This window comes from Pogona vitticeps, chromosome 2 (genome assembly GCF_051106095.1).
Source record: "Pogona vitticeps strain Pit_001003342236 chromosome 2, PviZW2.1, whole genome shotgun sequence".
NCBI classification, from domain to species: Eukaryota; Metazoa; Chordata; class Lepidosauria; order Squamata; family Agamidae; genus Pogona; species Pogona vitticeps.
The window spans coordinates 211005835-211130872 of record NC_135784.1 but is presented as its reverse complement, the minus strand read 5'-3'; the positions used below and the strand labels follow the sequence as shown (position 1 = coordinate 211130872).

General features: G+C 41.0%; 1 protein-coding gene across 1 annotated transcript; it reads right to left on the bottom strand.

The window, feature by feature from the left end:
- Window positions 1–7065: 7065 nt before the first annotated feature.
- Window positions 7066–105143, bottom strand: MUSK (muscle associated receptor tyrosine kinase). The gene is made up of 17 exons (XM_072992021.2): window positions 82981–105143; window positions 77290–77416; window positions 75496–75647; window positions 70734–70861; window positions 70417–70558; window positions 55516–55640; window positions 47828–47987; window positions 43024–43030; window positions 39555–39821; window positions 37378–37553; window positions 36574–36597; window positions 35492–35580; window positions 34303–34462; window positions 26050–26239; window positions 21035–21226; window positions 17470–17618; window positions 7066–15555 (listed from the first exon to the last, which is right to left on the bottom strand). The coding sequence occupies exons 1-17, from the start codon at window positions 83090–83092 to the stop codon at window positions 14873–14875; spliced, it is 2883 nt and encodes a 960-aa protein (XP_072848122.2). The 5' UTR covers window positions 83093–105143; the 3' UTR covers window positions 7066–14872.
- Window positions 105144–125038: the final 19895 nt, after the last annotated feature.

The following is a 125038-nucleotide window of genomic DNA, read 5'->3' as shown; positions in this document are numbered from 1 at the left end:
CCCTTTGATCTTTCACCCAGTATGACCTCTAAAAGAATAAGCAATCTAACAGTCAGGATCAAAATAGAAAGACCAAGTGTAGCAGCGCCTTCAACAAATGGCTTCACAGCTGTCAGGATTAAAAAGCAGTTGGTTGTACACATCATGCACACAGAAGAAATATCTCTAGACTCCTTTCATTTTGTACATGTGATATTACACTTTGCCCAAAATCGTATTGGTGATCTGCATGTGCTTAAATGAAATCATGTGAATCACAGAGGCTAATTGCCACTAATTAATAATCATGTTCCTGGTTGTATGGCACACTATCAAGTGAGTAAGCAGAATGTAACCTGTATCCACCCTAGATAATTTTACTGCAGCCTAGATAATTTTATATACACATGTGTGAATCACCAATTGTATAATATGAGGCTTTCATAGAAAAGAAGCCAAATACATTTTAAAAAAAATGTGTATAACACCAGGGAGGTACACGTGAAGACAGCAGAAGCAGGATATGATCAAGTAATTATACATTGTACACATGTTCCCCATATCATTCTTTTACCATATGATTAACATCACATTGATTGGAATTCTATTGTTTGTGCGAAGTTTGTGTAACCTGGTGTAGCTAATTGTGGCTATCCAAGGTGTTGTAATGGCTCCTCTCCTTCCAAGAGATGTGTGCAGCCACAGCAAGTTACACAAACCATATAGGAATGCCAATATATGGTATTCTGGTTTCAACTGAGTAAGAAAGAAGTCCAGTTGCCATGATTCGACTTCCAGATAACCTCACCTGGATGACTGCAAATCTTTGCAGATATCCTGTGGTATTATACGCACTTAATCTTAGCCTTAGGAGGCCAAGAAGTGATATATGGTACTTTAAAATTGGAAAGAGAAGAGCCCCGTGCAGGAACTGTAACAATCCTCATCAGCCTGACATTTCTTCTGCCCTCTCCAGGGAAGTCCTGCCCAGGAAATATTTATTTATTTATTTATTTATTTATTTATTTATTTATTATTTTATTTATTGGACTTATATACCGCCCCATAGCGCTACAAGCACTCTCCGGGTGGTTTACAATTTTTTAATTATACAGGCTACACATTGCCCCCCCCCCAGCAAGCTGGGTACTCATTTTACCGACCTCGGAAGGATGGAAGGCTGAGTCAACCTTGAGCCGGCTACCTGGGATTTGAACCTCAGGTCGTGAGCACAGTTTTAGCTGCAGTACAGCGTTTTAACCACTGCGCCACAAGGCTCTTAATATGCCGTTCTGTGCAGGAACTGCAATAATTTAATCTATACAGACCTGGATGCTATGGGTGACAACTTCAAGAATTCCACAGGTAGCATACCACAGCTTGGCATTTCTCTCAGAAAAAAATATTGATTTCAAACACCCTGGAAATCTCATGAGACTTCAAAAGGAAGGAAGGAACGAAGGAAGGAATTTCCCCTCCTTTTCTTCCTATGTGCAAAATTCCTATCCTTAGTGTGAGTTTCATCTTCTTTTTCATCACTTTTAAGCCACATCTCGAATAAAGCTCCTTTAATTATTTCACTATTATGTCCTTTGTATCTCTACTTTTCTGTTTATGCAACCTGCTTTTATGCTTAATCTCAGTTTTATCCATATGGATAAAACCTAGGTTTTAAAAAAACTCTTAGGAGCTCAAGTATAATAATTGAGTCAAAGATATCTCGAGAATGTGCGTTATTTTAATGCATCTAGGTTTTCTGGATTTAAACTAATCAAATATGAGGAAACACATTCATTGAATATCACAGCGATGTCACCCACTGTCACAAAAAAATGTTGTCAACATGGGCAGTTCAAACTCAGATACATGTCTAAGCAACTGCAGTTTAAGACCAAACTTACCTTCCACCAGAGATGGAAATGCTTGTTCCTTTTGTTCTATATATGAAAACAAAAAACATAATTTTTCTCCACCCTGTAAGACGGTATGTTATGATTGTTGTTGTTAGGTTGTTCTTGAGACTAATCTTCACATTTGTGAGATGGGTTATTTGTGACAGACATGTTATTTACATCTTTTGGAACAATCAAGCCAGTCCCTGTATGCTCACTCTGTATAGCTTCAAAAAATGACTTAAGCACAAAATACAACAGCCCTTTCAAAAAAACAAAAAAACAGAAAAACCATCCATCTCATTCTTGTTCTAGAGAGGGGGGGGAGATTAGTAAATTCTCCACAAGCTGTCTTTTTTGAGAAAATTAGAAATATTTCTTCACATTTCAAGCTTGCAAGAATCAGTCACTAAACAATCTAACTAAATTGTATGGATTTGGGTGAGAAAGGTCACATGCTATGATAGACAACTTTCATTATCTGAAGGAGGAACTCTTCTTTAAAAAGAAAAAAACATGTCCAGCACATAATCTGGTTGGATCCTAAGTGGCAACTATAGAGCTTTTTTTCTTGAATTAATTAATGAATTAATCAATCTCATCGATCTAGCTGTGCTGAAAATACTTCAGAAGCCAAGCTAAATGTCTGTTTCTTATTCATAAAGCATCTGGTAACAGTTTCAGTGGCTAAAATACAGTATATTGACAAACAGTTAAAATTCTAAATATGTGGCACAAAGTATATTTTTGACATATGAGAGTAAGAGATGAAGTAACACTTTCAGATATTTATTTTAGATTCCACCAAGTTCTTCATCGTGGTGTCCATGTATCCACACAGAGGGGTTCTGCACCCCCATAGACCTTGCTTCAGAAAGTTCCAGAGCCTCCAAAATCAAACTGTCTCTCTGCCTATACCACGCATGCACGGCCCCATTTTCCTCAGTCCTTTTTTGTCCGCTGCTGTAACAGCACCCGAAAGACTGCTCCAGAGGCTTTGTCTCACTTACCATCATTTCAAAAGTTTTCTGCCTTTCCTCCTTTTGTCTTCTTCCTTCCTTTTTTCTTTTACCTTAAAAAAGGGAGAGGGAGAGAGAGAGAGAGTGGGCGAAGGGGAGAGAGATAGTTATTGAGGTAGAGTTAGAGGGGGACCCCACCACCACTCCCCCATGACCACTGCTTTGATGAAAAAGTGTGCCACTTCTGTCAAGAAGATCCCACAATCGGAGGGACACGACATTTGTCTTTTTTGCCTGGGAGAAACCCACTTAATTCAGTCTTGTAGAATTTGCAAAAGTTTCACGGCTCTTACACTTAAGAACCGGCAGTCTCAACTCCAATCCTTTCCCTGGAAACAATCCCTTCCAGATGTGGATCTCCCTACTAAAGCGAATCCCAGTCCACAGATGGACCAATCAAAAGAGAGGGAGCTTCCCAAACCACCAGTGGAGGGGCCATCCACCCTCAGGACCTCCATCTTGTCTGGGTTCAGCCTCAACCAATTCTCCTGCATCCTTTGCAGTACAGCCTCCAGAGAGTGCTGAATGGACGGAACAGCATCCACTGTGGTCGGAGAAAAGGAGATGTAGAGCTGGTTGTCATCAGTGTACTGATGGCACGAAGCCCCACACCCCCTGATGATGGCCTCATATGGATATTAAACAGCATTGAGGAGATAATCGAGTCCTGCAGAACCTCACAACACTCTCCCGAAGCTGAGGACGGCCCTCCAAGAAAGATCAGAGCCAGCCAAACACCAGCCCACCGATTCCCAACTTGGAGAGCCCCCCCAGGAGGATACCGTGGGTGACGGTATCGAAGGCAGCTGAGATATCAAGGAGGACCAACAAAGACATTTTGCCCCTGTCAGCCTCCCTCAAAAGGTCATCCAACAGTGCGACCAATGCTGTTTCTGTACCATGGCATGGCCTGAAGCCCGACTGGAACGGATCCAGGGCATTGGTTTCATCCAGAAAAGCCTGAAGCTGGTCAGCCACCACCCTCTCCACCACTTTACTAACGAAAAAAACATTGGCAACAGGCCTATAATTGCCAATATCGTCCACCATCAAACTTGGTTTCTTTCTAATGGGCCTAATGAGTGTCTCCTTGAGGGAAAGGGGAACCTGGAAAGACCCATTAATTATTGCTGTGGCTCAGTCAATTGTTATAGGCCTGGTTGCTTTGATTAGCCAGGCCGGGCAAAGGTCAAGAGAGGAAGTGGTGGCCCGACAGCACTCAAGCACTTTGACCACCATATCTGCCATCACAGGCTGGAAGAAATCAAGTCTCACCAGACAAGCAGAGTGTTGGAAATCTCTGCTCGATCTGCTGTATTCAAAAAAGGAGAGAACTCCCGACGGATGGCCTCCATTTTAGATTTTTTAAATGCTGCAAATTGGTCAGGTGAGATACTAGTTGGCGGCCCATCACTTAGACTAATTCTGGATTCTATACGGAAAAGTTCCGCCTGTTGATTTGAAGCTTCGCTTATCTGGTTAGCGAAGTGAGCTCGACTAGCAGCCCTCACCTTAGTAAGGGAATGGTTAGTCGCGATCCTGGCAGCTTTCCAATTATAATCCTTCGGGTCCCGTCTCCAATTGCACTCTAGCCTTCTCCTATTTTGCTTCTGGTTAAACCAGGACACAGGCCGAGCTCTGCACCGGAGAGGGCATTTAGGAGCAATTGTGTCTACAGGCCTGGTGGCGGCAGCAAGCCAGCCATCAACCAGAGCCTTGACAGGAGCACCAGTTAGATCAGCTGGAATCCCTCTCATGGAATCCTGGAATCCTAAAGGATCCAGTAGCCTTCCAGGGCAGACCATTAAAATAGGTCCATGCTCCCTGAGAGGAGGGAGAGACACTGAGAGGTTACATTTTATTAGGTGGTGATCCGACCATGACAAGGGAAATGACATAAGGTCAGTCACCATCAGACCACACTCACTCCACTTCGTGGAGAACACCAGGTCTAGTGTGTGACCACCCACGTGGGTGGGGCCATTAACATGTTGGTACATGTCCAAAGAAGCCACGGATTTTCCTGCATCTCTGCTCACAGTCCTTACTCTATCTCCTCTATCAAAATCTACCTTGCCACTATAGTTGCTCACCAACCAACAGACCATCCCTCTGCATGGTTCTTAAGACATCACTCTGTCAAAAACAGTGGGGGCCTTCACAAGGCCTACCCAAATACACAATCTCCACATGACTCCTGTTCCCTACCACTAATTCTTTTCCAGCTTACCAAGCCTCTGTTTGAACCACCGTCAAGTTTACACTCTTGATAGTGCTCACATCAGCAGATAGTGCTCACATCAGTTGGGCCATTGAGCTTATGGCTCTTTGATGTGACTCACCCTACATGGTTTTCTTCCGCGACAAGGTGCCGACACTGATGTTATCTTCCTCCCCAAGGTAGTGTCTCGTTTTCACATGTCTCAACCTATCATGCTACCTACATTCTATCTGTCTCCACAGAATGACCTGGAACAATCCCTCCATTCCTTGGACATTGGCCAAGCACTGGCCTTCAACATAAACAGAACGAAAGACTTTAGACAAACAACCAAGCTTTTGGTCTCCTACCGAAGCCCCCAGAAAGGACAACCTATTGCTCCCAACTCTTCTCATCTCCTTAGCTGTGGCCTTGGCCTCTGAACTTGCAAACACGCATGCGTGCGCTCACACACACACACACACACACACACACACACACACACACACACACACACACACACTGGGCTTTCCACAGCCACCCTACCAGAGGAATCTCCTCCTCTACTGCCTTTATGCAAGGTGTAGACATTGGGACATCTGTTGGGCAGCCACATAGTCCCAGTCCTTAACCTTTGTCACACATTATATACTGGATCTCAGGGCTCAGAGAGATTCTGCTTTTGGTAGGGCTGTTCTGTCATCTCTCTTGGCGTAACTCCCACCTGCAAAACTCTAGCTTGCTAATCACCCTGTGTGTGCCTATATGGACACCATGACAAAGAATATTTGGTTACTTACGTAACGATGATTCTTCAAGTAGTGACCCAGACATCCTGCTCCACTCCCCTCTTTTTTTGTTCTTCCTTTTTTTCTTCCCCCTAGTGTCAGACAATTGGGGCCATGCACATGCAGTATAGGCTGAGAGGAGCGTTCATTTTTGAGACTCTGGAATTTTCTCAAGTGAGGTGTGCACAGGCGCAGAATCCCTCTGTGCGGATACATGGATCACCCCTTGAATAACCATAGTTACATAAGTAACCATATATTTTGTATGGGAGATACTTGGAGAATGGTGTTTGTGGGCCAGACTACCCCTAAGACCGCTTGCTTCAGAATAGTCTACCAGCAATGCCCCATTTATGTCAACTGCCCAGAGTAGACATTTGTTCTACATGGGCAGGATAGAAATCAAATAAATAAATAAATAAATAAATAAATAAATAAATAAATAAATAAATAAATAAATAAATAAATAAATAAATGTTGCAATCATGTTTCTTGCCTCTGAATTTGCAACTCCATAAGGTAATGTGAGAGATCTCCAATTTCAATGTTATGTCTATTTCAACTCTGACTTTTGTTGCCTGAGGGGAACAGCAAGATGGCTTCTAAGGACCTTACTGATACCCTCAGAGAAGCTCAATGGACTGGAAGCTGAAGCTAAATTCAGCACTGGCAATGAAACTGCATTCTCCATCAGATTTGTGGAGGGAACACCAGTGTAGGAGACCCACAGCACATACAGCTCTGTCCTCCTACACCTTTTCACCACTTCCTAGGACCCTCAGGATCTCCTACATGAGCGGGCTTCTGCTCTGTATGTTCTTAGGGGAAAACAAAAACAAAGAAGTCCAGTGGATGAGGTCCAAGAGCTTGTTAGCCAAAGATTTTGAAGATACCACATTGACCTGAAGAAACTCTGACCAAGAGATGTGTTTAAAAAAAAGTTGGTCAATGCACTCTTACTTGCTCACTGCCTCATAAATATGACTTGTTTTCAAATTCAAAACCAAACAGGTTTCACTCAGGGGAGACCTAAACTGGGGAAAGGAAACAGGCCTCTAAAAGGGTTTCTTCCACCTTGAAACCTTAAGATGCTGCCTATTGGCATGGTGGGTTGAGGAGGTTAAAAATTTAAGTACTGTACTAAAAAGAAGATTTTTTTTATTTTTATTTTTATACTGTGATTGCTCTTTGGTCTTCTGTTGCTTTGGGAAGTACTCCTGTTGTATGCAATAAAAAATTGTGTGTGGTCCAGGAGGCCACACAAAGATAGTTGAATGTCAAGTTTTGAAGGCAATCTTTTGAACTCCTATTTTCTTATAAGAGAGTATTTTAAAATCTTCTGGAAACATGAAAATAATTGGGGATAAACTGTGTCAAATATTTCTCTGAAATAAAGCAAAATGATAAATTACTGTGTTTTTTTAAAAAAAATTGGAAATCACTGCTGTCTTCTTATGAGGTCACCCAACTCTGAGGTTGGTGCTATTTCTCTCCTGCTAGAAAGCTGCTGTCAGTTTGTTTCCAGGCAACCAAAACTGTGGCCAGTCTCTCTAAAGAAAAAAAATCACAGGAGTTCTTCTTCATGATTGACAGGGGTTGTATGACAGAGCAATCAGGGCAAGATTTTGGGGCAGATATCCCCCTTAGCAGAACAAGCAGACCCTCCAGTTGCAGCAAAGCTGGTTTATCATATTTTGAAGTCAGCAGAGTAATACTTATTTCCATCTGAAGTATCAGAACATTTCAGTCTAGACTTTAAAATTACTTAACTCGATTGGACCACTGGGTATATGAGCCCCCACAAGGAGCTGATATACCGGTCAGGAACGTGACCTTGGAAAGCTATCTTTCAGATCTGACTTCTATCATGAGCAGCAATCATCCCAATCCCATCCTCTTTTGCAGCATCCTTCCAACCTCCCTTACTGGCTCATTGTAAGTATTATGGACATTACATGCAAAGTATTAAAATTTGTTCTTCTTTCATCAGTAGACGCTCCATCACATTCTGCTGTTTGGGAAATTAGTCTTGGTTAGAGAGAATGCACATATTTGTTGTGTGCATGAGCACGCTCCTCTGTGGATCTGTTGGAAAGACTCTTCTCACCCATGTATTAGTTAGGAGAAGCAAACAGTTCCCAGGGGGCAACCTTTTAGACATATGAGCTTCAGGAAGTTTAAATGTCTGGTAGAAGCATGAAGATTTTGTGGTTTCGGACTCTTAGAATTTCTCACGCAGCATAACTCAGAGCTGCCTGGGGAATTCTGTGCACTGGAGTCCAAAAACACAAAATCTGCACATGTCTAATTTCCAGCTTGCAGAGAGTAAGTGTCTTGAATCAGTCAAATGGTTTGGATCCCAACACGCTTTTGTAAGGAACAGATCTCATGTTCCCATGCCAGAAAGCTGCCAAGGAAGGTCAGCCACAGGCCACATTTATGTAAGGTTAGCAAGGGCATGAAACAATTCATAAATCTGCATTAATGGCCTGCAAGCACATGCAAAGCCGTCTCCCTTACATCGCCTTTGAAACCATAAATCTTAATTGTGCAGAACTGTGGATGTTATTAAAAAAAACACAATTGGGAGCCTCTAGTGAAGTTTTTTCAACAACAATCAGCCTCATACTCTTTTGGAAGGCATAAATTAAGTACAGAATATTTAGGGGAAATGGAGTGTGTTTTGAAAACCTGGCCATGAATAACACATATAAAATAATAGAACAGCGATTCATTATTTCCCAAAAGGGAGACAAAGCAGATGTTACAAGTAAGGTAGCCAAGGAATAATCAGTCAACATTTTCAAAACGATGCGAAGCTCTGAAACAGCGGACTGGGTCTGTTAAGAAATACTACTCATTCATCACATTCTGCTAGCAGGATGCCCAGGTATTACAAATGAGGAGATGAAAATATTTGTGGGGGGAAGCAGAGGGCAATGTAGCATGGCTGCCTATCCTCTCAGTTCAGTGGTAGATCCAGAAGAGCCAGTGGAATCTCTCAGTTAGAATCTGAAAACCCTGATCATATAGGATTTTATTACATCTTATAGAGGAATCCAGTTGGGTGAAAATGGACCATTGTAGGCAAACCACTGCAGGTTAGTCAAGACCTGTTTCCTGATCACTGTCACTGGAAAGATTTGTAGCAATTTTCCAGTGATAATCATCATCATCTTTGTACCATACTAGTAAAGGCCAGTACAATGTGATGCTAAAACAAAACAGTAACTAGAAGTAGACAGAGAACAGTCACGTAATTCTAGTGCATGATCTTACATAGCAATTCACAAGATACATAATATGCACATATATTGTACAGTATCAGGGAACTAATAAAATATTTATAAGGTGGGGACTTCCCCCCTCTAGCTTGTCTGTAGGAAGTAGGCTCATAAGGATCATTCGTTCATTAGTCATTTAGTCGTGTCCGACTCTTCGTGACCCCATGGACCAGAGCACGCCAGGCCCTCCTATCTGCCACTGCCTCCCGGAGTTGGGTCAGATTCATGTTGGTTGCTTCGGTGAGACTGTCCAACCATCTCATCCTCTGTCGTCCCCTTCTCCTCTTGCCTTCACACTTTCCCAACATTAAGGTCTTTTCCAGGGAGTCCTCTCTTCTCATGAGATGGCCAAAGTATTGGAGCCTCAGCTTCAGGATCTGTCCTTCCAGTGAGCACTCAGGGTTGATTTCCTTTAGAATTGATAGGTTTATACCGATTTCTCAAAGGAAATGCACTGGTAAAATATAATTTACAGAAATGTCTATTCTTTTGATTAGCCTAGAACAAGTAAAATATTAAATACTGATCTAATAATGAGCTAATAACACCATACGGGCTGGGCTATTTTCAAAAAAATAGTAATGTAATACATTACCTGACATATTTTAAACATTTCTGTCCAATAAGTAAACGTATTGGGCTCATTTAGTTTAAGTTGAAGTGAAAAAGTGAATGTCATTCTGAATTGGCAACTTAATTGCACAATAAGCTTTCCAAGAAAAATATTTATGCTGCATTGTGCTGAGTCAACACGTTTCAGAACAAACAACACACTCGTTTCTTTAACATGAGGGCTTGTGTCATTAAGTCATTAAGAAAGCATGATTGTGACTTAAGTGTTGCAGCCTGTGTCCTTGCAAGCTCCATCAGAGTGTTTATAGAGTTGTGTTTATGAGAACAGAGAGATAATGGATTTGTCATATGTTTTAACCAATTATTTATATAATTTTAATTCCATGGATAGCTTAAGCATGGTAGATGATGTGATGCTGCTGTCTTGTTTATATTTAGATTTCATGTTGTTTTTTTCTCCATGCTATAAGATCCAGCAGGGCTCTGGACAAGCTGTGTGAGAGAACGGTTGCCGCCTTAGCTGGCTTGTGAATTTCCCAGAAGCAGCTGGTTACCCTCAGCTAGAAATAGCATGCTATGTTGGGCAGACTGATTTAAGTCAGCGGGATTCTTATGGGCCAGGCTAACTGTTCTGTTTGTCACAGGATTCAGATTTGCATGGTAAATCAATGATCCAACCTCAGTTCTGCTATTTCATGCCACTCATCAAAGCCATAGTCCTGTGTTTTCCTAACCTTTTTAAGGAAAACACTCCCTGGAGTAAGTGTCAGACAGATGAGGATGGAGAAATCCCATGTCAGGTTATACAAACTAGGTTTGTGAAGGAAAGACCTAATGCCTATTGTCTAAGCCTCAGCATTCTTGTCTGTGCCTAGAGCCTGAGAGAGCTATGTTTTTGGACCACAGCTCCATGAGTTTGCCAACCACTGGACCCATGGCTGGGGGATTCTAGAATTATAACTGAAGAACGAAGCTCTTCCAAGCTCTGAGTTGGTCCTATGTGTATTCCTTATGAAGCAGGGCTCTGGTAACAGGCCATTAGTCAATTTAATGACCGTGGAGCTTTAAGGAGACGCTAAATGGAGCCTGAGCCATTCCATAGTTCTGTAGGCTTCTAACCAAGGGTCAAGTGCACTTGGCTCTTCCCTCAACAGACTGTCACATGTCTGGAGGTTAAGAACTTCCTGTTCTCTGGTGTTCTTTTCTTGAGAGACATGCTGTATCATCCTGCTAATTATTAGCAGGATACCAAAGACTTCTAAATCCTCTTCATTGTAACCTAACTCTGCCTGACTTATTCCTTGGCATCTGTAACATGAACTAAATCCATTTCCAAATTAAAGCTGGTAAATTTAGCAGCAGCTCATGATATCATTGCCACAGTGAGTGAATGATGGTCTTTTCATTCACATAAATCCCTTGGTGTTACGCAGTATAGCCCTGCTCATCAACCAAGTTGTTTGTTTACAAAAGATATCACTCCCCTCTCTACAGTTCATGAAAATGCTGTGCTTCTGTACCCACGATTCCAAATGCCAGGAAATGACCTGATATTGCTGAACAATATTGTGCCCACATGATTAGCAGGAAAAAGGATGGCAAGCTTTACAAAGCCAAGGGCAGCCTGAATGCAGAGAGCAAAAATGGCAGCAATCAAGATGGTCTACCATTCACAAAATCACACCAGGCAAGAGAAAATCTCAGAGGCTGACTCCTTTTTTTCTGTCTATTAACCATTTCTCACCTAAACACAAAGCAATTGTCAAGAAGTGTGAATGGTAGTGAGCACAAGAGGATATTCTGCAGACCATCTTGACTGCTTCCATTGTTGTTGTCAACGTCCAAGTTGAAAATTCACACATTTCTTCTTGTATTTATTTAAAACAACTTGATTTTGGTGTTGTTTCAAATGTCTGAGGCAGAATGCATCCAGGCAGATACTATTCTGGTTCTAAATCAAGGTCTTTTCTTCCATGTTTGGGATAAACATACCTTGAAAACCCTGTTAGGGTCATTGTAAATCAGAAGTGACTTAACAGCATGCAGCATAACATGTGATTAGCACTTCCTCAAATTCATACATTTTATGATATTATATTGGAAGTAATGTGGATGTAAACAATTAAAAAATGGGAGAAAGCCAACCCTACAAATGTATACCTCTTTACCTCTGATTTTCTGAAATGAGTTTCACTGAGCTGGTCTGAATCTCACCTATGTTCAAAATGCAATAAGAATTTATCAGAAAGAGCAAAATTCAAATACAGTAGGACTCCCGTATCTCTGAGGAATTGCTTCCAAGCCCTCCCGTGGATGCTGAAAAACACGAATTATAACAAACACTATTATAATAGCCAGTGCTATACATCATAGTACTGGTAATGACATCATAGAACTATATTTCTCTAGGCTATACATAACATGGTCTCTAGCTTCCTTTAGTGACCAGTTCTGGGAACTGAATCATTAGAAATAAGTATTTTGAGATTTTTTACTTTTAATAATTTCAGACTGTAGGTAAGTGAATCAGCGGATACTGATCCCACAGATAAGGGGGTTCTACTGTATAGAAGAAAGTGAAATCCACAGAATTGCCTGTCTCTTTTCCAAGGTAAAGGTAAAGGTTCACCTTGACAATTTTTGTCCAGTCGTGTTCAACTCTGGGGGCGGTGCTCATCCCTGTTTCCAAGGCATAGAGCCAGCGTTTTGTCCAAAGACAATCTTCCGTGGTCACATGGCCAGTGCGACTTACACACGGAACGCTGTTACCTTCCCACCGAGGTGGTACCTATTTATCTACTTGCATTTTCATGCTTTCGAACCGCTAGGTTGGCGGGAGCTGGGACAAGCGACGGGCACTCATTCCATCGCGTGGATTCGATCTTACGACTGCTTGGTCTTCTGACCCTGCAGCACAGGCTTCTGCGGTTTAGCCCACAGGGCCACCATGTCCCCAGTCCCCTTTCCAAATAATCATCTAAATGGGTAGCTGTTATCCATTTTGTCACTTGCTTTTTAAGTTGTACTAAAATTCCAGTTCTTTCACCACAAAACCTATACATGCACTGTTTCTAGGCAATCCTTAGGCTAACCACCATCCATTTAAATACAGTGACAGGATCCACACTTCCCATTTTGGAGAGGTGATTTAATACAATTGCACTAATGCATTAACTTGGAAGTGTCACATGTGGGATTGAAAATACATGATTGAAGGTACATATGTATATGTATATGCATAAATATATGGTACATATATACATGTACTATGTGTGTATGGGTGTGAATTTACTATAGTATAGTGTATATTAAAAATGTACAACCAGAAAAGAAAGAAAAGCATGGAAGAATACAATTTAAGTACAGCAATTTAAAAAGCACATCAGACTTTGACAATATTTAGGAAAAAATATAGATCTTGAACCGATTCCTATCAAACCATTTGAATTATCCCAAAATAGTCTCTCCCCCAACCCCACCTCACAATAAGGTTTACAATATCCTCTTCCACTTTGAAAATAGTTGCTGACACACACAATACAGTACAGATGTTTAATTCACACAAACAATACAAAAGCTGGAATGCTCAATGACAAAAAGCCAAGTTTTTCCCTCAGCTGTCCTGGTACATCCCCACTGAAAATTAAAGGTGGTGAGAATAACATAATGTATGTAAGAGAATGCATGAATAAGGGAAGTGTAATGAAAAAAAAGATTCTTAACTTAATTTTTCATATTTTGGTGGGTTAAGAGTGAGTACTTGACTTAGTATATGAATGTACTGGGTGGTGGGTCTAGCCATAGGTGTGTACTAGTGTGTGCAGATTTACTTTCCCCATCTCTCCATGGCTGCTGCTTCACCCAGCACGTATAAAAAGATTCCATATGGGAGACTGGGGATGGGCTAGGCTGACACCATAGAGGTCTTCGTAAATCCAGAAGAAACATTTTCCAACACTCCACTCATGGAAGCTGCTTCCATGCCATTTCCAGGGACTTTTTCTCCTTTTAGCCATACCCTCTGGTCTGCCTCTTTAGGCAAGGTTGTATGTCTTTTCAAGCCCTTGATATGCTTGTTTGAGAAGTGGGGGGGGGGACACAGAAGCTAGTACTTGGTTTCAATGACTGACACATTATGTTCACAGGATTCCCATCAGTGCAAATATGAAAAGTTGGGGTTGGAGAGGGGAAGGTTGCTGTTTTTTCAGAATAAGCTCATAACCTGAAATCTGTGAAGACGGATGTTAAACAACTTGCATCCTAGTGTTTGGCTGGAAAGCAGCGAGTCAGTGGTGAATTGAAAATAAGATTTTCTATGTATCTACAGGCTGATTACAGGAGGCTTCTTTCCATGTTTCTGAGAAAAATGATCTGTTTGACATCCTTCAGTTTCCATTACAATCTCACAAACAGGGCTGCAGTGTTCGAATTGATTTTATTAGAACAGCCCTTCCCATTTCTGTGGGGTAACAGCTCAGTGCTAGAGTACATGTTTTGCCCATAGGTGACCTTAGATGTAATCTCTAGGACTTTCCATTGAAATATTTCAAATAGAGTGCCTAGAAAGACTCTGCCCCAAAACTGCAGAGAGCTACTTCCAGCCAGAGCAGATAAGACAAGGCTAGATGTTCTGCCTGCTCTGACTTTCCATCGCCGTGAAACAACTTTAAGTTCAAAATCAACAGTGAATACCTTCCTGTTTAGGGGAGGTGTTTGAAGCTCGATTTTTAGAATTAACCTGCCCTGTGATACAGTGAGGATTTGTTACTTCTCTGCTCTTTCAGTTTATTTTAGATTTGAGGCTCTGCCAATTTATTAATTTACTGCAATCTGATTTTTTTCAGTTCTGGATATTATATATTTATTTATTTTACCATCTCAAGTATTAGTGGCAAACTAGAAAGCCATGAAGGAAACGTTTTAAATAATTTTTTGAGAATTAGAGTCATTGATTCTTTTAAAATGCGGTTGTAACTTTTTAAATTCTGCAGTCCCCATTCAAGCAAAGTGCTCAGATGCTTCAATTTCATATTTGGAGTATTGCCTGAAGCACCACTACAAGGATTTGTGATATACCAGGTGCTAGCTCTCTCTTTCATTCCACTCAGTCATTTGAGAAATGAAATGTTACCCTGGCTCAGACATGGTTAGCAGCCACTGCCCTCTCATACATGCGCTCCAGAATACAGTATATACTTGCAAAGCTGGGCCTGTCAGAAGGCAGCTTGCTCCAACACAGACGCATGAGATTGTACAGCTCCAGGGGGCAGTTATCTGGACAAGAAAGGACATTTCCATCTCTCACATAATAGATGACTTCCTCGTGAGCCATCCCATAATAGGGTTGCATCCCAAAGGCAAAGATCTCCCATAAGACCACACCATAGGCCCAGACATCCGATTCAGTTGTATACCGGTTGTAGAAGATAGATTCTGGAGGCATCCATCGAATGGGGATGGCATCATTTTCATTCGCTTTGTAATAGTCTGCTGAGTACATGTTTCGCGAGAGGCCAAAGTCAGCAATTTTAACAACCATGTTTTCTCCCACTAAACAATTCCTGGTGGCCAAATCCCGGTGCACAAATTTGCGTTCTGAGAGGTAGGCCATTCCAGCTGCTACCTGCTTGGCAATATAGAGCTGGTCAGTGCAAGAGAGAGCAAGCAAATTAGGGCTACAGGGTCGGATCCTTGGGTCAAGGTTATTGCTGCTTAGGCTACAGAGGTTGCGTGGCGATCGGTTACGCAGATATTCGTTGAGATCTCCAAAGGCCATGTATTCAAAAAGGAGACACATTGGCTTTCCAACAGCACAAACTCCTGAAATCAAGAATATCCATTAAATAAATACTATGTCATGTGTAAGCTGAACAAGTTTATATACAGTAACTGTTAACTATCTAAAGTACCATGATGCATAACAATTAAGGGAGAGGGAGTCCATACAAAGTTTCCCAAACTGCTATATAGAAATTGCATTTCCCCAAAGCCAGATGTCTGGTCTACCTAGCACCTTGGCTGCTTTAGCAGGCCCTGATATACCAACTATCTTCTTCTGTTCTCCCCTAGTACCCTGGTTTACTATCATCTTTTCCTATGGCAGTATCCCAGGCTGATTTTGGAAGTCTGAGGGAAGAGGGCCTGTCCTCTAAATTTGTCACCCTAAGGTAAAATCCTGATTGCTTCCCTTCTGCTTTCAGAAGTAGGAAATGGGGACCTGGCACATTCTCTTTTTCTTTCTAGGAGTCTTTTTGAGGCATCATGAGGTGCACTTTCAGCCTATCACACTCCCACGTGGCAGCAATAGGGGCACTTCCACTGACCAAAGCCATGATGATGAACGGGTATGTACTTCCACCACTCCCAGTGGGTAGCTGAGAAGAAAACAATCTGCTAGCATTTCTGTTAATGTAGGATGGATATTTGACCTGATGGGTGCCAATGTATTTATTTATTATATTTATTTAATTTCTATGCCGCCCACTCTACCCAAAGGCCCATAGGCCAAGTAGCACGTCAAGTTGGCCAATGGTAATTATCCCCAGGTAGTGGATGCCCCAGGACTAGAGATCAGCAGTTTAGTGGTTCACTGTGGTTTGGTGGATCAGGGCCTCAGGTATAACACACATCCCAGTTTCTGCACCCCACCTCCTCCAGTGGGCATCCACTCAGAGTAGGAGGCAAGGCAAGGAAGCCTGCAACTCTGCTTCTGATGGGGCACCTGTGGGATGAAGCAGGGTGCAAAATCCAGGGCACCCACACAGCACCTGTGGGCCTGATCCAACAAACAGTGCTGAACAACAGTAAGTGCCCATCTCTACCCAGAACAATTGACTATGTCTCACAGTGGCCTTGTTTCTATGTACGTATCTCCATCTGCACCACAACTCATCAGTCCAAATTAGAAGACCCTACTTACTGATGATTGTGTGTTATTCTATATGTGCCACTGAAATACACAACTAGTATTTTATTGGAGAACTAAAATTAAATGGTCTAAATCTGAATGTTAGATCTGTTGAATCAATGGAAGAAACCTGTTGAATCAATGGAACTTACACCAGAAGTGACTTACCAAGTTTCCCAATGATTCAGTAGGTTTACTCCAGGGACTGACAATTGGATTTCAGTAAGCATTCCTATATTTACAGCTCTAGTGATTAAACAAATGTTTTCAGCTAGCATTCAGTAGCTTAGGCTAACTTTCTGTTGCAAACTTCACTCTTGCCTTTGGAGGAAAAGCAGACAACAATTTACCATTGTGAAAACATCTGTGTCTAGCTGGAAAAAAAGTGTGCATGTAAAAGGTCCCTAGATCAAGCAATGTTCAACAGTCCCACACCCCCACAAGGTGAAAGTGATGAATTTGTTTGGCCTTCCTTAATTTATCCAACATGGTGATAATAAGCAAAGAGAGCACTCCAACGGAGGGTCCAATTCTTGTTTCCTCTTTTTCCTGCTGAAATATAGACAGTTATTTCAGCCTGAGAAGTTACTTCAAATTCCTAAGCCTCTTAAAAAAAATGCCTGCTTCATAATAATTGTACTGAAATTAACGTTGAAGCAGCACAAGAATCAAATCATTAGCTCTGCTCTTGTGTTGCAGCGGCTCTTTTAATATGACACCCTAGATGGCTGTCTAGTTTGCCTATGCAATTTAGTAAGCACTGGAGATGGGGAGAAATTTTAAATGATATTTCAGTGATGGTGGGTGGAAGGGAATAGGTTCGGTACCTAAAAGTTTGACAATGTTGGGATGATCAAATTCAGCCATGAGAGCTGCTTCTCTCTGGAAATCAGCCTGCATGTCTGCGGAGGCCTCTTCTTTGAGCATCTTCACTGCCACCATTGTGAATGACTCGTAAGGAAGCAGTCCTGGAGCCCTAATGAAACAAAAATGGAGGAAAAAAGGCAGAGAAACTATCTGCAAACATTGCCAAGGTCCGAGACATTCTGCTGCTTGAGACAGATCAACAAATGATGCCCAACACCCACCTAGTAGAGAGTGCATAATGCCTGAGTCAGGCAAGTACATTTGGCAGATGAAGGATAAGATGCAACAAGTACAGTACCTGCCCTAATCCTTGGCATTAAAAATACAATAACAACAATGGAACAATTTGCTGCCTCTTTGTGATGCTCAAAATCTGCTGCCTGAGGAAGCAGATTGACTCTATCAAAGAGAATGGCCTTGCTCTGGGAGCAAGCTGCAGCCTTTCATGTCATCGTGTCCATGAGGTTAAGCTGTAAATTATTATCCAAAACCATGTTGGCATTATTTTCTCTCTAATATGTCATGTAGTGCCTTTCGATTTTTTGACTTAGGCTGGTAAGAATGCCATATTACATCCTAGCTATGTTGTCCCTATGCATGACAGTTTACAGCAACTATCTGCTGCCTTGAGTGGCCACACACAGCCAACCTGCTCAGCTGTTCCTTAAACATCAGGGTGTTTTACTGTTCAGTAGCTGTAGGAAGTTCTAGTCTCCAAAGCAAACTTCCAGTTTTCGCAGTGTCTGCTCCAGACATATGGCGATGTAACAGGTGCAGTTGGCTACAGTAAATGTCACATCATTGTCAAATGCCAAAGAATGGCAAAATGCCCATCTGAAAACAAATCTTCCAGGAAAGCAACACAGCTGCGATGCAGCCTATGTAGTTTTGCAACTAACAGTAACACAATTCCCTGCAAATATCTTAGCTAAAGTTAAATGCCTTTTTGACCTCTGGCTTTTGGGAAGCTCTGGACTCTTGCAATGGGGAAAAGAAAACCCTTACAATGTCCCTAATATGGCAGTGTATTTTATCCCCCCATAAAAGGAAAAGCACATGGTTTCTGACTTGCTTGCTACACTTACAGAAGGAATTATAATTGTACTGAGCGGATCTACAAAATACTATAGCTTGCTGAGTTATGGAGAATGAATCCAGAGTTCTGCATTTAAATCACCCAAATTCTGTGACTGGAATAAATGACTGAAACTAAGCAGGTTTGCCTTTTAACTTGCATGTTGGCTCAGCTTGCTTTATGGCATGATTTGATATCTTTCCTCATTTCAAACAATTAAACATTATTTATGCTATATACCACCTGCACTCCCCATCACTGCCACACCTCTTGGCCAAGCTCACTGTACACGTGAGAAGAGGCCCTGCACATGTACTGTCATATGTGCTGTTGCAAAAGATTGAACACACACCGAATACTCTACCACAGCTGCTTACTCCATTTCTTAATGACAATCCTAACATAAAGCTCAAATTTCAGAGTGGGGGCAATCCACAGAATCAATCTTTCTCTTAACAGAACTGTCTAACAGTGGCAGAGGGCAATAACGTCCCAATTCTGACCTCTCCTTCCCACTTTCTTGCAATGGAAAGTGTTAATTGATCTATGATCGTTTGCTTGTTTAGAGAAACCCTTCCACCTTGACTAAAAAGAAGTATGTTTCATAGACACAATCAACTTTATCTCAAAATGACATAGGCAGGATGACCTTTGTCTCCAGAGGTTTGATAAGGATACTTACAAACTGTAAACTGACACAATGCTTTTCTTTTTCTGACTGTGTTCAGTGGGGCTGCTACGTAACCGTGGAAACTCAAATAAATTTATCACCATGGAAAATATATAAAATATATAACACAACAGCAAATATTAGAACTTCATTGACTATTAAAAGCTGAAGTATCTGTGAGATTAATCCATATTTATTAATGCTACCTAGACTGACATTTGCAGAACATTCAGGGTTAATAATCTGATACACTGCATAACTGCTCATAGTTTTCTTCAACAGATCAACATATTTGGTTTATACTAATGGTATATTGTTCCATGAAATTCATAGAATCCAATGTTGTATGAGCAGAAGGGGTAGTTGTGTAATGGATCTATCCTTTTTGCTTGTCCAACCCTAAGCTTTCTATATTCCACAAAAGCTCTTCCAGAGGAAAACAGGAGACCTACAGAATATTCTGAATTGTGTTTTACCAGGTTCCATGGAGAATCACCAGAATCAGGAATCTGTGAGCAGAAATCTATCTGAATTTGGGATATTTCCCCCTACTACAACAACCACTCCTTCTCCCTAAACAAGTTTAACCCACTATATAGTTATTGTGCTTTTCCATGAAAATACAGAGAAGCCTTTTACAAGGTCAGACTGTTTGTCCATCTGACCCACTATTTTCTTGTACTGGCAGCAGCTATCAAAGGGTCTTAAGCTAGACCACTTTACCATGTGAAAGTAGATACTCAGCTTGGGACCCTCTGCATACAAGTCATGGTGCTCCAACCTTCTTCATACAAACCATGCTCTCGAGGGGCCTCTTGAGGGCTCTCCCATTCAAGACACTGATTAGTTCCATATCTGCTCAGTTTAAGCAATGCTGAAGCACCAAGTCCTCCCCAAACCACTTACTGATATATAAAATCTTACTAGACAAATTGTCAGCCCTTGTTTGAGACCTATAATATTTGTCTTCTGTTTCTATTTCTGCCTGTCTGCCCTCAGCAGTCATGTTTTTAACACTCTGTGTGAATATCTGCATGTCAGTGCTTCCTGCAGATCACATAGTTATTCTGCCCTAAACAGGTTGAGACGAATTTTGTTTACCAACAATCATGAACTGTCAGAACTGGGCCAAGTTAATTGCTAACTATTTTCATATGATCAATTTAAAATAGCTGCATGTAACATCTTAATATATGAATGGAGCTTTGGGCCTTACAGCTGGGGCTGATTTCATACATTTTATATCTTATTGCACTATGACAATGGCTCTAAGCTAAATATGTGAACTGTCTCCATTGAAAAGCACGACATTCAAGATGGTACTGGGTGATAAGAAAGCTCTATCTATGAGGTGGATGAACAGTGTTATCCCAAGATATTTTTTTGGTCTGGAGCAAAGCTGAATAGCACACTTTCCTCCCGATCAGTGATTCTCAAACTTGAGTCCCCAGACGTTTTTGGACTACATACATATGTGTCATCTTTGATTTCAGGTACACTGAAGGACTTCATAAGGAAGTGCAGGACTTTTTTTTTCTTTTCATATATTAGATATAATATTAAATTTCTTCTTTATTAAAAAACAAACCATAGGTTCACTATTAGATGAACTATAAAGTTCACCAGAAATCAGAAATGAACGGAGGGCACACAACAGAAAAAGCCCTATGTAGGTGTTGACGTCATACTGTTCTCTCCAAGATTCAGTGAAGCTGGAGTTTCCTTTAAATGGAAACAACCAAGGGCAGCTATATAGCATGTTGATTAGGAGCTCCTTTACCTAGCTTGGAAGACTCGTCCAAAAGCTCCTTCTCCAATATCTCTCACATATTCAATATTGTTTCGTGGGTACTCCAGGCTGAATAATTTTGGGTTCAGGAGTAATGGCATGCGCTGGTACATGGGATTTGGATGCAGTCGGTCCAGTAAGAGCTCAGAGGGAAGAGTCGTCAGGGCTGGTGGTGCTGAATCCCTGAAACAAAGGAGAAGACGTTGCTTCTTGGTTGCGGTAAGGATATGGGTCATACAATATGAACAGTGGGTTAAAACATTCTAAAAGAGATCATCTTTCAGAACCCTGAACAGTGTGCAGGTAAAGATAAATGCAGAGAAAGAATAGCACATAGTAGTCACATCATAAAGCACAGGATATCAATTAGAATTATTAATATGCTAGGACAGTGGTTCCCAACCTTGGGTACCCCAGTGTTCTTGGACTGCAACTTCCAGAAACCCTGGCCACCGCAGCTTGTGAGGAAGGCTTCTGGGAACTGCAGTCCAAGGTTGGGAACCATTCTGCTAGGAGATCATAGGGGCACCATTTAGGGTGGAAGAGGAGGTTTAACTCCTTTGCCTGTGACTATTCTTCAGAAATCCCTGTGTTTCTGAATCTCTACCAAGGAGTGTAAACACAGTTTTTTAAAAAAATCAAATTGGCCTATGTGTAAATTAAATATGCCAAAAATGAATCCTGATTGTTTTTCAAAAAGGGCAGTTATGAGGCCTGCATTGGTAACATTGCTATGTTTATTGTGATGTATATGAAAGCAACCACAACAAATACTCTTTAAATACACTGATTTGTTGCAGTCTAACCTTGAATAAGAGGGACGTGGTGGCGCTGTGGGCTAAACCGCAGAAGCCTGTGCTGCAGGGTCAGAAGATCCAGCAGTCGTAAGATCGAATCCACGCAACGGAATGAGCACCCGTCGCTTGTCCCAGCTCCCGCCAACCTAGCGGTTCGAAAGCATGCAAATGCGAGTAGATAAATAGGTACCATCTCGGTGGGAAGGTAACAGCATTCCGTGTGTAAATCACACTGGCCATGTGACCACGGAAAGATTGTCTTCGGACAAACGCTGGCTCTATGGCTTGAAGAGCGGGATGAGCGCCGCCCCCTAGAGTCGGACACGACTGGACAAAAATTGTCAAGGGGAACCTTTACCTTTTTTAACCTTGAATAAATTTAATAGCAGGGTTGTTGTGGGTTTTTCGGGCTCTTTGGCCATGTTCTGAAGGTTGTTCTTCCTAACGTTTTGCCATTCTCTGTGGCCGGTATCTTCAGAGTGCTGTCCCCTGAGGATGCCGGCCACAGAGACTGGTGAAACGTTAGGAAGAACAACCTTCAGAACACGGCCAAAGAGCCCGAAAAACCCACAAGAACCATTAGATCCTGGCCATGAAAGCCTTCGCGAATACATTAGAAGCAGGGCTTTATATCTTGCTGAATATCTTCCCTCCTCCTCACTGAAATCTTTGTCATGTCCCTGGGAACTGATTAGTTGTTGCTTCTTCACAGAAACCTGAGATCTATTGTAGTTGCAAGTGCTATGAGAGGAATCCCAAAATTATTTGGCATATTTAATGGCTGTTGATTTATTTAACTGTAAGCCATTTTAAAATCTTTTCAGGGGGAGAAAGGCATTCTACACGTTTGTCCTATACATGACTTCTCATCATTAACTCCTGTTTATTTACTCCCACCTCTGTGAGTACAGAGCTGCAGCCTTAATAACGAAGCAAAGAAATGAATGGCTTTTTGAATGGTTGTGAAAGTAATCCAAGTAAGTGATTTCTGGCCTGGGATGTTACTAACGTGAGCATTTATCTACTCCTGAATTATGCTGCTCAGCTAACTCCCCATGCTAATTCATGACACAATAAATCCTATTCTTATCAGAGAGCTTGTTCCCACTGCTAGAATGAACTGGCAGAGGGATAGAGTTTTTTGGATTCAGGCTAATGTTACGTGGACTTTAGCATGAATCCAAATGTTTTGTGTCGATGTATGTTACACCTCACCATGCCACTGCTTCTCACACAATGTCAGTCATGGGTGGCAGGCAGGCAATGTGGGGGGGAGCATTCGGGGAGGTGGGGAGGCAATTGGACAGGTGCTGGCTTTTTGCAAGCATGGTGCTTTTATTTTTTAAAAAATTCCTGCTATCATGGATAGCACTGTATTAGATAGCAGGAATCTTTTTTAAAAATGGCAAAGGCATACACACACACACACGTGGAATCAATTACAATGAATTGAGCCGACATGTGTCTCAAAATAAACAGAGCTCTGCCAGTGGAGCAGAAAAGCTCGTTCCCCTGGCACGGTAGTCCACGCATGCACATGCCTTATGTATATGCTAAAAATTAAATCTGGGTCGTTTTCAGCAGAACCTGGGTTTTATTGTCAGTAGGATCAAACCATATTTAAGATGAGTTATTCAGAAACAGAATCAACAAGTGGTTACTAGAGGAGCTAGGATTTGACAGGAAGATGCTGTCTAAAATATGACCTAACGGGTATGAAAAGGAGTTAGTATGTGTCACAGTCTTGTTCCACAGCACTCAGTGCAGCAGGATAGTACCCGAACGTGGAAGCAACAGGTTATAAATAACAAGTTCTAATTTTTTTATTTTTTTTTTGTAATTCATTACCTTTTTAGTAAATGAATGTCACAAAATAAGTTTTTGAAACTAATTTAGCAAGCGGGAACAATGTTACACTTTGGAAATGTATAATAAATATTGTCTGCTAGTTAATTTTAAAGATTTCTTTGGATATTTTTAGAGGACCTTTTTTCCCAATGTTAATTAACTGTAACAAATTACTTTGTGTGAATGTTATAAAAAGTCTCATAGCAAATTACCATGGAAAAAGGTCTGAGAGGAGTTAGATCACCTCAGCGTAGAAGTCACTTCAGTGAAGTCTGTCAAGAAAAAAAATGGGACCCGGGGTCTGGGCTAGGCAAAGCTGGGGAGGGGAGACCCAGTGACCCCCCCCCTTGTCTACAGCCCAAAGGCTCCTTTCTATCCAAAACTCTGGGTAGTTCTGCCCCCACCCCCTCTTTCTATAACAGGAATAAAAGACAAAATATCTCAGGTACTGTGGGCCAAGAACAGTGAGAGACTTTGGACTTAGTTTTGAACCAGATTAGCTCTGCATCCACAACACGACAGTTTTAAAAGGAGTAAACTTTATTAAAGACAAAACATGTAAGACATTGTCTAAGAACTTCAAGTGGTAAAATTACACCAACTGCTTCCCCATCTCTTAGGCAAGATACAAATTTGGGAAAGGCAATCTACAAAGCATCAGTCATTAACCTAAAGTTTCCTATCTGCCTTGGCTGGCTAAGCCAGGTGGCCTACTTACATAGAATGTGAATTAGCCATTTTCTTGAGGCTACATTTCTCCTGATCTCCAGTTTGTTTCTGGCTGCAGTTCTTAAGCTTTCCAGCCCTTTGTGGATTTCCCTGGGATTTCCACCCAAAAAGGCACTTCAAAAGGGGTTTTTGTTATAGGCAATTAGCTGAGCCGCCTCCTCAGGTAGGGCTGAGTAGATCTGCATATCAAGAGATTCTTTGGGGGGGGGGGAGAGTGCTGTCCTGACTTCCTTATGCCAAATGTAGTTTACAAGCCCATCTTCAAAGAGCACTTTGAAATTCATATTCACCATCTGCCAGAGTGCTTTTGATGCTTCCTGTCTCCAGCATCCTGCCGTGGGGTTTCCCTCACCTTTCTCCATGAGGTCAACTACAAATTTAAACTGGAATGTCAACCTAAGTATGCGTCCTATAATATATGTATGCGGTGTGGATTCAATGTGACTAAGGGCCTGACCACACCAGCCAAATGTTCCCTAGTTATACCCCAGTTAGATTGTTGCATACATTTTTGGTCACACAACACACGGCCATTATCATATCATTTTCCTGGGCATCAATGCATCTGCAGTTTATTTCCCCCTCACTGGGAAAGTTGTGTTATTTTGTTCTGATGATGTATCAAGTATTCCTTACCAGTATTGCATGTGTGAACATAAATCCCACTGGGGAAAACAGAAGGGGAAGTGGTCAGGACCAAGGCACTGCCTCAAAGAAGTGCACCCACCGCTTCTTGGGGCTTGGCGCAGGGGTGGCGGCAGGTAGGCGTGGCCTTTGCCGGCAGAGGGAGGCAGAGAAACTGAGAAGAGAGAGCACTCAGGACCAAAGTTTCTCCTCAAAGAAGCATGCCCATTCCGCAAGGCTCGGTACAGCCTTTTCTGCCAGAGGGAGGGAGAGAAGGAGGCATGGGCTGATGGAATCCCCATGGAGGAGCCTCAGAGCAATCCCATGTGGGGAAACGGTGGGGCAGGAGTGGCCACTGGGGAAGGAGTAACATCGGAGGGTGATTGCTCTGGACATGTCACCCTGCAAGTTAGAGCTGCCAATGCCCCACCTCCCCATAAAGCCAATCCACATAATTCAGACTGCAACCTAACCACAGTGACCAATGGGGCAAAGGGCTCAACAAATCAAGCCAAGCCATAACGGTTAGGGGCTTTAGCCTTAAAAGAAACTCTATGACATTATATCTACAAATATAAATTAAGGAGCTGCACTGTGCCAAGAAACAAGAGAGGAAATAAATTTGGTTCCACAGTGTAGCCATAATGTTTCAGATAGGAAGAAATCAATGAGTAATGTTAAAACAGATGGGAGCGTCTGCCCCATTATATATATATATCACATGACAATTCAGTACAACAAAGGTGTGGAATGTATCACTGGAACTAGGGAACATTTGGCTGGTGTGTTCAGGCCCTTAGTTCTGAATGAAAGCACTTACGATTTAAGAAATGTTCATGCTTCTTATGAGCCAAATCTCTTAGCATTTAAAAGTCTTTTTAAGTATCTCTTTGTGAAGAATAATTTACATTATCTCTTCATTAAGTCAATTTCAAATGAAAATTTCAGTTCAAAGCCAACATTTATTGAAAAATCTTTGTAAAGGTGATTTTTATCTATAGATCTTACCTTGTTTTGTTCTTCCAGTGCTTCCTTCTTCGACAACAAAAAAGAGCAGCACTAATGAGAATGATTAGTATTGCAAAGCTGGAGATGATGGAGACAATAACAGTCATGGAATATGTTGGAGAAAAAGAGGATGACGATGGGTAATATGGCGCAACCATACTTGGCTTTGTTGTCTCTTGGGTGAAGGATTCTATAATAAGAACAAATAATAATCATTTGGACTTTTAAGGCATTCACTAGTAGATGATAAAACTGCATGCAGTCATCGAAATTAATGTTAATACCACCATGTTTGCTCGCTAGCTGAGTAAATAACATTCTTGCTGATTGAACTGTGGGAAATATTGTGTCAGACTCAGACTAGGTGTTCCATTCAGTGTGGAACATGTTGTAAAGAAAAGACAATATTCTCAGTCACATGTATAACATGGTGAATGGGGGGGGAATGAGTGGGGATACACCTTTGCAGTAGGTGACTTGTGAATGGGTCTGAAGTGTATATCTTTCCCCTCTTGATCAATTCTCCTCTGGAAGAACTGCCCCTGCTCCCAACCAGGCTTTCTATAAGTTTTTTTTGCTCCCACAGTCCACAAACAAGAGGCTGTGGAAATAGAAACCTGGCCGAGGAGGACAACGGCAGGGAGTAGCAGCACAGGTAAAAATCACTCCCTCTTCTGCCAGTTCTCCCTGCAGTGCCTTTGCTTCCCTGCACATAGTTTTATCTCATGGGCTTGAGAACTATGAATTTTCTAGTGTGATATTTAATTCCAGACTTGATTGTGAAGCTCACTGGGAGGGCCTTGGTTTTGGCAACTACAGTATTTTGCCAAATTAAAACATATTGAACAAAGTATTGTGAAGATTTTTGAATGTTTTAGACGACAAATGTCAAAATTCCCCATTTTGGCTATTTTTTATAACTTACAGATACCTAAATGTGATTCACCTGAGAGGCCTACATTTGAAGCTTTTGAGGCTATGCCCAAGCATTCTCTTCATGGCCCGGTGTATCTGGGAACGTTCTTGCTGAACAGAAAGCTAGTCATGGGTCCTCCATGAGCTCCTAGGAATACAGAGGTGCACTTCTGCTGAGTGGAGAAACAGGACACAACTAGAGATGGGGGTATCCGTATTTGTATACGAATCCCTCTGCACAGGTGGATATAACGATGATCTGGCCCCCTGGGTCCGGACTGTCCTCTCACTTTCCACTGCTGCTGTGGGCTCTGCGCTCCCTTCCTATCATTCTGGAGCACTCGGTTGGCAAGCCACTCTTCGACCTGGCAGCGAGGCTCATTGTTCCACCTCCTGACAGGAGTGGCTAGCCAACCGCAAACTCCGGAGCAATAGGAATGGAGTGCAGAGCCTGCAGCAGCAGCAGAAGGTGAGTGGACAGTCCAGCCCCAGGGGGCCAGACTCTCATTATGTCCACTTGTGCGGGTGTATTCGTATACAAATATGAATACCCCCATGTCTAGACACAACCCATGCCTGGAGAGTATGTTGTGAAATCTTTCTTGTTTTTTCTCAGTATGCAGGAATACATTCAATTCTTTAAAAAAAGAGAGAAATGCCTTTGGTTTATGAATGTGGGATATTGTGCTTATGTATCCATGATTCAGAATGCCATGAAATGGCTTAATATTGCTGAACAATATTGTTACATAACAGCACTGATGTTACCTGTCTGTCATGGGTTTGGAGGGAAAGTTCCATCCTATGGGGAGTGGAAGGCGGGACATCAGGAGGAGGGGCTGTACTGTATAAATATGTGATGCCTGTGTGGTGAAGGGAGTTGCTGAGACAGACTGTGAGACACTGGGTTGTGACGAAGCAGCAGCTGGGAAGAAGAAGCTGTTGTGGAAGTCTGTGTGTCAGACAGGGTACTACTGTGTGTCAGAGTACCAGCCTGAAAGGTTCAGGGGTCTGTTGGTTAGCCAGAACTGATGGGTTCAGGGTCTGTGCTTTAAGTTAAAGGTTCTAGGTGAACCAAACTGTATGCTTGTGTGTGTGGGAATAAGCCACGTTACTTTATTTTATTCACCTGATTGTTTTATTTACCCTGTTTGTATTTAAAATAAACCTTATTCTTTTATTGTTTAAAAATCCATCCCTGGTCTGTGTGACTTATTATAGGGAATGGTTGGTGGCAGCTTAGTAACTGTGTGATAGATCCCAGTAGGTCTGGGTTTGTCACATTGATTGGTGTCCAGCGTGTGGGATACGACTGGTCCAGTTGTCCAGCGGTCCAGCAAAGCCTTGGCAAGTGTGCCCAGAGCAAGGGGGATCTAGTCAGGGACAGTCTGAGGCGCGTAGGTAATCTTCTAGGTGTACCTCACGGGGAGGTGCGCTAGTAGAAGAACGTGCCAACTGGGGAGACTTAGATTAAGGTGCTCTGAGGCAGCCTAGTTTTGGCGGGAAAACGCTGAGGCAAAACTGCGTAGCAACAGCGAGCTAGCTTGCCAGCTGAGAGGCCCAGCAGAGGGGGGTAGGCTCTGACTCGATACTGTTGCAATTTAAGTGCTGAAGAACAGCAGCAATCTCTAGGGAGAGCTGGTTCTGAGGCAAGAAGGAAAAAAAAAAGTGGTCGTTTTATTTTGAGGCTTGACTTTTAAAGCAGCCTGTTCTGAGGGGGGGGTTATGCCCTTGACTCGAAGCCAAGTAGCAGACATGAGTGAAGTGAAAGACCCCCAGATTGACCAAGGTTCTGAGGATGAATTTGGCTCAGTGCAGGGTGACAGCACAGGAGAGCAGAACCCAGAACTCAGAAAATTGATCCTAGCCCAACAGCATGAACTGAGGGTGAGGGAAATGGAGGAAAGATTAGAGAGAGAGAAAATGGCATTTGAATTAGAGCGAGAGAGAGAGAGAATGGAGAGAGAAGAAAGAATGGAGAGAGAAAAGATGGCGTTTGAATTAAGAAAACTGGAACTGATGAACCAGAACAATAATAATAATAGGGATTCTGAGGGAGGCCAACTGTCTAAGGCTGACCTGAAGAAATTCCCTGTGTACCACAAGGGAGATTGTCCTGAGGTGTTCTTTTCCTTAGTGGAAAGAGCGTTTGTGGACTTCTCAGTGAGGGAAACTGAGAAGATGACCATCATGCGATCTTTAATCAGTGGTAGCCTGGCTGAGGTTTATGCCGAGATGCCTGAGGAATTGATGAAAGATTTTGCAGAGTTTAAAAAACTGGTGTTTGCAAGACATGGGATAAATGCAGAGCAGCTGAGACAAAGATTCAGGTCCCTCACTAAAAAACCAGAACAGACTTTTACCCAAGTGGGGGCCCAATTGGTGAGGCTGCTTGAGAAATGGCTATCGCAGGAGGGAATAGAGACCTATGAGCAGCTTAAAGACTTGATAGCCCTGGAACAGTTCTATTCAGTCCTGCAGGGGGAATTGAAATTCCAGGTGAGGGAAAGGAAACCGAAATCTGTGGCAGCAGCCGCAGAGATCGCAGATTTTATCTCCCAAATAAGAAAGCCCTTGGGTGAGGGGAAATCTGTAGGTAAACCCAAAGAAACCTACAGCAAGTACTCTCAGGGACCAGGGAAAAGCCAGCAAGGGGGAGGGGCCCATGGTGAAGGGAAGCCCTCAGGCATGAAACCAAGCCCTCAGAATTTGGAGGGAAAACCGAAACAAGAGGAGAGGGAATCCAAATGCACTAGAAAATGCTATTTCTGTCAGGGAAAGGGTCATCTGATCTCAGAGTGTGAGAAATTGAAGCAGCTAAAAGGAATGGTGCCTCAGAATTCTAGTGGGACCAAGCCAAAAGCTGTGTTCTGTGTCCAGAAAGAGCAAAGCTCATTGTCACAGAGGGAGCCTGTTGCCATGACTACTCAGTCTGGAACAGCTACCTATGCTGATCAGGCTGAGGAAAATGGTCCTCTTCTGGAGGTAAAGCGCTGCTTGCTGATAAAAACAGATTCTCAGTTGTTTGAGACAGCAGGGGTGGACGTAGGAATACTTGACCGTCAGTATAGGGGGCTGCGGGACACTTGTTCCCAGGTAACCCTGTGCCATCCAGATATTATTCCTAGGGAGTTTATAATCCCAAATGAGAGCATGAAGGTGGCAGGGATTGAGGGGCAGATAATCTCTCTGCCAGTAGCAGAGGTACCTGTCAACTTTCAAGGCTGGAGGGGAGATTGGCGGATAGCGATTTCATCGACTCTGCCAGCAGCCGTGCTCGTGGGAAATGACCTGGCTGAACATGTGAAACGGGTGCTAGTGATTACACGCTCACAAGCCACCACAGGGACAGTTCAGGGGGGTAATGATGAGCCAGAGACGGAAGCAGGTGGGGGAAGTTCAGAAGCTGTGGTGGAAACCTTAACCACAGACAGCAGATTTGGACAGGAGCAAAAGGCAGACGCCACTCTCCAAAAGTGTTTCGAACAGGTGACTGACGCCCAGCTAACACCTGAGACCCCAGTGAGATTTCTGGAGAAAAAGGGGATTTTATATAGAGAAACCCTGAGGAATATCTCAAAAGGGGGAGATGGGATCAGAAGTCAGCTGGTGGTACCTGAAAAGTATCGCCCCATGATCTTACAAAGGGGGCACTCTGACATGTTTGCTGCACACTTAGGGGTCAACAAAACACAGCAGAGAATCACACAGAATTTCTACTGGCCTGACATAGGGAAGCAGATCAGGGAGTTCTGTAAACAATGCGATGTGTGTCAAAGGCAGGGGAATAACCGCGATAGGACCAAAGCAAAGTTGTGCCCTTTGCCTGTGATTGACACTCCGTTTAAAGGCATAGGGGTGGATATTGTGGGACCTTTGCCCAAGGCCACAAAGAGGGGGAACAGGTTCATTCTAACAATTGTGGACCATGCCACAAGGTATCCTGAAGCCATACCCTTGACTAACATTGAAACTAACACAGTGGCCGATGCTTTGGTGGGGTATATGTCCAGGATGGGATTTGCCTCAGAGATAATCACAGATTTGGGAGCATCGTTCACATCAAAGCTCATGAAACGCTTATGGCAAATCTGTGGAATTAAGCACAAGGAAACCACTGCCTATCATCCGGAAAGTAATGGGTTAACTGAGAAGTTCAATGGGACTCTAATGCGCATGATTAGGGCTTACTTGGCAGAGAATCCAAACAATTGGGACCAGAAGCTGCAATCCCTTTTGTTTGCTTATCGATCAGTGCCACAAGCCAGTACCGGGTTCAGTCCATTTGAACTTTTATTTGGGAGACGGGTGAAAGGGCCTCTTGATTTGATCAAACAAAATTGGGAGCAGATCACCCAGGATGACCCACAAGACGTTGTGACTTACATAGACACCTTGATGAATGACCTAAAGCGAAATCTAGAGCTGGCAGCAGAAAACCTGCAAGCGCAGAAGGTCAAACAGAAAACATGGTATGACCGCAAAGCTAGAGAGAGGCACTTTGACCCAGGGGAGGAAGTGCTTTGGCTTAGGCCCTGCAGAGAGAATAAACTGCAGCTCAAATGGGCAGGACCATATAGGGTCATTTCCAAGATGTCAGACCTGAACTACCTAATAGAGCAGGAGGAGAACCAAGCAAGGAGGGTGGTTCATGTGAATGCCCTAAAACCCTACTACAGAGGGGAACAGAGGGTTTTATTCGCGATAAAAGCAGCTGAGAGTGAGGAAGCTGAATTACCCTTCTGGGAGGGTAGAGGGGAAGTAAGATACAACCCAGAGGAGGTAAAGATCAGTCCTGCACTCACCCAAGACCAGCAGCAAGAACTAAAAACGCTGCTTAGTAAATATCAACAGGTGTTTTCCAACAAGCCGGGGATAGTGAAGGGAGTGATGCATCGGATCCACACAGGAGATGCACCCCCGCAGGCAGTATCCCCATACCGAGTAACGGGACCCTATAGGGACAAGGTGCGGAAGGAGCTGGACGAGATGCTGAGGGAGAACATAATCGTCCCCTCTTCTAGTCCTTGGTCCTCTCCGATAGTCCTTGTGGACAAGCCTGATGGGAGCATTAGGTTCTGTGTTGATTACAGGAAATTAAACCGTGTAACCACTCCTGATGCCTACCCAATGCCCAGGCTAGACAACCTGATTGAAACCATAGGGGGTTGTCGGTTCATCTCATCATTGGACCTGGTAAAGGGATATTGGCAATTAAGAATTGATCCCAGGGATCAAGAAAAGACTGCCTTTTGCAGCCCTTTTGGTCTCTATGAGTTTCGAGTCCTGAGCTTTGGTCTCAGAAATGCACCAGCCACATTCCAAAGGCTGATGGACCAGACCTTGGCAGGGCTCAGTGACTTTACAGTGGCCTACATTGACGACATAGGGATCTTCAGTAATACCTGGGAAGATCACCTGATACACCTGGAGTTAGTGCTGCAGAGGTTAAGTGCAGCAGGGCTAACAGTAAAGGCCAGCAAGTGTCAGCTGGGTAGCCCAGAAATAAAATACTTGGGTCACATGGTAGGGGGAGGAATGATAAAACCCCTGGAGGCCAAAATAGAAGCTGTTCGTGATTGGCCTAGACCCAACACCAAGAAAAAGGTCAAATCATTTCTTGGGTTGGTGGGCTACTACAGAAAGTTCATCCCGAGGTTTAGCGAGATTGCGGCTCCGCTGACCGATCTGACGAGGAAGAAGGCTGATGACCGCATCCCGTGGACCAGCGACTGTGAGGCGGCGTTCCAGAGGTTGAAGGAGGCGCTAATCAACTATCCAGTCCTGCGTGCTCCAGACTTCGACCGGGAGTTCATCATCTACACCGATGCGTCTAACAGCGGGGTAGGAGCAGTTCTGTGCCAAGAGGATGAGAATGGTGACCAGCATCCAGTGTCCTACCTGAGTAGGAAACTTCAAAAAGGTGAGAGACATTTGGCAACCGTGGAGAAGGAGTGTTTGGCCATAGTCTACGCGATCCAGAAGGCCAAGCCTTACATCTGGGGAAGACATTTTGTTCTGTGTACTGACCATTCACCATTGCAATGGTTAAAGACAATGAAAACCCACAATAGCAAACTTATGAGGTGGGCTTTGAACCTACAGGACTATGACTTTGAAGTGAAGGTGGTCAGAGGGTCAGTGAACTGTGTTGCTGACGCCTTATCAAGAAGACCTGAAGACTGAAGACGGCGAAAGAACATGGACTATATGTATATAATGAAAACAAAAAGTTAAAATGTACCTGGTTTTAAATTGGTTTGTATTAATAAAGGTAAATTGATGTAAGGTATATGGTAAATGTTTAAATGCCTAATTGCTATGGTTAACTTAGAATGTAAGTTTAAGTAAGTATAATATGGTATGTATAACTGGTGTTGTGTGTTTTATACAGGTTGTTTTTTGGGAAAAAGCACCTTAGCTTTCCCCCTACAAAACAACTTATAAAGAGGGGAGGTGTTACATAACAGCACTGATGTTACCTGTCTGTCATGGGTTTGGAGGGAAAGTTCCATCCTATGGGGAGTGGAAGGCGGGACATCAGGAGGAGGGGCTGTACTGTATAAATATGTGATGCCTGTGTGGTGAAGGGAGTTGCTGAGACAGACTGTGAGACACTGGGTTGTGACGAAGCAGCAGCTGGGAAGAAGAAGCTGTTGTGGAAGTCTGTGTGTCAGACAGGGTACTACTGTGTGTCAGAGTACCAGCCTGAAAGGTTCAGGGGTCTGTTGGTTAGCCAGAACTGATGGGTTCAGGGTCTGTGCTTTAAGTTAAAGGTTCTAGGTGAACCAAACTGTATGCTTGTGTGTGTGGGAATAAGCCACGTTACTTTATTTTATTCACCTGATTGTTTTATTTACCCTGTTTGTATTTAAAATAAACCTTATTCTTTTATTGTTTAAAAATCCATCCCTGGTCTGTGTGACTTATTATAGGGAATGGTTGGTGGCAGCTTAGTAACTGTGTGATAGATCCCAGTAGGTCTGGGTTTGTCACAAATATCATGCCCACATTGTCAGCAGGAAAAAAAAGGTGACAAGGTTTACAAAGCAAAGGGCGGCCCCAATGTTGACAACACCAATGGCAGCAGTCAAGATGGTCTACAGGATGCACTCTTGTGCTCACTACCATTCACAAACTGACACCACACAAGGGAAAAATCCCAGAAGCTGACTCCTTTTTATCAGTTAACCACTTCTCACTCAAACACAAAGCAATAATCAGGGCTGTTTTTCAACAAGTGTGAATTCACATATTTCTGAGGTACTGAATCCAATGTATGCAATAAAGATCACACCAAACTAGCATGTTCTACTATTATACATTTTGGTACCTTACCATCTTCACAATGAGGCACATTGCAGTATTCCCATTTTATAGAAGCATCCTTTGTATAACACCATGGTCGAGCATTTTCACCCCCTGGATTACGGCAATAATTGACTGCATTGGAGAGCTCAGGAAAAAACTGAAGGGTTTTTCTGTGTGAATGAGGTACCTAGTGACAAGATGCAATACACTCAATAAAAAGGTAAAGGTTCCCCTTGACATTTAGTACAGTCGTGTCTGACTCTAGGGCACGGTGCTCATCCCCATTTCCAAGCCATAGAGCCAGCGTTTGCCCGAAGACAGTTTCCGTGGTCACATGGCCAGCGCGACTAGACACGGAACGCTGTTACCTTCCCACCAAGGTGGTACCTATTTATCTACTTGCATTTCTACATGCTTTCAAACTGCTAAGTTTGCAGGAACTGGGACAAGCGATGGGGGCTCAGTCCATCACGTGAATTCGATCTTACAACTGCAGGTCTTCTGACCTTGCAACGCAGAGGCTTCTGCGGATTAACTCGCAGCGCCACCACGTCCCCTGGAACAATGTAGAGAAATACTAATTCCATTTATTTATAGTGCACATCTAATATAAATAAATGAAAATATCTCTATCTCACTCTTCACTTGAATGAAAGGAAGAACAAGATGGCATTTCTATTAATCTGGAAAAGTTTCAAGGGGACACAAACAGGAAGAACAGTTGCAGCAACCTATACTACATGCCAGGACTTCAGCCTGTACTCAGTGGGAGGCTAGTCCCATCACAATATTTGTAATAAAGGAAGCAGCTGTAAAAAAACAACAGGGACAGAATGCCAGGGAAATTTTAAATGAATTGTTTAAGTGCATATACACTCAATATTTCAGGGTTAATTTTTCTTGCAACTTTTTCAGAGACAGATCAAACAAAATATTCAAGTAGCTCTTCCTTACTTTAGTTCCTTACTTATTAAGGTACCATTTTCTTGACCATTTAAGATTGAGCATCCTCAAAAATAAAGTTCAATTTGGAATTGAAGGGTTTATCTATAAATAATATTGATGGAAACAAACCCCCAACTCTCTCTTACCACCAAAAAAGCTTCCCTTTCTACTTACCTGGATGTCATCATTACCACAGGGATAATAGGAATATGTATTTTCAAGTTTGCCTTAGGCTGAGCCCTTCCTTCATTCTGAAAAAAAACCTTCTTACCTGTTCACTCCATTTCTGACAAGGAATGCCCGAAGCTGTGACATTGACAGAACCTTCATAAGTTAACCCATTGCCTTTGTAACAAGTTGCTGAAGAGAAAATAAAACACAATGGTAGAATCAGATGAGACATCCCATCTGATTAAACAAATTACATTTACTCCAGCAATACTATTTGATTGCTGGTTGGTTTGTTTACTCTATTTATATGCAGCCTTTCGCCCCTTAGGGAGTGAAAAACAGCTAAAACTATAGAATAATCAACAGTTTTAAATAGACTATATAAATGTCATGTTAAAAACAATTTAATATATATCAAGACTAAAACAAAGGGGAAAAAACAAATTGAAAACATTTTTGAAAACCTGTAAGCTAATAAACAAAGCATTCCTGAGACAATGTATTCGCGAAGCCTTTCACGGCCGGGATCTAATGGTTGTTGTGGGTTTTTCGGGTTCTTTGGCCATGTTCTGAAGATTGTTCTTCCTAATGTTTCGCCAGTCTCTGTGGCTGGCATCTTCAGAGGACTGTCCACAACAACCATTCCTGAGACACTTCCTGCTGAAAAGCCTGCCTGAAGAGGAAAATCTTTGCCTGGTGATGGAAAGGCAAGAGAGAGGGGGCCAAGTTGATTTCTCAGGGCAGTACCTTCCAGAGCTGGAAGCAACCCCTGAGAAGGCCCTCTTTCACGTCCTCACCAAATGAAGATGGTAGGTGGTGAAACTGAGGGAAGGGCCTCCCCAGATCTTAAGAGCTGAGAAGGGCTCATCTGGGGTAATAGGATTCTTCAAATAGCCTGGACTCAAGGCACATTGGGCTTTATAGACAATAACCGACACTTTGAATTGGGCCCAGAAACAGATTGGCCGCCAGTGATGCTGTTCTAATAAGAGAGTTACCTGCTCCCTGTAACCACTGGCAGTCACTGAACAACATTAAGCACCTAGTCACCATACACAGCAACTAAGGTTTAGCCTTGCATTGTGAACTCAGAATCATCAATTCAAATCTAGAAGATGCCATACAGGTGAAATACCAGGCATTTTCTGCAATAAAGACTAGATTCTAAAGAGAAATACTTACTTGTTATGTCTTCCTTTTTAAGGTCTGAGAAAAGAAAAAGAATTAAGCTATCATCAATAGGTGAATCATTGTAACATATAGCTTTTCATTGTTGAGGTGTTAGTGAACTTTTCAAGCCATTATGGCTGTGCCATCAAGTCCTGCTTAATGTGCAGATATCTACAAATGGATTGTGGCCTAAATTAAACATATCACTATGATAGTGAAAAAAGCTGTTAGGGCAGCTTTTTTCCCTCCTGCACTAGTAATAGTGTAAACAGCATTGTGACCAGTGCCTAGTGGGGAACTGCTTGTTTAAATATCCTGTGCAAGAAAAGCCACATTGGATATAACCAGAGCAAAAAATAAGCAATTGGTAGTGTAATAACCATTCATTGAATACACACCTTGGTTTATCACCATAACATGAAAAAAACATACAGTATCTGTTAATTTCTGTATTGTATTATCTTTAAAAAAACAGGGAATGGAATCAAAGGGGACTCCCATTCTTTCTGTTTTAGATCCAAACATATTTAAATATGTGTTGTAGCTGCATAACTCCACTGGAGAATAGTTAGAAGATCCTATGCCTTATAAACACATTAGAAAACTGGGTAAAAACAGAGCCACTGTACTTCCTATCCCATCCTCCTCCTTCCTCCTCTGGAGCAAATGTCGATTTCTGATAGCCACAGCAAGCAGGGAAGGGAAACTAAAAGATATAGGGTGTCATTTAGCAACTATCAAAGATTCACTGCTTCTGATTTCAGCAGAATTCCTAAGTCTGTGTCCAAACCATGGCTCATATACGGAGCTGCTTACCCAGATGTGGGATCCTTGTGCAAGCTTTTGGATCTTTGTGCATGCTGGGAAGTCTGTTGCACTCAGGAAGGGTCAATAGCATCAGTCCAGGTTTGTAGATTCCTTTGCGGGCATTTTCTTCCATTGAAAGCCATTCCTTAAAGCAGTAGAGATCCTTTACAGCAAGGCAATGCTCTCTACATTGTTTTACAAACAACAGTGGAATGTACAATCAATACACGAGTACATTATTGCACTAGCAAAATGTATACGGATGACCCCTTAAAGGGCATCAACCACCACTGCTGTATCTGTTCTTATGCTCTTTTGTATTAGGTGAATATGAGGTCCATACACTGATATTACTCCGATCTTTGGGACTAAATCACTTTGGAAGAAAAGTGATATTTTAGACTATTATATATTATTTAGCACCTAGTGTGATGTATTGGATAGAGTGATGAACTAGGACTCTGGGGACCAGAATTTGAATTCCCACTTGGCCTTGGAAACTGGCTGGGGGAGTGGAACTGGTAAAATTACTCCTTAAATATCTCAGTTTTAAACCCCTGTTAGGGTCAGTATAAGTTGGTTCTTACTTGACGGCACGTAACTAACTATATATTATTTACAGCAATTAAATAAATATGAATGAATGACTCTTTGTCAGAGTGCTTGTATACTTGGATTTGAGAAGTTTTTAATATTGGGTCTATACCTCTGACACTGAAAACAGCCGTTGGTAGCTAAGAACTAGCCATTGATTACAAACTACAGACAAGAATATGTTATATCCCAGTAATAACAAAACAACATTATCACATTGTTTTCATACCCAAACATCTAAATGCCACTTATTATTCAGGGAAATCAGAATCAGTTGGAAAGACTGAAATATTCAGTCCACGAAATCAAATCCATAAATGACCTATAAACACAGAAAATAAACCTATACACCTTACACATACTAATAGGTAGTGGCACCAGTGGCAAGCTGGTCCCATACAAACTTTGTGTGGTGGAGAGAGTAGGGAAAAATGTACTGGGGAATGGATTTAGAAATGCACTTTAGAATGAATTTAGGAAGACATCATGTTTTGAGAATGACCTATGAGTCAACACACATCCTTGGGGCAAAAGGTGAGAACATTTGCTGGATCGCATCCCAGGAACTATGCAATTTGTTCCATGTGCTCATAAACAGCACCCATCATCATACAGAAAGCAAACAGCTTTGAAAACTCAGGGACACATTGAAGCCATTTTCTAATACGGTGCAAGAAAAATGATAAAAATGCAGCAGAACACATACAAGTCTCTGGTTTTGCATAAAATAACTATTTTCATCAATGCCATAATAAAATCACTGGCAAAAGCTGACATTTGATGTAGAATAACAGAACAGAGTAACCAAATCCAATGTAAACAAGTGGCATGGTACAGATGTATGCTATTGCCCAGATGGCCTGCTTATGGGCTTTATATTAGTCTTTTGACTGCCTATTGGTCAGAGCAGAATCCTGGGATTCTACACTTTGGGTCCAACCAGATGGACTCCTCTTGTGATATGAGAACTCTAAGATAATCCTCAAAACCCTTTCTTCAGATATCTTCACCAAAGTAAATGCAACTGAGATCTTTACTGTACTTATTCTAAATGCATTCATTATATCCTCGTTTGGAACTTCTTAAGGCTCTGATTCTTTCTATCTTGCCTCTTTTTAGAAGTTGATGTTTCAACATCACATGCCACCCAATACAGTTTGGGAGTGTTTTTAGAAATTGGATGATGACCTGGGTATCTATTTTTAAGCTGTTTCTCTATCCCTTGTTTACACCACACCAAACTCCATGAGTCAATGGATAAATTTTCAGTTATCCTAAAGGGCACTCACTTTCTTCCTTACATGTGCAAATTTTACCCTGAAAAAGTTTCAGTTGTTTGCTGGAGGGTGCAACTATTACTTCTAATACCATGTATCTGGCCAGTCATGTTTGGGACCACTGTGTTTTACATCACAGGAGTGTCATTGAAAAAGTTTGGTATTATTTTTGCTGTGACCACACACATGATCATCCCATTTCCTGCAGTTATTCCTCATGTTTCTTGAATATTCTGCCCTTTCTGTATAGTACAAAGATACCATTTAGGGCAGAACAAGAGCACCAGATGTATTTGGCTTGCTCGCTTGTGTTACCTGCAAACCGGTTTTGGAGCAGGTCCGATCCTGGACGGATTACACTCCTGGAAGATGTAGTGACAAAGCAGTGACTCAGCAGCTGGACGGCACAAAGGACTCACAGTTTTCAACTCAGACAGTGCAGTGCGGACAAGCAAATCCTGGGTCTCCTCTGGGTCTCCATAGGAGGCATTGAAGAAAACAAATGCATCTTTTGCCAACAGAGTACTACACACTCCTCCCCGGTAGGTGCTGCAGTAGCCTGCATCTCCTTTGTAGAGTCTGCTGGTGGGAGAAGCATACATACATGGGAAATCCTGTGCGACAATGAATTGTTGAAAGAAAACAGGTAGTGGCACTTTTTCTTTCTTTCTTTCTTTATTTATTTGATTTATATCCTGCCCATCTAGTGAATTCTACCACTCTGGGTGGTTTTTTTATAAAAAATGCAACTCATTAATGCTTCTTAAAAATGGGGGGAACACACAGAGAGGGGAGTATGGCTGTGTTCACTGCTTTGTCCTGATATTATGATCTCCATAAGCTCCATCCCCAGACCCATGCAGATTGGGTGGAAGGCACAGATCAAAAATGGATTCTTGCTGATAGGATCAGAGTTACTAGAAGAAATTCTTCCTCATTTTCTAAAGGCTATAATTAATGAGGAAATGTGAATGTTCTAGTATGTCCAAAATATGAAGTCCCCCCCCCCTTTTCATTAGACATGGGTCTTGATTCCTAAGTACAGTCTGGCACATTACAAGAGGATAGTGGATGCCAAGGGAATAGCTCCACATTCAGATCTAAGCGGTATTGGCAACTGTGAATGTTGGTGTACTGTTTTCTTATTTCCTGCACTCTTTAGAGCTGCTCTGCAGGCACTCCACAAAAGCTACTAGTCTCAAGCATTTTTTTTCTAGATAATTTGCCCATGCTCAGCAATGATAGCCACTTGCAGCAAGAAAGTCAAATTTTTGAAAGAATACTTCTTCTTTTTTTTGAGTTCCCCAAAGTTTTCCTGCTTGCTGAAGACTAAGACAATCTTCATTTACACAACCAACCATGCAAGTTTCTAGTCCCAAGCTTGCTTTGGTATCTGCAATCAGTGCTGGCCTACAGGCACAATTCTGAGGTCTCTGCATTTACCTTCAGATCAACATAATGAGACCATTTAACTGGAACCACCTTAGTGGTTGGTTTCTGGCTCACTTTACAAAAAGGCCGCATAAGAGATCTGCCTGGCACCCTCGCTGGATGGGTTCAAAAGAGCACTGAAGACTTGGCTCTTCTGCCAGGCTTTCCCGGAGCACTAGGATCTCACCCTCCCTTTGTACCATTCTTTTTGCCATCACCTTTTTTACCACCTTTATTGCCATCTGTTTTAATTTCTCTATTTGTTATGTATTAATTTATTTCTATTGTGTTTTTAATATTATTCCTTATATTGTTGTTAGCCGTCCAGAGTGACCTGGTCGCCAGAGGGTGCAGGATATAAATTCAAATAATAAATAAATAATTCACTTTATATTAGTCCTCAATACTTGGAAGGACAGCTGAGCTATCTGCATCTTTGTGAAAATTTCCTTCTTTGGATGGATGCTCAGCATCAGTCCATCTGCCTGGAGGAAACGGAGCTGCGTTTCTACTGACAAGTGACTCAAGCTTTTCCCAACACCAACATGGAAGCATGAATTCCAGCTGTAGGAACACTGTTCTTTCCTTCCTCTCAACATTCCACCTTGACTGCAAAATGCATCCTCAGTTCCCTTTCTCTGGATATACTGAGTTGGATGTTGTTGCTCATGTTTGAAGAAAAGGAAGTGATTAATCACAACAGTAACACGATAGTAGTGCAATGTCCACATGGCAATAGTAGACAGGCTACACATTTCTACTTGTGCTGAAGTCTACTGCAGACACACTTCACGAATGATACACCTACTACCTGTAGCTGTCTCTTTTATTAGCTAACATAGTGACAGCGGCTAGCTATCTAGCCAGTGCTACAGGTTAGGCCTGCAATAAAATGTTGCAGGATGCCAAACCCCATCCTTCATAGAAGTTCAGAACCCTGGATAAGTCTGTTGAAGTTCAGATCAGAACCAGGAGATCAGCAAGGATTCCTGGCTCCCAGCTTTTTAACAAAAGCAACAACAGGGATATTTTCCACTCTGCCCCACATTATACTGCTGAAGAAAGCTGCAAACAGTGCTGTGGCAAAAAAAAGTGTTATATTTTTAATGTAAAGACTACACATTTTGTTTTGTTCAGGTACCCAAAACAAACTCATGTTCTTTAACTCATGTCTTTTGATCTAGAGTCATGTTAGCGGATCTTTGGGTTCTTTTACTTTAAAAAAAAACCCAACAAATTACTCAGAAGCCTAAATTTGCCCACCCTGCTGTAAAAGGTGCAAGTGGGCTGTTGCACTTGACTATACTTGTATTTCTGGAACAAAATATACATGATAATTGGTTGCTATTGCAATTAAAACGTATTAGTTGGAAACGGCATGTTTTTACTACTGTAATTATGTTATGGTTGCATTTTAACTTTTTGACTATTGGAATGCGCTCTGGTTTGGAGCGCAATATAAATAGATAATATTATTATTAAACTAAATACAGTGGTGCCTCGCTTAGCGATTGCTTCGTTTAATGATGAAATCGCTTAGCGATGACTTTTTCTGAGCGATCTTGCGCTCCGTTTAACTATGGTTCCTATGGGCGATTTTCACATAGCGATGTTGGGGACCATGCTTCGCATAGCGATGACAGTTTGGGCCCCCCTGTTTCGCTTAACGATGGTTTTGACAGCCTCATGTTGGCTGTTTTTTAAATGTTTAAAAATGTTTAGAATGCTTGAAGTCGTAAGTGCACTTAATAAACCCTTTGTTAAACTATTTTGACCTTGTTCCAACTCTTTTTAAATTTGTTGTAATTTTTTCCCCATTGAGATGCATTGAATAGGTTTCAATGCATTTCAATTGGGGAACCATGTTTCACTTAGCAATGTTTCCTATGGCGATTTTCGCTTAAGGACGGCAATCTGTTCCCATTGGAACGGATTATCCGGTTTTCAATGCATTTCTATGGGAAACTGTGTTTCGCTTAGCGATGAAATAGCTTAACAGCAATTTTTTGGGAACCAATTATCATCGTTAAGCGAGGCACCACTGTAGAGTTTAATCTCTTCTATTCCTGATTAGATTCCAATGTATGTTGAATTTTTCCACTCTTCTTATGTGTTTTTCAGGAATAGAGAAATTTGCTATATAATGAAGTTACGCTGTGCATTTTAGATAACTAGAAGTTACTGGAGGAGAGGGGTAGGGATGGGACTGATGTTTCTTGCAGTAGCCAACTGGCACCCATAAATCTAATTTTCCAGCTGTAACAGGAAATGTAAATGAGCAGTTTATCAAGAGGTTACACACAATTTTCTGCTCACATAGTCTCAGTAATATCTATCCCAATATTACTCTTACCTCCATTCTAAGTGGACAGGCAGAAGGTCCATTCAAATAAACAGATGAGTAAAGGGAATGAAGACAGAGAAAGAGAGAAAATAACATTATTACCTGTATTCATATTTTTTTAAACTCAAAGCATTTAAACATTAGCAATAATAACTACATTTGAAAACATCATTTTTTCTTTTGAGGTTTCTAGGCTAGGGATGGGCAGAATGCACTTAGTTTCCAATCAAAATGCAATTCTGGGAGAATGATTAGCCTTTGAAACTAGGCAGGTGTGTGCTCCATGGGCTTGTTCTGACGTAAAAAGTAGAGAGAAAAAGTTTGTTCCTGCAGTAAATCCAATGGTGGTGATGGGATGTGTGGCCTCCAAAGGAACTGCATACTTTGGTCCTGGTGTTTAGGGAGCAAACAAAGCAAGCTAATTTTCACACCTCCTGAGGTGAGAGAAACCCCTGCCATTAGCCTTTCATTAATTAAGGATTTCCTTTTTCCAATAATTGGTTATCTTTAATGTCTGTTTCTGGCTATAAGGCACATCTGCATAAAAGTAACTCAGTTTTTATACATACCTGCGCAAGGAACCCAACAATACTCTACACTTCATGCTTAATTTCTTCCCAAGCTGTCTTCTTCCCAAACAATAGTGGCCATTTGTCCTACTTTACAGAGGGAAGTCCTCTAGCTGAAGAATTGTTATAGGATAGTCCCTTACCTTAAAGGGTTCAAATCCTATGTAATATAATTTCCCTTACCCACCTAATTGCATTAACATATGCTACTAAACTATAATGGAGCATGCTCTATACTAAAAAAAAATAAAGGATTGCTTCGTGGCGCAGTACTGCAGCCAAAACTGTGCTCACGACCTGGGGTTCAATCCCAGGTAGCTGGCTCAAGGTTGACTCAGCCTTCTATCCTTCCGAGGTCAGTAAAATGAGTACCCAGCTCACTGGGGGGGGGGCAATGTGTAGCCTGCATAATTAACTTGTAAAACTGCCCAGAGAGTGCTTGAAGCATTATGGGGCGGTATATAAGCAGCGCACTTTGCTTTGCTTACATAGAATTATAGAATCATATAGTTGGAAGGGGCCTATTAGACAGATGGCTGTCTAATTTTCTCTTGATTGCCTCCAGCATTCGAGTACTCACCACCTTCCAAGGTAATTGGAGCCATCTTAGAAGGACCATATCTGGCAGAACTGAACTCCAAACAGATATCAGGAATTATGAACAAGATAAGCACTACAGCAGGATGCATGAGTGGGTGGTCTGGACCCTCATTGGTCTGGACCCTCATTGGTTCCAGCTGCTCAGGGATATTTGTATTTTTATAGAAATACAAATATCTCCATCTCTACAGATGACAAAGAAAAGACAGAAGTGCTGAGTTCTTACTTTAGCTTGGTCTTTTCCTAATGCAGTCTATTACCCTCCAGGCAAATGTGAAATTTAAGTGGAGGAGACAGGATTGCAACTTGATATTGATAAACAAATAGTCAAGAAATATATTCACGAAGGCTTTCATGGCCGGGATCTAATGGTTGTTGTGGGTTTCTCGGGCTCTTTGGCCGTGTTCTGAAGGTTGTTCTTCCTAACGTTTCACCAGTCTCTGTGGCCGGCATCTTCAGAGAACAGCACTCTGTGGACCTGCTGTCCACCAGAGCACAAAGTGCTGTCCTCTGAAGATGCCAGCCACAGAGACTGGCGAAACGTTAGGAAGAACAACCTTCAGAACCATAAATTGGTCAAGAACAAACCCTGACAGACTAATTTTATATCAATTTTTGATCAGGTAACAGTAGATGGTGGGAATGCTGTAGATGCAATATATCTTGACTTCAGCAAAACTTTGACAAGCGCCCCATGATATTCTAATTAGCAAGATAACTAGGCAAGGGCTGGATAGAGCAACTGTCAGATTGATACAGTGGCTTACAGAACTGTATTTGGAGAGTGCTTATTAATGGTTCTTCAAACTGGGAGGAGGTAACAAATAGGGTACTACAAGGCTCAAGTTACAGGAAGCCAGATTTTGGTTGAATACCATGAAAAAAACATCCTTACTGTTAGAGCAGCCAGACAATGGCACTGGAGGTGTTAAAGAGAAAATTAGCAACCACCTAGCAGATATCCTTTGATCTGTATACAGTACCTGCCTTGAGCAGGAAGTTGGCTTTATGGGGCCCCTTCCAACTTCATCATCCTATAATTCTATGATATAAATATATGTATTTTAACATATGTTGCAACTCCAACTCCCTTTCTATTCTTTATGTTATTTTTTAACAATTTGTATCCTTTAATTTTTGTATTCTAGTCATCCACCAACTTTCAGTTATCCCTATCAAGTCAAATTTATCCTCCTGAACTAAGATTTCCAGTTCTTCTTATTTGTTTCCCATACTCCTGGCATTCGTATATAGACACAGGAGACTGTATAATTTGTGTCCTGCTTTCCTTCATATATTTTTATGACGATTTGGGTCCCATTAGAGCTCCTCAGTCTGTTCCTCTTATTGTGCATAAGCCTGTCTCCCTCTTCCTTCCAATTCAGTTTAAAACCATTGATATGAAGTTCTTTATGTTGTGGCCAGACACATTTTTCACAGTCCTTGTAAGGTACAATTCATCACTTGCCAGCTGTCCATCTTCCAGTAAGTGTAGCCCATAGTGTCGCAATCCGAATCCCTCACATTGGCACTACCTTTGTAGCCAGTCTCCTACTATCACTACTTTTCTCTTCTTTTTGTGTGGGTTCAGTGACTCTGCTTGGCTAAGCTTCAGCCTCTCTCATGTCCTCTCACAGGGTGTCTTGTATGTCTTCCTTGCATGTTGTCTAGCTGACTCCTCTTCAAGAATCTGAACGTGGTTTTGAAATTCTTCTCCTTTTGCTCTAGGTGTGACTCTTTTCTATGGTGCTTCCTCTGCTATATTTGTTCTCTCCTTAGCATCCTCCTCCTCTGCTTGTTTTGCTGCTCTTTCACCTCCAGTGCCCCTCTTGACCACCACTCCTCCTCCTCCAGGATTCTATGTACTCTTCATCTTCGCTTACAGCCTTAAGTATGGCCACTCAGTGATTCAGTTCTTTTACTTTTTCTTCCAACAGTGCTACCAGGTTGTACTTGCTACAAGGGTACACTATGTTGTTCTCAGGCAGAAAAACAAACATTGCATACATCTTGCAGGTCACCATCACTGAAGTGTCTCTTCCCTCCATAATCCCTGTTATCTTTTTTTATGTTCTTCTCTTTGTGTGTTTCTTCTGTTCATTTGTCTTGTCTGCTTTGAAGGATGCCAGGAAAGTCCTTTTCATGCCCACATTCCTACCAAATTTTATTATTGACTATGTATTAGTCAATAAAAATCTAATTCTGAATCAAATCTGTATGTGTACACAGCTTCAGACACTACGCAAGAAGGTGAATAATAAATTCTGACAGACCCAGGAATTGGCCTGATCATCAGGTAATATCAAGCCAGGGTAATTGTGTCTAGTCTAAAGAATTCTCTCTCTGCTCCACCTTGCTGAGGAAATCTAATGGCTGGTTCATCAACACAGATTACCTCAGTAGTGAGATGTGAGAAGATACTGAAGAAAAATGTTTCAATGTAAAGAAGACCCCTTGGAAGACAGAGTAGGGATCTTGAAGTTACTCGTCCATAGTGAGCATCCAGACAGCATAGCCAGGTCCTAGTCCTTTCTGTTATAGTGAGATGTATTGTTCTTATATTTAAATTATAGCAATTATTTCTACATTTTCATATAGAGCTGCAAATATGTAAATTTATGCAAATCTGCATTTCCTTCTGTACTCTTTTAAACAATGTCTTCCCCCTCCTCTTTTTCTGACAATGAGTAAATAATTACTCTAGCTTGAGCAGTTCAATTGGAGCCCATTTAGAAAAACAGAAGATTCACAAGAGGCTTGGATTGCCTCTTCTTTGGCCAGTGACTAAAGAAGGTGGTGTGAAACACAAAACCAAAGAGCCTTTAGTTTAAAATAAAGCAAAATATGGTAGGAAGGAGAGACTTTTAAAAAAACAGACTTTTAAAAATGCGACATACAAAAAGATGAGTAACTCCCGTTATTTTCCACACAACAAATCAATCTGCTAAAAGTGCCCAACACTCTCACAAGGTGAAGTGATTTTATTAAAGTTCAACAATGTGGTAATTCACTAAACCCTTTCAGAAAGCCACCGTACAGGAAGTTAAAATGAAAGTAATCTTGTCAACATTTTTTCACCTCACTGTGTTGTGTGCACTGGCCTGGGAGAGTAACGATCAACGTACTGTATTTCTGAGCACTTGTTTTCCTCTCTCTCTCTCTCTCTCTCTCTCTCAATCTCTCTCTCTCTCTCTCTCTCTCACACACACACACACACACACACACACAGAGACACATACACACACACACACACACACACACACACATGTCCTTGTAAGTCATCTTCAAGACGTTGGTAGTTGTCTAAGCTATTTCCACTGGGATGTTCAATGATATTAATATAGAGCCTGGTAACAGTTACTTCCTTCTCCTGGATGAGTTTACAGAGTGCTCTTGGGACACTGTAATCAGGATGGCAGAAAATATGTAGGAAATTATAACTGTGCCAACCTCTGAAGTGTAATAATACAGAAAGAAATGGCTAGGAATCAGGTGCACCCGTAGATCAAATTCATCCTGCTGTAAATTATAAGGAACTCAAGCCCTTCGCGCTGTATGTGGTCTCTGTGTGTGAGAGTAAAATCTCATGCTGGAGCAAAATGTCATTTAATCCTCCACTGGTCTTGTCTTTCACTAATACACACCTGATACATTGATGGTGGCTGCAGCTTTTGCAGTGCCGTATGTCTCACTGTGCTTGTTGGTGGCTATGCAGGTGTACAGACCAGGCCGGGTGACATATACCTGCAGTCTAGAATCAATCCTTCTGTCTTTTACTGTGTCCACTATAGATCCTGCTGAGACCTAAGGGAAAAGATGACATGAATGTGCAGAGCTTGGAAGCTTACTTTTAAAAAGCAAGTGTGAAAGCAAAAGAAGGCACAAGAAATACTTAGTTACAATGGTGTTCACAACTTTGAAAATTAACGCCTGTTTCTCAAAATAAACAAAATCATGTTACAAGCCACTGGTTTGAAATAGAAAATGCCTCATCTACCCACCTGATCATTGCCTTAACACCATGAGCAGAGCGTAAAACAGAAGCATGAGCCAGCACATCATGAGTCAGGAGGATGTGAACCACCTGATATTCTTCCTCTACTATTTAGTGAAGCCACATTACCAGAAGTAAAAAGAAGCTAAAATATTATATCACAAAAGTAATGAAGTTATCCCTTGGTCATTACAATCACGATGCATTTATATCTTATTTATCGGGCCAAAGAATTAACTGCAACTAGCTAGTTAACTCCCTAGCTCTGAAACCATAACACCTAACCAAAACAAAGGATTGGTTCACATGGAGAAGCTGAGATCAGGACCAGCTCTACCAATGGGCGGAGTGGAGGCAGCAGGTTTTGTGTGACATAAAAGGGCAGCAAATCATTAGTTTTTAATTTATTCTTACCATATTTTCCATATCAAGGACAGAGGGGAAGGAAGATTTAAGAGATTATTGGTCTGTTGTCTCCAAATAACCCAACAGGCCTTTAGCTACCTTGCTCCTTGACCAACAGCAGACAGAGTGGATTTGAATTAAATCATGATTTAAAATAAATATTGGATGTTTTAATTATCTAAATTTTAAAAATAGATTTTTTTTTAATTCAAATTATTTTGATTTAAAAAAAAACTTTGATTTTTATCCACCATGATAGCAGGTACACACAGGCTCCAGCTCCACTTCTAGCAGCAAAATGTCCAGTGGAACGAGATATTAAGCAAAGCTGTAGATTCTTCCATCTCAGCTTTCACCTCATTTTAGCTTTGAGCAAAGTACTGGGCAGAGTCCTTTGGTGACTGACACTTACACGAGGAAGCTTGTGTACATTTGGTGGGAAACTGCTGCTCCATAATGAGGTGCTAGTTGTATTCCTGGGTTCACATCCGGTCATGCAGTTAGGTGAGCATCTTGGTACACAAGCAGCACCTCATAAAGGAACAGCAATTTGCTGCCAAGACTAATGTGATTTCCTGTACACACACATTAATTGCCAATTGGAATAAATTGCTGCAAGAATCCCTGCCCCGCCTCCTCATTAGAGTGAGTGGGCAGCTGCTGGAGGAGAAAGGAAGTCTGTGCTCCTGCTGGGACCAGAAGACCGCTCCATTGGTCAAAGGAGCAGTGTGCACCGACTGATGAGTAGGGGAGCTGGCAGAGGGTGAAGGAAAGGAATGTGGGGCACCTGAGATGCTGCCCTGATGACTTACGACAACCCAGCATGAAGTACTTTGGGCCCATCTCTAACTGCAAGGAATCTTGGGAAATCTAGTTTGGAAGAAGTACTAAGAATTTGCTGTTAGTTCTATTTACAGAAGTACACCAGACAACTCTCCTATATGTCTTCTTTAACTCAGTTGCACAGCACCTTTTTAAAATTACAAATAAACACCCTCCTTGAAAATTGTACCAGTTTCTAAAATGAAAGGAAGCAAAAAAGGTGAGGTAAGATCCAATAATTTAAATCCTAACCGCTTCAGGATGTTTATGTGGAAAGAGTGTTTCACAACTGCACTAATATGACATGCTTTCCCTCCAAGAAATCTGATTGGAAATAAATTGTGGGGTGTTAAAGAGCCAGTATAATTCACAACTGATATTTGATTCCCTGCTCTGAGTGACACTGGCACTTAAGAGAGATTTATTCCATTTTAATAAGGGAGGCATAATTCTTAAACGAATAAACATGTCCATGCTAATATATAAAACAAACCATAGATTGGTCACATTAAAAAAAAGTGCCTGTGTTAATTAATTCACACAGCCAAACTGGGGTTCCCATTACTGTTTAAACATTTCACTTTGTTTAAAGGAAAATATTTAATCAAATGGTTTCTTTCTTCAAAACTCACTTCCTGGGATTTAATGTGCACAAAATTATTCTAGTGAGTTTGCAGAAGCAATTTCCTCAGGGCACGAACTCAGTTTTCCTTGAGTTCACCCAGGTGCAGTAATGTCTGAGCGAAAGCAGCAGATTTAATAAAATTCCAACTTTAAACTGCTTTTCCTCATCTTCCATTAGGTATTTGCAGATTTCTCTGCAATCACAAAGGTCAGTGATATACTTTCAGCTAGGACAGTAAGAGTCTTTGCACTAAGAGCTTCCAAATTATGAACCTGTAAACTTACACCTTTCCATGTAAGTGTACAATACTAGAAAGCTCAGTGTGGTGTAGTAGATTGGATGACAAATTAGGACTCGGGAGGCCTGGGTTCAAATCCCGGCTCAGTCACGGAAACTCACTGAGGGGTAACATTAGCTAAGCTACTATTTAAATTTCTCACTTACCTTGAATGCTCTTGAATATTTTATATGGTCACTATAAGTCAGATGCGACTTGACAGCACATAGCACACACATATTAGATCACTTGGTTCATGTTTTCTAATTCTGATAAATTTTGGCTGAGCTGTGATTATAAATATAATATATAATCAAGTACAAAGAACTTTACAGTATGCACAGAACAAATTAAAAGGAAAGCAAGAGATATATTCCTGATCCCAAGAAATTTTGTGTTCCTGTTTCATAGAAATAACATCTGTAGAGATATAAGTACTGGAAGAAAGGGGGCTATACAATACTATGAAAATCAGGAACTTTGCCATCTAACTAAAAAAATCCCTGTGCTGGAATTACTGAATTGAGGCCAATACATGTTCCTAAGTAAATAAGGACTAGAGGCCTGTTTTAAAATAAAATAATATTAATGAATAACAGAGATTTTACATTTTCTGTATATACAACCAAACATTATGGAACAAAATGTAATAATCATGACTGTTGAGATGTTCGGTTTTTAGCAAAGTTGCTGCTCTGTTGTTTCAAGTTGCCTCAAGCCCTCTCCAAGTTTCCTTCTCTCTCTCTTTTTAAATGCTCACACCGACTGCACTCAAACATTCAAGGGATGGCGTCAAGTCGGAGAGTTTTTGTCTGTGGCATCATGTTCTGGCTGAAAACATTGGAAAGGAAATGCGAGAACCTGAAGTGTGAGTCAGAATAGCTCATTCTCAGCTTGGACCACACAGTGAAGAATTCTTTCCTTGCCCCATTCACTGATAGAACTCACAGGGACAGAAAAAATGAGGAAAGAAGTACTGTACAGAAAATCGCTTTGGGAGATAGGCAATCTCTCGCCAAGCCTTCTTAAGGTAAAACAATCCCTTGGCACAGCTACGGTAACTTCAAAACAGCCTGAAATCCAGTTAAGCATTGCAGTCTGCCGTCTGTATTATGGAAACTAATAGAAAATAGCTGATGAAAGCCTTCTGAATTCTGCAAGTGGTTGCATTTTTAGCCCAGCTAAGTTGACAGCTAGTTTTTCTACTTGAAATGTGCGACATGTTAAGTTATAATTTTGTGTATAGAGAATCCCATGATGTGCTGTCAAGGAAGCCTTTTATTGTTAAGCCTTGAGAATCCCCTAAAAGAATTTCATTAAGAAAAGACCAAAGATATACCACACCTCTGTGTGTGCATCAGCTGCCATGGATTCTCCCAAAGAATGCTTTGGAGGTTTGCACAGGACAACGTGGAGAATGCTGAGAATCCTGCTCAAGATCACCGCTTTATCCAGTGCAAGATCCTTTAGACCAGTTTCTATTATTTATATCTAAGTAGTTCTAAAAAATAATCTATTGCTCTGTCCTTCACAGTTTTGTCTAATCTAATCCCTCCCCACACATTTTGGATCACAAGCATTATCAGCCACAGATAAGCATAGCAATGGGCGATGCATAATATAGTCTGGAGCACTCCCAAATTAGGATGGCCTAATCCTTTAAAAAAAATAAGTACCATTGTGTAAATTAGTGCTCGGACTCACTCCTCCTGTAGGAGCCCTCGATTCCCTCTGCTCCTTTTTAGGAATTAAGGCGAGGACTCATGCAACAAAATTCTGCTTAATGTATTTTAAATGATTTGGTCTTGGAGAGTACTATTGTTTTTTTGCCTTGCAGGCATGAATACCAAAGAGCTGACAGCCCAGCCCCAAAACTGCCAGATTAAAAGGAATGAACTGTGGATATAAAACCTATCCAAATGGAAGCAGGGCAAAGGTAACACCCTCCTTGGAGACCAGAGTCAGTCTAGATTTTAAAAAATAAATTCCACTGACTTTTCATGATTCGTTGCCAAGGCTTGTGCTTTTCCCCCATAGATACTGTCAAATTCAGTAGTGGAATGAAATCCACCTCAAGATTCACTATACCTGTGGTTGTATTGTTATGTGCCTTCAAGTGGTCTCCAACTTATGGTGACCCTATAAATGAATGATTTCCAAAATGGCCTGTCCTCAACAGTCTTGTTCAGCTCTTGCAAACTCAAGCCTGCAGTTCCTTTATAAAGTCACTCCTCCTCTTATTTGGTCTTACTCTTTTCCTGCTGCCTTCACATTTTTGTAGCATTATTGTCTTTTCCAGGAAGTTTTGTCTTCTCATGATGTGCCCAGTGTGATAGCCTCAGTTTCGAAAGAAAAATAATTAAAAAATTTAAAAAAATATGTAAAAAAAATAACACTGGCAGCCAAAGGCTGAGTGGCTGTGAGACGTAGCCAGTGTAAGAGTGCATGAGGCTGCAAATTTATCACATTTGAAGCTTTGTTCTGTACCTGCTCCTCCTCATGCTGGCTGCCACTCACAACCACTTGCTGCTGCCAATGTTATTTTTAATAATTTTTTATTTCTTTCAAAGTGGTATAGCACTATTTCACTATTACAGATGGGGGGGGGCAGATCAGACTGCTAGGTTTCCTTGCAGCCCAAAAACTGTGGTCCTGACATCCATTACTTGACAAACCGCACACAGTCAAGCACACAGGCCAGGATGAGGCTGGGCAGGTGGCAGGACAAAGCCTCAAATACAAAGATTTAAAAATCCACATAACATCCTCAACTGATATACAACACAGCTTAAACCTGATTAAAAGTTGTCCCAGGAGGACACGCACACTAACCCAAAAACCACAAGACTACCATGTGAACTGAAGCGGACTTCAAAAACTCCAGATCATCACCCAATTTATTTAAATAGTGTAACTACATCCCAAGTGGCTTCAAATACGTGTTAGATAATACTGGGGACAAAACAGTACCTTGTGCCACTACACAGCACAGTTGTCAGGGGGCTGCAGGTACCTAATGCTAGCTTTTGGACTGTATCTTGTGAAAAAAATGTCCCATAAACTCCAAATCACAGAGCTAGTCCAGGAGGATATCATATTCAGTGGTATCAGGAGCTAAATAAAAGTAACAAGATCCCACCTCTTTTGTCCCTCTTCCAGTAAAAGTAACCCATCAGGGCAAACATGGCAAATAATATCTGGTACTGGGAACAGAAACCACAGTGTGTGTGTGTGTGGAGGGGGGGGGAGATAACCAGTATCTTCCAAGAAACTCTGTGTCATAACCATTCTCTTGAACACCATCATGCCCTCCAGAGTCTACAGTATCACTGCCAGAGTTAGCGCAGGTTCTCCTGTTGGGCAGGGTGGAAAGAGAAACACTGCCCATTCTAGTGCCCTTGCTGTCCTTGCTGTCCCCACCAGATGACACTACCACCCCATTCCAATACAGAAACAGAAGTCACAAGAGGGAAGAAGGGAGAAAAGGAGGCCAGTGCTGGAGCCTTCGGCCTTCAAATGGCCACCTTGATCATGCAGCTGCTTCCCTCTTGGTTACGTTCATCACACCTAGTTCCAAAGGTCCTAGGAGTTGCTGCTACAGGTAGTTTTTTCAGACACCCTTCACACAATGTCTTGGCACTCACCACTCTTCGGGTCAGGTGTTATTAAAAGAGCCAAGAGAGAAGAGGCAGAAATCTAAGCTCAGATGGTAGTTGTGGTTCTGCCATACCCTCAGCACTCCTCCACCTGAGGTGACCACCGTTAAGCCAGCCCACTCCAGTGGTATTCTATATATTTGGGTTTAAGGAGGATTTTTTCAGGAGTGGTTGCATCCAGCCTCTGATAAAACATTAAGTGAAATAAGTACGTGCTTAGGGCATCAACAAGGAAATGGGGGCACCTCTCAGTTTTTTCGGTGCCAGATATACAGTAACATGGATCATGGTGCAAATGTTGCGCCCTCCTTAACAAATCACATCCACCCATACAAATCCCTCTGCTGATTCCGTCTCTCCCTCCCTCCCTCAAGAGCCCCAAGAAAACCACCTCCCTACCTAAAGCCATTGAGTATAAACCAGTAGAAATGGAAAAGGATAAAGACTCAACTAGAGAGAAAATGCATATTTTGAGTGAAATGACCATGTTTGGTGGGTTGTTTTTTTTTACTTCTGTATTTTGGGAGGCTGAGTGGAGATAAGGCCAAAGAAATAACAGCCACTGTTAAAAATGGCTCAAAATGAGTTTCAGCTTTTCAGTTTACAGATTCTGTCAAAATCTGTCTACATTAATCAAGTGCTTAGAGCTTAATCTAATCTCACCCTGGTTGCATCACTGTTTCCTTAAAAACAGAAGACATTGTTCCACCACACATATGTGTTTGCCAATCACTGCCCCCCAGCTCCTTCAGTTAGTTTAAATCAACCATAATAGCTAGGTTTCAAGGCCCAAGTGTCAACAGTTAGATTTATATATGTTCTATCACCAGATCCAAGGAAATGGAGAAAGAGTTGTTGTAGGGTTGTTGTTGTTGGTTTTTTTGTTATCAGTGTATTGTTGTGATAAGGGGGAGATGATCTGTCACTGTGATTGATGGATGTTGTTAGCTAGTCTTTTGTGGCCCTAATATATACCTGGCCAAAATGCAGCATCCACACCAGAATCAAAGATCATGAAAGACACTGCAGACTAAAACAGCCAGAAAAAATGGCAGTAGCTGAACATGCCCTGAAACAAGCTGGACATGAAATTCTATTTCAAAACACAAACGTACTGGATAACAGCAGCAATCATTATGTTAGACTACACAGGGAAGCCATTGAAATCCACAAACACCAGCACAGCTTCAATAAAAGAAAGAAGAAAGTCTAAAACTCAACGAAGTCTGGCTCCCAGCACTGAAAAATACAGCCTGCAAAAAAGTCAACAAACTCTACCCAGCCACAAAGACTGCATGCAATAGACTAGCTAACAACACCCATTAATCACAGTGACAGACCCTCTCTCCCTTATGACAACAATGCACCTGTAACACAAAACAGCCTGATCACCATAATCACCCAGGACAAAGGACAAAAAGCTGATCCCACGGCTACACTCAACTATCCCACACACTACAAAACACGGCCAAACAGCCCGAAAAACCTACAACAACCATTGTATCCCAGCTGTGAAAGTCTTTGAGAATACATTAAAATTGAGGAACACTTACAGCTTTTCCATTTTCAAGCCATATTATGGTAGGAGTTGGGATGCCTGTTGCAGTACACTGCAGTGTCACCACAGAGCCAAAGCTGACATTGTAGGATTCAGGAGCTTTCACAATCCGGGCAAAAACTGTAAGGAGAAAGATGAAGAATTTAATGAGGTCATTAACACTCAAGGTCAGTCAGTCATCAAACATGTGGAATTTCTTTTGAAAGTCCAACAAAAGCTAAAAAGCCACCCAATCCAAAACCTTGATACCAAATCATTCATCCATCCATCCATCCATCCATCCATCCATCCATCCATCCATCCATCCATCCATCCATCCATCCATCCATCCATCCATCCATCCATCCATCCATCCATCCATCCATCCATACATACATACATACATACATACATACATACATCACAACTCTTGGCCCACTTGTCTAGGCTGTTTTAGCATTGGAAAGATGAACGAAAATGGCCAACGCTTGCTGGAGTTGTGCAGTTATTATGGTCTTTGTGTCAGCAACACATTCTTTAATATGAAGCTTCAACACAGAGTTTCTAGGAGACATCCAAGATCCAAGCATTGGCATCAGCTCGATTCGATCCTCACCAAACGTTCGAGCCTTCCTAGTATTACGATCACACGCAGCTACCAGAGTGCGATACTGATCACTCCCTGGTGTGCAGTAGAGTAAAACTGCAAACAAAGAGATTCTATCACACGAAAAAGGAAGGAAGACCACGTATTGACATCAGCAAGACTTGCAATCAAAGAAAAGTGGAGGGGAAAAAAAGCACTTCAGGAAACCCTTCCAGGTCTGGCTGATGCAAATGCATCTGAACGCTGGGAACATTTCAAGAATGCTGTGTATAACACCGCCTTGTCCACCTTTGGCAAGAAGACCAAAAAGATGGCCGACTGGTTCGAAGCCCATTTGGAGGAGTTGATGCCAGCCATCGAGGATAAGAGGAGAGCTCTAGCAGGATACAAAGCCTGTCCTAGTGAGTACAACTTGCAAGCTCTTCGAACTGCTCGTAGCCAAGTCCAACAGGCTGCCAGGAGATGTTCCAACGATTACTGGCTTCAGCTCTGCTCTCAGATACAGATAGCAGCGGACACAGGTAACATCAAAGGAATGTATGATGGTATCAAGCAGGCTTTAGGTCCAATACAGAAGAAATCTGCTCCCTTGAAGTCTGCCACAGGTGTGATCATCCAGGACCGAGCACAGCAGATGGAACGCTGGGTGCAGCACTACTCTGAGCTATATTCCAGAGAGAATGTAGTAACTGAAGAAGCATTAAACAACATTGAGTGCCTGCCTGTCTTGGAAGAGCTGGACAGTGAACCAACCTTAGCAGAAATAAATTCCCTCACCTTTAGCAAGGCACCTGGAAGGGACAACATCCCTGTTGAAGTGCTGAAGTGCTGTAAAGAGATCATCACCACCGAACTGTATGGAGGGAAGGTGGAGTACCACAGGACATGAAGGATGCAAACATCATCACATTGTACAAGAACAAAGGAGACAGGGGTGACTGCAATAACTACCGTGGCATCTCTCTTCTTAGCGTTGTAGGGAAACTGCTTGCCCATGTTGTGCTGAAGAGGCTCCAGGTGCTTGCAGACAGTCTATCCAGAATCACAGTGTGGATTTCGAGCTAATAGATCCACCACTGACATGGTATTTTCCCTCAGACAGTTGCAGGAGAAATGCAGGGAACAACAACAGCCACTCTTTGTGGCCTTCATAGACCTCACAAAGGCCTTTGATTTGGTTAGCAGGGATGGCCTTTTTAAAATACTTCCCAAGATTGGATGTCCACCTCAACTCCTTAACATCATCAGGTCCTTCCATGAGGGAATGAAAGGCACTGTAGTTTTTGATGGCTCAACATCAGATCCCTTTGATATCTGAAGCAGAGTGAAACAGGGCTGTGTCCTCGCACCAACCCTTTTTTGGATCTTTTTTGCTGTCATGCTGAAGCATGCCTTTGGAACTGTAACAGAAGGTGTCTGTCTCCAGACTAGACTAGATCAGACGGAAAGCTCTTTAATCTCTCTAGATTGAGAGCAAGGACCAAAGTCCAACTGAAATGCATACGGGACTTACTCTTCATGGATGATGCAGCCATTGTTGCCCATTCTGCTGAAGACCTCCAACAACTCATGAATCGTTTTAGCAAGGCCTGTCAAGACTTTGGACTAACAATCAGCCTGAAGAAAACACAAGTCATGGGCCAGGGCATGGACTCACCTCCCTCTATTACCATCTCTACACAAGAATTGGAGGTTGTTCATCACTTTGTGTACCTTGGCTCAACTATCTCTGACACCCTCTCTCTAGATGTCGAGCTGGATAAACGCATCGGGAAAGCAGCTACCATGTTCTCAAGACTCACAAAGAGAATATGGCTCAATAAGAAGTTGACGACATATACCAAGATCCAGGTCTATAGAGCCTGTGTCCTGAGCACACTCCTGTACTGCAGTGAGTCCTGGACCCTTTGTGCACAGCAGGAGAGGAAGCTGAACACCTTCCATATGCGTTGCCTCCGACGGATTTTTGGCATCACCTGGCAGGACAAAGTTCCAAACAGAGCAGTCCTAGAACAAGCTGGAATTTTTAGCATATATACATTACTGAAACAGCGACGTCTACGTTGGCTTGGGCATGTCGTGAGAATGGCTGATGGTCGGATTCCAAAAGATCTCCTGTATGGAGAATTAGTGCAGGGAAATCGTCCCAGAGGTAGACCACAGCTTCGATACAAGGACATCTGCAAGCGGGATCTGAAAGCCTTAGGAATGGACCTCAACAGATGGGAAACCTTGACATCTGAACGTTCAGCCTGGAGGCAGGCAGTGCATCACGGCTTCTCCCAATTTGAAGAGACCCTTGTCCAGCAGGCCAAGGCAAAGAGGCAGTCACGAAAGCAGCAAAATCAGGGAGCTGAACAGGGGACAGATTGGATTTGTCTTCAGTGTGGAAGGGATTGTCACTCTCGAATTGGCCTTCTCAGCCACACTAGACGCTGTTCCAAGTCCTCGATACAGAGCACGATACCATAGTCTTTCGAGACTGAGGATGCCATCAAAAACAAACAAACAAACAAACAAACAAACAAACAAGCATGCATGCATGCATGCATGCATGCATGCATACATACATAGATACATAGATACATACATACATACATACATACATACATACATACATACTTTTATTACAGTCCTTAGACCAATTAAACAAAAACAATTACAGTTTCAACCTTTTCAGTGTAAAGCATAGCAACATTACCACTTAGTAACTATACCAAATCATTATTGAATATAAAGAACATTTCAGGTAGAAGTTTTGTTATATTGCTCGCTGAGTTTAGGAGAATAATGAAAAAAATTAAAATGGTTATTTCCTACCAGTTCTGCAGCATACGTAGACCTGCTTCACTAGTAGCTGTAAGAATAGCTACCCTAAGAATTGATCAAATTCCTTATAAAATGAAGCTCATCCTATATACATTTAATCTTGCATATTTGTCTGTTTTGTTTGTTTGTTAAGGGTCAACTTCATACTACTGTTTACGAATAATCAAAGACAAAAAACCGATGCAGACACAAATATAGATGTAGCACTTTGAGGTTTAAAATGTAAATGCATACACTTTCTATCCAGTGTATTTATATAAAACCACTTCAGTATGACTCATTTCTATATACTCTACAAGCCTCGCAAAGCAAGTGCATGCAAGGATAGGAAGTGGTCAAATTACCTTCCCTAGGAAATGAGTACGGAAGTTCTTTTCATGCCAGTGCTGGACCTTGTTCTATCTCTGCCCGCAAGGAGTCCTTCCTCACATGTACAGGGTTAAAGGTAGGGCACATCTGTTGTTTCAGCTGCCAAGTACATATGATAAATCTGATGCATCTGATCAAATGGTTCCTAGCCTGTGAAATCTTCTGCCATAATAAATTTGTTAGGCCAGCATAGTCTCCACAATCATAGAGTGTTCCATGCAACACGCAGGTCACCTGAAGGCCACCTCCCCTTTCATGCACATCTCTCAACTCTCAAAGGCAGGAAGAGGGGGGAGAAGATGGCAACAAGTATTGCCATTTTGCCCTTGACAAGTTTTGTGCCCACCTTCACAACGTGGCCCCTTCTTGCTGGACAATAGAGATAATGTCCGGCTTCTTGGGTCCTCAGAGCCAAGGCACTGTGGGAGGGCTGTCCAAGGCAAATTTTTGTGGCTACACTATGAAGCAGAAAGCAAGTCAGAAAAAGCTCAACTGCATGTGCAATGATCCCCACGTTCATCCCACGGACATGTGTTCCCTCCATGTTCCACAAGTGATGATAATGAAAGAAATTGTTCTGGAGAAGACCAAATAAAGAAAAAAAATCTTGCTATGTAATATCATATGTAAGAGTTGCACAGCATTTAAATGAAGTTCCATTTGCTAGTTTGGGGGATCTGTATTGTTTGCATGGTTTGAAGCAGCAAATATTACTGGGCTGAACAGAATTTCTAAAAACATCCTGAAGGACAGCAATGATGACAACAACAGTAACAGTGTGCCCTCAAGTCAATTCTGACTTATGGTGACCCACTGTAATGTAATGTAATGTAATGTAATGTAATAATACACAGGAAATAATAATTATCACTTGTGTCCATAAACAGCTGTCTGAAGTGACTGCTTCTCTCTACCAAATGGTAAGGCTGGCTCTACTAAAAGTCCAAGGTTGATATTTCTTTCCTCTAGCATATGGAATACGTAATCAGAAGTTCCATCAGCCTTAAAATTACATAATACTGTTAAACTCAAAGAAATTGTGGCTAAACAAACCCAATTCCCTCCACACCTTTTTTTGGCAAAACAGCTGGCCTTTGGGAGACTGTCAAGCTTGCTCTCAATGGCCTTGTGCCCCTGATGGTGCCGCCAGAGACCCACAAGTGTTTTACGTGGTTGCACTCAGAGATGCTTATTGACCCAAGCCACATTGCTGCTGTTTTGTAGGGTGCTTTATTATACCGTACTGCTTTTTATATCTGGTGTTATTTCAAGAGCATATTGTAGCTCCCTGGTGTACCTTCTTAATTTTGCATGTAGCTTTACATATGTATGTTGAGATATAGAAATGAAGATTATACAGTACAGTATATACAAAATAAGCACAGTTCTCCCTCAGCGTGATCTGTTTATTGGCTAGCCACCTCAGGAAGCAAATTTCAGGCTGCAAAAAGTAAATTAAATGATTGTTATTATATTTGTTATGCCAGGAGGCAACAGTTGTGAGATTTTCTGCCTCAAGAGCCCAAACAATTTGACTGCCCTGGGGTATTAAGCATACTGAATTTGACAGGGATCAGAGGAATACTGTATAGTTTGCTCCTCTGTTTCTCACAGCAAAGTGTCTCAGGCCCGCTCTGGTTCTATGCAACCCACCATGGATGGCATAAGGTATAAATTCTCAGAGGCCTCAGACAGAAAGGGAGATGGATTCAGGTTGCCAGGAATCTTCTCTGTTATCTTGTTTAAGTTCCAGGCTGGACTGAGTCCTAGTTTGATGGAAAATATGGGGCTGAGGCTTCACACTGTCCCTCACTCTGCTGTGGCTGGAACTGCTACAAAGTATGGGAAATGGGCAGTGTTATGTGACAGATGTCTTCAGCTTGCATTTATTTATTAAAAGCCTCCTGGAACACAGCAACATCCAAATTAAAAATAACTGAACTGAACTGGCCTCCAAAGGGGTGATGTAGGCTCCCAGCTATTCCTATCAGCTTCTGCTTCATGAGGAAAAATTCCCCTCTGATTTTTCCTGCAAGACTGTCGGCACTCAGGTGTTCCTGGCTAGCCTCTGAAAAAGGTGATACAGAAAGTGACAGTCACTAGAATGGATGGCACTACCACTTCAACAGTTGCCCGGCCCTTCTCATTCCCTTGAATAAAACATGTTTTCTTAAACTGAGAGGCATGCCCCCCCACCAGGTCAGACATAAAGAAATGCTGCCAGATATGTGAGCTTTCTGTCATGGAAACACATTTTTCTTAGTGTAAGCAGAGTTGTTCCGTTCAAATTTCCTAGCACAAAATGTATTTAAAATACCTTTAACTAGGTTTGTGTGTTTAAATTGCAAGATTCTATTTTGTTTTTTGGTTAAAAGGAGGCTGATGGGATAAATGAGTAGCAGCCAATTGTAGCTGATGGGTCAGATGGTGCACACATAAGGGGAACTAAGTCACATATTCACAGAGGCAAGGAAGCCTTCAGGCATACCTGTGGCATGAAGAGAAAGAAAGATGGGCTTTTGACTCTCTAACTGGGGAAGGAGGTTGTCTGGAGGAAGAAGCTGAAGTAGAGCAGCCCTCCATTTGCCCTAATGGGCCAGCCATCACTAATGTGAGGGCTTCTCAAATATCAAAAAGGAGGCATGATGATGAAATGGTTGGGAGGTGCTACCTCAGAAATGGTTGGCAGAGGTCATAACAGAGGTTATAAAGGAATATCAGAAGGACAAACCTAGGTGTGCGGATTTTGATTGCCCTCCTTAAGAAGATCTAGATAAGAGTCTACAGGGACCTATTTTGATATATGGCTGTGTTCAGCTGCTGCCACTTTGAAGGCAAGTCCATCTCCTTAGATCTTGGCATATGCAACTGCTCAGGGACCAAACTATGTATTACAGACAACTCATCATTAGAGCAGAAAAGAGGTTACTTTCCAAGGTCCCCAACCGAAGCTGTCTTTTGTGTCTGATAAATCAGACTGGGAAAGAAGGAAGATCCTTGTATTCCAAAAACCAATCATAAACGTTCATTTGCAAATCATGAGAGATAAGAAAAGATTCTGTTGTGACAATCATGCACAATCATTACTTAAGGAAGTATTTCTTCTAGTGACAGATAATAACATGTTGTTTGGCCCTCATTCAAGTTAAAAATCTGTCAAGCCTCTGCTTCTTGCCATGCAGGCTTGTAGCCTATCCGGAATAGAACATATGTTGTCTTCTTTCTGTGTCACCCAAAGAAGGACATAGGAAGAATTAGATGGCAATTTTAGTGTATGAGAAGCCACTTGACATTCAGATATTGCATGATACAGAGAAAAGGAAGAAGAACCAGTTTTTTGTAAAATAGGGTACACTGTGGCCATGTACCTTATTTTACAGTCCTCTGCTTTGAAACCATCAAAATGACACTGTTCTATTTGAAAACATCTCTTGTTTGAAGAACAAACCGTTTGGTATCGGCACATCTAAGTTAATGACAAAGAACCAAAAGAACAAAAGCCTTAATATTGCCCACCTACAATTATTATTCCGAAGACAAACTAAACAGGCACACAGGTGTTCAGGCTAGGAAGGTCAGGGCCATCCCTCCTGCGGTGAACACTGAATTTCTATTTCTAAATTTGCCTCCATATGTATAAATTAGAATGTGCTGATTTTGTGTAAATCCTCTTGAGGGTGAGAGGTGAAGTACTTCTTCTTTTAGTGTGATGAGCATATCATCATGGGAGACTTCTGCTTATTTTCATATTCTCAATTACACATTACTCCCTTCCTAGCTTGATTCCATAACCTGCAGGGAAAACTGTACATCAGAGACATAAGATAGTACAAATTTCAAACTATCTGAAATTTTAACTGCTGCTTTTTCCACTGATGCCTTTCCCGAAACACTAAAAGTGGACTAGGAGAAAATATAGGTAAGTTTAATACAGTCTTCAGTTATTTGCAACATTTCGGGAAGAGACAGTGGCATTTAATCCCTATGCTATGTTTTTATGCCTGTCTCATTTATTTATGTGCAACTTTAATATTTCTGATCAATGCTACAATTAAACAACAGTAATTGCTGTTTGCTTTTAAAAAGTTGGATGATTATCCAATGTGAATGTACAGTGGTTACAATGAGAAACATCAGTAACCACAAAAATGCTCACAGTCTTATTGATTGCTTTTGCAATATATCCAAGAATATTTCCAGGAAATAACATTTGCTGTGGATTCTGTGCCATGGCTCAAAAACTCTTTCTTTCTCTCTACAGAATATTAAAATGCATACTTGTTGTACACTTTCTTTCTTTCTTTCTTTCTTTCTTTCTTTCTTTCTTTCTTTCTTTCTTTCTTTCTTTCTTTCTTTCTTTCTTTCTTTCTTTCTTTCTTTCTTTTCCTTCCTTCCTTCCTTCCTTCCTTCCTTCCTCCCTCCCTATAAGGGGCCCAAGGCGGATCACAACAAAATCATACAATAATAACATTTAAAATACTATACAAAACTATATATTAAAACAATTAAATATTAGTCAAAATTAAACATAATTTTGAAAGCATTTAAAAAGAAACATTTAAAATATCTACTTTCAAAAATAGAGCATTCTCTAGAAACTTATTGCTTAAAAGCCTGAAAAGGGAGGTCTTTGCCTGATGACAGAAGACAAGAGTGCCTTCCAAAGACTGGAAGCAGCCAGTGAGAAAGCCCTAAAAATATTCTTCTCAGGGCTGCACAACTGAAAAGAGGTGGAGATAGTTCCATTACACATGAACAACTATTTTTACAGAAGAAACTATAGACTTTAACAGACCATCATTCACATATGCCCAGAAAACACGAGAAACTGTATTTCTATAGGCTTGGCTGGCTTAGCACCCTCAATTAACTATGGTTTTCAGAATTCTTTAGGAGAAACGGTGACCCTTACTTTAAACTAGTGTAAATAGGTTTGCAACATAGGCATAGTTGCCATTGCTGGTTGTCAATGGTAAAAGGTATGCATGTTCAGAAGTAATTAAATCACACAATTTACATGCTAATATGAATTTTGTGGATTTATTTCTAATGTAATTTTAATGTTATCTCACCCTTCAGAACATTCCATTTACATTGCCTGGTCTACATCTCAAATGTAGTAGGTTTCAATAAGTGATTCATTGCTTACTTGAATTTTTACCATTAATGGCACTAGAACTAATAAAGTTACTTTTCGGTTTTTAGAAAATGTTATTTCAATGTTATCATAATCTTGCTGATCTCAGTGAGATTCTAAGATAATAACTGCTTCATACAGTGCATCACACCTATGCTCATTATCATAAAAATGGGGGGAAAAACCTTTGGTTAGGACATGCACTTCTTTAAACCATGCAAAATGCATGCATAAAGAAGAAGGTCTCTTAATTAGCTAAAGATTTGCTGTTTTCCAGTACAGTATATTCCCATTTATCCAAGAGGACTTCCAAATCTTTCAGGAAGTTCAAAGTATGGATAAATGGGAATGCAATTCATAGGTTATAATTGCACTGTTCATTGAAATTAACACAGAGATGGATTTTTTGTAACTCATTGGCTTAAATCCTGTTCCATTTTTACAGAGGCAGAAGGCAAATGATGTAACATTCGCTTGCTTTCAATTGGCAATTAAAAAGTCCTTGCTCATATTCTCAAGTGTATACTATGCCAACCCTATGGGGAGAAAGACAGTAAATAAATAAATAAATAAATAAATAAATAAATAAATAAATAAATAAATAAATAAATAAATAAATAAATAAATAAATAAATAAATACGCCCCTGAGAATTTATTTATTTACTTATGTTATATACTATACCATTAGTAAATGCCCACTACTCTGAATAGTTCACAGAATACAACACAAAAAACCCAACCCTTAGCTCCATCCCAATATAGCAACACAATCAATATGGTGATGCACCAACTCAAACACAATTAACAAAATTGCCTATATTAACTAGATTTAAAAATTAATATTAACAGCATCTGTGGATACATTCTTATAAGCTGCTTTGCAGAGTTCTGTCTTTATTAGTTTCCCAAATATCAGGGGAGACAGAGCCTGGTGCAACTCAGTTGGAAGGTACTTCCACCAAACAGGGCCACCACCCAGGACACCTGGTTCCTTGTTGTCACCTTTTCAGCCTCCCTTAGTGTGGCCACTTTTATCTGTAAGTATGGGAGGAATGTGAGAAATGGCTCCCTGTTTTCTGGGAGAGATGTTCCAACAGGTATTGAGGCCCTATTAAGGACTTTATAGATCATAACTAGCACCTTGAATTGAGTACAGAAGCAGAAAAGCCACCAATGTAGGCAAGCCAAGACTGGGGATATATGATCAAATTTGCTACTCCCAGAAATCAATCTCAGTGCCACATTTTGGAACTGCAGAAATTTGCATATTGTTTTCAAAGGTAATCTTATGCAGACAGCATTGCCTAAGTGTGTTTTTGCGATTACAAATGTATGAACCAGTTATTGGGCATTTCTTATCCAAGTAGGGGTGCAACTGGGCAATCAACCAAGGTTGATAAAAGGCAGTCCTGGCCACGACTGATATTTAAACCTCCACAGAGAGTGCCAGATCCATAAGTACCGCAAAATGCAAAGCCAATCTTTCATAGGGAGTATAACTCCATCCAGGACAGGTAAATTTCCTCCTAACTGCTCTGACAATCCTTCTAACAGCAAGACCTCAGTCATACCTTTACTCAGTTTCAATTTATTGGCCTTCACCCAGTCCTCTATCGACAATAGGCAGTGCTCAAGGTCAAAGAGCATCCTCTGCAGATGATGAAAAGGGAAGACAGAGCTGCGTGTCATCAGTGTTCTGGTGACAGCAAACTCTAAATCTCTGAATGACTTCTCCTAGCAGCGTCATATAGATGTTAAAAAGTATTGGGGAGATAATTGACCTCTTTGGGACCCCATAAGAGAGGTCCCAAGGGGTGATACAACATCCCCAAGATGTTCCATCTGGAATCAGCCAACAAAGAAGGACTAGAACCAGTGAAAATCAGAGTGCTTAATCCCTAAACATGGTAGGCTCCCAGAAGAATACCATGGTTGATAGTATCAAAAGCCGCAGCAAGATCCAGGAGTACCAACAGGATTATACTCTCCCTGTTTGTCTCCCTTAAGAGATAGTTTTGCAGAGAGACCAATACCGTTTCAATACCATAATCTGGCCCTGATTGAAATGGACTCAACTATCAGTCTCATCCAAGAACACCTGCAACTGATCAGCCACCACAGGATTGCAGCAGTGACTAATTATCAGCCAGAAGTGAGTGAATGTCACACCATTTGTCTTCTGCCTGCATAGCAATGCAACAGAATTTCAGCTACTGTTTAGAATAGAGCTAGACTAATAGATTGTATAATACATATAACAGCTTACAGGCACCCCTAATGTTAGCTTTCTCACATATTGTCTATCAGTCCCAATAAACTTAGTTAGTGTCATCAACCAAACAAAGTTGATAGTTTGGAATTTTGTCACTGCAAATATCATTAATGCTATAATTGCAACGCGGTCTGAAAAATACCTCCATCTGCTGTATTTAATTCATTGAGAACTGGATAACAAAGAAATGAAGAAAACTAGTGAATATTCTCACTCCTAAAAACATCCCTCACAATTTTAAAAAGATAAATTGCTCGAGTCTCTTTACAGTGAGAAAGGTGAGTTAGAAAACAAATACATAAATAAATCCTATCAAGGTCAAATCTAAGTGCAATGCTAATTTTCTTAGTAACCACCTTTAAAATAAAACTTTGAAATTTTTCAACTCCATTTGTAGTGATTCTTTACAAAGTTGATGTGTTGGCTCAAGTCTTATAACCAGCAAAAAGTTATCCAATGAGCTAAAATTCACAGCAAATTCATAAGCATATACAAAGCGATTTTGCATGTGAGAGGCAAAATGTAGGTAAAGAAGAGAAATAATAAAACAGACCTAAATAACTCAAATGCTTCTGTGCCAGGAAGTGCCAAAAGAGTGGCAAATTGTTAATAAAATTATTTGGAGTCAACTGTAAATAATTGTCCCAGATAAACAATGCATTATGTCTCTTTCTTTTCCTGTTGTGTTTAAATAAGTTCTATGGAATTTGAATAGATTTCATTCATATTTTCACTCAGGACTTTGTATATCATTAGTCAGAATGAAGCTTATGCTTTAGGCAGCTTTTTCTGAGTCTCATAAAAGGTAAGCAAATGAGTTAATTAGTACATTTTTACTATCAGAGAGGGAAATCAGTAGGTATTAGACTTCTTGCCTTGGGTACCAAAATAATTTCTTCACTGGTCATTGGTATCATATACCTTAATTTAGAAAGAAGTACTATTTACTGCTTCACCTCAGGGACCAAAATATCTTGAGCTGGCTCCCCTCCCACATCTCTTTATTCCTCTGCTAACCCTCATCCCCTGGCAGTAAAAAAAAGCATTTTGATCCTAAATGGTACATCAGTCATGCACTTCTGTTTTTTCTCTAATCCTCCCCTCCCCTGTTCTTCTTCTTATAAGAAGCATGCATCCTTTATTTTATTTGCCGAATTTATTATATGCCCTGCAAATAATAAATAACAAATTAAATCATATGAATGCCATTAGATTCAGTAATTGGATGTGAACCCCCCCTTGTGTTTTTATGTATACCTTCAACAGTGAATAAATGAAATTAACTCAAATAGATTGTGAGGTTCTATTTGAATTAGAAGGGGCCTCAACAGACAACATACATGCTTTCTATAGTTTCTGCCTTTACTTACTTGCTAATATGAGAAAACGTAAGAATTTCTTTGCTTAATTGCTCCATCCTGTCCAGCATTATGTTAACAGTAAATACTGGTGTACTTAGATGATGGGTAACGAAACCTCCAGCCTGCAGGCCTAAGCTGACCTATGAGTGACCCCATTCTGGCCCATAACTCCATCTAACTCTAGGATTTCTTAGCTATGTCACTCTCCCAATCCAGAGTAGAGTAAAGGGAGGGAAATCTCCCCATTCCTCTGACTAAAGGTCAAACCAACAGTGTAGATTCGCCCTGTGTTGCTCAGGGAAGCCCTTATATGTTGTCTCCAGTCTTGAGTCAGAGAAAACATTGGGAGAATTCACCTATACTGGGCATCCTGATGGGAAAATTATTGGCAAAGCTCCCAAGACCCAAGCACTGGTTGCAAGAACATTGCAGGAACTGATGCATGTGTCTGGAAGATGTCTTTGCTTGCCAGTCACCATACTTTGGAAGGGGAGGGAGAGAATGAAGCAAAGCTGAATTAATAGCAGATTCTGGCAATGTGGGCGGGTGGGCGTTTGGGAACTGGCAATAACCATGATGTCTGGAGGGTGACCACAGCCACTTATATTCACCTGTGCCATGCAGGGTGGTGGGATAGCAAGAGCCCAAACAAATTCCTTATTTTGATTTAGGTAATTTAAGATTCTGGCCCTCTTATATGTGGGTGTTAACTAGCTTAATGGTCTTAACTCTTCTCCATTTCAAAAAGACGTGAGCATTGATTCACTTACTTCAATATAAGGTGAGCCAGAACTGCGATGCTTGGGGGCACTCCTGCTCCTTTGAGATACTGCATTGCTCTGGACTGCTGCCCCTGCTCCACAAATCCTGCCCAGATAGCATCACTGCCAGTTAGGTCACCAAATACAGTATCAGGCTCTAGCTAGCATGCTAGAGAATTGCTATACTTCTCCAAATCTCAGCATGAGCAGTACTGGAGAAGGACTTCTGGGTTTTGCACAAGAAGTGTCTCTAAAGCCTGGGTGTGCTTCACTAACAATTCACAGGTGGCACTAGGGCTCATTGGCTTAACACCAGGGGAGGGACTGGGAAAATATCCAATGGTACATGTTCTAGTGTGATCTGGAGCAAGGCTTTTGATTATGTAAGCCCTAGCAGGACAAACTCAGCACCTGGAGGGGAAAAACTCACTGTAGGCTAGTGACGAGCTTTCTGTAAGCCACAGCAGCATTAGAGGGCATGGGGAAAACCACCTGTGTATTATGTGCTCCAGAGAATGCAGTGCAGGATATCAGCCCTAGCATGAATAATTAAAACTGTTGAATGCATGTTGCCACCTTCCACCTACACATCCAGTCGAACATGCCTTCCTGAACTTTTCACTCATTTACCTTATACCCATTTTCATAGTCAGGGTGTTTTTAAGCAATTGGGGGGGGGCATGGCACTCTAGTCTGCCCCACCTCTTTGACAGCCCATTCCTCCTCCATGTGATATAGGGTGTTACTGCTCCCTCTGTGGTGGCTTGTATACCTTCACTAGAAATATCTAAGAACCTACATCCAACATTAGTGTTATGTGCTAGTGGAGGAGTGATCACTATGGGATGGTGCTTTCCTCACGGTTGGAATATCTAGGTATTTTCATAAGCTATCTTGGTACACCTGCAGGTCTGACAGTCACCATGCCCATCTGAATGGCATACAGGTAATCTCGCCATGCTGCACTTTCACTGAAAGGCGTTTCAAGTATGCACACCCCAAAATATATTGAACTAGCCCTAACTTTTATCCAGTATGAAGCAGTGGCATGAAAAGAACTCCCAAATGCATGTTGCTGGAAAAGTTTCTTCGTTCAAAATGTCCATCCTCTTAACCAGCCAATTAAACACCAAATTGGAAAGTCACACAGAAGAGGATCAAAGAATTTATTAAAGTAAGTACTTATTTTCTTCCATTAGCTCATTTTTGTGCTTACAACATGCTTCAGCAGAGATGCATGTTTCAGCATCAGACCTGCAGATTAAGTCCATGTTTACTTCTAACTGATGAACTGCAAAACAAAATTCACTAAGTGCAAAATATGTGATTGAGAACAATTACTTGCTATGGCAAACAAACATCTTTCACCACTTGAAGGATCATTTCTTCTAAATGCATGCTGTAGTTTGCTCGTTATTGATTAGCTTCTACTTTGTTTAGGAAACAAAGCTTGTCTTTTGGTTCCATATCTCCATATTTTTCTTTTAACCTTCCACATTTCTTTAACAGATGTTTTCAGTTTCCAATATTGGAGCAAAGACTAAATCTGTATATGACACTCTGTGCAGATGATCACTCACCTTCTACTTCCAGAATTACAGGTTTTGAATAAGCTGTCCCCAGGCTGTTCTTTGCCACACATCGATAGTGACCACCATCTTCTCTTTGAACATTGTGAATCCTTAGGCTGCCCGATTCAAGAATAGCAATCCGTGCATTTTCCTGCCACAACAAATATTGATCAATATGAGAAAAGGGAAACTATACTTTATATAAGGGATGAAAGCATTCATAGTATAAACAAATATCAGTCTGACATTCCTCACTCCCAAACACATGATATATCCCCCTCCATGCAAAAAGGTGCTTATTTTATTTGAATACAAAAAGCATTCACCTTTATAACATTTTCTCCTTTGATCCATGATACTGAAGGCTTTGGGTTTCCCATTGTAGTACACTGAAAAACAGCTTTTAATCCTTCTGTTATTTTCACATTTGAAGGAGGACGGGTTATTTTGGGTTCTAAAATTCAAAAGGGTTAAAATGAGATAGAAATCACAACCACACATTCAAATATGGTATGCCTATGAAAGACCAAAGATCCATTTTTCCATTTCTATGTATGTCATCAATACAGTGGTGCCTCGCTTAACGATGTTAATTCGTTCCAGTGAAATCGCTGTAGAGTGAAAACATCATAAAGTGAAAATAAAAAACCCATTGAAACACATTAATACCCAGTTAATGCGTTCCAATGGGCTAAAAACTCACCGTCCAGCAAAGATCCTCCATACGGTGGCCATTTTCGGTGCCTGTATATAGAGAGGAACCCATCCCTAAGCACAGCGGGGAGCCATTTTGAGCACCCGGTGGCCATTTTGAAAACCTGACGATCAGCTGTTTCGATCACCTGATTCGTCGTAATGCGGGGTAATCATTAAGCAGGACACGACTGTATCTTTCTTACAACTGTGTGTAACAAGAATATCAGCTTTCAAAGCAGAGGCTGGGCAGAGTTTTCAAGTGAGAAAAAAGCAGTTAAGGAAATGATGCTCAGCCCTCCCCCACAAACAAACCAAAGAAGCAGCCATGGGGTTGATAAGCTAAAGTGCACACCTTCTCAAGAGATTTGTGTGGGCTAGTTTAGACTGCTGTATCTTAAAAGAAAAATATACACCAGTAAATGGCCAATAATTTTTGAGGATAATTATGGAAAGTTTTTTTCTTTGTCTTTGAATCTATTGCCCAAAGTTGTTGGCTTTGTTGCACTGAAAAAGAAGCAGTATTTGAAAGGAATAAGTAACATACTAGGTGAGCAGGGCATTGCTGGCTCAGCCTTTCTACGGAATGGAAAGAGGCATTCTCCATTCTAATCACCATTAGGCAGTTATACTAGGACTTGTAGCTTAAAACGGCAGTTAAATCTGTTGCATACTTTCTTGAGAACAACAGGTAGCAGAGTTCTTGTGCATAGGCAAAAGAAGGACAAATGATGAGAGAAGAAAACAGCATAACCATCAGGGACCTTGATCCCATGGACACTGAGAACCAGTGCCGCTGGCAGGATTTACAGTTCCACAATATACAGACTAAATGCCTTGTTGTTGTTTTGTCATATACTCGTGTCCGACTCTTCATGACCCCATGGACCAGAGCACGCCAGGCCCTCCTGTCTTCCACTGCCTCTCGAAGTTGGGCCAAATACATCTTGGTAGCTTCAATGACACTGTCCAACCATCTCATCCTCGGTCGTCCCCTTCTCCTCTTGCCTTCACACTTTCCCAACATCAGGGTCTTTTCCAGGGAGTCTTCTCTTCTCATGAGATGGCCAAAGTATTGGAGCCTCAGCTTCAGAATCTGTCCTTCCAGTTAGCACTCGGGGTTGATTTCCTTCAGAATTGATAGGTTTGATCTCCTGGCAGTCCAGGGGACTCCCAAGAGCCTCCTCCAGCACCACAATTCAAAAGCATCAATTCTTTGGCGGTCAGCCTTCTTTATGGTCCAGTTCTCACTTCCATACATCACTACAAGAAAAACCATAGCTTTGACTATGTGGACTTTTGTTTGCAAGGTGATGTCTCTGCTTTTTAACATGCTGGCGAGGTTTGTCTTCACGTTCCTCCGAAGAAGCAGGTGTCTTTTAATTTCATGGCTGCTGCCACCATCTGCAGTGATCATGGAGCCCAAGAAAGTAAAATCTGTCACTGCCTCCATATCTTCCCCTTCTATTTGCTAGGAGGTGATGGAACCAGTGGCCAAGATCTTCTTCTTCTTTTTTAATGTTCAGCTTCGGACCTTTTTTTGCACTCTCCTCTTTCACCCTCATTACAAGGTTCCTCCTCACTTCTGCAATCAGAGTGGTATCATCTGCATATCGGAGGTTGTTGATATTTCTTCCTGCAATCTTAATTCCTGCTTGGGATTCCTCCAGTCCAGCCTTCCGCATGATGTATTCTGCATATATGTTAAAGAAGCTGGGGGACAATATACAGCCTTGTCGTACTCCTTTCCCAATTTTGAACCAAACAGTTGTTCCATATCCACTTCTAACTGTTGCTTCCTGTCCCACATATAGGCTTCTCAGGATATAGATAAGGTGGTCAGGCACTCCCATTTCTTTAAGGACTTGCCATAGTTTACTGTGGTCCACACAGTCAAAGGCTTTTGTTTCGTCCATGAAGTAGAAGTAGATGTTTTTCTGGAACTCTCTGGCTTTCTCCATAATTCAGCACATGTTAGCAATTTGGTCTCTAGTTCCTCTGCCTCTTTAGACTCCAGCTTGTACTTCTGGGAGTTCTCGGTCTCCATACTGCTGAAGCCTACTTTGGAGGATTTTGAGCATAACCTTGCTAGCATTTGAAATTAGTACAATTGTACAGTAGTTGGAGCACTCTTTGGCACTGCCTTTCTTTGGGATTGGGATGTAGACTGATCTTTTCCAGTCCTCTGGCCACTGCTGAGTTTTCCAAACTTGCTGGCATATTGATTGTAGCACCTTAACAGCGTCATCCTTTAAGATTTTAAATAGTTCAGTTGGAATGCCATCACCTCCACTGGCCTTGTTGTTAGACAAGCTTTCTAAGGCCCACTTGACTTCACTCTCCAGGATGTCTGGCTCAAGGTCAGCAACTACATTGTCTGGGTTGTCCGGGATATCCAAATCTTTCTGATATAATTCCTCTGTGTATTCTTGCCACCTCTTCTTGATGTCTTCTGCTTCTGTTAGGTCCTTCCCATTTTTGTCCTTTATCATTGCACAAAATGTTTCTTTAATATCTCCAATTTTCCTGAACAGATCTCTGGTTTTTCCTTTTCTATTATTTTCCTCTATTTCTTTGCATTGTTCATTTAAGAAGGCCCTCTTGTCTCTCCTTGCTATTCTTTGGAAGTCTGCATTCAATTTTCTGTAACTTTCCTTATCTCCCTTGCATTTTGTTTCCCTTCTCTTCTCTGGTATTTGTAAGGCCATGTTGGACAGCCACTTTGCTTTCTTGCATTTCCTTTTCTTTGGGATGTTTTTTGTTGCTGCCTCCTGTACAATGTTACGAGCCTCTATCAAAAGTTCTTCAGGCACTCTGTCCACCAAATCTAGCTCACACAAATCATAATGTTGTGTCTTGGATAGATACACACACAGAGAGAGAGAGAGAGAGAGAGAGAAACAAACACACAAACTGTATAGAAAGGAGATTAAAGGGAAATAGTAGCAGTACCATGAGAATCACTCTTCCAATCTTTGTCTGACACCACTACAGTCAATTCCTAGTTTTAGGCCTTGAAATCTCAGAATGGGATGCTGCACACCTGGCAATCCCACCCTTCTGCCAAACTGCTCACCACAAAAAAGACACTTCTGTTCCTTCTGTTCCTAGTTCCTGTTGTGGTCACTTCTGACCACTTGTGATATTCATAAATATCCTATAACAAACACCCCAGCTTCAGAGAGGACTTACTTCAACCAAAACAATATTGAAGTTCTCATAAATAATTTCTATTATTTCAAAACCTCCATCCTGCATTTGCCTCCTTTTGCCTTTTTGTCAAATTGTTCTGATGAAAAGATACTACAGTACTGTATATGGATGTTACAATCAAAAGCAATTTGATTCAGATCTTGCTCTGAAGCACCCAGGGTCACTTTTACCAGCTATGAGTCATTTTGTTGCAAAATCTCTTCAAGGGTTTTATTATCTAGTCATCATTGCTGTAGCTCCTTCCATTAGCAAGATACTAAAGTTTAGTGATTGAAATTATCCATCTTCCAAGTTTGCCCTCTCTATCATTACTCACATAGATTGCCCAATATTATTCTTGAAAAAGCTAAATCATTATGACTATCCACATTGCTTGGGAGTTGTATCATCAAATGTACTGTGTAGGCTATGAGGTGCTGTTGTCCGTTTGTGAATTTTCATATATGAGGATGATGGACAAAGATAACAATTCATATTAAGGTCTTCCTCCATGTAGTGATGCTCAAAGACTACATGTGTTTCTGTTGATTTCAGAAGACATCTAGCCTTCATTTGTTCGAATTCAGGTTACAAGTTCCTTGTACCACATCTGAAGCAGAACTTCAAAACTCTTTGCTCATTCTCAAATGAATGGTGGATCAGCCATATCCACAGGTACATTGGGCCTGTGAATTTTACTGAGGATAGAACTTCAAAATTTATTTCCAAGGACAATTCCTCAGTGAAATATTGGAAACCATTTTTAAAAATCTCACATGTGTATCAAAATAAATATGGGCACACCATATAAAAATCCTCTTTACAAACTCTTGTCTTATTAGTTATGAATGGTTAGCTTCCAAGGCAATGGGGGAAAGCAGAGCAGAGACCAATCGTAAAAAAGGGAAATAATTATCTGAAAGCCAAAGAATAGGACAAATAAGGAAAAAGAGCATTGAGCAAGAACCATTTTTTATTAACTGGGACATATTCATCAGTTTTCTGGAAACACAGTGAATCTGCAGATAAATGAATCCTCGGATGCTGATCCAGTGGATAGGGGAGTCCCACTGTATATGCACCCAGAGAGGTAAAGATACTGAACCACGTAACACTGTATAATCCAACACAAAGAAAATATTTCCTTTTTTCACTGTTTCACCTGAACTGAGCTTTAATTCAGTATCATGTACTTATACTTACTCATTTTCACTTGTAATGCTCCACAATTTTCTGCTGGCACTCCTATTCCATTGTTTGCAGTGCAACAGTATACTCCATCATCACTGTCTTCCACACTGAGAATTTTTAGAAGCTGCCCATGTTCCCTTATACTATACCGCGTGTCAAACAGCCTGAAATACATTAAAATAATTTAAGACTTTATATACTAACCCTGAGTGTATTCATAGTTATTGAAAAGTTAGAGGGAAATTTGTGACAAAGGGAATAGGTCCTTCTGGAAAGAGATCCACATTGAAAGTCTGCCCAAAATATACTAGATTTTATGAAATGTTAAGAAAATTATTCTTTATTTTTCATTTTTAGGGATGTTTCAAATGTTACTTTTTTAGCTCTCTTCATATCCATATTAGCTTTGCAGGGGAAGTGAATTATTATTATTATTATTATTATTATTATTATTATTATTATTATTATTATTATTATTATTATTATTATTATTATTATTATTATTATTATTATTATTATTAGTATTAGTATTAGTATTAGTATTAGTATTAGTAGTAGTAGTAGTAGTAGTAGTAGTAGTAGTAGTAGTAGTAGTAGTAGTAGTAGTAGTATAATGCTAGACCATTGCTGAAGTGACGTACTGCATCACATAGATTAAATTTTTAAAAAATCTTTTGTTTGCGTTGTCTGAGGTTTCTCAGCTACCACTTCAGACAAAGCCAGTTTAATTGAAGTAATGCAGTCTAGCAGAGGCAAAAAAATAACAACTTCCCTTCCCTGCCAAGGAGCAGGGAATGCGTTCAATTTGCCAATATCCTGAAGTGTTGCAGTATTTTACCAATGTAGTTCCCTTCAGATGTTCTGCCCTATAACTCCTGTCACCCCCTGATAGCACGGCACTACTCCTATATGTCTTTCAGCTTCTCTCAAGTGTCCTGCAAGATTTCTTGACAGCTCTAGGCTTGCTTCTTGGTCGCTTCCCAGCAATTGTACATGCTGGAAACAGACCAAACTAGAGCAGATCCAAACTGGGAGGGGCTCAGAAAAGTGCAGGTAGGGGGCACTGGGGGAACAGTTTGGTTCACTCTAGTAATTACATCATCTGATCAGTGGGAAAAAGAACAAACCAGCCTGTCCCCACAATGCATCAAGCAGCAGGACAAATGCTATTTGAGTCAGCACTTTCAACAAAGTATGGGCATAATCACAAAGGGCCATGTTCCCTAGTAATACCCCTGTTAGATCTTTGTAGAAATTTCTGGTCACATGATGCATGGCTATTATCAAATTATTTACCTGGCCAGTGGTGTAACTGCAGTTTATTTCCCACTCACTGGGAGGCCTCTGTTATTTTGTTTCAATGGCATATTGATGTGTTTCTTATTGGCATGACATGTGTGCGCTACTCTGTTGATTCATTTCCAAAGCCAAGTGACCAGGGAAGGTAGCTGTCATTACTACCACACGGCTGCCCTGCTTTTAAAAAAAAAATCCAGCTGGTATTGGTTTCACTCCACCTACTCGCTGGCAAGCAACACAGTCCTGGATGGAGGTGCCAGGACCATTGAGTGCAATTCAGTCCTTCCAGAGGTGCTGGTGCAACAAAGGAAATTTTTACTGAAAAAGAACCCCTTTCCAATATATTCATATACTGGAAATAATAATGATAAAAATAATTACAAGTGACCAAATATTTTGTTGGTCTACTGAAAAGCAGACCTAGTCCCTATATTCTAGTGTGACACACTACAGATTAATTTCTCAAGAAAGCCATACCCACACCTCTTTTGTGCACATTATTCTTACCTAATAGGAATGTTATTACGTGTCCAGGTAACCTCTGCCTGAGGAAACGCCTCTACAACACACTCAAAAGTAGCTTCTTCTTCAACAAGGGCATCCACAGTTTCTAGAGGAGTGGTGATAATGGGAGCTGCGGGCAGAAGAAAAGCAATGAGGCTGAATTGAGAAAAAAAATATATTTGTTATCTTCATGACATGGTCTTTGTTGCACTTGACTGGGTCCAACTCAGCTTACACTGATGAATGATCATGACTTTGCACGGGGAGGAGTAGATAAAGTGAAAAAAATTCATCAAGCGTCCTAGACTGTTTTTACATGCTTTGATCTATTTATTTATTTATTTATTTAATTTATACCCCGCCTATCTGGCCCACTGGACCACTCTAGGCAGCTTCCAAATATAAAATCAAATAATAAAACATAGACAAATACATAATAATCAAACAAGAACAGCAGTAAAAATAAAAAGGAAAAGTAAGAAAAATCAAGAGTTGGCTGGAGGGAAGGCCTGAATAAACAGCCATGTTTTTAATTGGGTTTTAAAGGTGCCCAGCGTGGGGGCCGCGCGAATTGCCGGAGGGAGATTGTTCCAGAGGTGAGGAGCCACCGCCGAGAAGGCCCGGTTTCGTGTCTTCTCCTTCCGGGCCTCTCTCGGCATCAGGCTCCTCAGCCTCACCTCCTGACTCGCGCGGGTGATCCAGGTAGACCTTGGTGGGAGGAGGCGTTCCGCCAAATATCAGTCTGATCAACCTAGACCAGTGGTTCTTAACCTTGGGTTACTCAGGTGTTTTTGGACTGCAACTCCCAGAAGCCTTCAGCACCAGCTGTGCTGGCTGGGGTTTCTGGGAGTTGCAGTTCAAAAACACCTGAGTAACCCAAGGTTAAGAACCACTGACCTAGACCAATATTCTTGGGGCTGCTGGTGTCCCTTCCTTTTCACTTTTTCTTCTTGATTTCCTCTGAGAGAGGACATTCATGCCTTTTCCTTGGAAGATAAGGAGGCAGTCATGGCTTCCTGCATCTCTAAAGTAATTAGCTACAACTACCATTCCTGTTGTTTTTATCAATATATTTATCAAATAAGAATCATGAGAGTGATTTCCAAATTATTCTGACCTTCAGGGGCTGAATCAACAAATTAACTTAGCTGCTCAGCGAACTAACAGTCTTGAACTCAGTTAAATGAGTTTTATGGTTTTTAGGCATAAACAGCACTTCTGCAAGATAAATCTTAGTCATTTATATGCTTAGGTAAAGGTTCCCCTTGACATTTAGTCCAGTCACGTCCAACTCTACAGCGCAGTGCTCATCCCTGTTTCCAAGCAGTAGAGCCAGTTTCTTGTTAGAAGACCGTTTCCATGGTCACGTGGCCAGCGCAACTAGACATGGAACACCGTTACCTTCTCACCGAGGCGGTACCTATTTATCTACTCGCATTTACATGCTTTCGAACTGCTAGGTTGGCAGGAGCTGGGACAAGTGATGGGAGCTCACTTCGTTGCATGGATTAGATCTTATGACGGCTGGTCTTCTGACCTTGCAGCACAGAGGCTTCTGCGGTTTAACCTGCAGCACCACTACGTCCCCTTTTATATGCTTAGTTATAGCCAATTTGAAAATAATCAATACTAAGAATAAGAAACGTGACTGGAGACTCATCCAATAATTTCCAAAATGAGTGCCATGTAGGCCTCCTGTAAGACAATATTCTTTAGGGAAGGTATTTGCAGTATATCATAGCTGCTTTATTTATTTATTTATTTATTTATTTATTTATTTATTTATTTATTTATTTATTTATTTATTTATTTATTTATTTATTTATTTATTTATTTTATATGCCACCCACTCTACCCAGAGGTTTTACCAATGTAGTTCTCTCCAGATGTTGTAAGTCCTCTCATCCCCTGAGAGTATGGCACTACTCTTAGATGTCTTTTAGCTTCCATGAAGTTTCCTACAAGATTTTTTTTACCTAAGCAGGTTCTTGAATTTTTGCCAAATTTCTCTGTTAGCAAACCATCAGAAAGAGATTTATTCTGCAATAGCATCACGGTACAAGCACACTTCTAATTTATTATTCTTTGGAAGCATAGCACACATTGTGATATGAACAACAAATAAACCTCTCTCTATGTAGCGTGATGGCTCAGCATGGATTTCAAGAACTTTAAGTACTTTAATATCATGTCATAAAATTGTTGATTGATGGGAGATCAAGAGGGCACCTCCTACGAACTGTTTTCCCTCTACATGGTGCTCTTGGCATACAGAACTATACTCTGAGCAACTGTTTCAGTGTATGACGTCCAAGGGCATCCATCCAGTATAATAGCTATTGTTGACAGCTGTGTTGGCACTTTCTTTGTAGCACACCACTAGGAACACTGCAAGTGGTGAAAAGAATCCTCCTGACCTTCACAGAAGGTTAAAATATAAACCCACCCATAGATAAATTACAAAATGGAGAGCATGACAAAGACTGACTGAGGTGTACTTATGCCAAGAACAAAGGACCCTGTCTGTCAGGGGGACTGAATGATAGATATGATCTAAATCAGGGATGACCAGCCAGAGGCCTAGTGACTGGATCTAGACTCTAATTCAATTTTAGCTTGTCCCTGGCAAGCCCACTAAATTCTACAGCTTCATAGCTGCAATACGTTGCAAGCTTTCTATTATCTCTATGGGTTTAAGCTGCTGGCTCTCAGGCTGTATGTAGAGATCTCACTTGTGATTTTTCTTTTGCAAATTGTCATCATTTTAAGAATAATTTTAAGCTTTTGTTAGCACCATTGGCAGCTTGTGGCTGAATTGTCACCCCCACCCCGCCTCAAATACTTTGGCATAAAGTAATTCCTACTCTCTGGCCAAAAGCTTCTTATGGTGAACAATGATCATACAGCTAAAAAAAGAGAAGGTGTTAATATAAATATGTAAGTGCAAAGGTGTAACCTGCAGGTTTTGATTATAGGTTCTCAGGTTTTTTTTTTAAGTGATGCTAGCAAACATCAGAGTGATTGATGATCCAGTTCAGAATATAAATGCTGCCCTTTCATAAAGTGCATCTGTGGTTTTTTTTTCAACTGAGCCATTCCACCTCTTGAATGAAACTTCATGCTGCTCTCTCTTCTTACATGCACTCATGTATCTGACCTCTTTCTCCCCTTCCTGACACACTTAAAAAAAAAGAGGGGTGAGGAAGGGAGAAAGACTTCCTTCTCTGCTCCAAGTGCCATCAAAGCATTAACATCAGATGCCAATTCTACTAGCCAGGGAAGAATGTTGACTTAATGATCCTAACAGACAGCTTGCCAGCTCTGACCATGTTGGGTTTCTGATATCATGAGATGTGTGATGGGAGCCAAAATGTTTTCACAATTGCCTTTAGAAGCAACAGAAACATTTTCTAATCTGTTTACTTTAGGGGAAAATTTAGTTTTCTGAATCAGAGGTTATTGTGTGTTGCCCATCATTAGGTTTTCTGTCATGTGAAAATATCAGAGGTACAGGGCCTTTCATTTTTCTGAAGCTATTTGGGATCAAGTGTTCTCTCATAGAAGCTCTATATCGTGTGATTATTGTGTAGCTAAAACTCTCTAAAAGCAGTATCTAGCACTTCTAGTCTCTTCTTGTCACTTGTGTATGCTGAAACAGGCTGTATAACATATGATGATCCACATACATCTGACATGATGTTGCTTTTACAGTTTGGGGATTTGAGGGATTGCGACTCATCTGTAGAGGGGGGAATGAATACCATTCATTTTGTTGTGGTATCAACTTTTTCAGTCCTGGAGACTAACTGATGGATAATGTTTTGAGCTCATGTATCATGCCATTTATCAAGCAGTTGATAGCACAACATGGTTATATTCCTTATAGAGTCATAATACCATTACTTTAATTAACTTCAGTCAAACACACCAATGTAAGTCGAAATGTAAGAAATGACTTTTGTAAGTCGAAATGAAAAGTTCTGGTTGAAGATTCACCCTTGGGTGGTAAAAGGCTGCTAGTATAACCACAGGATAGTGGACCTGGATAACTGCATGTGATAAATAGTTGCATGTCTCTTTAACCGTATGGCTCAAGGGGCTTTTTAAACATTTTCTATTTATTTGAGGTATTGATAACCCACCTTATTAATCTCACATGTATAGGAAAACAATCTGCAAGCATTTAAGCAGTCTCTTCCTTTGTTTCTACACCACTCTCTTCTTCTGCTTTCTGGAGTGATTTTATTTTTAAAAAATAATGTCAGGAGGTAAAAGTGGCAAAACTCCCCAAGCGTATTGCTTGACTCCTAATTGTTAACTCATTTGATGAAAAGTAGAATTTAAATTGCTCAACAGATTGGATCATTCCTGATAACATTATGTTTGGATATGCTAATATTGAATGCAATGTAAAGTTGTAAATATAACATTTTGTATAAGATATACAGTAGTTAGAAATCTTTGAATACATGCAAAAAGTAGATCATATATAAGGCAGGTAAAATCCCGGTAAATGAATTGGACTCTGCCTTTAATTATCCATACTATGATCAAGGTTTCTATCTAAGTATATAAAATATACAAGGACGCCCGAATCAATCAATCAATCAATCAATCAATCAATCAATCAATCAATCAATCTATCTATCAATCAATCAATCTATCTATCTATCTATCTATCTATCTATCTATCTATCTATCTATCTATCTATCTATCTATCTATCTATCTATCTATCTATCTATCATAGGTAAAACAATTCCCAGTTTCTGTTGCTATCATATGTCTGAACACTCATAAGTCTGAACATTCCAAGATAAAATAAATATTTACATACTTTTCTATCAGAATAAGCATTTCTAAATGCACTTTTCTCTTTAAATAGAACTTGAAAAATATGTATGGATACACTTTTTAAGAACCAAAAACTGCATCAAAGCGGTCAATGAAATATAAGGGCTGATAGATCACGAAAGGTGCAAAGTTATCTGGAAATAAATTCCACTGAATTCTGTGGGACCCGTTAGAGATACAGTGGATTTCACAGTAAGGCTATACTCTGATACACCTTTACCTGGAAGTAAGCCACACTGAATATAGGCAGAATTGCTTTTGAGGAAACATACATAATATTGTGCTGTAAATTCCAATCTGCACCTGAGTCCAGGAGTTAGGGATCATGCCCGTTCGTATTGGAAATTAATATTGGAACTGGAAAAGATCAAATTCCACAGACATCTCAGTATCTGTCTGAAATAACCAAGTATTCCTTTCATGATGCCTAATGATGTGTATGTTTACTTTAAAATCCCGCTGAATTTATTTCCCAGTAAGCATTCACAGGATGCAAAAGTTATCCTAACATTTTTAGAAGGGCCGGCTAAAGGTGTTCTACTAAAAGTAGAGTAAAACAGTTTCAGTCATATCACTTGTGCTTGGCATTGATACTTAGGGTAAACAGACTTCCACACAAACAGTGCGGAGCACAACTTACCCATCAGAGCACAACTTAAATACTGTACAATAATTTCTAAATACAAAAGCAGGATTGATTCTTTCAGATGCGTTTACAAGAGCAAGGAGTTCATTCCTACAGATCTCTGTGGCTTATATATTTTACCAATCGCCTGGGTTGCCTGAGGCGATAGAGTAAACATATAACCAGTGGCAAAGAGAAGATGTTATTCACACCAACCTTTAGGGAGTCTCTCAGCTAAACTGAAGGCTGCCAGCGTGAAGATATGTACAAGTGGAATGTTGAGCAAGTCTTTCATGATTAATCCAAGGATGGGGAGAAAGGGAGCCATCTTCTTTATTCACAGGCAGGCATATTTCTTCCTGGCTGCTTAGCTTTAAAGCATGTTTTCTTGCAAAGTTCCTCTCAGCCACTGACTCTGTGGGTTCTAAGTATAATCAGGAATTTTCAGACTTGGCTGCTGTGATGGACGTGGCCAGCTGGTCCGCTTCCACTTCAGTCAGTATCAAAATGTGGGGGCTCATGAAACAAGAGAACGCAAATCCCTTTAGAATTCCTTTTAAGCAAACAGTGAAGAGCACAATGCCTCAGTGCCCTTCTAAAATAATAGCTTGATACAGTCCAACAGAAGGTGTCTGGCTTCCACTTCAGCCAAGGAAGAATAAGGGCAGTGTCGTTCTTCAATAATCAGTGTTTTTGAAACCTCCCTCTCTTGCTGAATCTGATCAAAAGTCTATTTAGGACAGAATTTTGGGAAGTGCACAAAAGCCTTCTTCTGCCCAGATGATGTTACAGCCCATAGCCCAGTATTGCCAAATCTGACTGTCTATGACTCTTCACAGACTCGTCACAGAGACCTTTTTCAGATCCTTCCTGTGCTTGGTGATAAGCTTGCCACCTTATGGATGCAAAGGACAGATTCTACCACAGGCTGTAAAGTAGCAATAGATCTCCACTAGTGTTTATTTCCTGTGCCTAATATAGAGACAGGGAACACATGGCCCTTTAGAAGTTTTTGGACTGGTATTACTATCATCTTCAGCCAACATAGCCAGTACTGCGGAATCATAAAAGCCACAGTCCAACAACATTTCTAGCAGGGGTTACTAGAAGATCTTATATCAACGCAGATGGTAGAATTGCCCTTCTCTTTCCTGCCACTAATAGACGTACTAAAATCGTATGATCACTATCAGATAGTGAAGAAAATATTTTATTTTACTGTACTGCACTTTTATGCTGCTTTTCTCATGCTGAAATAGCTTAAGAAATGGGGAGAACAACCATCAGAGGTCTGAGGTCACACGTACCCATCCAGGGACCTCAGAGGGCCACTCTGAAACCAACGCCTTCTATGTTCTTACAAAAATGGGGGTGGGGGAGAGTATGGAAGTAGCCCTTTGTATCCTCTAGTGGCCATTTTTAAAAAAAATCAAAGTAGTAGGAGCTGTAGTTCAAAAACACAAATGTGCACATCTCTAATTTCATTCACTTCAGTAACCTGGGAAGAGTGGCCTTAATATTTTAGAGGCAGAGATAGACAGGAAGCTGTTACATTTTGGCACTACTATAGTAGCGCTACCATATTGAGGGGCGAAAGAACCAGGGGCAGGCAAAGTCTATCTTCTGACCTAACAATTCCAAACATGCAGAAGAACACAAGCGTTAATCCTCCCCAACACACACATATGTAGTCTTGATAGTGTAACGCTAGGATAACTAAGTTAAAAAGTAGTGGGGGGAAAAAACATTCAAGAACTCAAGGACCATGAAATATAATTCACAAATGCAAGGCCTTTACTGCACTGCAGTGAAGCTAAATGCCATTGAGAGTGACTGCATGGGAGTATATACAATCTAGAGATGGACACGAATTTAAAAATGAATCACCAAATTCATACAAAAATCACTAATTCATTGATTCATATACTGTATGTACGAATCAATGCCCCCAATGAATACGAGTCAAAGAATGTTTAGTGATCTTTGATTTGACATTTTGTTTGGCTATATTTCCCTCTCCCTCCAGCAACTAGAGACACCACAATTGCAGGAAACGTTCCTCTGACTCTCTTCTACAATCCCTCCAAGTTTAGTGAAGATTGGATATCAAGTGTCCAGGTTATACACCCACAAAGAAAGTCCCCTCCCCCAGGCACCTGGAGACACGAAAATTACAGAGAAGCTTCCCATGACGCTCCTGTACAATCCCTCCAAACTGGTAAAGACTGGGTTTCCCCAGACCAGCAGCCACAAGGCACTTTCCTTGAGGAGACCCACTTTGTGGGTGTGTAACTTCAGTGTCCAAAACCCAATCTTCACCAAACCTGGAGAAGTTGTAGAGAAGGGTCAGGACAATTTGGTATCTCTAGGTCCTTGGGGCTGTTTTATATAGTTTCAGATTTTTTTAAAAATGAATTTGTTGAGAACAGGAAACTTTCCCAGTGTTTGTTGGGCATTTGTTTTTTGAACAGGAGGCTAGGCAGAGCTAGATCTCTGATACTTCACAAAGCCTTTCAGCTTAGGCCTTTCTCCCAGATGAACCACATTTAGGTGTCTGTCTCTCTAGTGGAACTCCCAGAATGGAGAATTCTGGGATTTGTAGTTTAAAAGGAAAAAAGAAGAATGGCACACCCTTCTTTTCTAGAAAAAGTTGTTAATTCAGCCTAGTTTGAGTATTGTTCAATCTTGTCTTTTTTTGTTTTGGGCTGTCCCACGTGGGACTGAAGAAGGACCAAACTGAAGCAAAGACAATTTGTGGATGATGTAGCCAGTGGACCTCCTCTGCAAATAGAAGCAAATTCTGGTTCAGTTTGTTTAAGGGTGATCCTTGCTAGGTTGTGGATATCTACATATGCTCTGCCTCAGTGGAATCTAAAGCCCAGTCTCTGTCCTCTGCTTGTTTGGAAGATAAATATTGTATCTCCTGAGATCAATGGTTTCATTTTTATGATGGAAGAGAAAACAAGGATGTTGTCCCATTATGTTCTCTTTTACCGTGCTGAGGAAAATCCTTAAAAATAACACATGTTAGAAAGTACAAGAAATGTGAATAATGGTCAGGAAACATGCAAATTGGATTTGGACAAAAATTTGGAACTTAGAAAGCACTGTTTTGCATACATATATTGAGAGGAGATGCCATGACATAAAAGTGACTATATGTGAATTGTTAACTGATTACAAGAAAGCCTGTGAAAGTCCAACATGGCAGGCTGAAGTACTCACTAGTAAAGAAAGGTATCAGTCCAAGAGATGCTCATATAATTAGCATCTTGAGCTGTTTTCAAAATGTTGCAGTTAAAGCTGAAGATCAGATAGCAGAGGACACAGAGATATGAATAAGGATGTATATGCTCTCACTGCTGTATTTCAGTGGGTATTCTTAGAACATATTCAGATATGCATTTCATGATTTTAATGGCAGCATAACTGTCACTGGAGAACTTATCAACAACATCCAATATGCAAGCAGTATGGTATTGCAGGCTGATAGTTTATACTGTATGGTCTGCAGAAATTACTCAATGAAGTAAGAAGCAAATACAGTCTTAAAAATAATTTTAAGAAAACCAAGTTAATGCAATAAAAGGTCACATGAAGAAATGCAGTTAAACATTTCTGAAGAAATGCAGTTAAAATCCAAAATGAAAGTATGAATTTTGTTGACAAATGCGTGTACCTTGGAATTTGATCTAGTGAACAGTGGGAGCATAGCCTTGCAGTAAAAAATGAGAATAGAGAAGACCCAAAGCAGATTCCTTATGCACACACACACACACAAAGGACCTGGCTTTGCAAATATGTCTTATGTATTCTTAGTTCTAGCGTGTGGTGTGGAATCATAAACTTTTACAGAATCATCTATTAAAAAAGAAGTATTTGTAATGTGTAATTTATTGCAGGATGCTAAAAAATTATTGGATCAAGAGGGTAACCAATGAAGAAGTACTGTATTAAGATGAATTCATAAAACTCAAGGAATCATAAACTCAAGGGAAGAATGTTGAAGACTGGTTGATACAAAACATCACCATGTTTAGAGCTGCTAGACCCAAGATCAGTATGTCCATAATTACATCCAACCCTACGGAGAAAATGGCTAGAAGAAGATAGAAATTATAGAAGAGAATTTTTGAGAAATACGAGAGAGGAAGGGATTCTTTCCCCAATATTCTTCAGTTTTGTCTTTTCTTGAAATGACAGCTCTTGTATTTCTATGTGTGCAGTAGATTTTAGTCTTCCCTCCAGAAAAAAATCATTATTTTGTGCTTCCAGGTTGATTCTGACCTCGTGATACTGACCTTTCCAGGATATCCTAGCTAGAGTGTACTCAAAGATAGTTCACCCTGCCACTTCTCTGATGGCTCTCGAGGACTGTGCAGGTTGCCCTAGAAATGCTAGCTTTTCTCTTGGGAGGCACAGTGGAGAACTGAACTCCTCATCTCTGCCTCTGCAGCCAGTTATCCAACTCACCAAGCTATCTAGCTCCAGAAAAATTAGAATCTATAAGGGGGGAGAAAACTTCCAATGGTGAACTGTTGAGTCTGATGTCTTAAAATGTATTTTATTGTTCTCTATTAATGCCAATCCCTGAATAACAGTAAAGATTCCTATCTGTCTATATGGCCAGCACCATCAACCATAGCCATGAGGCTTTGACAGTGCTTGGGGACCATGAGGTTTGCAAAAATATGAATGCAAAGAAAATCCAAAAGAACACATCAAAAGCATTTCAGTGGTAACTGGCTATGCCTAGTGGGGACAAAGCTAAATATTGGGATAAACACCTGAGGAAAGAGGGGAGTGTCCTCAAAATAAGCATGGCCAGTTGTTGGAAACTCCAACAGAAGGATCATTTTGTTACAAGTCCTACTTTTTGTAAATTACCACCCAAATAATTCCAGTATGTAAGAAACAGGGTGAAAAATGTTTGAAGCCGGCTAAACCAACTCACTACATTGCCTGGTTCAGACATAACTATCTTTATCTAATCAGTCCTTTGTTAAGAAACAATTATTAAACCATAGTTTCCTGGCTCAGATGTAAGATGAAACTTGTAGTTTAATAAATCATGTTAGATGCCCTGAAGCTGCATGGGCAAGATGAAGTGCAAGGACATAGCATACAGGACAAATCTTGTCTTAAGGGTACAATCCTAACTAACCAAGGCGGTTGATGATCAGCTAAGTAGTATTTGTATGTTTATTGACCATTGCCTTAATATTGCCTGTTAATGATGTAAGATGCCTCTTCTTTATTCATCATGCCTAGTTTTGAATATTGTCTTTTAATTATTTTAACCACTGTTGTATACTCATTGTTTTCAACTTTAAATATGGTCTTTTGTTCTTATAAAGGGATGTGGTGGCACTGTGGGTTAAACCACAGAAGCCTCTGTGCTGCAAGTTCAGAAGACCGGCTGTTGTAAGATCGAATCCACGCTTGTCCCTGCTCCTGCCAACCTAGCAGGTTGAAAGCATGTAAAAATGCAAGTAGATAAATGGGTACCACCTTGGTGGGAAGGTAATGGTGCTCTGTGTCTAGTCACGCTGGCCATGTGACCATGGAAACTGTCTTCGGACAAAACGCTGGCTCTACGGCTTGGAAACGGGGATGAGCACCGCGCCCTAGAGTCGGACACGACTGGACTAAATGTCAAGGGGAACCTTTACTTTTGTTCTTATAATCCACCTTGGGTTCTTTTCAAGGAGAAAGGCGGGGTAAAATTATTTTAAATAAATGAATGAAAGAATAAATAAATTGACACTAAGCCAACTGAGGCTGTAGAAAATCCAAAGTCCTGCAAGCCTGGGGATGCTGGAAATTATTTAGGAGTGTCCTGAACCTGGACTAGCTTTGTGTTGGCTAATTTCAGCCAATACAACAGTTGTCCCAGCATATCCAGTTGTGCCATCAGAAGACACTTCTGCCCATTCAAATTCACCATGGCCAACGTATCTCTGAGTGTGGATTGCAGTGCCTGTTTTATAAGCTAATAAGCTAATCATAGTTTGCAGTCCAAGGAATGTCAATGACTGAATGAGACCATTGTGTGCAAGTGAAAATTGTGAATTATTATACTTTTAAAAAAGAAATAAAATATAAACAAGGACAAATTTGTTCACTCACCTGCTCACCCCTTTGTATTTTAAATAACCTCCTGGGTCAGGATTGGTTTCAGTGTATGAACTAAATGCAGATGTTGATACTCTAAAGCAGCCACTCTCAACCTTTTTTGTTTTTGGCCATAAACACAATTTGAAAGAAATATAGGCTGAATCAGGATTATATAAGTATCACAACAAATCTTAGAAGGTGGTGTGTGAAGAATTGTTTCCAGTCTGTTGCCCCCTTCAAATGCGCCAGGGCCCCCGAGGGGGCCATATAGCCCCTGTTGAGAATGGCTGCTCTAGAAAACAGATATAAACTGTCACTTTAAGATCTGAAGCAAAGTGTAAAAACAGAGCCATGTCTTGCAAATAGATTATAAACTATGGACATTATGGGAAGTGGAAAACTGATAGCTCTAGGGGGAATTTCAGAAATTGGTGCCCAGAGGGACCTGGTGTTTTTATTGTCATGGCAGCTACAGTCCTATGAACTGAGATAACTGGTGTCTGATATAGCCATTATGCAGAATACATATATCATCTTCGTGTCCAATTTTCTCTTCATAAGTGTTCAAAATTATTTACTTTGTATAAAATAAAATGAGCAGATCTTCATAATGCTCCTTATTTTCTTGTTGAACATTTTCTTATTTACACAAAACTTAAAGATTAAACTAAGCTGTCCATAACAACTTAAATGCATTAAATGCATAGCTTGCACATAATTTTACTTTAGAATTTTACTTTTCCCCTTTTGTGCTGAAATAAGCACACATAGATCAAATCCACTATGCAAAGATGAAGAGCACTTAATTATCTCTCACCCAAATTCTGTGGTTTTGTTCTACACACACACACACACACACACACACACACACACACACACACACACACACACACACTAAAGTCCATTCTCCTTCCTCATAGGAGCAAAATAAATTTATATATATATATGAAAGGAACATCCCTTTCTGAAGTGTGTATTTTTTTTCCCCCTTTCTTCTTTGCCCCTGCATGGGGAGGGGGCACCACAGCACTTCAGGAACAAGCTTTAAACCTGCTTTGCCAATTCATGGTAGATCCAATCTAGATTAGTGTAAATTCAGAAAATTCAGACTGAATAAATAAAATATTGCAGGTATACAATTTCCCCGAGAAATGAAATATTGCTCAGAAGCCTGTGAGTGTCAGTTTTGATTTATTAGAGCACCATTCGATAAAAATAGAAGTGAAATGAAAAAGAAAGCAAGTACTGTATTCATACTGAGTTTCTCTTTGCTGACTACTAGCCAACTAGAAAATGACAAGCGTCAGTTTTCACAAGTCTTTTCCTTTTTTGCCATTGCATTCCGGTTGCATCAATTTGAAATCCAATGTCAAAAGACACCTATTGTATGCCATTTTAAAATAAGAAGAGTAACAACAAAAACTTCTCTGCATGCTCTTCCCTCTCCTCTTTGTTTCTTCAATTCTGTGCTATTTATTTCCAATAAAGCAAACGGCAAAATCTTGCAGGACCAAGGGTTAGTCCATAACAACTTAAATGCAAGAATTGCTGATATGCAATTACATCTAAGGTGGAATGTGACAGCTGTTTTAGTGTAAGCAAAAGCAAATCCCTGTCCATAAAAAGTCATGTTAAGCTTACCATACCACAGATGCAATTTTAAACAACAGTTCATCCAACTCCCAGGATATGTAAAATATTTAAAGCAATTGTCATGCTCCCTTCTTTACCTGGCTCCTCAAAAATAGCAAAATCCCCCATACCTCTCTGAGTGAAGACTAAATGGAAAGCGTATTAAAGTGGGAAAGGTAATAACTCCACGGTAGTGGACGTACTTTGCAGGCAGAAAGGCTCAAGTTGAGTCCCCAGTAATGAGGTGGGAGAAAGAACCTCATGTCAAACCCTGGAATGCTATTGCTGGTCAGTGTTGACAATATTGAATAAAATGGACCAGCTGTTAAAGTCTCACATTTTGTTTGTGTATACTCTTTCAAAATGGCTTTACTAGCAGTTGGGTGGCTTTTAAAAAGCAAAGTGTTTCTCTTTTTGAAAAAGTAATTCTGAGAACTTTTTTTACAGCTTCCTGCACTCTTCTTTCTCACTGAAATGCAAGCAGCTTCGGGACCCTAGCCCACGGGCATGCTGGCAAGTCTTTGGATCCAAGTCTCAAGTTTTGAGTCTGAGTCTCAAGTCCCTATTAAATAGCTCTCTCCCCCCTCCCTCAGATAAAAGCAAGGAGTGGGTGGGATGGTCTGAGGCTTGTGAACCACAGAGAACAATTTCTCTTGAAGCCTGAGCTGATCCCCCAGCCTAACCATCCCAGCCAATGACGAAATGAAAGTGCTTGGGAAAACACAGAGCAGTCGTAGATATTCCTCCTCCCCTTGCCCAGACCAACCTCGTGCTTGGAATCAGGGCAAATGGGGGGGGGAGTAGAGCTTGCCTCACCTCACCTTCCCTCATTCCTCTACTCCCTCCATGTTGCTACATCCACCACCACCATTTGCCTGCCTCTTCTGTATGGAAACTGCAGTTCCCTGCTTACAGTGCTGGAAAAGATACTAATAAATAACTACGGGTGAGAAGACCTGTCTGTCTTGCTTTCTCCTGCAGTCAAATTTTCAAACCTCAAGTTCTTTCTATCCTATATATATACGATTTGTGAATTTTCACAAATTCTTCTAAAATGAACTGAAATGAATGCCTGGAAAATTCAATGACTAAAGCTATATTAAGCAAGGAGAGAACCTTATTGTGCCTGCCTGATATGTAGATGAAGAACCCCTTAGGGGGAAAAAAAGACATCGCTACCTAATGAAGCAGCAAAATGGCTTACTACACAGGGATTTGATTTCAGATTTCAATGAACTGAGCTTTCGAAGTTCTGATTTGGGTGGATGCATTTCTCAACTTCAGTATCTCCCAAATTTGAGTGTTTTTACTCTCAGGTTCTTTCCATTCTGAATTTGAAGAAATTTGTAGAATTTGGAAAACTTTAATGAAAAGCAAACAGAATCAAAATTATTCTGCATCCCTGTTAGTAACTAGCAAAGGGTTTCTTCATGCAAGCCCTCAAAATGAAAGTCAGCAACAGATTTCCCAAGGCCATATATGAGCCACAGTTACCAACTAGAGGTGGAAGAGTGTGGTTGTGCAGCCATACGACCGACCGGCTCTCACTCCCCTTGCAGGAAGCTTGGTGACACCAGGCCCTTGACTCTTCATTTGAAGGGGCACTTTAATAAAAGTAATTGCTGATGAAAGCCTTGAGCTTGCCAGATATAATCAGTGTTGGTTCTGTCATGAGGGAGAGCGAAGCAACCATCTCAGCTGGATGGGGTTGCTATTGTTTTGTGTGAAAGCAATGGACTTCTATATGCTACATAGCCATCTTTTGACCTCCTAAACGTGCCTGCTCTTTCTGGGGTGTAGACATCATCTCACTGCCAATACTGAAACCAGATTCCACTGCTAGTCCAGCTGGCTTCCGTACACAGAATGGGAAGGGGGTGCCATCTTGTCTGTTGCCTGAGGCAGAAAAATATCTTGATTTGGCCTGGCACATAATGGTTCAGAGACCAGGGCTCTTAATGAAGAACAAAATGTTTCAAAGCACTTGATATGAAACTGATTATAAACAAAGGCAAGTCAGACGGATCATGTTTCCACGTCTCAGAGGACAAGATCAGGCTTAAGAATCAACAGTCTACAACTGCCTCTGGCAAAATGGGCAAATCCTGGGGAGTCAGATCTAGCACCGGACGGTCTGCTGCTGTAGCTTCCAAGAAATTGGTTATGGAAAGGGGAGTTCAACAATCCCACCACTTTGACTGAAGGGTGTGTTATGCTGGGCTGAGTTCCCAGCCTTTGATGGACTTTTACTCTTTCTGGACATTAATAAACCAACATTGCTTGGGATGATTTGCATTTGCTGAGTCTCATAAAAGTACTTAACAGTACTTTTGAAAGAACAAACTGTTATGCTCTGAGAAAATAGACTAGATCGTCGTGTCCTGCTGAAATTCATTCCAGAGAGTGGCACCCATTTCCTTACCCCTGTTAACCCTGACAGTACTAATCCTGACAGTACTCCAGGAATCAGTAACTAGCAGCTCATACCACAGTGGCTTGTTCTTGGAAGATCCTGTGGTAGGGAGTAAGACTCTTGTTAATGGTTTAGATGGTGCATTGTGGGGAAAAGTGCTCAGACATGTTTTGTCAACTGGCCTAGTCATTCACTTTACTATATAACCATTCTTAACTTTACTCAGTTAATGCTTAATTGCTTTACTTACTCGTGTTACTTGCTGTTAGCTGCTTACATCACTTACCCTTTTGATTTTATTTCATGTTTAATTCACTTGTTTTATTTCCTAGCTGGCTTCAAGGGCTTTCCTGCTTCATAAATGACACATTGTCCTCATTCCATATTTCTGAACATAATTTCCGATGGGTCTTGCAGGTTTGATTGCTGTCTGAGGTTTTTTCCCCATTTCCGATGGGTCTTGGGGGGGTTTGTTGCTTTTTTGGGTTCTTTCCCCATTTCTGATGGGTCTTGCATGCTTCCCTTGCTTTTTGCTTTGCTTCCTTTGCACTTCCGTTGTGCTCTGCTTGTTTTTTGCTTTGCTTTCTTTGCATTTCCGATGGGTCTTGCATGATCTGCTTGCTTTTTGCATTGCTTTTTTTTGCATTTCCGATGTGCTCTGCTTGCTTTGCTTGCTTTTCTTTTTCCCCCCCACTCTTCAGCCGGAAGGGATTAATCGTGTTTCCACTGGGTCTTGCAGTTATTTTGTGTGTGTGTGTGTGTGTGTGTGTGTGTGTGTGTGTGTGTGTGTGTGTGTGTGTTATTTTTTTCTTCAGCCAGAACAGATTAATTGCATTTCAATGCATTCCTATGGGAAATGGTGCTTCAACTTGCGACCATTTCAAGTTATGACCGGAGTTCCAGAACCAATTAAGTTCATAAGTCGAGGCACCACTGTACAATGTGGGGAAAACAAGGGACAAAAGAATCATGCAAATACATGTTTCTGCTGCAGAGATGGTTGGCGAAAAGTCTGCTTGCATTTCTACAAGTGATGCTGTCACTCTGCAATTTCCTGGTTCAGAATATAAATCAGGTGAGCTTAGAGTATTTGGTGTCCTCCCATGCTAACCACTGAATCACAGCTAGTCTTACTTTACAATCATGGTGAATGATGAGGTAGAATCCTCCAATGTACCTGGGGCAGCAGGCTCCATCAAAGGATGCTGAGCAAGCTGCCTAGAACACATACTTTTCTTTTTCAAATGAAGTGAGGCTGTTGTCACATCCTAGCAGGAACCTTCCAATATCTGCTATCTAGAGCGCCACCTCACTTTTTCTAGCAGTAGCATCAGCTCTGCAGACCAAAATATAGAGTAGTTCCAAACCTGGATTTCTTTAGGACTCTCTTCTTCTTCTCTTTCACCTTCTCTCTCTCTCTTTCTCTGTGTGTGTGTGTGCGCACGCACACATGCACGCATGTGCGTGTTCATGCATGTGCGTGAACATGAAAGCTGGACTGTTGTATTAGTTGTGAAAGAATCTTATAACCCTCACTCAAAATTAAGAGTTCCTCCAATCTTTGGCTTTCCAGAAATCCTCTACTAATTTTCATTGGGAAAGTGGCAGGCTCAGAAGATATGGTGACTTTCATTGTGTTGTGTGGAGAAATAAATGGTGAGCATGCTGGGAAGCATTATAGTTCATATTATATCCTGATCTAAATTAGGGACTCTATGGCTTTTTATTTTTAGAGAATATTTTAAAGTGAAGCAGAATACAGTCATGAAGACTTTTGTTCTCTAGTTTGGCACTAAAATCCCATGCCTCCTGCAGTCTCTGCTGCATGTACAGTGATCTTTTCAAAGACACAGTTACAATGTACTCCAATGACAAAATGTACCTCTCTGATTACAGTATCTTTCCACGCCTGTCGCCTAGGACAATGCACTCTTCGATCCCAAACCCACCTCTCTACGTGAAGATTCTGGCCATGCCATTGCAGCAGAAACATTCAAGAACAGTGGCAGTTGCCAGGCTCATTTAACTTGCATTGACACCTGTCCAGTCACACAAGCCATGAGATCAGCCACCAACAAAGATCACAAACCAACTGATAGGTTTGGCTTGTTAACAAAATCTCTGGCAACTCAAAGCAGCAGCCTTGAAGAGTCACAAGTGTAATGTCTTTTTATAGCCATCTCGGACTTTCCTCCTCATTCTACTGGAAGTGAAGCATGATGCATCAAACTCTTTAAACGCATGATGCTGCACTTTCATGCTAAATAAAGCTGTTGCTGGCGACGAGTCATGATGTCTATAGATTTTCTCTAGTATTGGAATAAGTGTGCTTCCCAAAAGCGATGTCTGGGGAGCAGAAGCAAGAGGGTGCTATTGCCCTGGTGTCCTGCCTGTAGTTTCCCACAGGCAGCTGGCTGGCTACTGTGGCCCAGACAGACCTTTGGTCTCATCCAGAATGGTTCCTCTTAATACATGTTCTATACTAAGACAGAACATGGGTCCAATTACCCAGTACTGTCTACTTTGTACTGGGTAATTGGACCACTGATAAGCCTTGGATCTCTGTAGCCTTTCAGATGTTGGACTGCATCTGCCATCACCCTTGATCATCAACCATGCTACCTAGAGACAACAGGAGTTGGAGCCCACTTATTCTTTAGTGTCTCACAGAGATTTCCACCACTATTTGGTGACAGAGCCTTTTGAGTAGAAATGCTGGTGGCTGACCTAGAGGCCAACTAAATGCAAACTGGATGTTCCCCCACAGACTTCTTTGGTGACCATATTTTGAATCTAGTTTTTAGTAGTATACTGCCAGGCAATTATCTTTCCTAGTCCTGATCTCTCATATATTTTTATTAGAGAAACTGTGAATTGAACCTGGAATCTTCTGCCTTTTCCAAACACTTGTCCTTTAGCTGTCATCTCAAACTGGTATTTTATATTTCTGCCTCGCCCTGCTCCTGTATACTCTAGAATGTGCTGAATATACTGTATACTTAAGAAAAATTTACACCAGCACTTTCAATATCCAGACTTCTGCATTCTTAGCATTGCATCTTTCATCCAATGATTAATCCTTCGGGTAAGGCTAAACATACATTTTAGCTTGAATCTTTTCTTGGATTCCCCCCCCCCCCAACTTCTAATTCTGTAACAGCACAGCCATCTGCTGGCTGATTTTGTAATTTGCAAACATTTCTAGCACACTGAAGCAAGATTGACAAGTGTGTAAGAAGTTCTTAATGAAAAGCTGGATTTATCATGAAATTGGAGGTTGAACTATAATAACTTCCAAACATAAACACTGATGTAAGCTTTAGTTCCACAAGTTCTTGTGACATTCGGATAGGTTCTAGTATCACAACAGGTAAGATATGGGTCAATACTATAGATGAGGATTTTCAGATATGAGCTGCCAAGTGAAGATCCTGGTCTGGATGCACATCTGCTTTAATCAGTAATGAAATGTAGATTAACATGATCACCAAAGCCTGTTTTTCATTGATATATGTTCCCTTTGGCTCCTTGAGAATGGGTGGTCTACCTTGTCCGGGTCATATTTGGATGCCCCATCAATCAACTGACTTCTAGAGAGGCACTTAGTTACTGTATAAGTAAGATAAGTAATGACTTATCTTCTGTGATGAAGTTAAAAAATCTAATGTGGGGACTGGCTAGCCACACACTAACCAACTATGCAAACTAATTTAATGGGAGCAATTAATCTTGAACATCTGACTCTCACATTAGCTCTTCAAGTTGCATGCAGGTTCTTTTCCAAATAAGTGCTCTGTAATTTAATTCCTAAGCCATAATTTGAGTCCTATTTCAAGTCCTTTGCCATAGAGAATCTGCTGATACAGAGGTTGCCAGTCCCACAGCATCATATTCTTTGAGATTTCGGAACCAAAGCCTGAGTCCAAGATACAAACCTTTGTGACGTCACTGAAGTGGCTGAAAAAAAGCAAGGGTTGGGAAGGAGATATGCAACTGCTCTTGGTCAGCTAATTGTGGAAATGAGTATGAGATGAATCCGGGTAAATAGGCCTAGAATTGGACTAAAACCCAGATAATCACGGTAAACGGCAACCCAGAATCAGGACGAATACAACAACATTTTTTTGGCTGCTAAATAGTAGCAAAATGTATTCAGCAGCTGCAGCAGTTGAAACTATTCCGGCTAGGATTTATACCCTGCAAGACTTTGCTAACAGCACATACTTCATGCTAAAATATATCAAAGGGTTACTGCTAGCCCACACAGGGTTTGTTTCCAGGTCCCTACTCTCTACCAAGTGCATGCATCCATTGGCTCCTTGCCAGGTCTCCTCTTCTCACACTTTCTGGGGTGCCGACATTGTTCAAGTGTAACTCACACGGAGAGATATTTACATTGAGCCTGTGGGCCCTGATACCCTCTGGAGATCGGTGGAGATAGATCCCCAGGTTTTAAAGTTCCACTTCACACACGAAAGCCACTTTTTCCCCCGCTCCTCCCAGCGCCACCTGCCCTGAGATTTGTCTCTCTGCCTGGAGACGTGGAGAAGCACAGCAATTCCCTGAGATTTCTTCAGTCAGCATCCTAAGACTCTGCTTCGCTAGTGATCACGTCGCTATCACTCTTAATGTGACATGGGATTTGACAAACTGGATGATAGAAATAATTTATGAAAAATCACATGTACTTGATGAAGGGAACCTGATGGAGGTTTAAGCTGAGACATAGATCCTTCCTCCAGCTACCAAATGCTACTGCTGTGGCCACAAAAAGAGGGGGGGGGAGGGAGGGAGAGGGAGAGGGAGAGGGAGAGAGAGAGAGAGAGAGAGAGAGAGAGAGAGAGAAGCTTTTCTATGGTACTTGGATCTGTCTTTATCACCTGCTAAACATATTAGCTACTGAATGTTATAACAATGAATCTAGTGCCTGAAATTGTTTTTCCTCTCCTCCCCCCAAATCCTTTCTTTCTGTGTCATGATTTCCAGATTTTAGGTCTTTGGACAGACACTGCCTCATTTCTGTCGCTTGTAAATCACTCTGACAGCGCTTTGGTGAGAAGACTGGGATAGAAAACGAGTTAAATAAACACAAAATGTATAATATGCAGGCTTCTGAAATTCATAACCTCCACACATTCAGCTGTCATGTCATATTTATGGCCATGAATTAATGTCTGATTAGGAGTTATTGAGGTCCAAAGACATACTGGCTGAAGTCCAGTTGCTTAGTGTCATATTTCATATTAGAGTAGGCCTGTTGAATCACGGGGGGGGGGGGGGGGGTTGATGAGTCAATTCCTCTGTAAATTCCATTGATTCAACTTAGCTGCAACTTAGAGTGCGATCAGATAGTGATCAAGGATCACACTGGAATGGGTCAGTTCACTGGGAGTGATCTCCCTTAAAGTTACCCTTCTGTGTGCATTTGAATTGCTCCAGCCCAGTTCCCCAAAAAGAGTAGCTCTGCTGTTGGACCAAAAAGATCCAGAGTAGGACTGGTCCAGTTAACGATTTTCTGTACCTTGTCTGATGCCCAGAAAATAGTCTGAACTAGATCTTGCCACAAGTGACCCAACATGCAAGTGATATCTCCAATTGAGTCTTCCCTGACTTTAGGGTAATAAATTGCAACTAGAGTAGGTCCATTTGAATCAATGGGACATATGGAGGATCTGTTTCATGACATCCCCACAGATTCAATGAATGTATTCTAGTATGATTTATTACACTAAGTAACAGAATTTCAGCCAATGTGTTTAAGAGGCTCCATGGCATTACGAATTTTTATTTTTATATTTACAGGCCCATTATAATTTGAGTCCATAAACTGTATATCAGCTTGTGAATGTATCTGGCACGGCATAAATCACTTCCAGGCAATGGGCAGCCAAGTATCAGCACAATGGGAGAAAGCCCTTTCTTTTGCTGAGCACATCACAGGGGCATTGTTAATGGGAGAAGCCTCTTGTTTTGTGCTTGGCAGGTGAGACAGATTCTCTCTCCACTCACTGTGGTTTCCGTACAATATGCAGATGACTGAGGAGAAGGGACTATGAATAGTTTTTTTTTTTTATTCTTCCAGGATTTCCAGATATTCCACATCTAGCACTGTTTTGTTGTGGTGTGGACTGAAAGAATAAACCCACTCCTCCCCATATCCTTTGGAGTCTAGGAAAGAAGTGGAAGGAATCAATTCCTTTGCACTGTAGACATCCAGAAGCAATGGGAGAGGATTTTGCTGCTTCTGAGGATCTTAACCTCTGTCCTTCCCTGAGATTGCTGCACATGCCAGAGGACCCAGGGGAAGGGAAACAGCTGGGGTGATCAGAAATCATAGCTGTCTGGCCACTAAAGCCAGCCAAAATATGTCCTGGAAATTGATCAGATTTCATGTCTGTTGTAATTGTTTGCACATGGAGAGCTGCATAGCTCCACTCTGTGTTTCCTTCCCCTTTCTCTAGGTGTTGTGACAGGAAATAATTTATGTTAGATTTACGAGTGCCTGAAATAAGGGAATCTTAAGGCCAAACCATATGCAATGTGGATTGTTTAGTTTGCCCGTGTGTGTATGATCTTTCTTTCAGAAATAATAATTCCTTAAAAAAAAAGCCTCATGCCTCATAAATGAAGTGTGTGCGCACAATCTGAAGGCAAGGATGGATGATACCTTTGTAAGACTACTAAATAATCACAATGTAAGCTAGCTTTCAACACCATACGGGTATCTATCAGACAAGGAACCACAGAGCTGTACAAAGTGCAGAAGAAGCATAAGCTGTTTTATGCTTTTTTTTCTTCAGCTTGATGAAAACCTGCACTGGGTTAAAATCAAGCTTGTGTTTGTGATTTTTTTAATGGTTTAATACAGGTACCATTGTCTCAGTGAGTTAGATATCTGTCTGTGGAGCCAGAGGTAGGGAGTTTGATTCCCTACTGTGCCTCCCAGGAGAAAACGCAGTCTGTGTAGCTTTGGGCCGGCTGCGCAGTCCTGGGTGCCTCTAGCAGAAGAAGGGAATGGTAAACCATTTCTGAGCACTCTCTATCTATTCTTTCTATCTGGAAACAATTGCCATAAGCTGGAACTGACTTGACAGTACACTATTGCTATTATTAAGAAAGGTCTCACTCGCCCTTACTGTTGGAATAATTATAAACTGTTATAGGTGCCACAGTAATCTAAATGATTCAGTTTTCCAATACAGAGAACGGAGTTCAACAGCTATATACTTTTTTTTAACATGTCTTGATTTATTTACATTTATTTCATTGTCACATTTATGACTCACCTTTTTCCCAATCAGCTCAAGAAGGTACACATAGCTATCCTTCTCAATATTATTCACTCATAACAACTTTGTGCATTGGTCAGGCTGCAAGAGTATGACTATTGTAAGGTCATTCCCGTGAGTTTGAGGGATGAGTAGGGATCTGAACCCTGGTCTCTCAAACCCTAGTCCAGCACCGTAAACACTATACAACCGTGGCTCTTTGGAAAATCTTTCTCATTCCACTGGCCCCCACCCCCCACCCCACCAGGTGTTCTCTGTTAGGGCACAGAGTTGTGTACACCACAGGACAGGTTTGAGCCTCCTAAAATAGCATGCTTACTCTATTTCTGGTGGTGGACTCCCATCACCAATGCTACAATAATATTAAAACATCAGTCTTATGCCTCAAGCAGCAAAATGGCATTAGCCAGCCTTGTTGAATAAGATCCTTTTCTTAAAGCCCCCAAAGCTGGGAAAGAGTTCTGGAAGGTCTGAAGGCCTGTAACAACAGTGAAAGAGTAGCCTTGCCTTTTCCACATCCTTAGCTGAAAATTAAACTTCAGTAATGTGCAACAAAAGTGGACCGTGTGGTTATCGCCAAGTATGGCTCCACAAGAAACACAGTGCTCTTTAGAAAGAGTCATACCTTTGTGAGTGTGATCAGATGAGGATTTATTTTGTTTGCTCTGGAGATGGGCTGATCCACTCCTTTTCCCAGTGACCAAGTGACATGTATACCTACAGGCCATCCCAAATCAGCCATCTCTGAACTTTACCTACCCATACCTTTCTGGTCTCTGTCAGAGGCTACTGATATTTTGGTGTGAGCAGGATCCAGTGTGTATTTTTTTTCTGGGATCAAACCAAAGTGAATGGCTTAGCCACTTCATGATCTTGGGAAATGGAAAACTTCATCTTACCCTCCTTTGGAGGGGCCACAAGAGGAAGCAAAGGTTTTTTTTAAAAAAAGAAGAAGCCCTAAGGCATTGCTGATATACTATGCCATGGGGGGGGGGAGTGAGAATTTCCTCTCCCCTCCCCCCTCCAAGGGGGAATGGAAAGAAACTTTAAATTTCCCTTTCAGTTATGAAGCAGCTTAAACAGAGCATGGAGGAGGAGACTGGAGAGGACATAGAGCAAGAGCCTTTGTTTTTCCTTTTGAAGGGAAAGAAGGGCCAAAACAGAGTTACTTGTTTTATATTGATGCAAGGATCACTCCAAATGACTTCTCACATGTCAAAGGGACTCTGTTTGGCATGATCCAGCACAATCCAAGCCAGGATAATTTGGCCCTCAAGTCATATTTTCTATCTTTCCAATGCTTTGAAAACCCTAAGGATGTTTGTGAAGGGCTTGTCACAAACTTTCTGATTTATTTATTTGAAAAGATAGTCATGGTGCCAGTTTGCTGAGTGGGATTTGAGCAGCCAGGGTCAACCTCTTGAAAACGGAGATGCTGACTTATGGCAATGCTAACACAGAAGAAGTTTACAGGTCCCTTCTTCTGGGGGTGCTCTAGACCAGTGCAGCTTGCCCAGGGCTACATGTATTGTGTGAAAAGGGGCTTCACTGAAACATGATGGGAAATAGTAGCATAGCAAAATACTTAATAATGAAAGAAACTGATTTTTTTTTCCTTTCTTTTAAAAAACCTTTGATTGATTCTTTGAATGAACAAGGGGAACACAGCTATGCAATAGAAAGGAGTCAAGCCTCTGTGAGTGAGTAGACATTCAAACTGAAGATGACCCACAGCTGCATCCAAAGTCAGTATAGTCATGTTGACATCCAGCCCCTGGTAGGAGAGGAACAGGAAGGTTCTTTTGCCACAGTTTGAGAAGTTGCAACAAACCATCACTAGAGTGCAGCAGGAACCCAATATTTGAACTTCGTCCCTAGAAAATTTTCTCTCCCCTCCCCACCTTCAGTTAAAAAAAGAGAGCCTAGCTTAACACCTTTCGTGTTTCTTAGAAGAATCTTGATTATTGACTCAAGGGGCAAGCAGGTAAAGATTTGAAGAGTGCAATTTTCTAAATTAATATTGTGCAGTGCACATAAGAATGAATTTTAGCTGCAGTAAAAACCAATAAGGATATTCAGTGTGGTTTAGTGGAAAGAATGACAGAATAGGAATCAGGTGATCTGGATCCAAATCTCTGCTTGGCCATGGAGACTGACAGAGGTGTCCATGGAAGTGATAAAACCATCCCTTAAACACATTACTTACTTTTAGTGCCCTATTAGGATTACTACAAATTGGTTTAAGTGGCACATAACATAACACACAAAACCAGTAGCCCCCCACATGTTGTATCTCTTACTTCTCAAAGTAAGAGATATAACATGCTAAAGCAGCACTCAAACAAAGAACCTGGGACATAGAACTTCAAGAACATATGAGCCAGTCAGACAAATACAGTGTTGTTACTAATAATGCCTTTACAGTAGCTTCATATTTGATGAGCACAATGTCAGTCAACAAAGACCGGAAGAGCCTTCACATTAGCGAGACTTCAAGTTTTACCCTCTAAGCTCATGGAGGGAAAATGTCAACATATACCTATCTCGGATTGCCTGTGTCCGTGTAATGATGGCCAAGTGGAAACTATAGGTCATGTTTTTATTGTACTGTCTTTTCTATAGAGATCTACGCACCAACCTCCTCAGCCCAATCATTCTCAGATATCCAGGGAGACCTGATGAATTTAACATCAAGCTACTTCTTTCCAATCAAGACTCCCTTATTAAATGCTCTGCAGCAAAATTTTGTTCAGCAGCAATGGCACATCGCTCCCTTATAGTCTCCTGAGTTCACAGGTTGACTGGTTTTAGCATGAGGGTGGTTTATTGTCAAGCGTAGAGAAATGTTGTGGTCACAACAGAAGGGGGGAAATATTTACAGATCTTTATAAATATGTAGAAAGGACCCCCTATAACCCAAAGACCCTGTCCAAACCAGTTTGCCCTAGACAATCCAATGGTTCAAAGGATAGCTATAAAAATACTGTATTTTATTCTCCCCATATTTTTCAACCAGTACACAATTAATTATTTGTTGTACACTTTTAAAATTACATTTTGTATATTTTAAACATATAACATGTTTTATGAACTGGCTGTACACTTTTTAAATTGCATTTTCTAAGTTTTAACCACATAATGTGTTTTATGAAATGATGGTATATTTTTAAACTGCATTTTGTATATTTTAGCCACATAATATGTTTTATGAATTGGTTGTATGTTTTTTAACTGCATCTTGTACATTTTAGCCATGAACATGTTTTATGAGCTGGTCAATTGGTTGTATATTTTTAAACTGCATCTTGTATATTTTAGCCATAAATATGTTTTATGAGCTGGTCACCCGACTGTAACAAATAAAGTGATTCATTCATACTTCGCAATAAGTGTGTCAGATATAACTTGGTAGTTTTGTTTTGTTTTGAGAGAGAGAATTCCAAAATCCCCTCCAAGCCTTGGTGGTTTGGGCAATTGTGAGAGTTGCAGCTTAAAAACAGAAAGTTTCCAAGTTCTGGTGTTCAGTTTTCAGCCCAAATTTTATCACCTGGCAAACCCAATCAGTTCACGCAGGGGTAAAGGCTCTATTTTAATTTTCTAAGAACAAGTAATAGTAAAAGGTTTATTTCCAAGCTTTTTAAGTCATGCCTGTGTGGTTTATAACAATAAGGTTCAGGTAGGGAAGCACAAAGTTTGCAAGAAAAGGCCTGGTGCTCAACAAAATGAATTTAACAGTAGTTTCTAACTAACTGACACATTTCAGAATAAAATATTCATTCAGAAACTGAGATTTTTGAGAAACTCACCAAACATGTAAGGGTTTCCTGCTATACTGGAAATTTTTTAAAAAATTTGCTTTTTTCAAATCATAAAATAGCAGGAAGATCCTAGATGTCTGGGGATGGTATTCAGTTTCTTAAAAATCTTGACTCGTTTCACTTTGAAATGTGTCACTACTTAAGAGAAACTGTTTCATTTATTTCATGGCTGTGGTCTGTCACAGAATGAAACAATTGCTAACAAACCCACTTTGAACTACAGGGGAATCTAAAGCCCTCATCTATTATGTAAACAGACACAGCTCAATAAATACTGCATCTCCTTGGGCCTGGTTTTTTGCAATGATACTCCATTCTTAAAGGCACTCCTGGTTTATAACAATTTCCAAAGAAGTAACCGTGTTCTAGTCTGTCTCAGCATGTTCACAAAACTGAAGAAGAGGGAAAGAAGGGGAGAAATGACAAAATATTCTGATTTATCTCATTTTCTGCCAACAGTGCTCCTTTGCATTCCACATGAGACAAACAGGACAATGTCTATGCAAAAGAATGAATGGGCACAAATCTGACATCAGGAATGGCAACGCAGAGAAACCAGATTCAAAACAGGACACTCCGATGTGGATCTCTAAATGGCTATTGAAGGGTGAAAAAAGAATTACAAACGTGGTCTCCAGAGGGAAACAGCTGAAATTAGCTACATAAACAAGTTCCAGTGTATCTCTAAGGGCCTAAATAGACACTAAGGCTTGTTAACACACTACTACATATATCAATAAGCCAGTTTTCTATAGCACCATGGATAAATACAATAAATTGTGGACCTTGATAGACTCTGACCTCTGCCCCAGAAACAAGTCTTAGTGTTTCTGTGGCTGCCAAAGGTACCTGGCAATATACATTACCACCTTGGCTGGGGTCTGCAGCTTCAAGTAAGCTTAATGGTCCAATGAGTGGGTTAGCAAACCACTGTCACCATCTCCATTACCTATATCCTCACTTGGTAAAGATGCTCGCTACCATGGGTTTAAATATAAATATAAAGGACATTGTTTTTGCATTCCTTGTGCCTGGAGAACCATGAAACTCACATGGAAACAAATATTTTTGCCTTTAAGTGCGGCAATATTTTGCCTCACCTCCTCCCCCCACCCCTTGTTCATTTTGCCAACACTGGTTCATGACAGCGATTGCTATAAACCTTGCCCATTGTTCAGCTATTAATCTCTTGTGATCCACTAGCTTACTTCTTCTTTGTCAATCACTGACAAGATGAAATAAAGCCACGACTGATCCCGCTTTAATTCCAAATGAAATGTTTTTGGCAAACTCTTCAGAGTCTACAACACCCTCTATTATACAGCAGGCCAGGATGACGGTAAGTCTGCAAACTCCGTGGCTGTCTAAGATTCACTGCTAACTGCCAACATCAACAGTTTTGCCCTGCGGTAGTGAATGCCAAAATCAACCTAGTTCAGCCACTTCACCATAATAAGAAGTTAGCTAATTGAATTAGCTTGCATGAATTGCAAATAAGATATGAGCAGGACAGGCAACAGTCTTAGCTAATTGAAAAATCATGCTAGCAAAAGTCATTGGGGGAAACTTGAAGACTAAGGCCTGCATTCAGTGATATCATTGCACCAGCACAAGGTTTGTTGTGCTGCTAGTTGCACAGTGGGCTAAAATACTCATGTGCTATCAGTGGCAGCATTTATTTATTTATTTTACTGTGGATTATGAACCCACTTAAAATACAAGACCTCTGTTTTAATGCAGTTCCTTGGCTGACATGTAAAGGTAAATGACTGGGGAGAGACAGTCCTTCTTTCACAAGATTTGTCTGTACAGCGGCTGGATGGCAGCAGCTACGGAGCACAGAGGCAGCAACAGCAGTGGCGGTTGGGGGCTCACCAGCCATCCGAGATGCCCCCATACTTTGCTGCCTGGCTGCCGTTGCCCACTGGGTAAGCAAACCCTGAACAGGAGGAAGGGCTCTTTCATCCTAGCCAATCACTGAAGAAGCCCTACTGTGACTTAAAATAGCATCCATTGGGCACCATTTAAAAATGCATTAGGGCTTGCACCATGTGAAGTGACCAAAATTACCTCAAATTCCATCTGTTTTTTTACTGGATTTTGGCCATTGCCAGACTTAGCACAATGGTTGTGTTCCACTTGAACAACCACCTGGGCAAGCAGTTATGCAACTAGTTAGACATGCAGTTCCACAATGGGTTGGGCACCTGCTTGCATAATCACTGTTGTAATTGTGTTAAGTAAATGTAAAGTTAATCGCTACTAACTGAAATGATGGTGATTTTCATTCCACTAGCATTATGCTGGACTTGGAGCCATTAGATTTATTTAACATCTTTTGTCAGCCTGGTGCTATGCAACATTTTTTATCAACAGCTTGGATGAGGGTGTGCAGGGAATGCTTATCAAATTTGCAGATGACACAACATTGGGTGGAATAGCTAATACCCTGGAAGACAGAAACAAAATTCAAAATGATCTTGATAGGCTAGAGCATTGGGCTGAGAACGACAGAATGAAAGCAAGAAAGATCTTGGAATTGTCATAGATCACAAGTAGAGATGGAGGGATTTCATATTCGTATATGAATACCCCCACACAGGTGGACATAACCGTCCACTCACCTTCTGCTGTTGCCGCAGGCTCCGTGCTCCCCTCCCATCTCTCTGGAGCTCACAACCGGTGAGCCACTCTTCGACCTTGCAGAGAGGCTCATCCTCCCGCCTCTTGCCAGGAGTGGCTTGCAGACCACGAACTCTGGAGCAATAGGAAGGGAGCGCGGAGCCCACGGCAACAGCGGAAGGTGAGTGGACGGTCCAGTCCCGGGGGGCTGGGCCCTCGTTATGTCCACCTGTGTGGGGGTATTCGTATTTGTATATGAATGCCCCCATCTCTAATCACAAGCTGAATATTAGCCACCAATGTGATGTAACTACAAAAAAAAAAAGGCAAATGTTATTTTATGCTGCATTAACAGAAGTATAGTTTCCAAATCCTGTGAGGTGCTAGTTCCCTTCAATTCAGCAATGGTTTGGCCTCACCTTGAGTATTGTGTCTAGCTCTGGACACCACACTTCAAGAAGGATGTTGACAGATTGGAACAAGCTCAGAGGAGGGCACCAAGGATGATCAGGGGACTGGAAACCAAGCCCTATGAGGAAACACTGAAAGAACTGGGCATGTTTAGCCATGAGAAAAGAAGACAGAGGGGGTGGATATGATAACATTTTTAAAATACAGTGGTGCCTCGCTTAACAATTGCTTCGTTAAATGACGAAACTGCTATATGATGACTGTTTTGCAATCGCTTTTGTGATCGCAAAACAATGTATTAATAGGCAAAATCTGCTTTGCGATGATTGGTTCCCTGCTTTAGGAACCGTTTCTTTGCATTACGACAATTTTAAAACAGCTGATCGGTGGCTTCAAAATGGCCGCCCGGTGCGTAAAATGGCTCCCCACTGTGTTTTTGGACGGATTCCTCACTATACAGGCACCAAAAATGGCCGCCCCTATGGAGGATCTTCACTGGACGGTGATTTTTCAGCCCATTGGAACGCATTGAACAGGTTTTCAATGCGTTTCAATGGGATTTTTTATTTCGCTTAACGAGGATTTCGCTCTAAAGCGATTTCACTGGAACTGATTATCCTCATTAAGCGAGGCACCACTGTACTTGAAAGGCTGTTATACAGAGGAGGGGCATGATCTGTTCTCGATCTGCACTATAGTGCAGTAAATGCAACAATGAGCTCAAGTTACAGCAAGCCAGATTTTGGTTGAATATCAGGAAAAACCTCCTAACTATTAGAGCAGTACAACAGTGCGATCAATTACCTCAAGGAGTTGTGAGTGCTCCAATACTGGAGGAATTCAAGAAAAACTTAGACAGCCACCTGGCAGATATCCTTTGATTTGTATTCCTACACATGATGGCCTTATAGACCCCTTCCAACTGCACAGTTCTTTGATTCTATGAGGACCAAATTAGATGAAAATATAAGTTGATGTATTATTGCAGTGAGAAATGGACTATTTGAATCAATCACCCTATGGTGATATTGTCATATTGTCACTGAGGCAGTATTGGGACAGTATTTATATTGGGCAGGGATGTGAGTGTCATGCCCTTGAATGTTCTTCTATCTATATCAAAATATGCATTAAAAAAAACTATGTTTAATGGGAAATGAGTATAGTTGGAGGGGTTACCTCTTTACTTTGCTTGTGGAATAAAATTACATATGGGGTTATCTCACCTGCCATCTGAAATGATATAGCCAGATCAGAGCCTGAAAAAAATATTTGTGGTACAATTATTCCCCGAATTCTGGGAGTTGTAGCTTTAGAAAGTGATGTTCCCAAGCTTTGAGCCAAGAGTTAGGCCCATCAGTCAGAATCAGGCCATTCTCAATGACTGAACTTTGAGTCTAAGGATGTGTAATGATATGAACCCAGATAACCTAAAAGTTAGAGGTGGGGAGGGCTCTACATTTGGGGTGGAAATGTATAATGTTAATCTCCATCTGAAACTCATTCCTGAAATATCATTGGCATGACTCACCATGCAAACCACTCAAGCAAGCAGCAATAGTAATGAAAATCCGGCCTGGCAACATGCACCAGAAACCAGACACCAAACAGACAACATAGCAACAACAAAGGAAGCCAGAGCAGCTGCACATAAGGCAGAAAAAAATGTTATTCTGTAAAAAAAAATTAGAGACATTAAAATAAATTTGAGGTTTGAAGACAAGAAACTTGCTATTCTGTAAATACAAATCAGGCTAGTTCTGGCTAACTTACTTTAACATGTGAGGAGTCCTTCAATTCTTTCTTCTGGTTTATGACTGATCAGTATGAGCAGTCACTGCATATTTACCAGAAGCGGAAGGATAAATACTGATGCTGATGGGTGCAACACGATTCTCCAGAATCACTGATAATGGCCTCTATTCATTGTTCTAATATTTTTAAAATATTTTTCCTGAATAAATAAATAAATCAACTCTAAATTTAGCACCTTGAAGAGAATTGTCAGGTGGGAAAATTGCCTCAACATCTTAATTTCCTCAGGCTGTCTGGGCCCTGATATAGGGCCTATAGGCATTCTTGGGACATTAAGATGGCAGCTCTTACTCTTCAGAGCATTGTTCTTCCCACCATAACCCATGCATACTGCTGTCCAAGCATTCATATGCTGGTAATCTCATATTGCTAGAGCTACAAGAGCCCTCTTGCAATTTATACTACCATTTACCAAGAAGAATGGTACATATATCAATAGAAAGAGCTTGGGGTTGTCACATGTTTGACAATATTTCAGTTGGATTTTAGGAATGTCACCTATTGATCATTTAGATTGGCCCTGGTTTCTAAAATTTCATTGCAAAAAGTAGGTCTCTAGCCCTTATACAAATGGAGATACAAGATGAAATCACTGTTTTGACCAATTATTTTGCAGAAAAAATATATTTCCAGTGTGGCTAATCAATAAGTGGAGGACTTCTCTCCCCTCCAATTCAGTTTAAAGTCTCCCTGATGTTCTTGTGGTGGCCAAATACATTCTTTGTAAAGTGTGGCCCATCCATTGCCAGTAGTCCATCTTCCAGGAAACATAGCCCGTGGTCCCAAAATCCATATCCCTCATGTTGGCACCACCTTCATAGCTGGAATATTTTTTCTTTCCCTTCCTATTCTTTCTCTAAGTACCACTAGGATCTCCAGAGTCTGATGTGACTTCTTCATAGTTCCACATGACTTTGTTATTTGTTTCGACATTTGACTTTTATGAGTGACGGCAATCCTTTTATCAGATCCTTTATCTGTCCTCCAGAGATACAGCATAACGGAGGAGTCCAAGGATCTTCCTGGCATACTTCAGTTTCAATCCCACACATTACAGAGTCTTCCACTACAACTTTTTGTAGGGTGTATGTTCAGTGCCTCTGCTTGGCTGTCAGCCTATTCCGTATTGTCCTACAGGGTCTCCTGTAGATCTTCCTCTGAAATCTGTCCACCAGACTCCTGATCAAGAATCCGAAAGTGGCTTCATTCATTCATTCATTCATTCATTCATTCATTCATTCATTCATTCATTCATCCATCCATCCATCCATCCATCCATCCATCCATCCATCCATCCATCCATCCATCCATCCATCCATCTGCCCATCTAACTAGACGCCACTGAATTTGCAATTCCACTGGTGAAGAGTGGAGTGAACAGTGTCTTCTCCCTCTTTTTTTACTGTCTGTGATCCTTGCTTCCTTCACTGTTTATTCTCTCCTCAACACTCTCCTCCTCCGATTTGTCTTGCTGTTCTTCCACTTCCAGTGTTTCTTTCATTTAAAGCCATTACCTTGGGTCCTGCTCTCTGAAGGTCTCTCCGTCTTCAACAATGTTTATCTTAGGAGTATGGATTGGTTCTTCAAACTGCTTACTCAAATGTGTCTCTTGTTAGGTTAAATAGAGCTTACATCTCAGTACCTGTACATAGCATTTTGATATACAGTATTTGTGTTCTTTAGGAAGCAGAGATTGCCAAAATGACGTTCTTGAACGACAGCTCCCAGAATCTCTCAACCAACAGTCAGTGGCCATTATGGTGAAGGGATTCTGGATGGCATAGTCAAAAATAAATAAGTAAATAAATTTCTCCAGCTCATTCTCTTCCATATGGTAGCCCAAAGATGTAAAAACAAAACAAAACTAGTAGGGTTGGGATTTAGTAATAATTTGTATTGACGACAAGTGGAAGCACAATATGGAAGGGTGCTTGCATAGATTGATAGATCAAAAGTAGAATGTAGCAAAGAAAGCCAGTCTAGGATGTTTTCTAGTAATAATAAAATATTTTGTCTTATTACTGAAGAAAATAACATCTTATTTTTCTTGACTAATGGCTAAAAATAATAATAATAACCCCAAGCTATGCAGTGGAAACCTGCATGGTCCTACAAAGCAAAATTAGCTTCAAGCCTCCCCAGAGTGGACTACCCCTTTTGAGTTCTCATCAACTGGCACTTACTGTCTCGATAACTCACTCTGAGACATTGACAAGAGAAAGAATAAAACATCCATTTACTCACAGTTCTGAACAAATCAAAAACTGCATATTACTGGTTGCATGAACATGCCTTAACTGACTCATAGTGTGCTTACTGATGATAAACGACTAACTGAGCAACTGAACACTGACTACTGACTGAAAAAAAAAGGGGGGGAAACACTTATGTGTCTCTCTCTTCAAAATTAGAGGCAGGGAAGGAAAAAATAGTTACTGGTGGATTAATTGACAGTCACCTCAGTCGAGAAAGATCCCTCCCAGTCACACATCTTAAAGACAGCATACTAAGGCTGCTAAAACTCTCAACAGTTTTTCTACATTTTCCTGCATTTTCCCCTTTCAACCAGATGACAGTACTGTATATTATTCTTGGTGAATCCTATGGTATTCTCATGTATCAGTATCTTTTTTTAAAAAAAACCCATCAATAATAGTTTCCTTCTTTTTAAAAAAGCCATCAATAAATTGATAACAATAAATAACAATAGATAGATAGATAGATAGATAGATAGATAGATAGATAGATAGATAGATAGATAGATAGATAGATAGATAGATAGATAGATAGATAGATAGATAGATAGATAGATAGATAGATAGATAGATAGATAGATAGATAGATAGATAGATAGATAGATAACAGCCGTCTCATAAGAATTATAACAGTAATTCCTATGTGTGGCAAAATGTGACAAATCCTTTATTTATATGCACCAGCAATGCACAGTTACCTTATCTTGGTTCCCCTTTCCCAGAACAACCCCATGGAGTGGGATTTGTGGTAGGTTTTTGATTGGCCCAAAGATATCAAGTAATCTTAGTGATTTCAGCTAGGATTTGAACTTGGGTCTTCTTCTGCTTAGGCCAGCATTCTGACTACAGTTTTACATTATCCCGGCTCTCTCAGAACAGTGGTCACTATATAAATGATGCCAAAACGGAGGCATCCTAATCTACATAATGGGCAGGCTGGGCTACACAGATTCTGAGAACAGGAATATGGCAAATCTAAACTAAACAAGCCGTCAGGTGGAGGGAAGCAGGACCAGGAAGAAAGAAAAAATTAGGGATTTGCAAAAAGACCCTGGGAAATGAGAAAAAGAACAGAAATCTAAAGAGTTCTTAACCCACACAAAGTGTATACACACTGAGGGAGATGAAGGTGAAGGAAGAGAAAGATGTATATTAAAAAGAAAAAGACAGAGATAGAAGGGAAGGAGCAGTGGGGGTGGAGACAAAAGGAGTTTCTAACCGAGGTGAAGCTGGTGCAAATTAAATACAACACAAGGGGGGGAAGGAGAGGGACCAATGTGGAAGAAAAAGAAAGAGTGGAGGGGAAGAAAGAGAAGAGACAGAACTACAGAGGGCTGGGTGTGGGACTGATTTATTTTTTAGCCTGGTCAAAGTGGATATTTTCTCTACTATCTGTCATCTCTGGCTGTGACTACATGGTCAAATACTGTGAGATTTGCTGCAGACATCAAATTGATGGATCTGTATTTTTTAAAAAATAAAAAGATCATGTGACACAAAGGCGAGTTTGAATAATTTTGGCCCCTTTTTGCTCCCAAAATGGGTTGCCCCTCCTTCTGCTGTCAGCAGCTTCTCCTTTTTTTTTTTCCTAGCTGGAACATTTCAAACAAACTTTCCCCTGTTATCAGTTATCTCCAAAAAGACAAGGGGCATGACTGTGGGTGGTATTCAGGTGATGTATTAAGCTGGGCTTGAGGATTTGGGCAGTGGGGAACACCCACCCCGTGATCTTTCTCCCTAGTTGTCCCTAAGTATTTGTTTTATTTTTTACACAAACTACTACGTTTAGCACAATATCACTTTATCACTACACTGATATATGAGTTTAGTACTAGATCACCTACATTGACTACTATGTTTCTATGGCATGTGTGTATGTATTTGCATGTTACAGAAAACTTTGGAAAACTGCCCCTTTTCCCTGATGCCCTGCAAGCCTTTAAACAGACCACTGGCTTTACAATGAACCGTCGAGGGAGAGCTGGGGATTGGTAGAGGATGGAATCAAAGGAAAGGGAGTGGTGAGCTGTGGAGTAGATCAAACGGTATTGGATTGAGGGGCCAGATTGTTTGGTGCCAAAACAATCCCCCGTTTCCATGTGATCACATAACCTGAACAGAAGCATAAAACAGGCTGCGAATCAAACTCCAGCAAAGCCAAATTGCTCCTTATTCAGTTCGGCAGCCTCTGTTTCATAACCAGGCCTGCAGCCAGATTGAAATTGATCCAAATAATCTGCTTCATACAGGACCCTCTGGCACTGGGGTGCCAGCACATGCTCCAAAAGCTTGCCCAAAAATGGAATACTGCAGAATGATCAACCTCTGTCAAGCAGGGAGGGTATGTAGTCTGAAAGAAATAATGGAGAATACAGATCTACTGTGGGAAAAGTGAAGAGGAATGAATCTGAGCAGGACCTGTTACATGTATTTAAAATGTACAGTAGGGTCTCTTTATCTGCAGTGTCAGTATCCACTGATTCCCTTATCCATGGCCTGAAATTATTAAAAATATTTTTTTAAAAAAATCCCCAAAATATGTATTTCTAGTAATGTCACTATGAGGACTGGCCACGAGAGGGAGCCAGAGACCATACCATCTATTGTATTCACTATTATACCTTTACAGCAGGACCCCTGAATCGTCAGGATCAATATTTACTAATTCACGTATCCACAGTCTAAAAAATATTAAATGAAAATACCTACAAATATGGATTTCGAGATGTAATTATCAGACTGGCACCATTTCTCCTAGTCCCAGCAGCTTCCTTCAAGAGCAGCCCTTGTAAAACTCAGAACTGGACTGGCTGGCGATGCAGGAGGAGGGGAGCTAATAGCATTAGAGGCACAGGGGAGTCCTGGGTCCAACAGAGTGTTTGCTATAATCTGCGCTTTTCAGTATCCACAGGGTGGGGAGGGGCTTGGCATTCATTCCCTGCCCTACCGAACGTGCCACTAAGAATGAAAATCAAAAGGAGAGGCAATATTTTTCGCAGTGGCCCAAAATCCAACTACATATGTCCTCTGGTGTAACACAATTGATGTACATCTCATTGGGGAATTGCACTCCTCCACATTTAATGTATTTACTACCAAATATACCCTGTTTTGCTGGGTGTAAAATGTCTTAGCCCATTCCCACTACACTGCTGTTTCTCTATTCTTCCCTCCTACTCTTTTTATTTCTAACTGGTCTCACTTTTCTTTATTCTACGTAGTACTTACTCATCTTGTACTGTACTGGCTTCTTGTGGTTTAGAATTACTTTTTCAAAATTTCTTCTCTTCTCTTTTTCTTTCCTTCTGCTTTCCCCCCTAACCTGCCAAATTCTTTTCCTTTCTTGGTGTTCTTTCTCTCTCTCTCCCTGATGATTGTTCGGCTTTCCCTTCCTCTGCCTTTCCCTACCAAGCACGAGAAATTATTTGCCTCTCCTCTCTCTTTCACATGTGTAGATTGTGTAAGTTATTTGTTCATTACGCAGATCCTATGTAGGTCATGAAAAGGCCCTGTCCCTGTTGGATGAATCCGCCAGTGAGGACAAAGCCAGTATTCTAACACCCAGGCAGGCAAGTTGAACTGACCAGACCCTGGACCCTTAAAGACCTAGAGACCAAGCCTATAGATGATAAGGGCAGATGGGCTGAGCCAGAAAAAGAGATGGGACAAACACCCCAATCCAGTCCATGGGAAGGGAGAAAGCCGAGAGCGTGAGCCTGGCTTGAAATCCCAGGGCAAAGTGCTCACCGGCAGGGAATAATTCCTTCAAAGAAAGAGCCTCCTCTAGGGTAGAGGGACCCCCTTGGCAGGAGCTTTTTTTTCCATCCAGAGGGACACAAGGACTGAAACTGAGGTTGATTTCTTATCTTCGCTGCCCAAACATCACCATTTCCCCAGTTCTGACCTATAAAATAAAATAAAATAAAATATTTTTTTAGAATGTCAGTTAATAATGCAAACCTATATATATTATCCAGTTTTTTAAATATATATACATATACATACAGTGGGGTCTTGACTTAAGAACGGCTTGAGTTAAGAACATTTTGACTTAAGAACCACTCTCATAGGAAAATATTGACTTGACTTAAGTACTTAGATTTGAGTTAAGAACTGAAAAAACCCACGTGGGAGGCAGGGAAAGGGCAAAATGTGAACTTTCAGTTAACTGTTGGCCAGTGAAAAGGGTGCCTGTCTGCTTCCTCACTCCTCCCAGCGTTTAGAGAGTGGATTGGGAGACAGTCTTCGGACTGCCTGGTACTGTACTGCCTGGACTGTATTTTCCTTGCCTTCCCTGAACCTTTGTTGACCTAAGAAAAAAAAGAAACAAAATATCCCCCTCCAGTGGTCGAAGGTGGAATAGCAGCTTCCCATTAGTTTCTATGGACGGAAAAGAGCCGATACGGATCAAATGGTTTTCAATGCATTCCTATGGGAAATGCAGATTTGACTTGAGAACTTTTTGACTTGAGAACCGCCTTCCAATACGGATTAAGTTCTCAAGTCAAGACCCCACTGTATATAACTGGATAATACATATAGGTTTTCATTATTAACTGGCATTCTTAAAAAAAGATTTTATTTTATTTTATAGTTTAAAAAATTCAATTCTGGATAATATATATAGGTTTGCATCTGTCTATCTCTGGGCCTCACTTAGGAGAACGTTCATACAGGATGGATTCTAGCTCAGAAGACAAAACGACTCTCTGAAGGAACCTTGAACTTCACCCTGTTTCAGTTTCATCCTCTTATTCATATACCAAACAAGTACACGTTCCCCCTCTTGTATCAGCTTCTAAATGCTTTAAAACAAACAAACAAAGAGCTGGGAATCTAGGCCACCTAAAGTTGTAAAGGTTCCAGGTGGCATAGCTAGAATCCCGATACACCAGCCAACTGGCTGATATCATTCAACCTTTCAACCATCTCCCACCCCCGCCCCTGGGGAAAAATACATACATATACAGTTGGGAATAGGTAAGGGTCACCAGGCAGCTATTCTACACATAAATTGTGCCTTTGTTTTGCAGGAAGTAGAAAAGTTAGGGGTGAAATTTAGGTGTTTGGTTTGCTGCGCTTCCCAACTGCATCTGCAAGCGGTTGGATCAGATTTCGGGGCTTCCTGCTACTGAGGAGACTCCACACTCTTGCCGGGCCCTCTCACATCCACAGAGAGGTCGGCAGTGGGTCTGGTTTCTGCCACTGCAGACTAGAGAGAGATTTAAATAAATCTGTCAATTCAAAACTGAGACAGAGAGGCATACTGTCAGTGTTTTCTTAACGTCTATGTAAGGGCTTCATCTGACTGACAAAAAGCCTCACTGTTGTACTGGGTTCTCCTTTTTCAAAAACGCTTTAAATTTTAGCGTACACATGAGGTACATGCACACACAGAGCACTGTGCTAGAGGAACAGATTTTTCTGCTCCCCTGCCAGGGGGAGATTTGGGGGCAGATGTGGAATTCATTCATGGGAATCGATTCCACATATGTGAATCCCCATTTTACTTTTTTTAAAAAAATGCTATCAGATAGCAGTAGTTAAAATGTTGCCCTCTCACTCACTCACCCCCCCCATCTAGTCACCCCCTCACTCACTCCTCCCCTGTCACCCCCTCACTTGCTCACCCTCTCACTTGCCTCCCCCACTTAACCACCCCTCCACCCAAGGCCCCTGTCCATGTGGGAACAGGCCCTAAGTTTCAAAAGTCTAAGCTTTATCATCTTGGAACTACGGCAGAGATGGAAGGACAGGCAATGTGATGTACAGTCCTCCAGATATCTCTACACAACAAATGTGCCATGCCAATCCTATTTTTTCCCCTCAGCATTCCACAAGTTGGGCCATCTGTGTTTGAAACAAATCATTTAACCAGAGAAATTGCAAACGCGTAAAGAAAGTAGCTCAAGGTCCATATTAGGCACAAAGAATGTCTAAACTATGAAAGATGCTATGTGGGCATGCTCCCCTTCCATTTTAAGACTCTGGTTAGAAGAACATGCTGTTAAAATTCAGTTGTGGTTTATCAACCTAGGCAGCAATAGCAGCATGACTCAGGAGGATCACGTCCGAGATTGGTTTTCTTAAGATGCAAACAAGTGCCTCATAAGGAACATTATGTATCTGTTTATGTTAGAGTAAAAACATTGATAGTCTGTGGGGTTGAGAGGGCTCACTCTGGCCTTTTGGGGTGGAACCCCCCCCCCAAGATTTAGCTGCATTGCAATCTAATGTGTTGGTGTCAGATCAGTGATGCCTCACCCTCTTCTACATTAATCTACATTTTAACACTACATTTATGTATGCATTTAGAGAAGTGGGTTAAAATATTTTTATTTCAAAACATTCATTTTTCTAAAAAAATATATTCCCTCAAAATATACAGTTCAGAACATATTTTATCTCAAAATGTGATTTAAAAAAAAAACAAAGATTAATGCATTTTTAAAAACATTTGTAGAAGACTGTATGGATCACGTCAGTTCATATCAGCACCCTTTTGCTTCAAGTCATGTGATCAGGGCTTCACTGAAGAGGTGCCTTCTTAAATCACTCGTACATGAAAACTGACCACTTTTGAAAAGCAAACACACACACACACACACACACACACACACACACGAGAGAGATACCTTTAAAGACTCTCATTCCTTGTTTTGTTCTAACACTGCTTCTATGTACCCCAGAGTTTTTACAAGATCTGGATCCCTCATGTAAATAAAAGGAAATAATTTGTATAAATATCCTTAAGCATATTCTCGAAGGCTTTCATGGCTGGGATCTGATGGTTGTTGTGGGTTTTTTGAGTTCTTTGGCCATGTTCTGAAGATTGTTCTTCCTAACATTTCACCAGTCTCTGTGGCCGGCATCTTCAGAGGACAGGAGTCATAACTCTGTGCTCTGGTGCAGTTTGTTTGGATAGTTGAGTATTTATAGCTGTCGGATCAGCTTTTGTCCTTTTGAGAAGATGGGTGATTATGGTGATCAGCGTGTTTTTTGCTGTGGGTGTATTGTTGTGATAAGGGGGATAGATTATCTGTCACTGTGATTGATGGGCCTTCTCGGTGGTGGCTCCTCACCTCTGGAATAATCTACCTCCTGAGATTCGTGGGGCTCCCTCACTGGGTATCTTTAAGAATCAACTAAAGACATGGATGTTTCGGCAGGACTTCCCATCAGATAATCCCTGACGCCCCCTCCTTCCTCTCTTATTGGTTTTTTTTTTGTTCTGTGTAATGCTTTTGTCAGTTGGATTGTTATACATTTTAATGTCTCATTTTATGATTGTTAGCCGCCTAGAGTGGTCCTGACCCGACCAGATAGGCGGGATATAAAACAAACAAACAAACAAACAAACAAACAAACAAACAATTCAAGAAAGAAAGAAAGAAAGAAAGAAAGAAAGAAAGAAAGAAAGAAAGAAAGAAAGAAAGAAAGAAAGAAAGAAAGAAAGAAAGAAAGAAAGAAAGAAAGAAAGAAAGATGGGTGGTGTTAGATGGTCTTTTGTGTGCAGTGATCACTGGTCCTTGTGGCTGGGTAGAGTTTGTTGACCTTTTGCAGGCTGTATTTTTCAGTGCTGGGAGCCAGGCTTTGTTGAGTTTTAAACTTTCTTCTTTTTTATTGAAGCTCTGCTGGTGTTTGTGGATTTCAATGGCTTCCCTGTGGAGTCTAACATAATGATTGCTGGTGTTGTTCAGTACTTCTGTGTTTTGAAATAGAATTTCATGTCCAGCTTGTTTCAGGGCATGTTCAGCTACTGCTGATTTTTCTGGTTGTTTTAGTCTGCATTGTCTCTTATGTTCTTTGATTCTGGTGTGGATGCTGCATTTTGTGGTCCCAAGATATACCTGGCCACAACTGCAAGGTATCTGCTATACTCCTGCAGTGGTAAGGGGGTTCCCTTTGCTGACCGTAACATTTGTTGTATTTTTGTGATGGGCTTGAATACTGTTTGTAGATTGTGTTTTTTCAAAAGTTTCCCCATGCGGTCCATGACCCCTTTGATGTATGGCAGAAATGCTTTATTTGTGGGTGGCTGTTTTCCTCTTCAGTTTTGTGCTGTTTTCTTGGTTTGATGGCTCTTTTGATTTCATTTTTGGAATAGCCATTTGCCTGTAGGGCCCAATTCAGATGGTTGTGTTTGGTGCTGAGAAATTGAGCTTTGCACAGTCTACCACTGTTTTGATTATGCATCTTTTTTGCTTTGGGTGGTGGTTGGAGTTTTTGTGTAGGTACCAGTTTGTGTTGGTGGGTTTTCTGTAGACCTTGTGTCCCAATAGGAGGTCAGTTTTGTGTACGACCATGACATCTAAGAAAGGGAGTTGGCTCTCTATTTCTTTTTCCATGGTGAATTGTATATTTGGGCGGATGCTGTTGAGATGGTTTAACAATTCTTCCAGTTTTTCTTCACCGTGGTTCCAAACTGTGAAAGTGTCATCCACATATCGGAACCAGACTGTGGGTGCAAAGGGTGCCGCAACCAGGGCCTGTTTTTTGAAATGTTCCATGCAGAAGCTTGCTATAACTGGGTTGAAGGGGCTCCTCATGGCCACTCCATCTGTCTGTTCATAGAACCAGTTATCCACTGAAAATATCTTGGAAAAGGGCCTTGATGTCTTCTGGAAATATCTGCTGGGTGAGTGTCAGAATGTCCTTTATCGGTACCTTGGTGAATAGGGATACTACATCAAAACTGATCAGTCTGTCCACAGGGTTGAGTTTTAGGGTGCTGATCTTGCTTATGAAATGTCATGGATGTTTGATGTAGGATGAGGTTTGTCCAATGTGGATCTGTGGGTCTCAACCCTGGAGACAGACTGTAGATATTCTGCAGCCCATAGATGTACGTAGATCTCCTCTCTTATCCTTCCACCAAGACCCACCTTTTCAGGCAGGCTTTTAATAACCATGACTGAGTCCCTGAATGCCATTTTTAAAGTTAGGATAGGTTTAAACATTTTATATAATTTTAATTTTTTCAATGTATTGCGATCAGTTTTATAGCTTAGTTGTTCGTAATGTATAATTTATTGTATTTTTTAATTCTATTCTTTTTAATATTGTGAGCCCCTTTGAATCCCCTCATTGGGAGAAAAGCAGCCTATAAATATGACATATAAATAAAAATAAATTAAGTGCAATGTAAGCAGGCTAAACCGCCGAAGCCTGTGCTGCAGGGTCAGAAGACCAAGCAGTCGTAAGATCGAATCCACGCAACGGAGTGAGCGCCCGTCGCTTGTCCCAGCTCCCGCCAACCTAGCAGTTCGAAAGCATGCAAATGCAAGTAGATCAATAGGAACCACCTCGGTGGGAAGGTAACAGCGTTCTGTGTCTAAGTTGCACTGGCCATGTGACCACGGAAGATTGTCTTCGGACAAATGCTGGCTCTATGGCTTGGAAACGGGGATGAGCACCGCCCCCTAGAGTCGAACACGACTGGACAAAAATTGTCAAGGGGAACCTATACCTTTTAAGGCACACATCATTTATATTACAGCACAGTACCATCCACTCAGAAGTAAGTCCTGTGAGGGCATTAGTTAATTAAATATTAGATTTGGTGATATTGTTTCAGGTACATGGAAGAATGTGGAACACTATTACTCTGCTTCTCTTTCCAGAAAAGGCTTCTGTAATTTTTTTTTTCAACCAGTGACAGCCTGCAACAGTAGTAGTGAGGCTTTTCCTTTCAGAGTGGGGAAAAGCTGAAATATGTGTCTTGATTCAGATTGGTACAATATTTTTACACACATCATATGGTCTTTTGTAGTACGATCCTCATGCAGTCACTTCTCAAACCCCCAACTCTTATTAACTAAAGCTGTAACACAGTTTTAATGGGAATTACCATACTTAGGCACTAAGTATGAGGATGTGAAATGCAACCCTTAGCAGTTCTGGTATTAAGAGAAGTGAGTCACAAACTCATTTGCATTTTAGGAATTAGGCTGCATAATTTCTCTGGGGTGCTGTTTCAGAATGGATTCAACATCACAGTTTCAACCCTGCACAAAGAGACATTAAGGTGCTGGATACTTCATGCAGTTTTGAACACAAAGCACATATTTTCTACATAATTAATTGAGCACAAAATAAACACTCAGTCAAATTGTGGTGGAAAATGTTTAACCTCTCTTCACATTTAAGAGCCAGCTTGCAGCTTTGTTATTTTCAGTTGCTTTGACAGAAAGTGAAAAAAACTGTGGTTAATTTGATCGCTAGTTCAATTAAAAAGTAGACCTTTTAAAACAGAATAGCAAATGACACCTCATGCCACATGTCGAAGCCCATAGGACCCATTCATGCACAGGGTGTTCAAAAGATCTTTCCAACCTATCTCCCCATCTCTTGCAGTGAAATATGAATAATGACAAAATATTTATTCTATAATTTGCTGCCCTTGCACAACAAGTAAAGTCTTCTAACTTAGACAAGTGCCTCATAATGCCAAGCAATAGGGCCGTTGCTGTCCATGCCACACAGTTCACATACTAGGTTTCCCCCTCTCATCTAAGCACTAACACCATTTTTGAACAATTGTTGCTGCAGGTGGTAGAAGTCAAAGCATGGGCTGCTCTCTCTGGGGTAACATGTGGACCTGTTCTTAAGACATGTCACAGATTGCACCTTCCCTCCCTCTCTCCCTCCCTCCCTCCCTTCCATTGCCTTTCCTTGGCTGCAGCTGTTGAGGTCTGGCCAGACCTCCTCAGCTCTGGGCAGCAAACTGTCCCTTGGCCATGCATCCTGCCGATGCCACCGACTCTGCATGTGGACCCACTTCTCAGAATGCTGCCTTGCACCTGCTTGCAGAGTCCTCTTCTTCTTCTGCCTGCCTGCTTGCCTGCTTGCCTACCTGGCTGGCTGGCAGGCAATTAGGGCTGTGTACAGTGGGCAGGCTGACCTTTCCAGGCTGGGTAGATTTAAAAAAAAAAAGGTTTTAACAGAGCACCAACACATCAGTAGTGGGGGGGGGGGGTTAAATATTTAATTTGCCTCATCTTAAAGGATAGGTCAAGGAAGCAAATATTTTTAAAAAACATTTTATTATTGTTACAGTGCACCGGCGATGATATATTACAGATTTTTTATACAACAGATAGATAGATAGATAGATAGATAGATAGATAGATAGATAGATAGATAGATAGATAGATAGATAGATAGATAGATAGATAGATAGATAGATAGATAGATAGATAGATAGATAGATAGATAGATAGATAGATAGATAGATAGATAGATCCTGTGTGTGTGTGTGTGTGTGTGTGTGTGTATGTGTAAAACAGATTTGCTTCCAGAGTCCCTTACATCCATTGGCTGAAATTCTGTCATTTAGCATGGTAAGTCATGCCAGAATAGGCCCATTGAAACAGTGGGGATTTGGTGGGTCAGTTCCTCCATAAGTTCAACTGATTCAAATTGGCCTATTCTAGTTGCCATTTTGGATGTGATCATACAGACATTTAGCCTGCTGTTTGGTCTGTTGCTGAGATGGTTTGGTTTGCGCCTTTTTATAGCAATCATATAACATAATCAGTGGAGTGAACCAAATTGCCCCCAGAGTGTCCCTACCCACACTTTTCTGGGCCCTGTCAGGGTCTTCCACATTTTTGGTTCAGGTAGGATTGCTCTGGTTTAGTCTTTTCCAATGTGTGTAATAGCTGGGAATGGACCAAAAGCAAGCTGTACAGCTGTCAAAGCTGTCAAGGTTCCTTCAGTGGTCAATTTTCTGTATTATGAAATAGCCTGATAAACAAATATATATATAGTCCAACAAATTGCAACAATTTCAAATTTTGTCATCCTATATTCTCCTCTCCAGCATGTAGTCTGGCTTTTTCCACATGATGTATACTGCTGAAAAAGTCTTTATAAGTACATACTTGTAATTAAACAGCTCAGTAGTTAAATTTATATAATTTAAATCACTGTGCCACACGGTTTGGCGTAATATGTGAATCCATTGTGTTTGAAAAGCATCCAGCAAAATTGATAACAGCTCAGATGCCATCACAAAGTCAGATAACATGTGATGGCAGTATGTTTGACCTAGGCCTGATACAGCAAAATCGAGATTCAATGAAAAGAGCAAAAGGAGCACATGAACAAGGAATACAGAACCCCCAGCCCACCAGGCACTAATGTTTCCGCTGTATTTTGCCCTTAGCAATTTTTTGCCATCTGAGATCACTTGTGGTATCAAAATATGGGTGCAGAAGAGTGACATAATGGGACAGAGGACAAAAAGGGACTCAGATGAAAGGAGAGTTTGGTATCCTATATACATTGATTTTCTCTAAAGATTCTCAATTTTACTTTCTCAAGTGCCTCAAGGAAGTGCTCCTTTCGGTCCTATCACCAATGCAGGCACAGCTAATAGGGATATGAGAGATGGCCTTCTCTGTGGCTGCTCCCAGGTTATGGAAAACAGTACTTTCCCTTCAGATGTTAGGTAGGCTCCCTCCCTTTTATCCTTCAGCTGAAGACTCACCTTTTCAGGCAGGCTTTTAACAATAATGACTGAGTGCTTGAATGCCATTTTTTAAAGATAATTTTTAATGTTTTATATGTTTTAAATCGTTCAGTGTATTTTAATAAGCTTTACAGTTTCATTGCTTTTTAATGTACAACTTATTGTGTTTATAATTCTATTCTATGGCAGTCCGGAAAGAAAGAAAGTTTTGAAAACCACATGACTTGTCACCTATTCTTCGGGACTTAGTTATACCACCCACACTGTACAAAGCCAAACTAACTAACATCAAAAAGACAGGAGCTTATTGTTTGAAATATCTTCATTAATCTACTGTATTTGTTGTATATACTCTGCCTTTTTCCAGTCTGCTCACAACAAAGTTAATTAAACATAATTAAATAAATTATTTTAATTAAATTACAATACAGTTGAATTACATCCTGGCCCCGTTAAGTGTCTTCCTGAGAAACTGGCCAGACCAGTTGCAAAAAGCACACCTGAGCAAGATCTTTGCCAACCAGCAAAAGGGCAAGAAGGAGGGGGGTCCAGCCTGGGCTCCCTTGGAGAAAATTTTCTCAGCCTGAGAGTAACCAGTGATGTAACAGTGGTCAGCATATTTTCAGCCACAGTCAGAACTGTCTGTGATTTATCCCTGCTTTCCCTAATTCTTTTTTAGAAATACATGGATTGAAAATATGTTCTGTCATATCCTTTTAACTACTTTGATGTTTCCTTTGTTTCCCAGCCATGCCTTTGCCACACGGAATTTGTCAGTCTTTGCAGAATTCCTCATTCCTTAATCTGTCGGAATTATGTGTACTGCTTTTCAATTCCATCTATTTTTACAGGATAAATTGCCTTTAGCCTAACTAATCATATATATACATATAAATTGTATTTTGCTTTATGGCCTACTGAACCATCAACCTTTTGACACACTGAGTCCCACTGGTTTGAATAGGGAAGAGCTGAATGTATAATGATTGTAGGATCAGCGGGATGGGAGTTCTGTCATACAGCAAAATATGAATTTTCATTAATCTCTGTATGAAAAGGATTAATGTATAATTGCCGCCCAGATTTTCAGCTTCACACATGCGAGGAGGTTGCTGAGATTAAAATAAACTGCTGCGTTTTTCACAGTTAGTGGCTCTCTGCAGTGACTTGTCATATTCTGACAGTAAGTGACTGCCAAACATGGGGTTATAATGAGTGAAACTGCTTAATAATGTTGTAGTGCATGTATTTCATCTGGCTAATGAAAGGCCACATCAACTGGGAACTCTCCTAGGCAATCTCATTGAATGACCAGAGACAATATACTTCTGCATATCAATTGCTAGAGAAGGTGACAGGAATGGCTAGTTGGCCACCATGGGAACAGAATGCTGGACTAGACAGCCTTTTGTCCCGATCCACCAGAA

Coding starts and splice junctions, on each gene's coding strand:
- MUSK (XM_072992021.2), bottom strand. CDS start 83,092: ATGGCTCCCTTTCTCCCCATCCTTGGATTAATCATGAAAGACTTGCTC. Junction 75,648..77,289: donor CGTAATAACATTCCTATTAG/GTAAGAATAATG, acceptor AATGTATTTCAG/GCTGTTTGACACGCGGTATA. Junction 55,641..70,416: donor TGTAATTCTGGAAGTAGAAG/GTGAGTGATCAT, acceptor TTCTCCTTACAG/TTTTTGCCCGGATTGTGAAA.